This window comes from Pristiophorus japonicus (assembly GCF_044704955.1).
Source record: "Pristiophorus japonicus isolate sPriJap1 chromosome 24 unlocalized genomic scaffold, sPriJap1.hap1 SUPER_24_unloc_2, whole genome shotgun sequence".
Lineage (NCBI taxonomy): Eukaryota > Metazoa > Chordata > Chondrichthyes > Pristiophoridae > Pristiophorus > Pristiophorus japonicus.
In genome coordinates, this window is record NW_027250649.1 from 552870 (window position 1) to 697048 (window position 144179).

Consider the following 144179-nt stretch of genomic DNA (forward strand, 5'->3'; position numbering starts at 1 on the left):
GGTAAGACCAACTCGCTACACGTGCTACTCACGTCATTCTCAGCATCATGGATGCTCCAGAGTGAATCCACCCTCAGCTCCAACTCCGCAACGCGGACAGTCAGGAGCTGGGGGCGGATACACTTCCCGCACAGGTAGTCGTCAGGGACACCGGAAGTGTCCCTGAGTTCCCACATGGTACAGGAGGAGCATATCATGTGACCGAGCTCTCCTACCCTTAGATACACTTAAATTGGCAACAGCAATGTTAAAGTTTACTCACTGATACAGAAGAGAAAAAAGAAAAACTACTCACCAATCACCAGCCAATCACTTACCCTCTTGGCTGTGACGTCACCTTTCTATTTCTTTTTACTTCTTTTTTGCCTTCCTCCTGTAGCTGCACAAGCTCCGCCTCTCGCCGACACTGCCCGACTCCTTGTAGGTCTCCACACACCCCGGACTGTCGCCTCTCGCAGACACTGCCCGACTCCTTGTCTCATGGCCTTTTGTAGGTCTCCACACACCCCGGACTGTCACCTCTCGCCTCTCGCCGACACTGCCCGACTCCTTGTCTCATGGCCTTTTGTAGGTCTCCACACACCCCGGACTCTCGCCTCTCGCCGACACTGCCCGATTCCTTGTCTCGTGGCCTTTTGTAGGCCTCCACACACCCCGGACTGTCGCCTCTCACCGACACTGCCTGACTCCTTGTCTCATGGCCTTTTGTAGGCCTCCACGCACATATGTTGCAACTGGTATTATGCTAAAAAGGGGTAAACCAGATTATAAAAGGGAACAAATCATCTTCAATGAAACGGCTGGAAGTAATGTATGGATCTTGGTTAGTGGAACAAGCCCAAAGAAACCTGCAGCATATTGCAGAGGGAAAGCTCTCTTTCTGGGTAACTGATGGAGACCTAGGGCAATGTCCACTTATCAACTTACTAAGACTCTGTGCCAAGTCATAAGGTTGGTACAGGTGTACCCGGTGGCACATTCAATTCCTTCGTCCAAATTATTAATATATATTGTAAATAGCTGGGGTCCCAGCACTGAGCCCTGCGGCACTCCACTAGTCACTGCCTGCCATTCTTAAAAGGACCCGTTTAGTCCTACTCTTTGCTGTTTGTCTGCCAACCAGTTCTCTATCCACGTCAATACATTACCCCCAATACATTGTGCTTTGATTTTGCACAGTAATCTCATGTGGGACCTTGTCAAAAGCCTTTTGAAAATCCAAATACACATCCACTGGTTCGCCCTTGTCCATTCGACTAGTTACATCCTCAAAAAATTCGAGAAGATTTGTCAAGCATGATTTCCCTTTCATAAATCCATGCTGACTTGGACAGATCCTGCCACTGCTTTACAAATGCGCTGCTATTTCATCTTTAATAATTGATTCCAACATTTTCCCCACTACTGATGTCAGGCTAACCGGTCTATAATTCCCTGTTTTCTCTCTCCCTCCTTTTTTTTAAAAAAAGGTGGGGTTACATTAGCTACCCTCCAATCCATAAGAACTGATTCAGAGTCTATAGAATGTTGGAAAATAACCACCAATGCGTCCACTATTTCTAGGGCCACTTCCTTAAGTACTCTGTGATGCAGACCATCAGGCCCGGGGGATTTATCTGCCTTCAATCCCATCAATTTCCCCAACACAATTTCCTGACTATTAAGGATTTCCTTCAGTTCCTCCTTCTCGCTAAACCCTCGGTCCCCTAGTATTTCTGGAAGATTATTTGTGTCTTCCTTAGTGAAGACAGAACCAAAGTATTTGTTCAATTGGTTTGCCATTTCTTTGTTCCCCATTATAAATTCACCTGATTCTGACTGCAAGGGACCTACATTTATCTTCACTAATCTTTTTCTCTTCACATATCTGTAGAAGCTTTTGCAGTCAGTTTTTATGTTCCCTGCAAACTTACTCTCATACTCTATTTTCCCCCTCCTAATTAAACGCTTTTTCTTCCTCCGCTGAATTCTAAATTTCCCCCAGTCCTCAGGTTTGCTGCTTTTTCTGGCAAATTTATATGCCTTTTCCTTGGATTTAACACGATCCCTAATTTCTCTTGTTAGCCATGGTTGAGCCACCTTCCCCGTTTTATTTTTACTCCAGACAGGGATGTACAATTGTTGAAGTTCATCCATGCGATCTTTAAATGCCTGCCAGTGCCTATCCACCAGCAACCCATTAAGTATCTTTCGCCAATCTATCCTAGCCAATTCACGTCTCATACCATCGAAGTTACCTTTCTTTATGTTCAGGACCCTAGTCTCTGAATTAACTGTGTCACTCTCCATCTTAATGAAGAATTATACCATATTATGGTCATTCTTCCCCCAGGGGCCTCACACAACATGTTTGCTTATTAATCCTCTCATTACACAAGACCCAGTCTTGGATGGCCAGCCCTCTAATGGTTCCTCGACATATTTGTCTAGAAAACCATCCCTAATACACTCCAGGAAATCCTCCTCCACCGTATTGCTACCAGTTTGGATAGCCCAATCTATATGTAGATTAAAGTCATCCATGATAACTGCTGTACCTTTATTGCACACATCCCTAATTTCCTGTTTGATGCCATCTCCAACCTCATGACCACTGTTTGTTGGTCTGTACATAACTCCCACTGGTGTTTTCTGCCCTTTGGTGTTCTGCAGCTCCATCCAAACAGACTCCACATCATCCAAGCTAATGTGCTTCCTTACTATTGCGTTAATCTCCTCTTTAACCAGCAATGCTTCCTCACCTCCTTTTCCTTTCTGTCTATCCTTCCTGAATATTGATTACCCCTGGATGTTGAGTTCACAGCCTTGGTCACCCTGGAGCCATGTCTGCGTGTTGCCAATGACATCATATCCATTAACTGCTATCTGCACAGTTAAGTCATCCACCTTATTAGGAATGCTCCTCGTATTGAGGCACAGAGCCTTCAGGCTTGTTTTTTTAATGCACTTTGTCCTTTTAGAATTATGTTGTAATGTGGCCCATTTTGATTTTTGCCTTTGATTTCTCTGCCCTCCACTTTTCCTTATCTCCTTTCTACCTTTTGCTTCTGCCCCCATTTTACTTCCATCTGTCTCCCTGCATAGGTTCCCATCCCCCTGCCATATTAGTTTAACTCCTCCCCAACAGCACGAGCAAACACTCCCCCTGGAACATTGGTTCCGGTCCAGTTTGTCCTGGTCCCAATCCCTCCGTGTCGGCCGGCGCGGACACAGGCTGAACGGCCTCCTTCTGTGCCGTAAATTTCTGTCATTCTAAATCTCTCCGCCTCGGTGTCAAATTATTCTCCATAACAACCTGAGAAGCGCCTGGGGATATTTTACCAGGTTGAAGGCGCCATATAAATCCAGGTTGGTGTTGTGAGGTGATGACGCGCGGGTTGCCCAGGTTACTGTTGTGATGACGCGCCTGTTGCCAGGGTTACTCCATCTCGCGGGCACTAGGACCCTGAAGCCCCGCCCACTCATTGTTCCTGCCCAAGTTGCCCGCGCTTGCGCCAGTGACCCCGCTGACCCGGGCCTGTCACCGCGGGGCAAACCCGGGGCCTGTGGGCTCTGAGTCTGAGCCTGAGGCCTACACCGGATGTGTATGAATTCTCCCCCGGCCCACCCGCGGGTCCACATCCTCCCCCGCGCCCACAATCTCCGACCGCCTTCCCGAAGCGTCCGGTCGACTGACATCCGTTTTCTCCGCCCGCGCATGCTCAGTGAGGGAGACCCGGGCTCAGCCCCGCCCATTGCTGGCCGCAAGCCCCGCCCCCTCACACTCCGATTGCTTGGAGGACCAAACGCCCGCTTGGTCCTCCAGCCCCGCCCCCGCTCTTCCTATTGGTCCGGAGCTGCCGTCAATCTCCCAGGCAGCGTGAGCTGAGCATGCGCAGAGCGAGCACGGGAGACGCACGGACGCTGAGACGAGCTCAGGCTGGAGCCGGACTCTGCACCGGGTGAGAATCAGCGGGGCGCAGGGGAGTCATCGATCGGCAAGTGGGCGGGGAGGCTTCAGAAACAACTGGAGTAGGCCGCAAGCCCCGAGTAATAGCCCGAAACTCCCGCATTTGCAGCGACGGGTTTTTCTCCCGGTAACAGGCCCGGATTCACCGCCATCTTTGTACAGGAAGGCGGGAAGGTTCAGAGTGCAGCCCGCTCGCTTCATCGCGTAACAGCGCATGCGCAGCCATCATAGCACGGGAACAGAGTGGGCGGGACTTCAGTGTCTGTTCCCAACCGGGTCCCAGTGTCCGGGAGTGAAAGTCAATTCCTCATTTATTTTATTCATTCTCCACCGTTGGATTTCTCACCATCTCTCCTGAAGGTGATGCTAAGTGCCCAGCTTACGGTTTACATCCCACACAATTCTAACAGAAGAGCCCCAGAGCTGGCCCCTTTTTACCGTCCCAGAGTTAGATTCCCCATGTACAGTCCTAGGGTTGTAATCCCCATGTACTGTCCCAGGGTTAGATTCCCCATGTACAGTCCCGGGGTTAGATTCCCCATGTACAGTCCCAGGGTTAGATTCCCCATGTACAGTCCCGGGGTTAGATTCCCCATGTACAGTCCCGGGGTTAGATTCCCCATGTATCGTCGCAGGCTTAGATTCCCCATGTACAGTCCCGGGGTTAGATTCCCCATGTACAGTCCCAGGGTTAGATTCCCCATGTACAGTCCCGGGGTTAGATTCCCCATGTACAGTCCCGGGGTTAGATTCCCCATGTACAGTCCCGGGCTTAGATTCCCCATGTACAGTCCCGGGGTTAGATTCCCCATGTACAGTCCCAGGCTTAGATTCCCCATGTACAGTCCCAGGGTTAGATTCCCCATGTACAGTCCCAGGGTTAGATTCCCCATGTACAGTCCCAGGGTTAGATTCCCCATGTACAGTCCCGGGCTTAGATTCCCCATATACAGTCCCAGGGTTAGATTCCCCATGTACAGTCCCGGGGTTAGATTCCCCATGTACTGTCCCAGGGTTAAATTCCCCATGTACAGTCCCAGGGTTGTAATCCCCATGTACAGTCCCAGGGTTGGATTCCCCATGTACAGTCCCAGGGTTGGATTCCCCATGTACTGTCCCAGGGTTAGATTCCCCATGTACAGTCCCAGGGTTGTAATCCCCATGTACAGTCCCAGGGTTGTAATCCCCATGTACAGTCCCGGGGTTAGATTCCCCATGTACTGTCCCAGGGTTAGATTCCCCATGTACAGTCCCAGGGTTTGAATCCCAATGCACAGTCAAAGGTTTTTCACCCGGCGCACGGAAGCAGAAATTCAGCTTTGGGATTTCATTGGTTACAGGCTGGAGAGAGGAATAATTCACTGACAGGCCCTTTTAAATTTGTGTGGTTGTGTATTCAAATTCCCAATAAATGTAATCCTGGATTTAAAGGAGGGGCGAGCTGTGTTTAAATCAAATAGTCTGTTTGGAGATTCTCTGAGAGAAGGATCTGGTCAGCTTGAAACTCTGAGAGTGTAAGAATCGGTTAGAAATTTACAATTAATTTTTAACCAATATTTATTCCCACAGGGAGGGGGAATTCTGTAATAAGGAAGGAACCGGACAAGATTTGAAACATTTTAACACAGGAATCACAGTACTCTTGCATTTGGGATCTTTATTTTGTCCACTCGAGGATTTAGATAACAGACTTTCTTCTGTGAATATAGATCTGTATTATTGGGCCGTGATCTGTTTACATGTTTGTCTTCTGTTAAATAAACTTGTTGAGTGAATTTAAATTTAAAACCAGGTTTGCAGGTGTGATGCTCTATTAACATCAATGGTGAGAAAGATGGTGTGAGCACACGCTAAGTCCCGAACTGAAAATGATTAACAGACTGGGTTTTGGGTTAAATCATCCCCAGCATTTGAAGGAACATTGTATAGAAACTAGAATTGTCTGTTCTGAATTTCTATCATGTACTTAATGATGACTTTTGTAAACACCTTTTACAGGATATTAGAAGGGGAGGATTTACAGATGAGAAAGTCAAACCAAACATCACATCAAGATCTGACAGAGTAATTCGATTAATCGGGACCTGAATATCATCAGCCTTTGAATGTGGAAGGAGAAATGTTTGTCTGTTCTGTCTGTGGGAAAAGATTTCAAACATCAGTGTGACTGGAAAAGCACCGAGACACACACACCCGAGTGAGAGTGTTCCAGTGCACTGACTGTGGAAAGAGCTTTAACCAGTTACACAGCCTGAAAAAACATTGCACCATTCACAGCGGGGAGAAACCGTACATGTTCTCTGTGTGGACGAGGCTTCAACTGATCATCCAACCTGGAGAGACACCAGGACACACGCTCCATGGAGAAACCGTGGGGACTGTGGGAAGAGATTCAATTACCCGTCTGAGCTGGAAATTCATTGGCGCAGTCACACCAGGGAGAGGCCGTTCACCTGCTCGGTGTGTGGGAGGGTTTCACTCAGTAAGGTACCATGTTGACACATCAGCAAGTTCACACTGGGGAGAGGCCATTCAGGTGCTCTGTCTGTGGGAAGAGATTCACTCAGTCATCCAACCTGCTGGCACACAACAAGCAAGTTCACACGAAGGAGAGACCGTTCACCTGCTCTGAATGTGGGAAGGGATTCACTCGGTCATCCGACCTCCTGAGACACCAGCGAATTCACACTGAGGAGAGGCCGTTCACTTGCTCCATGTGTGGGAAGGGATTCGCTGTGTCATCCAACCTGCTGGCACACAACAAGCAAGTTCACACGAAGGAGAGGCCGTTCACCTGTTCCGTCTGTGGGAAGGGATTCACTGTGTCATCCGATCTCTTGAGACACCAGCAAATTCACACTGGGGAGAGGCCGTTCACCTGTTCTGTCTGTGGGAAGGGATATGCTCGGTTAGCCGTTTTCCAGAAACACTGGCGAATTCACAATGGAGAGAGGCCGTTCAGCTGCTCTTTCTGTGGGAAGAAATTCACTCAGTCATCCAGCCTGCTGGCACACAACAAGCGAGTTCACACGAAGGAGAGACCATTCACTTGCTCTGAGTGTGGGAAAGGATTCACTCGGTCATCTGACTTCCTGAGACACCAGCGAATTCACACTGGGGAGAGGCCGTTCACTTGCTCCATGTGTGGGAAGAGATTCGCTGTGTCATCCAACCTACTGGCACACAACAAGCAAGTTCACACGAAGGAGAGACCGTTCCCTTGCTCCGTGTGTGGGAAGGGATTCGCTGTGTCATCCGACCTCTTGAGACACCAGCAAATTCACACTAGGGAGAAGCCATTCACCTGCTCTGTGTGTGGGAAGGGATTCACTAAGTCATCCGACTACCTGAAACACCAGCGAGTTCACAATTGACTGCAGGAGTTGGCTTCCGGAACTGAACAATGTTCATTCTGGCAGTTGGAGTTTGTTTCTGCCGATGTTAAAACCCCTGTAACTGGGCTATAGTTTGATATCCTGTAAATGTCAAATAAATCAGCTTTCTTTTAAACACCGTGTGCCTAGTCCTTGATATCTCAATGATAAGTCGAGCTGATTCAGGACTTATTATGAACTGGATGGAATCTATTTTAGAACGGAGTTCCCTCAACTTTTTAAAAGATGGATGTACACGATATCCAAGTCTGACATTCGATTTCACCCGATGGGGAATATTCTGATAATCTGTTACTGTCACGCGGCAAAGCAGCATTGTTACTTTATCATCAATTTAATCAAACTCAATGGGCAATCCGATCTCCAAAGGGAAACGTCTCCTTAAAGCTGATTGTGCCGGTAGTTCTGCAGCTTGTTTGTTCTTTATTTGTTCATTCTCGGGATGTGGGCAAACCAGCCTGCATTTATTACCCATCCTTAATTGCCCCTTTAGAAGATGGTGGTGAGCCGCTGCCTCCTTGAACCGAGCTGCAGTCTATGTGGTGAAGGTGCTCCCACAGGGCTGAGGTCAGGATGCTGCGTGACTTGGAGGGGAACTTGGAGGTGCCGGTATTCCCATGCACCTGCTGTCCTTGTCCTTCTACATGGAGGAGGTTGTGGGTTTGGAAAGTGCTGTCGGAAAAGCCTTGGTGACCTGCTGCTGCAGATGGTGCACACTACAGACACAGTGGTCCTCATGTTTTTACCCAAGACAGGCCTCAGCCCAGTCATTTCTTCCCAATGTTGATGCAGTGGTTCAAGAGGTGCCGGGTGTCAGGAGCAGTATCGAGGGATGGGTGGGACAGTAAGCTGTGAGGAGAACACAAAGCATCTGCAAAGGAATATGGACAGGTTAAGAGAGTGGGCAATAAGGTGGCAGATGGAGCATAATGTGGGGAACTGTGAGGTTATTCACTTTGTTAGGAAGGACAGAAAAATAGATTTTTCAAATTGTGAGAAAATATTAAATGTTGGGTGTTCAGAGAGGCTTGGGTATCCTCGTACAGGAAACACACAAAGTTAGCATGCAGGTACAGCAAGCAATTAGGAAGGTGAATGGCATGTTGGCTTTTATTGCAAGGGGGTTGGAGTACAAGAGTGAGGAAGACTTTCTACAATTGCACAGGGCTTTGGTGAGACCACAGAGGCGGTCCAACGATGGTTCACTAGATTGATCCCTGGGATGAGAGGGTTGTTCTATGAGGAGAGATTGAGTAGATTATACTCTCTGCAGTTTAGAAAAATGAGAGGGGATCTCATTGAAAAATATAAGATTCTGAGGGGTATTGACAGGGTAGATGCTGAGAGGTTGCTTCCCCGGCTGGAGAGTCTAGAAATAGGGGGCATAGTCTCAGGATAAGGGGAAGGCCATTTCAGACTGAGTTGAGGAGGAATATCCTCACTCAGAGGGTTGTGAATCTTTGGAATTCTCTACCTGAAAGGACTGTGGATGCTGAGTCATTGAGTTTATTCAAGGCTAAGATCGATAGATTTATGGACTCAAGGGGGATTATGGGGAACAGACAGGAAAGTGGAGTTGAGGTCGATGATTGGCCATGATATCGAGTGACGGAGCAGGCCCGAAGTGCTGTATGGCCGACTCCTGCTTCCAATTCTTATTCTCTTATGTTTTTATATTGTTTCCAGAGGTTGAAGGGTCTGTAACCAGAGGACACAGATTTAACTAGCACAAGAATCAGAGGGGAAATGAGGAAATAAATACGCAATGAGCTGTTATGATCCGGAATACACGGCCTGAAAGGGTGCTGGGAGCAGATTCAGTAATAAGTTTCAGCAGGGAATTGGGTCAATACTTGAATTGGAAAATTGCAGAAATATTGGGAAAGAGCAGGGGGAGTGGGACTGATTGGGATATTGGGAAAGAGCAGGGAGAGTGGGACTGATTGGTTATATCTTTCAAATGAGTGCCGGCACAGACACCAGTGGGCTGAGTGTACAGGTTCTCTACTGCAACATTCTGTGATTGTATAACTGCATCATGTCTCTGTTTATATTACACGAGACCCTGTCTCTGTTTATATTACACTAGGCCCTGTCTCTGTTTATATTGCACTAGACCCTGTCTCTGTTTATATTACACTGGACGCTGTCCCTGTTTATATTACACTAGGCCCTGTCTCTGTTTATATTACACTAGACCCTGTCTCTGTTTATATTAAACTAGACCATGTCCCTTTTTATATTACACTAGACCCTGTCTTTGTTTATATTACACTAGACCCTGTCTCTGTTTATATTACACTAGGCCCTGTCTCTGTTTATATTACACTAGACCCTGTCTCTGTTTATATTACACTAGGCCCTGTCTCTGTTTATATTACACTAGACCCTGTCTCTGTTTAGATTACACTAGACCCTGTCTCTGTTTATATTAACTCGATCCTGTCTCTGTTTATATTACACTAGACCCTGTCCCTGTTTATATTACACTAGACCCTGTCCCTGTTTATATTACACTAGGCCCTGTCTCTGTTTATATTACACTAGACCCTGTCTCTTTTTATATTAACTAGACCCTGTCTCTGTTTATATTACACTAGACCCTGTCTCTGTTTATATTACACTAGGCCCTGTCTCTGTTTATATTACACTAGACCCTGTCTCTGTTTATATTACACTAGACCCTGTCTCTGTTTATATTAACTAGACCCTGTCTCTGTTTATATTACACTAGACCCTGTCTCTGTTTATATTACACTAGACCCTGTCTCTGTTTATATTACACTAGACTCTGTCTCTGTTTATATTACACTGGGTCCTGTCTCTGTTTATATTACACTGGGCCCTGTCTCTGTTTATATTACACGAGACCCTGACTCTGTTTACTTGACACAATTCCCTTTCTCACTTTATATTACAATAGAACCTGTCTCTGCTAATACTGCACGAGACCTTGCCTCTGTAAGATAAAGACAGATGATAGAGGAATAGATAAATATTGATATTCGTAAAGATATATATTTACGTGTGTGAGAGAATACAATCATTTTTTTAACTTAGAAGCAGGTTTATTCTTGTTAATAGCTATCAGCAGCAGCAGGCAATTGATCTGGTATTGTGTGGGTAATACTTGTGTTGGGAGGATGGGGTGAATCTTGTAACAATCTCCCAGAGACGGACTGGGATTGAGGGACAGGACTGAAAGGGAGCAATTCACTGCACTTTACACCACTTAGTGACATTGTGTGTGTTAAAGGTCACTAATTCACACTTGTGTTGTCCTGTGCTAACTGCTCACAGATTTTAATGCTAAGGATTGTTTTTCCTGCAGTATTTCCCATTGAGCTTTGCCTGGCCCACTGATTGTGTCAGACAGAGCCTGGAACCCTGACCTCACAGCACCACAGGCTGGGCAGCCGCAGGGTCCTAATGTCCGCCGTGTTCTCTCACTCTCATCTGGTTAAGAGGAACAACTGGGAAAAAAGCACACACTTCGCTCTATATATGTGTGATTTGTGGGTGTATAAAGTTCATCATTTTTAATATTTGCAAGTGCATTCTGCAAAAAGAAATGATTAACTTCATCAGTTATCTTTCACCATTTTATAACCTTTATTCAAAACGTAATTGCAGAGTGTTTAATAACACTACCATTTATTGATAACCCATTGTCTTGCCTGCTCTTGGTCAGAAAGTGACGTCACACTGACCATTCCGTTACCAAGGTGACCATGTCTGTCCGGAGTATTCAGTGGGAAAGGGGATTAAATCACACCGAGGGTAATGAGCAGCCCCCCACCAGTCTCTGAGCTTTATTGTCCAGTGATCACCTCCCCATCACACAGAATCCCCTGATATACACCTGGAGTGTGTGATTATTGGTGCAAGTGATGGTAAAAATAAAACTACCTGGACCCGGCATGAGGTTAATAAACCTGTAATTCTCTGACTGACTATTTCCCTCATTTGAAAAGAATGAAACACTTGTTACTCTCCAGAGAATTGTGCACTATTTCTGTTTCCACAGTCTTCTTTCTTTTGACTGTTCCTTTCACTGTTTCCTCCTCAACCTCTTCTAACATTTGTGGGAATGGTCGAGTGCAGTAATAACTGGGACCGGGACGAGGAAGAAATGAGTTTTTGTGATAATAGAAACATATTTGCCGCAATGATAACTGAAAGATGACATAGTCCTCTATGTGGTCGAACCAAGGTTCGATACAGGTTTAGCATGACTTCCCAACTTTGCAATTCTATTATTTTTTTCCTATGTATCAAAAGAAAATTGAAATTTAGATGCTTCATCAACCACCCCCCATCTTTTAATCAAAAGCAGCAGTCACCAAATGCTCCCATGACTGTGCCAGTAACTTGATGTTACTCCCAGGTGGTGTCTCAGTGCAGCCACCCTCTTGCTCAAGTAAAATTGTTTGGCCGCATTTCCTATACTACAACAGTGAATGCACTTCAAATGTACTTTAATCTTGTTGTATTTCATTGGCTGTAAAGCTCTTTGGGACATCCTGAGGTAATGTAAGGCGCAACATAAGGGCAGGTCTTTGTTAAATGAAGGAGAAAAGTTCCAGTCGGTAACAGGGTATCAATTAGTCTCCTCTTAAATTAGAGAAATCGAGGAATCGACACACTATGTTGGAACCAAAGCTGATTTATTTGTCAGATATCCAGAAAATGAAACTCCAGCCCAGTTACAGAGGAAACACAGCCCAATTGTCAGAATGAACACGACTCAGTCCCGATGTGATTCACAGCAGAATCCAAACCTGCAGTCACTTGTGAACTCGCTGGTGTTTCAGCAGGCTGGATGAACGAGCGAATCCTTTCCCACACTCGGAGCAGGTGAATGGCCTCTCCCCAGTGTGAACTCGCTGGTGTTTCCTCAGATCACTTCTGCTTTTAAAGTTCTTCGCACAGTCAGAAAATTTAAATGGTCTATTGATATGATCAACTTGGTGTGCAGTGAGGTTGGATGAACAAGTGAATCCCTTCCCACACTCAGAGCAGGTAAACAGCCTCTCCCCAGTGTGGATACACTGTTGAGCCAGAGGGTGGGGTGAATTTGTGAATCCCTTCCCACACACACAGCAGGTGAATGGCCTCTCGTCAGCGTGAAAATGCAGGTGTCTCAGATGGTGAGATGATTTCATGAATCGTTTCCCACACACACAGCATATGAATGGTCTCCAGAGTGAACTCACTTGTGATCAGTAAGGTGAGATGAACAAGTGAATCTCTTCGCACACATGGAGCAGGTGACTGGCCTCTCCCCAGTGTGAACTCACTGTTGATTCAGCAGGGTGGATGGCCAATCGAATACCTTCCCACACGTAGCACGTGTAGCGAGTTGGTCTTACCGCAGGTGAAGGGTCCACAGCCAGCTAGGGAATGGATGACCAGCAGGAAGAGTAGTGCAAGGAAGGTAGTGCAGGGGACCCCTGTGGTCATCCCCCTGCAAAACAGATACACCACTTTGAGTACTGTTGAAGGGGATGACTCATCAGGGGAGGGCAGCAGCAGCCAAGTTCATGGCACCGTGGCTGGCTCTGCTGCACAGGAGGGCAGGAAAAAGAGTGGGAGAGCGATAGTGATCGGAGATTCAATTGTAAGGGGAATAGATAGGCGTTTCTGCGGCCGCAACCGAGACTCCAGGATGGTATGTTGCCTCCCTGGTGCAAGGGTCAAGGATGTCTCGGAGCGGGTGCAGGACATTCTGAAAAGGGAGGGTGAACAGCTAGTTGTCGTGGTGCACATTGGTACCAACGATATAGGTACAAAAAGGGATGAGGTCCTACAAGACGAATTTAAGGAGCTAGGAGCTAAATTAAAACGTAGGACCTGAAAAGTAGTAATCTCGGGATTACTACCAGTGCCACGAGCTAGTCAGAGTAGGAATCGCAGGATAGCTCAGAAGAATACATGGCTTGAGCAGTGGTGCAGCAGGGAGGGATTCAAATTCCTGGGGCATTGGAACCGGTTCTGGGGGAGGTGGGACCAGTGCAAACCGGATGGTCTGCACCTGGGCAGGACCGGAACCAATGTCCTAGGGGGATTGTTTGCTTGTGCTGTTGGGGAGGAGATAAACTAATATGGCAGGGGGATGGGAACCAATGGAGGAAGACAGAGGGAAACAAAATGGAGACAAAAGCCAGAAAGGAGATGAGTAAAAGTGGAGGGCGGAGAAACCCAAGGTTAATAACAAAAAAGGCCACTGTACAGCAAAATTCTAAAGGGTCAAAGTGTAATAAAAAGGCAAGCACGAAAGCTCGGTGCCTCAATGCGAGGAGTATTCAGAACCCAGGAGAGGGCTCTGAGCCAGTTCGAGTGGGTGAGAGCTCAGATGAACCGGACCCCAAGAAAGAATGCAAAAGGCAGGAGGCAACAGTGCAGAGTAGCACTGGGGTAAGTGTAAACCACAAGGTGATAGGAAGGGACAATATGTATGAATATAAAGGGGCTGCAGGAGGGGTCAAAACTAAGAATCATGGTTTCAAAACTAGTATTAAAACACTCTACCTAAACGCATGCAGCATTCGAAATAAAGTAAATGAGTTGACGGCACAAATCATTACAAATGGGTATGATTTGGTGGCCATTACATAAACGTGGTTGCAGGGTGGCCAAGACTGGGAATTAAACATACAGGGGTATCTGACAATTCGGAAAGATAGACAAGAAGGGAAAGGAGGTGAGGTAGCTCTGTTCATAAAGGATGATATCAGGGCAGTTGTGAGAGACGATATTGGCTCTAATGAACAAAATGTTGAATCATTGTAGGTGGAGATTAGAGATAGTAAGGGGAAAAAGTCACTGGTGGGCGTAGTTTATAGGCCCCCAAATAATAACTTCATGGTGGGGCGGGCAATAATCAAGGGAATAATGGAGGCATGTGAAAATGAACGGCAGTAATCATGGGGGATTTTAACCGACATATCGATTGGTCAAGTCAAATCGCACGGGGTAGCCTTGAGGAGGAATTCATAGAATGCATACGGGATTGTGTCTTAGAACAGTATGTTACAGAACCTACAAGGAAGCAAGCTATCTTAGATCTGGTCCTGTGTAATGAGACAGGAACAATAAATGATCTCCTGGTAAAAGATCCTCTCAGAATGAGTGATCACAGTATGGTTGAATTTGTAATACAGATTGAGGATGAGGAAGTAGTGTCTCAAACGAGCGTACTATGCTTAAACAAAGGGGACTACAGTGGGATGAGGGCAGAGTTGGCTAAAGTAGACTGGAAATACAGACTAAACGGTGGCACAATTAAGGAACAGTGGAGGACTTTTAAGGAGCTCTTTCATAGTGCTCAACAAAAATATATTCCAGTGAAAAAGAAGGGCGGTAAGAGAAGGGATAACCAGCCGTGGATAATCAAGGAGATAAAGGAGAGTATCAAATTAAAAACCAATGCGTATAAGGTGGCCAAGGTTAGTGGGAAACTAGAGGATTGGGAAAATTTTAAACGACAGCAAAGAATGACTGAGAAAGCAATAAAGAAAGGAAAGATAGATTACGAAAGTAAACTTGCGCAAAACATAAAAACAGATAGTAAAAGCTTTTGCGGATATATAAAAGGAAAAAGAGTGACTAAAGTAAATGTTGGTCCCTTAGAAGATGAGAAGGGGGATTTAATAATGGGAAATGTGGAAATGGCTGAGACCTTAAACAATTACTTTGTTTCGGTCTTCACAGTGGAAGACACAAAAACCATGCCAAAAATTGCTGGTCACGGGAATGTGGGAAGGGAGGATCTTGAGATAATCACTATCACTAGCGGGGTAGTGCTGGACAGGCTAATGGGACTCAAGGTAGACAAGTCCCCTGGTCCTGATGAAATGCATCCCAGGGTATTAAAAGAGATGGCGGAAGTTATAGCAGATGCATTCGTTATAATCTACCAAAATTATCTGGACTCTGGGGAGGTACCAGCGGATTGGAAAGCAGCTAATGTAACGCCTCTGTTTAAAAAAGGGGGCAGACAAAAGGCAGGTAACTATTGGCCGGTTAGTTTAACATCTGTAGTGGGGAAAATGCTTGAAGCTATCATTAAGGAAGAAATAGCGGGACATCTAGATTGGAATAGTGCAATCAAGCAGACGCAGCATGGATTCATGAAGGGGAAATCATGTTTAAATAATTTACTGGAATTCTTTGAGGATATAACGAGCATGGTGGATAGAGGTGTACCGATGGATGTGGTGTAATTAGATTTCCAAAAGGCATTCGATAAGGTGCCACTCAAAAGGTTACTGCAGAAGATCAAGGTACGCGGGGTCAGAGGAAATGTATTAGCATGGATAGAGAATTGGCTGGCGAACAGAAAGCAGAGAGTCGGGATAAATGGGTCCTTTTCGGGTTGGAAATCGGTGGTTAGTGGTGTGCCGCAGTGATTGGTGCTGGGACCACAACTGTTTACAATATACATAGATGACCTGGAAGAGGGGACAGAGTGTAGTGTGACTAAATTTGCAGATGACACAAAGATTAGTGGGAAAGCGGGTTGTGTAGAGGACACAGAGAGGCTGCAAAGAGAGTTAGGTAGGTTAAGCGAATGGGCTAAGGTTTGGCAGATGGAATACAATGTCGGAAAATGTGAGGTCATCCACCTTGGGAAAAAAAAACAGTAAAAGGGAATATTATTTGAATGGGGAGAAATTACAACATGCTGCGGTGCAGAGGGACCTGGGGGTCCTTGTGCATGAACCCCAAAAAGTTAGTTTGCAGGTGCAGCAGGTAATCAGGAAGGCGAATGGAATGTTAGCCTTCATTGCGAGAGGGATGGAGTACAAAAGTAGGGAGGTCCTGCTGCAACTGTACAGGGTATTGGCGAGGCCGCACCTGGAGTACTGCGTGCAGTTCTGGTCACTTTACTTAAGGAAGGATATACTGGCTTTGGAGTGGGTACAGAGATGATTTACTGGGCTGATTCCGGAGATGAGGGGGTTACTTTATGATGATAGATTGAGTAGACTAGGGGGTCTTTACTCGTTGGAGTTCAGAAAAATGAGGGGTGATCTTATAGAAACATTTAAAATAATGAAAGGGATAGATAAGATAGAGGCAGAGAGGTTGTTTCCACTGGTCGGGGAGACTAGAACTAGGGGGCACAGCCTCAAAATATGGGGGATTCAATTTAAAACCGAGTTGAGAAGGAATTTCTTCTCCCAGAATCTGTGGAATTCTCTGCCCAAGGAAGCAGTTGAGACTAGCTCATTGAATATATTCAAATCACAGACAGATCGATTTTTAACCAATAAGGTAATTATGGATTACGGGGAGCGGGTGGGTAAGTGGAGCTGAGTCCACGGCCAGATCAGCCATGATCTTGTTGAATAGCGGAGCAGGCTCGAGGGGCTAGATGGCCTACTCCTGTTCCTAATTCTTATGTTCTTGTGTAGGTGAACGGCCTCTCCCCGGTGTGACTGCATCAATAAGTTTCCAGCAGGGGCAGGGAATTGAATCCCTTTCTATAGTCCCCACATTTCCACGGTTTCTCCATGGTGTGGGTGTCCTTGTGTCTCTCCAGGTTGGACGATCAGTTGAAGCCTCATCCACACAGAACATATGTACGGTTTCTCCCCGCTGTGAATGGTGCGATGTTTTTTCAGGCTGTGTAACTGGTTAAAGCTCTTTCCACAGGCAGTGCACTGGAACACTCTCACTCGGGTGTGTGTGCCTCGGTCCTTTTCCAGACACACTTGATGTTTGAAATCTTTTCCCACAGACAGAACAGACAAACATTTTTCTTTCCACACTCAAAAGCCGATGATATTCATGTTGCGGTGGATCGACTGACTGTCAGATCTTGGTGATGTTTGGTTCGAGTTTCCCATCTGAAAATCGTCCCCTTCCAATCCCCTGTAAACTGAGTTTACAAAAGTCATTACTGTAAGGACAGGATAGACATTCAGAACAGTCAATTCTAGTTTCAATGGCACGCACATTCCTCTCTGGTGTCCCCACAGCTGTAAATCTCCGTCACACACACTATCCCTACACCCCGTACTGAAATCCAAACCCATTACATCATCGCCAACATTCTTTCCTTCTTGCTGAAGGTGCTGACTCTGGCTGGGTTCAGTTCTACACTCACTGGTTCCCCTCCCCTGAAGGTGCTGACTCTGGCTGGGTTCATTTTTACACTCACTGGTTCCCCTCCCTCTCCACCCCTGAAGGTGCTGACTCTGGCTGGGTTCAGTTCTACACTCACTGGTTCCCCTCCCCTGAAGGTGCTGACTCTGGCTGGGTTCATTTTTACACTCACTGGTTCCCCTCCCTCTCTTCCCCTGAAGTGCTGACTCTGGTTGGGTTCTAGTTAGGCCACAGCTGGAGTATGTGTGCAGTTCTTGTCACCACATTACAGGAAAGATGTGATTGTTCCAGAGAGGGTACAAAGTCACAGAGAAGGATGAGGGGAGACCTCATTATGGTGTATAAAATTATGAGGGGCCTAGATAGAGTGAATAGAAAGGACCTATTTACCTTAGTGGAGGGATCAATACCTGGGGGGCATAGATTTAAAGTAATTGGTCAAAGGTGTAGATGGGATTTGAGAAGTTTTTTCACCCAGAGGATGGTGGGAGTCTGGAACTCACTGCCTGAAAGGGGGGTAGAGGCAGAACCCCTCATAGCATTTAAAAATACCTGGATATGCACTTGAGGGGCCGAGATAGAGTGGCTCGGAAGAACCTATTTGCCTTAGCAGAATGGCCAATAACTCGGAGGGCATAGAATTAAAGTAATTGGTAGAAGGATTAGAGGGGAGACCTAATTGAAGTGTGTAAAATTATGAGGGGCCTGGATAGAGTGGATAGCATGGACCAATTTCCGTTAGCAGATGGGTCACCTGTGGCTCAGTGGGTAGCACTCTCATCTCTGAGTCAGAAGGTTGTGGGTTCAAGTCCCACTCCAGGGACTTGAGCACAAAAAATCTAGGCTGACATGCCAGTGTAGTGCTGAGGGAGTGCTGCACTGTCGGAGGAGCCGACCTTTGGATGAGACGTAAAACCGAGGCTCTGTCTGCTCTCTGTCTGGTGTCTGGTAAAAGATCCCATGGCACTATTTCGAATAAGAGCAGCGGACGTATCCCTGGCATTCTGGACAATATTTATCCCTCAATCTAAATAAGAAAAACAGCTTATCTGGTCATTATCATGTTGCTGTCTGTGGGAGCTTGCTTTGCGCAAATTGGCTGCCACGTTTCCCCACATTACAACAGTGACTACACTCCAACAGAATTTCATTCTTTGTAAAGAGCTTTGAGACGTCTGGTGGTGGTGAGAGGCGCTATCTAAATGCAAGTCTTATATCAATGTAAGCCGAGAGCTGTACAGTGGGATTAGGCTGGAGAGCTCTGTGCCGGCCGGCAGAAACACGATGGGCCGAATGGACTTCTTCTGTGATGTCACTGTCTGGGATTCTATGATGTCACAGGTCTCACCAGCAGCCGCACTGCCTGATGGGTGAGAGGCCTATAAAGGCCCAGCAGGGATTCCGGGGCCCAGTGTCGAGGAGGTGTGTGGAGAGGCAGTCGGGACTTCGGTGAGAGGTCCATAAAGGCCCAGCAGGGAGTCCGGGGCCCAGTGTCAAGGTGGTGTATGGAGAGGCAGTCGGAACTTCAGTGAGAGGTCTATAAAGGCCCAGCAGGGAGTCCGGGGCCCAGTGTCGAGGAGGTGTGTGGAGAGACAGTCGGGACCTCGGTGAGAGGTCTATAAAGGCTCGGCAGGGAGTCCGGGGCCCAGTGTCGAGGAGGTGTGTGGAGAGGCAGTCGGGACTTCGGTGAGAGGTCTATAAAGGCCCAGCAGTGAGTCTGGGTCCCAGTGTCGAGGAGGTGTGTGGAGAGACAGTCGGGACCTCGGTGAGAGGTCTATAAAGGCCCAGCAGTGAGTCTGGGTCCCAGTGTCGAGGAGGTGTGTGGAGAGACAGTCGGGACCTTGGTGGGAGGTCTATAAAGGCCCGGCCGATGCAGCTGCAGCAGGGAGAGAAGGCAAAAAAGAAGTAGAAAGAAATCGAAAGATGATGTCACAGCCAACGGGGTAAATGATTGGCTGGTGATTGGTGAGTCGTTTTTCTTTTGTCTTTTCTCTATGTGTCAGTAACTTTTAGCACTGTTGTTGCCAATTTAAGTGTATCTAAGGGTTAAGTCGTGGCAGGAGAGCTCGGACACGTGTTATGCTCCTCCTGTACTATGTGGGAAGTCAGGGACGCTTCCGGTGTCCCTGTCGACTACGTGTGCGGGAAGTGCATCCACCTCCAGATCCTGACGGACCGCGTTGCGGAACTGGAGCTGTGAATGGATGAACTCTGGAGCATCCATGATGCTGAGAATGACGTGAAGAGCACGTTTAGTAAGTTGGTCTTACCGCAGGTAAAGAGTACACAGCCAGATAGGGAATGGAAGACCAACAGGAAGAGCAGTGCAAGGAAGGTAGTGCAGGGGTCCCCTGCGGTCATCCCCCTGCAAAACAGATACACCGCTTTAGGTACTGTTGGGGAGGATGACTCATCAGGTGGAGCAGCAGCAGCCAAGTTCATGGCACCGTGGCGGGCTCTTCTGCACAGGAGGGCAGGAAAAAGAGTGGGAGAGCGATAGTGATAGGGGAGGGGGAGGGGAGGGAATTATGGGTGAGGGGTGTTTGTGGGGGAGGGGTGTTTGTGGGGGAGGGGGAATTGTGGGAGAGGAGATATGATGATAGATTGAGTAGACTGGGTCTTTACTCGTTGGAGTTCAGAAGGATGAGGGGTGATCTTCTAGAAAAATTTAAAATCATAGACAAGATAGAGGCAGAGAGGTTGTTTCCACTGGTCGGGGAGACTAGAACTCGGGGGCACAGCCTCAAAATACGGGAGAGCCAATTTAAAACCGAGTTGAGAAGGAATTTCTTCTCCCAGAGGGTTGTGAATCTGTGGAATTCTCTGCCCAAGGAAGCAGTTGAGGCTGGCTCATTGAATGTATTCAAGTCACAGATAGATAGATTTTTAACCAATCAGGGAATTAAGGGTTACAGGGAGCGGGCGGGTAAGTGGAGCTGAGTCCACGGCCAGATCAGCCATGATCTTGTTGAATGGCGGAGCAGGCTCGAGGGGCTAGATGGCCTACTTCTGTTCCTAATTCTTATGTTCTTATGATGCAATTGTAAGGAGAATAGATAGGCGTTTCTGCAGCCGCAACTGAGACTCCAGGATGGTATGTTGCCTCCCTGGTGCAAGGGTCAAGGATGTCTCGGAGCGGGTGCAGGACATTCTGAAAAAGGAGGGTGAACAGCCAGTTGTTGTGGTGCATAAGGATACCAAAGATATGGGTAAAAAACGGGATGATGTCCTACGAGATGAATTTAGGGAGCTCGGAGTTAAATTAAAAAGTAGGACCTCAAAAGTAGTAATCTCAGGATTGCTATCAGTGCCACATGCTAGTCAGAGTAGGAATCACAGGATAGCTCAGATGAATACGTGGCTTGAGCAGTGGTGCAGCAGGGAGGGATTCAAATTCCTGGGGCATTGGCACCGGTTCTGGGGGAGGTGGGACCAGTACAAACTGGACGGTCTGCACCTGGGCAGGACCGGAACCAATGTCCCAGGGGGAGTGTTTGCTCGTGCTGTTGGAGAGGGGTTAAACTAATGTGGCAGGGGGATGGGAACCTATGCAGGGAGACAGAGAGAAATAAAATGGAGTCAAAAGCAAAAGATAGAAAGGAGAATAGTAAAAGTGGAGGGTAGAGAATCCTAAGGCAAAAAACAAAAAGGGCCACATTACAGAAAAATTCTAAAGGGGCAAAATGTGTTAAAAAGACAAGCCTGAAGGTCCTGTGCCTCAATGCGAGGAGTATTCAGAATAAGGTGGACGAATTAACTGCGCAGATAGCAGTTGATGGATACGATGTGATTGGAATCACGGAGACATGGCTCCAGGCTGACCAAGGCTGAGAACTCAACATCCAGGGGTATTCAGCATTTAGGAAGGATAGAAAGAAAGGAAACGGAGGTGGGGTGGCGTTGCTGGTTAAAGAGGAAATGAATGCAATAGTAAGGAGGGATGTCAGCCGAGATGATGTGGAATCGGTATGGGTGGAGCTGCGGAATTCCAAAGGGCAGAAAACCAAACTAGACTATACTGGCAAAGGATACTTAAAGAGTTGACGATGGATAAGCAATGCAAACATTTAAAGATCACATGGATGAACTTCAGCAATTGTACATCCCTGTCTGGAGTAAAAATAAAACGGGGAAGATGGCTCAACCGTGGCTAACAAGGGAAATTAAGGATGGTGTTAAAGCCAAGGAAGAGGCATATAATTTGGCAAGAAAACGCAACAGACCACCAAACAGTAGTAGTGAGGTTGGGGACAGCATCAAACATGAAATATGGGATGTGAGCAATAAAGGTACAGCAGTTATCATGGGCGACTTTAATCTACATATTGATTGGGCTAACCAAACTGGTAGCAATGCGGTGGAGGAGGATTTCCTGGAGTGCATTAGGGATGGTTTTCTCGACCAATATGGTGAGGAACCAACTGGAGAGCTGGCCATCCTAGACAGGGTGATGTGCAATGAGAAGGGACTAATTAGCAATCTTGTTGTGCGAGGCCCCTTGGGGAAGAGTGACCATAATATGGTAGAATTTTTTATTAAGATGGAGAGTGACACAGTTAATTTGGAAACTAGGGTTCTGAACTTAAGGAATGGTAACTTCGACGGTATGAGGCATGAATTGGCTAGACTAGACTGGCAAAGGATACTTAAAGAGTTGACGGTGGATAAGCAATGCAAACATTTAAAGATCACATGGATGAACTTCAGCAATTGTACATCCCTGTCTGGAGTAAAAATAAAACGGGTAAGGTGGCTCAACCGTGGCTAACAAAGGAAATTAAGGATAGTGTTAAAACCAAGGAAGAGGCATATAATTTGGCAAGAAAAAGCAGCAAACCTGAGGACTGGGAGAAATTTAGAATTCAACAGAGGAAGACTAAGGGTTTAATTAAGAGGGGGAAAATAGAGTACGAAAGGAAGCTTGCAGGGAACATAAAAACTGACTGCAAAAGCTTCTATAAATATGTGAAGAGAAAAAGATTAGTGAAGAGAAACGTAGGTCTCTTGCTGTTGGATTCAGGTGAATTTATAATGGGGAACAAAGAAATGGCAGACCAATTGAACAAATACTTTGGTTCTGTCTTCATGAAGGAAGACAAAAATAACCTTCCAAATGTACTCGGGGACAGTAAGTCTAGTGAGAAAGAGGAACTGAAGGATATCCTTATCAGGCGGGATTGTGTAAGGGAAATTGATGGGATTGAAGGCCGATAAAACCCCGGGGCCTGATAGTCTGCATCCCAGAGTACTTAAGGAAGTGGCCCTAGAAATAGTGGAGGCATTGGTGATCATTATCCAAAAGTCAATTGACTCTGGATCAGTTCCTATGAACTGGAGGCTGGCTAATGTAACACCACTTTTTAAAAGAGGAGGGAGAGAGAAAGCAGGTAATTATAGATCGATTAGCCTGACATCAGTAGTGGGGAAAATGTTGGAATCAATCATTAAGGATGAAATAGCAGCGCATTTGGAAAGCAGTGGCAGGATTGGACCAAATCAGCGTGGATTTATGAAAGGGGAATCATGCTTGACGAATCTTCTGGAATTTTTTGAGGATGTAACTAGCAGAGTGGACAAGGGAGAACCAGTGGATGTGGTGTATTTGGACTTTGAAAAGGCTTTTGACAAGGTCCTCCACAAGAGATTGGTGTGCAAAATTAAAGCACATTGTCTTGGGGGTAATGTACTGACGTGGATAGAGAACTGATTGGCAGATAGGAGGCACAGAGTCGGGATAAACGGGTCCTTTTCAGAATGGCAGGCAGTGACTCGTGGAGTGCCGCAGGGCTCAGTACTGGGACCTCAGCTCTTTACAATATACATTAACGATTTAGATGAAGGAATTGAGTGTAATATCTCCAAGTTTGCGAATGACACTAAACTAAGTGGCAGGAGGATGCTAAGAGGCTGCAGGGTGACTTGGACAGGTTAGGTGAGTGGGCAAATGCATGGCAGATGCAGTATAATGTGGATAAATGTGAGGTTATCCATTTTGGGGGCAAAAACACGAAGGCAGAATATTATCTGGATGGCGGCAGATTCGGAAAAGGAGGTACAATGAGACCTGGGTGTCATGGTTCATCAGTCATTGAAAGTTGGCACGCGGGTACAGGAGGCAGTGAAGAAGGCAAATGGTATGTTGGCCTTCATAGCTAGGAGATGTGAGTATAGGAGCAGGGAGGTCTTACTGCAGTTGTACAGGGCCTTGGTGAGGCCTCACCTGGAATATTGTGTTCAGTTTTGGTCTCCTAATCTGAGGAAGGACGTTCTTGATGTTGAGGGAGTGCAGCGAAGGTTCACCAGACTGATTCCCGGGATGGCTGGACTGTCATATGAGGAGAGACTGGATCAACTGGGCCTTTATTCACTGGAGTTTAGAAGGATGAGAGGGGATCTCATGGAAATCTATAAGATTCCGACGGGACGGGACAGGTTAGATGCAGGTAGAATGTTCCCGATGTTGGGGAAGTCCAGAACCAGGGGACACAGTCTAAGGATAAGGGGTAAGCCATTTAGGACCGAGATGAGGAGAAACTTCTTCACTCAGAGAGTGGTGAACCTGTGGAATTCCCTGCTGCAGAGAGTTGTTGAGGCCAGTTCATTGGATATATTCCAGAGGGAGTTAGATACGGCCCTGATGACGAAAGGGATCCAGGGTCTGGAGAGAAAGTAGGAAAGGGGCACTGAGGGAATGATCGGCCATGATCTGATTGAATGGTGGTGCAGGCTCGAAGGGCCCAATGGCCCACTCCTGCACCTATTTTCTATGTTTCTCTGACAGCACAAAGTCCGCGCCTGCGCACCGGGAACCACGTCCAGCGCAGCGCCCCCTCTCGGTCGCCATCGGTAATAACCACGCATGCCCAAAGGACATCGACCGCCCCCTCCCCCACACTTGGAGCTGCGCCTGCGCACTCGGATCTTGTGGCGCGGAATCGGTCGGCGCAGGGCCTTCTGGGGAAAGGTGTTTGTGTCTGTTAAAGAGCCGCGATCGGTGACGTAAAGTGAGTTTTCTCCGCTCCGATTGGGTAGAGAATGGCGCGGGGGGGAGGGGGAGAATAAAGGCAAATCCAAACCTGAGAGTCCGCACATCCGGGTCCCCGACACCGCGTCACACAGTCTGGCGGAGCGCGCTCGAGGGACACGTGACCCGGGCCCACGGCCTGATTGACCAATGGGGAGCGAGCGGGGCTGGACAGGGAGCTTCACTCTGTGTCTCACCCCCTGCACCTGATTGGACAGTGTTCATGGCAGACATCCGGTGCTCAGAATACCCCATTCCCCGGCGTTGACATTCATCACCTCGGTGAGGACAACATTTATCCCAAATATACGAGAAACTCATCAGTTCCTCCCGCAGTATACATAACATAAGAATTAGGAACAGGAGTAGGCCATCCAGCCCCTCGAGCCTGCTCCGCCATTCAACAAGATCATGGCTGATCTGGCCGTGGACTCAGCTCCACTTACCCGCCCGCTCCCCGTAACCCTTAATTCCCTTATTGGTTAAAAATCTATCTATCTGTGACTTGAATACATTCAATGAGCTAGCTTCAACTGCTTCCTTGGGCAGAGAATTCCACAGATTCACAACCCTCTGGGAGAAGAAATTCCTTCTCAACTCGGTTTTAAATTGGCTCCCCTGTATTTTGAGGCTGTGCCCCCTAGTTCTAGTCTCCCCGACCAGTGGAAACAACCTCTCTGCCTCTATCTTGTCTATCCCTTTCATTAATTTAAATGTTTCTAGAAGATCACCCCTCATCCTTCTGAACTCCAACGAGTAAAGACCCAGTCTACTCAATCTATCATCATAAGGTAACCCCCTCATCTCCGGAATCAGCCTAGTGAATCGTCTCTGTACCCCCTCCAAGGCCAGTATATCCTTCCTTAAGTAAGGTGACCAAAACTGCACGCAGTACTCCAGGTGCGGCCTCACCAATACCCTGTACAGTTGCAGCAGCACCTCCCTGCTTTTGTACTCCACCCCCTCGCAATGAAGGCCAACATTCCATTCGCCTTCCTGATTACCTGCTGCACCTGCAAACTAACTTTTTTTTGGGGATTCATTCAAATACACAAAAAAAAAGGGGGGGAAAAAAAAGGGCCTTGTAAATGTCTGGAGTGTCACCCAGGTCGGGTGGCACCGTTTAATGTTTTATGTTTTCGCAGGTAAACTCAAAAGAGTTTCATTCAAATAGGCTTTATTCATAATTTCCACTGTAATCCAGTAAACTCTTAAAGACCACAGTATGAACAGAAAGATCTCAGGTGTGTTACGAAATCAGGAATTTGGGATTTTTATGGGGGGGTGGAATTAGGTCCCCACAGGGGCTTACGTTCAGCGAAAAACTCCACGTTTAAGTTTAGCCTTGACTAACATTCCCTCTAATTTTTTGGGTGGGCTGTGCGGCCCAATCAAAATCCGCGCAGGCATGCTTTGTCCATTGAAAAGTGGGCTGCCTGGGACCTCCATCCCGCTCGGCCGTGCAGCTTAACGGGAACATTGGTCGTAGCTCCCTTGGCGCTTTGAGCTGTGCAATAAAACGACACACAATGCACCATAAATTAAAGCAATAGCAACCCTCCATGATCTTTCCTATTGTCTTTTCTGCACAAAAGGACCAGTTACATTAGAATTGGGGATAAGGGCCAGTCACCGACAGCACAAGGACCCCCAGGTCCCTCTGCACCGCAGCATGTTGTAATTTCTCCCCATTCAAATAATATTCCCTTTTACTGTTTTTTTCCCCCAAGGTGGATGACCTCACACTTTCCGACATTGTATTCCATCTGCCAAACCTTCACCCATTCGCTTAACCTATCCAAATCTCTTTGCAGCCTCTCTGTGTCCTCTACACAACCCGCTTTCCCACTAATCTTAGTGTCATTTGCAAATTTTGTTACACTGCACTCTGTCCCCTCTTCCAGGTCATCTATGTATATTGTAAACAGTTGTGGTCCCAGCACCGATCCCTGTGGCACACCACTAACCACCGATTTCCAACCCGAAAAGGACCCATTTATCCCGACTCTCTGTTTTCTGTTCGCCAGCCAATTCTCGATCCATGCTATTACATTTCCTCTGATTCTGCGTACCTTTATCTTCTGGAGTAACCTTTTGTGTGGCACCTTATCGAATGCCTTTTGGAAATCTAAATACACCACATCCATCGGTACATCTCTATTTACCATGCTCGTTATATCCTCAAAGAATTCCAGTAAATTAGCTAAACATGATTTCCCCTTCATGAATCCATGTTGCGTCTGCTTGATTGCACTATTCCTATCTAGATGTCCCGCTATTTCTTCCTTAATGATAGCTTCAAGCATTTTCCCCACTACAGATGTTAAACGAACCGGCCTATAGTTACCTGCCTTTTGTCTGCCCCCTTTTTTAAACAGAGGCATTACATTAGCTGCTTTCCAATCCGCTGGTACCTCCCCAGAGTCCAGAGAATTTTGGTAGATTATAACGAATGCATCTGCTCTTACTTCCGCCATCTCTTTTAATACCCTGGGATGCATTTCATCAGGACCAGGGGACTTGTCTACCTTGAGTCCCATTAGCCTGTCCAGCACTGCTCCCCAGTGATCGTGATTGTCTCAAGGTCCTCCCTTCCCACATTCCCGTGACCAGCAATTTTTGGCATGGTTTTTGTGTCTTCCACTGTGAAGACCGAAGCAAAATAATTGTTTAAGGTCTCAGCCATTTCCACATTTCCCATTATTAAATCCCCCTTCTCATCTTCTAAGGGACCAACATTTACTTTAGTCACTCTTTTCCCTTTTATATATCCGCAAAAGCTTTTACTATCTGTTTTTATGTTTTGCGCAAGTTTACTTTCGTAATCTATCTTTCCTTTCTTTATTGCTTTCTCAGTCATTCTTTGCTGTCGTTTAAAATTTTCCCAATCCTCTAGTTTCCCACTAACCTTGGCCACCTTATACGCATTGGTTTTTAATTTGATACTCTCCATTATCTCCTTGATTATCCATGGCTGGTTATCCCTTCTCTTACCGCCCTTCTTTTTCACTGGAATATATTTTTGTTGAGTACTATGAAAGAGCTCCTTAAAAGTCCTCCACTGTTCCTCAATTGTGCCACCGTTTTGTCTGTATTTCCAGTCTACTTTAGCCAACTCTGCCCTCATCCCACTGTAGTCCCCTTTGTTTAAGCATAGTACGCTCGTTTGAGACACTACTTCCTCATCCTCAATCTGTATTACAAATTCAACCATACTGTGATCACTCATTCTGAGAGGATCTTTTACCAGGAGATCATTTATTGTTCCTGTCTCATTACACAGGACCAGATCTAAGATAGCTTGCTTCCTTGTAGGTTCTGTAACATACTGTTCTAAGACACAATCCCGTATGCATTCTATGAATTCCTCCTCAAGGCTACCCCGTGCGATTTGATTTGACCAATCGATATGTCGGTTAAAATCCCCCATGATTACTGCCGTTCATTTTCACGTGCCTCCATTATTCCCTTGATTATTGCCCGCCCCACCATGAAGTTATTATTTGGGGGCCTATAAACTACGCCCACCAGTGACTTTTTCCTCTCACTATCTCTAATCTCCACCTACAATGATTCAACATTTTGTTCATTAGAGCCAATATCGTCTCTCACAACTGCCCTGATATCATCCTTTATGAACAGAGCTACCCCACCTCCTTTCCCTTCTTGTCTATCTTTCCGAATTGTCAGATACCCCTGTATGTTTAATTCCCAGTCTTGGCCACCCTGCAACCACGTTTCTGTAATGGCCACCAAATCATACCCATTTGTAATGATTTGTGCCGTCAACTCATTTACTTTATTTCGAATGCTGCATGCGTTTAGGTAGAGTGTTTTAATACTAGTTTTGAAACCATGATTCTTAGTTTTGACCCCTCCTGCAGCCCCTTTATATTCATACATATTATCCCTTCCTATCACCTTGTGGTTTACACTTACCCCAGTGCTACTCTGCTCTGTTGCCTCCTGCCTTTTGCATTCTTTCTTGGGGTCCGGTTCATCTGAGCTCTCACCCACTCGAACTGGCTCAGAGCCCTCTCCTGGGTTCTGAATACTCCTCGCATTGAGGCACCGAGCTTTCGTGCTTGCCTTTTTATTACACTTTGACCCTTTAGAATTTTGCTGTACAGTGGCCTTTTTTGTTATTTACCTTGGGTTTCTCCGCCCTCCACTTTTACTCATCTCCTTTCTGGCTTTTGTCTCCATTTTGTTTCCCTCTGTCTTCCTGCATTGGTTCCCATCCCCCTGCCATATTAGTTTAACTCCTCCCCAACAACACAAGCAAACAATCCCCCGAGGACATTGGTTCCGGTCCTGCCCAGGTGCAGACCGTCCGGTTTGTACTGGTCCCACCTCCCCCAGAACCGGTTCCAATGCCCCAGGAATTTGAATCCCTCCCTGCTGCACCACTGCTCAAGCCATGTATTCATCTGAGCTATCCTGCGATTCCTGCTCTGACTAGCTCGTGGCACTGGTAGCAATCCCGAGATTACTACTTTTCAGGTCCTACGTTTTAATTTAGCTCCTAGCTCCTTAAATTCTTCTTGTAGGACCTCATCCCTTTTTTTACCTATATCGCTGGTACCAATGTGCACCACGACAACTAGCTGTTCACCCTCCCTTTTCAGAATGTCCTGCACCCACTCCGAGACATCCTTGACCCTTGCACCAGGGAGGCAACATACCATCCTGGAGTCTCGGTTGCGGCCGCAGAAACGCCTATCTATTCCCCTTACAATTGAATCCCCTATCACTATCGCTCTCCCACTCTTTTTCCTGCCCTCCTGTGCAGCAGAGCCAGCCACAGTGCCATGAACTTGGCTGCTGCTGCCCTCCCCTGATGAGTCATCCCCTTCAACAGTACTCAAAGCGGTGTATCTGTTTTGCAGGGGGATGACCACAGGGGTCCCCTGCACTACCTTCCTTGCACTACTCTTCCTGCTGGTCATCCATTCCCGAGCTGGCTGTGGACCTCTGTATTGCAAATTCAACCATACTGTGATCACTCATTCCGAGAGGATCTTTTACTAGGAGATCGTTTATTTTTCCTGTCTCATTACACAGGACCAGATCTAAGATAGCTTGCTTCCTTGTAGGTTCTGTTACATACTGTTCTCAGAAACAATCCCGTATGCATTCTATGAATTCCTCCTCCAGGCTACCCCGTGCGATTTGAGTTGACCAATCGTTATGTAGGTTAAAATCCCCCATGACTACTGCTGTTCCTTTTTCACATGCCTCCTTTATTCCCTTGATTATTACAGATGCGGAGGGACAGTGAATGTCCCGAACATTGTTGTACAGTGTGCTGGATAGTTCACCCCTAGGTCTGAGCCTTTTGGTGATGATTTGAACTTAACCCAGAAAGAGTCTGCACCTTCAGGACAGGGAGAACAGTCAACTTAAAAGAAAAATGTTGCTATGTCTGCACAGGGTGAAGGGATTTACAGCTTTGGGGGAACAAGAGAGGAAAGAATGTTCTCTCTTGAATAGAAACTAGAATGATCTTTTCTGAATTTATATCCTGTACTTAGTGATGAGTTTTGTAAACTCCTTTTACAGGGTATTAGAAGAGGAGGATTTGCAGACGGGAAACTCAAACCCAACATCACGTCAAGATCTCACAGAATAATTCAATACATCTGAACCTGAATATCATCGGTGTTTGAATGTAGGAGGAGAAATCTTTTAACCAGTTACACAGCCTGAAATACATCGCACCATTCATAGTGGGGAGAAACTGTACACGTGTTCTGTGTGCAGGAGAAGCTTCAACTGATCATCTAACCTGGAGAGACACCAGGACACCCGCACCATGGAGATACCGTGAACATGTGGGGATGAGATAGGATTTAATTACCCATCTCTGCTGGAAACTCATTGAAACAGTCACACCGGGAAGAAACCGTTCACCTGCCCTGTGTGTGAGAAGGGATTCACTCAGTTATCTGGCCTACTGGCACACCAGCGAGTTCGCACTGGGGAGAGGCCGTTCACTTGCTCAGTGTGCGGGAAGGGATTTGCTCAGTTATCTGGCCTACTGGCACCCCAGTGAGTTCACACCAGGGAGAAGCCATTCACCTGCTCTGAGTGTGTGAAGGTATTCACTCAGTCATCCAACCTGCTGAAACACCAGCACGTTCACAAGTAACTGCAGGGGTTGGATTCTGCTGTTTTTGCTGCTGTTAATCACATCCTGACTGAATCATATTCATTCTAACAGTTGGGGTTTGTTTCTGATGTTAACAACCCTATAACTGGGCTGGACTTTAATATTCTGGATATATTGCTGATGGTGTTCTCGGGCTGCAGTGTCCATTTAAGATCTTCTCTCTGTGATCTTTCCCCTTAATTTAGGGACTCTCGTCAGAAATTAGTTTAAAATAAAATTATGAACTTTTAATTCAATCCTAAATTGATGTTTGGTACAAAATCTAGAATTCACAATCTGAAATTCTTCACTGATTAACATCTCCAATTAGAAAGTGCTGATTAATCCTTGCTGACAATTCTTACTGACTTGCACATTACACACATTGGCCCCTCCAGTATCCACCAGAAAGAATGGGAATTGGTGGGGAATCAAGAGCCCCAAATGTTGCTCCTCCATCTGGTACAGCAATTCCCTCGGCACGGGAATGGGGACAAGTCCAGACCAAGTAACTGCTGAGTTTAATCTTTCCGGGCCTGTGGGGTTGGTTTATATCAGACAGAAGGAGATTGGTGTCAGTGACTGTGGGGTGGGTTTATATCAGACAAGAGGGGATTGGTGTCAGTGACTGTGGGTGGGTTTATATCAGACAGGAGGAGATTGGTGTCAGTGACTGTGGGGTGGGTTTATATCAGACAGGAGGAGATTGGTGTCAGTGACTGTGGGGTGGGTTTATATCAGACATGAGGGGATTGGTGTCAGTGACTGTGGGGTGGGTTTATATCAGACAGGAGGAGATTGGTGTCAGTGACTGTGGGGTGGGTTTATATCAGACAGGAGGAGATTGGTGTCAGTGACTGTGGGGTGGGTTTATATCAGACATGAGGGGATTGGTGTCAGTGACTGTGGGGTGGGTTTATATCAGACAGGAGGAGATTGGTGTCAGTGACTGTGGGTGGGTTTATATCAGACAGGAGGAGATTGGTGTCAGTGACTGTGGGGTGGGTTTATATCAGACAGGAGGAGATTGGTGTCAGTGACTGTGGGTTGGTTTATATCAGACAGGAGGGGATTGGTGTCAGTGACTGTAGGGTGGGTTTATTTCAGACAGGAAGAGATTGGTGTCAGTGACTTTGGGGTGGGTTTATATCAGACAGGAGGGGATTGGTGTCAGTGACTGTGGGGTGGGTTTATTTCAGACAGGAGGAGATTGGTGTCAGTGACTGTGGGGTGGGTTTATATCAGACAGGAGGGGATTGGTGTCAGTGACTGTGGGGTGGGTTTATTTCAGACAGGAGGAGATTGGTGTCAGTGACTGTGGGGTGGGACTTGCTGAGGTGCTCTTGCAGAGAGCTGGCACAGGCTCAACAGGCCGCATAGCCCTCGTCCGTGCTGTAACCATTCTCTGATTCTATGGTAAGATCCTTGTAGACTACATCAAATGCTCTCATCGACATTCCTTGTTACCTCCTTAAAACATTCAATCAAGTTAGACACGACCTTCCCATAACAAATCCATGCTGACTGTTCTTGATTAATCGATGCCTTTCTAAATGACAATTAATACTGTCCCTCAGAAATTCTTCCATCAACTTTCCCACCACCGAGGTTAGGCTGACTGGCCTGTAATTACTCGGTCTCTCCGTTTCTCCCTTGTTAAATAACAGTACAACATGAGCAATCCTCAGTACCACACCTGTAGCCAGAGAGGATTGAAAATGATGGTTAGAACCTCTGCTATTTTCTCCCTTGCTTCTCTTAACTGCTTGGGATACACTTCATCCTGGGGATTTATCCACTTTCAAAAGATGCTACCCTCATTCTATCTCTCTCACTATATTTATCTCATCTGATATTTCACACTCCTCCTTAACTACAATGTCTGCATCGATCCTCTTTTTTGTGAAGACAGGCACAATATATTCATTAAGAACCATTCCCACGTCTTCCGTCTTCACATTCCACCTTCCTTTTTGGTCTCCTACTCTTTCTTTAGTTATTGTCTTGCTCTTAATGTATTCATAAAACATCTTTGGGTTTTCCTTGATTTTACTTGTCAATATTTTTTCATGCTCTCCTAATTTCCTTTTTAGTTTCACCCCTGCACTTTCTATACTCCTCGAGGGTTTCTGCAGTATTGAGCTCTCGGTATCTGACATAAGCTTCCCTTTTTTGCCTTCTCAAAACCTTTATGACCCTTGATATCCAGGGGACTCTAGATTTGGGAGTCCCACCCTTTATGTTTGTGGGAACATATTTGGTCTGAATCCTCAGGATCTCCTCCTTAAATGCCTCCCACTGCTCTGACACTTCAAGAAGTTGTTTCCAGTCCACTTTTGCTAAATCACATCTCAGCTTATTAAAATTGGCCTTTCCCCCGATCGAGAACTTTTATTCCTTGTCTACCTTTGTCCTTTTCCATAACTACCCGAAATGTAACTGAATTATGATCACTAGCACCACAATACTCTCTCCACCTGCCCAGCATCATTCCCTAAAACTAAATCCCTCACTTGTTGGGCTTGCTAGGTACTGGCTAAAAAAGTTCTCCTGAATGCATTTTAAGAATTCTGCTCCCGCTATACCTTTTACACTGATTCCATCCCAGTTAATGTTAGGGTAGTTGAAATGCCCTACTATTATTGCCCTATTGTTTTTAACCTTCTCAGAAATATGCCTACATATTTGCTTGTCTATCTCCCTCTGTCTCTTTGAGGGTCTCAGCAGTGTAACTACCCCTTTACATGTTTGGTTTGTACTTCCTGTCTACAAATGCTCCACTTCTAAAACCCTGTGGTAAGTTTAGAAAGGAGAACAGGGAAAATGTTGCCTCATGTCCCCCTTTCCAAGTCCAGGGTCAGTGAAGCTGATTTTCAGGCCCCAGCTGTTGCATAGGTTGGTTGAAAGTATCAACAGTAATGGCGGCTGCAATACCCACAAGCCCCCGTGCTCCAGCCGCCATGCTAAGTTGTCGCTGACAACACAAATGTGCCATTATCGATGGAACTTTCTCGGTGCCGCACATGCTCACCTTCACATGGTCCATCTCTGACTCTTCCCTTCCCTTCCTCGACTTCTGTCTCCATTTCTGGGACAGGCTATCGACAAACATCCACTATAAGCCCACTGACTCCCACAGCTACCTGGACGACACTTCCTCCCACCCTGCTTCCTGTAAGGACTCCATTCCATTCTCTTGTCTCCGTCGCATCTGTTCGGATGATGGCACCTTCCATATTAGTGTTTCCGATGTTTTCCTTTTTCCTCAACCGAGGATTCCCTCGACCGTGTCCATTTTATTTCCCACACCTCTGCTCTCACCCCCTTCCCCTCCCTCTCAGAACTACGACAGGATTCAACTTGTCCTCACCTTTCACCCCACCAGCCTCCACATTCAACAGATCATCCTCTGCCATTTGTCACCTCCAGCGTGATCCCACCACCAATCACATCTTCCCCTCCCCTCTCAGCATTCTGAAGGGACCGCTCCCTCCGCAACACTCTGGTCTGGTCCACTCCACAATCACCCCCAACACCCCCTCCCCTTCCCACGGCACCTTCCCGTGCAAGCACAGCAGATGCAACACCTGCCCTTTTACTTCCTCCCTTCTCCCTATCCAGGGCCCCAAACACTCCTTCCAGGTGAAACAGTGATTTTCTTGTACTTTTTGCAATTTAGTATTCTGTATTCATGATCACGATGCATTGGATTATATCGGATATACGGCACAGAAACAGGCCATTCAACCCCAGCAGACCATGCCACCGTTTATGCTCCACTCCCATCTTTCCTCATCTAAATCTATCAGCATAACCCTCTATTCCCTTCTCCCCCATATACTTGTCTAGCCTCCCCTTAAATGCACCTGTATTATTTGTTTCAACCACCCCCTGTGGCAGTGAGTTCCACATTCTCACCACTCTCTGGGTAAAGGATTTTCTTCCGAATTTCCTAATGGATTTCCTGGTGATGTCGACCTCCGAAAAGAATGACTCTGAAACTTTCAGCTCCGGCAGAAGTTTCTTTAATTTACTTGCTAGCAAGGGGCAGGTTACACTCAGTCAAGGGCTAAGTGAACACCTCCGCAATGGTACAGTTTCACGAGATATTTATACAGTAAAACCCAAGTTTTGGCCTCTCCCTGTGTATTGCTCTGTCTCACAGTCAGTGAATACAGATAAAGAGTTAATTACTATATCCTGGTCCTGACATGGTTTACAGATATTCCCTTTTGTCAGGGTTATCAGTTGGCCAGCCGGCCATTACTCCAAGAATCATATGTAATGGGCTATCACCTGTCTTGTATTGTGTCAGGATTGTTCAGTTTCCTAGTCAGTTTATCGTTTACATCAAAAGGATGAGGTCTCTACAAGAGATAGTGGCTGGTGGAATGGATACATAGGAAAGGTGGGGTGACATGGAACTGGTGTCGTGTAGACAATAGGAGAGCACCATGGGGGGGGGGGGGATACTTGTCTCAGCATGACTTGTCTCCTAGCTGTCTGATGGCCATCAGCCATCTCAAACCAGGTTTAGCTATTTATGCAAGCTGACTGCTAAAAAGCAGAAAGTTCTGGAAAGACCAGGACTCCATTTTGTTATATATATATTGCAAAGGGCACACAAATACCTTGTGGTATCAGCTTAGATAAAAATACATTTCCACATTCCCCCATTTTGTCCTTCACAAGGACAACTTAATCCATTCTGATCTTGTACAGTCTCTCCATTTCCATTTCCATTTCCACACAAGAACCTTCAGCAGTTGTTGCTACCATAACTCTAGCCGTGGTCTCGGTAGGTAACATAGTTTCTCCCACCCTGGCACAGCAACACTTAACGACGACAAATAATAGATACAGGGCGAAGACTATCAGCAGGGATATGATCAAACCCTGTACCACAGATCTCCCTCGGGATCCCAACCATCCCGATGCCCAACCCCACAAGGTGATACCGTCCTGGCTAACTGTCTGTTTATACTCTATTACCTTTTTCCTGATGTTTTCAGCTGGACTGCCGATATCTTCTGATTTATCTGGGATATACGTACAGCATTCTTCACCTATTAATGCGCATGTCCCTCCTTCCTTGGCTAGGAGATAATCTAAGGCAATACGATTTTGGAGAGCCACTGTTCGAATAGCTACCATTTCGTCATTTATCCCTTCAAAGGCTTGGGAAGTTGCGTTGGCTACTGATTCGACTAAGTTAGCCAGTTCCCGTAACTGCCATTCGGTCGATGCTATTCCATAGGGTGGCACCATTACATAGAAACATAGAAAATAGGTGCAGGAGTAGGCCATTTAGCCCTTCTAGCCTGCACCACCATTCAATGAGTTCATGGCTGAACATTCAACTTCAGTACCCCATTCCTGCTTTCTCGCCATACCCCTTGATCCCCCTAGTAGTAAGGACCTCATCTAACTCCTTTTTGAATATATTTAGTGAATTGGCCTCAACAACTTTCTGTGGTAGAGAATTCCACAGGTTCACCACTCTCTGGGTGAAGAAGTTCCTCCGCATCTCGGTCCTAAATGGCTTACCCCTTATCCTTAGACTGTGACCTCTGGTTCTGGACTTCCCCAACATTGGGAACATTCTTCCTGCATCTAACCTGTCTAACCCCGTCAGAATTTTAAATGTTTCTATGAGGTCCCCTCTCATTCTTCTGAACTCCAGTGAATACAAGCCCAGTCGATCCAGTCTTTCTTGATAGGTCAGTCCCGCCATCCCGGGAATCAGTCTGGTGAACCTTCGCTGCACTCCCTCAATAGCAAGAATGTCCTTCCTCAGGTTAGGAGACCAAAACTGTACACAATACTTCAGGTGTGGCCTCACCAATGCCCTGTACAACTGTAGCAACACCTCCCTGCCCCTGTACTCAAATCCCCTTGCTATGAAGGCCAACATGCCATTTGCTTTCTTAACCGCCTGCTGTACCTGCATGCCAACCTTCAATGACTGATGTACCATGACACCCAGGTCTCGTTGCACCTCCCCTTTTCCTAATCTGTCACCATTCAGATAATAGTCTGTCTCTCTGTTTTTACCACCAAAGTGGATAACCTCACATTTATCCACATTATACTTCATCTGCCATGCATTTGCCCACTCACCTAACCTATCCAAGTCACTCTGCAGCCTCATAGCATCCTCCTCGCAGCTCACACTGCCCCCCAACTTAGTGTCATCCGCAAATTTGGAGATACTACATTTAATCCCCTCATCTAAATCATTAATGTACAATGTAAACAGCTGGGACCCCAGCACAGAACCTTGCGGTACCCTACTAGTCACTGCCTGCTATTCTGAAAAGTACCCATTTACTCCTACTCTTTGCTTCCTGTCTGACAACCAGTTCTCAATCCACGTCAGCACACTACCCCCAATCCCATGTGCTTTAACTTTGCACATTAATCTCTTGTGTGGGACCTTGTCGAAAGCCTTCTGAAAGTCCAAATATACCACATCAACTGGTTCTCCCTTGTCCACTCTACTGGAAACATCGTCAAAAAATGGCCACAAGTAAAGTAGGTGCAATTATAGGACGTCAGCTCCTGGTCCTTTCGCACTGTCCCTACTCGAGTGGTCTCACCTTCCCAACCTTCACCTGGGGCTTTGTTATGGACCGTTGTCCAGCCAATGGTTGCTATCTTTCTCTCAGTGGGATTGGTTGTGGCTTGCCATTTAATCATTTGGGAACACTTGCTGCGTCCCATTTCTGGTCCTTTAGTCTCATTACTCACCAGGCATATTATACCTTCGGGATTTTCTATTCTGGGAGTAATGCTCAGGAAGGGAGGCTGATGGTTATCATAATTGGGCTGGTACCATCCCTGGAAGGCTGTAAGTTTATACCCTGCCGACCTCCATTCTGTTTGCTCCTTCGTTTCTGGCCCCTTAGTTAGTTTTGTCCTATTTTGCACTTTCAACCATTCTACCATTTCTGATTCATTAAAGGGGACAGATCTCAGGGGAATACCCCCCCTGGAGTGGACAGGCACATGGGAACATATCCAACAACTTGACAAGTTTCTTTCGTGAACATACCTATGACTCAGTGCCATAAATACGTTTACGTGCAATTCCCTTCGGTGGCGGGTCTGTACCCCTGGTGTAATCAATAATGCGAAGTAAAACCATGTCAAGCCCAGCACCATCAGTCCTCATAGTCCATACAGTTCCTTATTCAGTCTTCTTTTTTCTGTTCCTCTAATACCTTCTTCCCTTCCTCCTGGTCGGGTGCCCGTTTGCAATGGGATGCATGGATCCATGTTGGTCTTTCCTTTACCTTGATTGCAGTATTGGTCGCCAGCAAGACCTGGTATGGTCCTTCGAATCTTGGCTGTAGACTGCTTTTTCTTTTAAAAATCTTGATGTAAACGAATTCCCCTGGCTCCAGGTTATGACACTTCCCTTCCGTTGGCTTGACTTGGGCTTCCTTTACCTGTGAATGAAAGCTGGAAATACATTTGCTAAGTGCAATAGAATAATTCAACATATTTTCCTCCATTTTGTGGATGTCCATTTGTTTTGCAGTAAATGGTGCTGTAAAAGGTAGTCGTTGGGGATGTCCCATAACTATCTCATGCGGTGACAGGCCTGTTGTTCTGTTGGTTGCAGATCGCATTACCATCAAAGCTAAGGGCAGCAGTTCTATCCATTTCAGTCCAGTGTCATTGCATAGTTTTGCCAGCTTATTTTTAAGCATTCCATTATATCTTTCAACAAGTCCAGCTGATTGTGGATGATAACTGCAATGAAAAAGTTGATTAATCTGCAAAGCTTTACACATTTCTCTTATAACAGTTCCCGTGAAATGTGACCCGTTATCACTAGAAAGCTTAGCAGGGATTCCGAAGCGTGGTACAATTTCTTATAACAAACATTTAGCAACAGTAGTGGCATCGGCCTTTTTACATGGAAAGGCTTCAATCCATCTAGAGAACACATCGACAATAACTAATACATACTTGAATCCCATACACATAGGTAATTCAATAAATTCCATTTGTAAATGTACAAAAGGCCCCACTGGATTTCGGTGGGAGGCAGACTCTACTTTTTCCGTCTTACCCGGATTCATTGTCTGACAGGTAACACAATTTTCACAGATTTGTTTTGCAATTGCCGAAATATCTGGTGCATACCAAGTTGCCAAAATATAATCTGCCAATCCCCCTTTGCCCGCATGTGTGAATGTATGAACACATCGGGCAATCCATGGAAGTAAGGATCTAGGGGCCACCACGCGGCCGTCATGGTGAACCCATATTCATCCTGGATTTTTATACATAGGTCCTTCGTCCAGGTCACCACCTCCTCCGTACTGGCCTGTGCCTGAAAGGTCAGCACGTCATTAATAGTGGGTGGTGGGTCTGTCTCCTCCTCCTCCTCCGTACTGGCCTGTGTCTGAAAGACCAGCACATCATTAATAGTGGGTGGCGGGTCTGAGCAATTATTTTTCCTTAGTGGGAACAATGACACCTGCATCCCCCCTTATGACAGAGCTGCTGACTTAGCTACATTATCAATTCTGGCATTCCCAAATGCCACCTCATTCGACTGGCCTGTATGTGCTTGGCATTTGATAATGGCAAGTTTCAAGGGGCATTGAATGGCTCGCAGAAGATTTTCCACTTGTTCTGCATTTTTGATAGGGGTTCCTGAAGAAGTAGGTACCCGCGAATCTTCCAAATTTGTCCATAGTCATGTGATACCCCAAAAGCATACCTGGAGTCAGTGTAGATATTAACTGTGTGTCCTTCAGCCAGAATACAGGCTCGAGTTAACGCAAACAATTCGGCTTGTTGGGATGAAAAGGAGTCTGGAAGAGAGGCTGTTTCGACAACATTAAACTGAGTTACAATTGCATAAGCCGCTCTAGGTTGGCCCCTATCATTTCGTAGGGCTGATCCGTCAACATAGTACACTAGATCAGGTTACACATTGGTACATCTGTTAGATTGATACGTGGTTTAGTCACTAATTCAGTTACCATTTCACATGAATGGAGTTCGCCGTCTTCTTCCGTGGGGAGTAGAGTGGCTGGATTTAAGTTAGTGCATCTTTTGATAAGGTTCGGATTTGATAACAGTTCGACTTCATATTTAGTGGTTCTTGTGGCGGTTAGGTGTTGGGTGGCACACTTAGTAAGTAAAATCTCGACAGAGTGTGGGATATACAAAATGGTCTGATGATTTAGAGTTATTGCCTGAGCCTGTCGCATAGCGTAATAAGCTGCTGCCAACGAAGGAAGACATCCTGTTGTCCGCGTACCACTGGGTCTTGTTGGGTACTGAAATATGCTACCGGTCGCTGCCTGTCCCCATGTAACTGAGTCAAAACAGATTGTGCAAAACCCGACTTGTGATGCACAGATAAGTTGAATAGCTTAGTGTAATCTGGTAATCCCAAGGCTGGTGCTGAAGTGAGTGACTGTTTAAGACTCTGGAAAGCATTCCGGGATACTTCATTCCACATCCTTCTTTAAGCATTGTGAGAATATAGTAGATTCATTCACAGCTCGTAGGTCATGGACAAACCTCCATTTGTGTGGGCTTCTGAACTGGACAAATCTGTGTGTTACACGGACTTCTCATTTATGCTTATAGTGATTCACAGATCACAGAATGTAAAGTACTTGTTTTCTAATCTTATTAAAAGGCTTCCAAACCCAAGATTTTTCCAATACACCCAAAATGTTGATCAAGGAGATCACCTGAAATATCTCAAAATCCCAATTCAAATATTGTACTGCCACTCTTTATCCAAAAAAACAAATCCTCTTACTGAGCTAGAAGCTTTTGTACCAAGATTTTACACCAAGGACAATGAGAGTGTACTCCCCCAGCCTGCACCTCGAGAGACCCACAAAGGCTTTTAAAAAAAAAGTTAATTACAACTTTTAACCACCGGGACCATGTCTCAACAAACCTATCCTTTGTGCATTTCCTAGCTCCGTAACTTCTCATCCGAATAAATTCACACCTGCGCTTCTAACTTAAAATGTCTTAAACTTCCCACATACAGGACAACACTATGAAGGGTTAAAAAACTTCACTTTGTTTGAAAAAGTGGGTGGAGCTAAAACAAACAGGCAGCTCCACAACCTTTCCAAACAGGTTTCCAGACACAAGGAAAAAACACAGAAGCACTCTCATTCAAAGACAAGACATTCACAAAAGTCTCTCTCCATTCAATAAAGCTTTTTTTTTGGCTAGCTTTATTTTTTTATGAATCCATAAGTCACGATCAGGTTCTCTTTTTTTTACATTTGATTTACTTCCTCTGTTAATTTTACATGGGCTTGAAGAATCGGAACCCAGGCCTTTTCTATTACTTTCCTTTTTTTTTCTACCTGGATCTCTGTTGACAAGACACTCCTCGAGACATGTTGTTCTCTCTAAATTAAATGAACCATCGGGTGGAAATGGCCTGTTTTCACCCTTAGTCCACTTTACCGTTTTTGTTTCTTTGGTCAATTGAAGACTGACCACAATTCTGGAGCATGACATAGGCTGGTGTGCCTTTTGTGGTGTTTTAACTTGCTCCGGCACCTATTCTGGATGATTAAGGTTTTCCACAGTTTCTGATCTCACAATCCTTTCGGCCAACCGAGTTCTCTATGCCCACTTCTCCTGGCCATTACGTGGCCTGAAAAGGCTCTTAATTCGGGCTCAGTCTGGGTGTGTGAGATATGTTGGCACGAACCAACCGTAGTTGATCAATCAGTTACTGTTTCTTTTCTTAATCAATCCTTGTGTTTTTTTTCCCGAATCACAATTTTCCCTAGTGACTCTTCCCGTTTCTCTAATGGCAATCTCTCACAAAGGTATTGCACACAACAGTATAACAAGGACAACAAACAATTCTCAGTCTGCGTTGTACGCCACTACAGACAGAGTCCTTAACTTATCCTAATAAAAAAACTGATAAAACTTATGGTTCCATACCCAAACTCTTTGATCGATTGCGCTTTATTTTTTTTTCCTGTACTCTTATCATATCCGAATTAAAAATAATAAAAATCTTATCACATAAGAACCTTCGATCGATTAGCGCTTTCTTTTTTTTCTACTCTTATCACATAAGAACCCCTTCCGAATTAAAAACAATAAAAATCTTATCACATAAGAACCTGGAACCCTTTTCGATCGACTAGCGCTCCCTTACCTACTGAAACCTTCCCCGGGCTGTTTCGAGATTTTTCCAGAACCTGTTCTCTTCTGCTGGTGAGCTGAGAAAGAAATGGTTATAAAAAATACCTTTAGCTTTTAAATGCCGAGTCTTGTAGATTGCAGTACCTCCCCTGTGGACAACAGATTACATATGCGATTCAACAGTGACGAAACCTCTTGTGAGCAAAAGGCTCACCTTGTTTGGCCACTGAAGCCTTTCACTGGAGAGGCACTATGCCTGTATCCGTTTTACTCACAGGACAGAGAGTATGCATCTCGGTGGAACCTCCAAGAAGTAACTGTCGAAATCTCGACCTACGAAAAGAATGACTCCGACACTTACAGCTCCGGCAGAAGTTTCTTTAATTTACTTGCTAGCAAGGGGCAGGTTACACTCAGTCAAGGGCTAAGTGAACACCTCCGCAATGGTAGTAAAACCCAAGTTTTGGCCTCTCCCTGTGTATTGCTCTGTCTCACAGTCAGTGAATACAGATAAAGAGTTAATTACTATATCCTGGTCCTGACATGGTTTACAGATATTTCCTTTTGTCAGGGTTATCAGTTGGCCAGCCGGCCATTACTCCATGAATCATATGTGATGGGCTATCACCTGTCTTGTATTGTGTCAGGATTGTTCAATTTCCTGGTCAGTTTATCGTTTACATCAAAAGGATGAGGTCTCTACAAGAGATAATGGCTGGTGGTTTGAGTACATAGGAAAGGTGGGGTGACATGGAACTGGTGTCGTGTAGACAATAGGAGAGCACCATGGGGGGGGTACTTGTCTCAGCATGACTTGTCTCCTAGCTGTCTGATGGCCATCAGCCATCTCAAACCACGTTTAGCTGTTTATGCAAGCTGACTGCTAAAAAGCAGAAAGTTCTGGAAAGACCAGGACTCCATTTTGATATATATATATTGCAAAGGGCACACAAATACCGTATGGTATCAGCTTAGATAAAAATACATTTCCACAGTGACTATCTTATATTGATGGCCTCTAGTTATGCTGTTCCCAACAAGTGGAAACATTCTCTCTCTATCCACCTATGAAAAATATTCATAATTTTAAAGACCTTTATTAAGTCACCCCTCAGCCTACTTTTTTTCAAGAGAAAAGAGACCCAGCCTGTTGATCCTTTCCTGATGTGTATACCCTCGCATTTCTGGTATCATCCTTTTAAATCTTCTCTGCACCCTCTCCAGTGCCTCTCTATCCTTTCTATAATATGGCGGCCAGAACTGTACACAATATTGTGTGTGGTTTAACCAAGGTTCGATACAAGTTTAACATAATTTCCCTATTTTTCAATTCTATACCTCCAGTAATAAACCTGAGTGCTTTGTTTTCAGAATTCCGGATTCGGGACATTGTACCTGTACCTCACATTTATCCGTGCTAAACTTCATTTGCCAAATATATGCCCATTCTGCAAGTTTAGTAATGTCCTCCTGTAATTTGCTGCAGTCCTCCTATCTGCCCCAATTTGGTGTCATCCGCAGATTTGGAAATTGTGTTTTTGATTTCAAATATAAATTGTTATTGTAAATTGTGGACAGCAGTGGTCACAGCATTGATCCTTGTGGGACACCACTACCCCATTCTGCCACTGTGAATAGCTACCCTTTACCCCTACTCTCCGCTTTCTGTCTTGAAGCCAGATAGCTATCCATTCTGCTGCTTGTCCCCTGACTCTGCATTCTCTGACCTTGTTCATCAGTCTATTATGGTGTCCATTATAGTGTACAAATTCTAGATAAATTACATCAACTACATTACCATTGTCTACTCTCTTACCTCTTCAAAAAATTCTGTACATGGACTTCCAAAAGGTGTTTGTTAAAGTTCCACATTATAGGCTTGCCAGCAAAGTTGAAGCCCATGGAATAAAAGGCACAGTGGCAGCATAGATACGAAATTGGTTAAGAGACAGGAAATAGAGAGTAGTGGTGAACAGTTGTTTTTTGGACTGGAGGATAGTATACAGTGGTGTATCCCATGGGTCGGTACTAGGACCACTGCTTTTCCTGATATATATTAATGATTTGGACTTGGGTGCAGAGAGCAGTATTTCAAAATTTGCGGATGACTCAAAACTTGGAAGTATAGTGAACAGTGAGGAGGGTAGTGATAGACTTCAAGAGGTCATAGACAGGCTGATGGAATAGGTGGACACGTAGCAGATGAAATTTAACACAGAAAAGTGCAAAATAATACATTTTGGGAGGAAGAATGAGGAGAGGTGATATAAATGAAAAGGTGTATTTTGAGAGGGGGGGGCAGGGTGCGGAAACAGGGAGATCTGCTGGTATATGTGCACAAAATATTGAAGGTGACAGGGCAAGATGAGAAAGCAGTTTACAAAGCATAGGGGATACTGGGCTTTATAAATTGAGGCATCGAGTATAAAAGCAAGGAAGTTATGATGAATTTTTATAAAACACTGGTTCAGCCACAACTGGAATATTGTGTCCAATTCTGGGCACCGCACTTTAGGAGGATGTGAAAGCTTTGGAGAGGGTGCAGAAAAGATTTACAAGAATGGTTCCAGGGAAGAGTGACTTCAGTTACGTGGATAGACTGGTGAAGCAGGGGTTGTTCTCCTTGGAGCAGAGAAGATTGAGAGGAGATTTGATGGAGGTGTTCAAAACCATGAGGGGTCTGGACAGAGTGGAGAGAGAGAAACTGTTCCCATTGGCCGAAGAATCGAGAACCAGAGGACACAGATTTAAGATGATTGGGCAGAGGAACCAAAGGCGACATGAGGAAAAACCTTTTAATGCAGCAATTGGTTCGGATCTGGCCTGAAAGGGTGGTGGATGCAGATTCAATCGTGTCTTTCAAAAGGGAATTGGATAAGTACCTGAAAGAAATATATGTGCAGGGCTATGGGGAAAGGGCGAGGGAGTGGGACGGGCTGAAGTGCTCCTGCACAGGTACGGGCTCAATGGGCCAAATGGCCTCCTAGTTTGCTGTAAGGATTCTATGATTAAACTCCAGCCCAGTTACAGGAGTTATTAACATCAGTAGAAACAAAGCCCAACTATCAGAATGTACATGGTTCAGTCCTGAAAGTGATTCACAGCAGCAATAATAGCAGAATCCAACTCCTGCAGTCACTTGTCAACTCGCTGGTGTGTCAGCAGGTGGGATGACCACACTCTGAGCAGGTGAGCGGCCTCTCCCCAGTGTCAGTGCACTGGTGTACAGTGAGTCCAGATGATCGCCTGAACCCAGTCCCGAAGTGAGAGCACCTGAACGGACTCTCGTCAGTGTGAACACATTGATGACAGCTCAGTTCCCTGGAACTTTTATGACACTTCCCCCAGTCCGAGCATTTAAAAGGTCTCTCCCAGTGTGAACTCGCCGATGCTTTTCCAGCTCAGACCGGTAATTGAATCGCTTCCCACAGACCCCACATTTACACGGTCTCTCCCCGGTGTGACTGCATTTGTGTTTCGCCAGGCCAGAGGATCGACTGAAGCTACATCCACACAACAAACACGTGCACGGTTTCTCCCCGCTGTCAACGCTGCTTTTTGATTCCATATTTAAAGGCGAGTGATAGTTAGGTCATGATGACACGAGTGAGTCAGATCTCGATGCGATGTTTGGTTTGAGCTTCGTGGCTGCAAATCCTCCCCTTCTAATGCCCTGTGAAATGAACATAAAACAGGAAAAAGGGAGCATGAGAAAGAAAAAACTAAAGGCAGGTTGTGAAACTGAGCTTCGTGAATCTGGTCATTTATGGGGCCGCACTTTAAAAAAGTGACCACCATTGGCGGAAGGGTCGAGAACCGGAGGACATAGATTCAAGGTGATTGGCAAAAGAACCAAAGGTGACATAAGAAAAAACATTTTTACACAGTGAATGGTTAGGATCTGGAATGAACGGCCTGAAAGGGTGGTGGAGGCAGACTCAACAATGGCTTTTAAAAGGGAGTTGGATAAGTACCGAAAAGAAAACTATTTGCAGGGCTATGGGGACAGGACAGATGAGTGGGACTGGCTGAGGTGCTCTTGCAGGGAGTCAGCACGGGCTCGACGGGCCGAATGGTCTCCTCCGCGCTGTAACCATTCCATGATTCGAACATCTTCATGTTCCCCTCTAAGTCACACACCATCCTGAATCAGATATATATCGCCATTCCAGGTACTCCCGACCTAACTGGGAGCAAGTGCAGCAGTTCAACGGGAAATTAGGGATTGGCAATATATTGCATCCAAAGAATGAATTAAAACAAATCTGTGTATGTAAGAGGGACGTAAAGCCTCTGCAGAAATACTGAATCCTAAAACTCTTTTATATTGTGCACAGAGTCTGTTTAACAATCTAATCTCCCCCAGAGCCCACCTCCCCGGACAGCCCCACATGGGCAATTGTTGGTCCCACTGGGCCCAGAGCCCACCTCCCCGGACAGCCCCACATGGGCAATTGTAGGTCCCACTGGGCCCACCTCCCCGGACAGCCCCACATGGGCAATTGTAGGTCCCACTGGGCCCACCTCCCCGGACAGCCCCACATGGGCAATTGTTGGTCCCACTGGGCCCAGAGCCCACCCCCCCGGACAGCCCCACATGGGCAATTGTTGGTCCCACTGGGCCCAGGGCCCACCTCCCCGGACAGCCCCACATGGGCAATTGTTGGTCCCACTGGGCCCAGGGCCCACCTCCCCGGACAGCCCCACATGGGCAATTGTTGGTCCCACTGGGCCCAGAGCCCACCTCCCCGGACAGCCCCACATGGGCAATTGTTGGTCCCACTGGGCCCAGAAGTACTGGGGGGGACCCAGCAGCTTCTCCTCCATCCCCACTGCCGCTCAAACTGCTGCAACACACAGAGCCCCACAGGAGGCCCGGGAGCGCCTCCCCCCCGCACCCAGCGCCCACCCCGGGACAGAGCGGCCGTTGCCGGGGGCCTGTCACCGGGAGAAAGCCCCGCAGCTGCCCCCCGGGGGCCCCGCTCGGGGAAAGGCCGGAGCCGCAGGTTGTTGTTCGGGGCCTGAGGCCCACAGCGGGTGTGTGTGAAGCGGGTAATGCGGAGTGTGGTGTCTCGGGCGGGCGGGGCCTGGGCCCGCACTCGGTGTGTGTGAAGCCCGCGTCCCCCCGGGGTTTATTAACCCGCTCCCTCCGCCCATCTCTCAGCCGCTGCCTCAGACACAGCCGGACCACCGCGCATGCTCAGCTCAGACTGCCCGGGTGATTGACGGCGGCTCTGGGCCAATCGGAAGAGCGGGGGCGGGGCTGGAGGACCGAGCGGGCGGGCGGTCCTCCAACCAATCGGAGTGTGCGAGGGGCGGGGCTGAGCCCGGAGCGGCGGTGGCGACAGTCGGTGGGGCCCGGATGATGTGGGACACGAGACGGTGGGTTGTCGGCGCGGGGCAGGAATTGGAGCCGCGAGTGGGGCTGGTGAGCTTCATAAACCCCTGGTGTAGGGCCCAGGGCCCAGTAACAGGCCAGAGGCTGGGCCCGGCTTTGGCCCGCCCGCCCGCGGGGACAGGGCCTCAGGCTCCCAGGGACACCCACACTCAATGTATTCTGGAAGCAAGAAAAATGGGAGACTTTCTGAAGCAAATGGTCCAATTTAAAGGTGACCACAAACCTGTGAGGGGCGGGGTCAGCTGATCAATCTGTTCCAGGATTAATAGCAGTATAGAGTACAACAACAAGCTGATTATGGTCAACCTTTATCAGTCACTAGTTACACCTCACATATTGAGGCTTGGGCCCCATTCTGGGCTCCACACTTTGAAAAGTTCATCAATAATAACTTTCAAAACGATGAATGTTTCAAAGGGGAAATGTTCTGGTGTTTTGGGGTAGGTGCAGGGAGCGGCTCTTTCAGTGAGTCGGACAGGCTCGATGGGCCGATTGGTCTCCTGTGCTGTATGGTTCCCTGAAATGGTGACAGTCTGGGAGCATCTGTCTCAGAAGGTGAAATGGAGAGTGGTCAGGGAGAGCCCATCACCAAAACAGGAAGATATTACAGATAGAGAGGGAGGGTCAGAGTGTATAAAGAGGTGACGAGAGCACAGGCACCCAGACAGAGTCAGCACCTTCAGGGGAGGAGAGGGAGGGGAACCAGTGAGTGTGGAACTGAACCCAGCCAGAGTCAGCACCTTCAGGGGAGGAGAGGGAGGGGAACCAGTGAGTGTAGAACTGAACCCAGACAGAGTCAGCACCTTCAGGGAAGTGATAACAAATAGTTGGAGATGGTGCGATGGGTTTGGATTTCTGCACAGGGAGGAGGGGACAGTGTGTGGGATGGGCATTTACAGCTTTGGAGAACAAGACTCACCACTTATACTTTATAGTTATCCAGTAGGTCCCTGGATGATCAGTCCATCCCAACACTGTATCATCAAGGGTTTCTTCCCTGGTGTCTACTTCTGCTGAGTGTTACTCCTAGATCCTCACTTTGGACTGTCCGAACCTGTCTATCTTTATTCCCTCCTTTTCATGCAATATTGCTGTCCTAACTCGTCGAGTTGGTGCCAGTAAGTCTGAGTGATCAGGTTAGTAAGTCTAAGGTAATTAGCTTCTTTCCTGCTGAAATTGACAGTGCATACTTGGTCTTTGTGTTGGGGGAAATTGGCTCTGCTTTGGCTGCCAAGTCCGGTGACCTTATGGCCTGTACTTCCACACTACTTACAGTGATGACTTTTGTAAACAGCTTTTACAGGAGTTTAGAAGGGGAGGATACGCAGAGGGGATTAAACCTGGGCCCCTCCTGTTCCGATGACTCAGTCACACTGGGTGGTGCCTGTAGCTACTGAGCCATTGAGAGAAGGTTCCAGTGACCCTGCTGGAAAATGCACGCGTGAAGCCTCAGGTGAGAATAGCCTGTCGACGCTCACTGTTGAGGTTCACACATGGACATTGGGCACATGGGTCACGTATTGGAGAGAAACTGGTGAGTGTGGAACTGAACCCAGCCAGAGTCAGCACCTTCAGGGGAGAAGAGGGAGGGGAACCAGTGAGTGTCGAACTGAACCCAGCCAGAGTCAGCACCTTCAGGGGAGGAGAGGGAGGGGAACCAGTGAGTGTCGAACTGAACCCAGCCAGAGTCAGCACCTTCAGGGGAGGAGAGGGAGGGGAACCAGTGAGTGTCGAACTGAACCCAGCCAGAGTCAGACATTAGTGAACCAGTTGGGTTTTTACGACAATCCGGTTGCTGTCATGGTCACTTTGTTGTAATGCCAGTCCCACAATTCAGCAGATTCATTCAGTTCAAATTACTAACCTGCCTCTTATTAAAGAAGCAGTAGCAGGACATTTGGAAAAGCAGAATTCAGTCAGGCAGAGTCATGTTTCACAAATTTGTCTTGTCTATTACTAACCTGCCTCTTTGTGGGTTCTCTCTCACACTCCCTTTTTCCTGTTATAAATTAATTTTACAGGGTATTAGAAGGGGAGGATTTGCAGACGGGAAACTCAAATTGCATGCTGCATCAAGATCTGACGGCGTCACTCGATTCATTGGGACCGGTATATCATCGGCCTCTCAATATGGAAGCAAAAAGCACCGTTGACAGTGGGGAGAAAGTGTACACGTGTTCTGTGTGTGGACAAGGCTTCAGCCGAATCTCTGGCCTATCGAGACACAAGCGCAGTCACACTGGGGAGAGGCCGTTTACCTGCTCTGAGTGTGGGAAGGGATTCATTCAGTCATCCCACCTTCTGATACACCAGCGAGTTCACACTGGGGAGAGGCCGTTCACCTGCTCTGAGTGTGGGAAGGGATTCACTTCGTCATCCAACCTGCTGAATCACCAGCGAGTTCACACTGGGGAGAGGCCGTTTATCTGCTCCGAGTGTGGGAAGGGATTCACTCAGTCATCCAGCCTGCTGACACACCAGCGAGTTCACACTGATGAAAGACCTTTTAAATGCCCGGACTGCAGGAAGTGCTATAAAAGTCCCGGGCAACTGATGTGCCATCAACGTATTCACACTGGGGAGAGACCGTTCAGGTGCTCTCGCTGCGGGACTGGGTTCACGCGATCATCTGGACTTACTATACACCAGCGCATTCACACTGGGGAGAGGCCGTTCACCTGCTCTGAGTGTGGGAAGGGATTCACTCAGTCATGCAACCTGCTGACACACCAGCGAGTTCACAAGTGACTGCAGCGGTTAGATTCTGCTGGTATTGCTGCTGTTAATCACATGCAGGACTGAACCATGTTCATTCTGACAGTTGGGGTTTGTTTCTGCTGATGTTAACTCCTGTAACTGGGCTGGAGTTTAATATTCTGGATGAATGGGAAATAAATCAGCTTTGCTTTCAACACATTGCTGTGGATTTTTGTCTTTCCCACCGGAGCCTTTAGCATCACCCGGCTGGAGCTCAGAGAGGACAATCTCGGGGGAGGATCGTATGGCGGAAACAGAACTTCAGCCTGGACACAGTCCTTCAGGGCCACACTGAGCGGGCCAAACAGCACTTTGGTCTCTCTCGTCTCTCTGCACTGACAGCACAGTCACTGCGGGTTAATCTTGAGGTGTGTAAGAAATGTGTCCCACTCTTCCATGGTTCAGAGCTCCTGGGCATGGAACAGAAGGCTCCTTTAGAAATTATCCCCAGAGCTTTGTTTGCTTTTTTCAATGGCCCTATTAACGCACGTCGCTACTTTTAGTGATTTGTGTATCTGTTCCCCTCGATCCCTTGGCTCCTCTGCCCCATTTAGACTCTTATTTTCCAAATAGAATGTGGCCTCCTTATTCTTCCCCAAAACACACCACCTCTCACTGATCTATACTGAAATTCATTTCCCAGTTACACACGCATTCTGCAACTTATTAATGTCTTGCATTTTGTCACAGTCTTCCTCAGTATTAACTCTATCTCCCAATTTGTGTCATCTAAAAATGTGGAAATTGTACTTCTGATTCCCGAGTCCAAATCCTTTATGTAAATGATGAACAACAGTGGTCCCAGCACCGATCCCTGTGGAACACCACCTCCCACCTATTGCCAGAACAGTGGTCCCAGCACCGATCCCTGGGGAACACCATCTCCCACCTATTGCCAGAACAGTGGTCCCAGGACCGATCCCTGGGGAACACCATCTCCCACCTATTGCCAGAACAGTGGTCCCAGGACCGATCCCTGGGGAACACCATCTCCCACCTATTGCCAGAACAGTGGTCCCAGCACCGATCCCTGTGTAACATCACCTCCCACCTATTGCCAGAACAGTGGTCCCAGCACCGATCCCTGTGTAACATCACCTCCCACCTATTGCCAGAACAGTGGTCCCAGCACCGATCCCTGGGGAACACCATCTCCCACCTATTGCCAGAACAGTGGTCCCAGCACCGGTCCCTGGGGAACACCACCTCCCACCTATTGCCAGAACAGTGGTCCCAGCACCGGTCCCTGGGGAACACCACCTCCCACCTATTGCCAGAACAGTGGTCCCAGCACCGATCCCTGGGGAACACCACCTCCCACCTATTGCCAGAACAGTGGTCCCAGCACCGGTCCCTGGGGAACACCATCTCCCACCTATTGCCAGAACAGTGGTCCCAGCACCGATCCCTGGGGAACATCACCTCCCACCTATTGCCAGAACAGTGGTCCCAGCACCGATCCCTGGGGAACACCACCTCCCACCTATTGCCAGAACAGTGGTCCCAGCACCGATCCCTGTGTAACACCACCTCCCACCTATTGCCAGAACAGTGGTCCCAGCACCGATCCCTGTTATTTATATAACTTACTTCTATAGCACCTTTAATGTAGTAAAACATCCCAAGGTGCTTCACAGCAGTGTTAACAAGACAAAACAGATAAATTTGACACCGAGCCACAAAAGAAGAAATTAAGACAGATGATCGAAAGCCTGGTTGAAGAGGTAGGTTTTAAGGAGCATTTTAAAGGAGGAAAGAGAGGTGGAGAGATTTAAGGAGGGAGTTCCAGAGCATAGGGCCCAAACAGCTGAAGGCACGGCCACCGATGGTTGAGCAGATATAATGAGGGATGTTCAAGAGGGCAGAATTTGAGGAGCGCAGACATCTTGTGGGGTTGTGAGGCTGAAAAAGACAGGGAGGGGCAAGGCCATGGAGTGATTTGTAAACAAGGATCAGAATTTTGAAATAGAGGCGTTGTTTAACCGGGAGCCAATGTAGGTCAGCGAGCACAGGGGTGATGGGTGATCGTCACTTGGTGCGAGTTAGGATAGGGGCTGCTGAGTTTTGGAAGACCTCAAGTTTACGAAGTGTAGAATGTGGGAGGCCGGCCAGGAGTGAGTTGGCATAGTCAAGTCTAGAGGTAACAAAGGCATGGATGAGGGTTTCAGCAGCAGAAGAGCTGTTCTGAACTCCCGTCCAGACTCCAAGGCCGGTTTTGTTTTTTGCAGCCTCGAGTGAATCCCTTCCCACGCACACAGCAGGTGAATGGCCTCGCCCCGGTGTGACTGCGTCGATGAGTTTCCAACAGAGATGGGTAATTGAATCCCTTCCCACAGTCCCCACATTCCCAATATTTCTCCATGGTGCGGGTATCCTTGTGTCTCTCCACATTTTGGACGATCAGTTGAAGCCTTGTCCACACACACAACACGTGTTCGGTTTCTCCCCGCAGTGAATGGTGCGATGTTTTTTCAGGCTGTGTAACTGATTAAAGCTCCTTCCACAGACAGTGCACTGGAACACTCTCACTCGGGTGTGTGTGCCTCAGTGCTTTTCCAGTCACACTGATATTTGAAATCTATTCACACAAACAGAACAGACAAACATTTCTCATTCTATGTCCAAAGGCCGATGATATTCAGGCCCTAAGCGAGTGTCTCAGTCAGATCTTGACTATATGTTTGGTTTGTGTTTTTTGTCTGCAAATCCTCCCCTTCTAATACCCTGCAAAAGGAGTTTACAAAAGTCATCACTAAGTACAGGATAGAAATTCAGAAAAGACAATTCTAGTTTCTATGGAAAGTTCTTTCCTGTCTTGTTCCCACACACTCCCTCCTGCCTGTGCTGAACTCCAAACCATCTCCAATGTTTTCCCTTTTGTTCGACTTCTCTCCCTCCCCTGAAGGTGCTGACTCTGGCTGGGTTCAGTTCTACATTCACTGGTTCCCCTCCCTCTCCTCCCCTGAAGGTGCTGACTCTGGCTGGGTTCAGTTCTGCACTCACTGGTTAAGGTGCTGACTCTGGCTGGGTTCAGTTCTGCACTCACTGGTTAAGGTGCTGGCTCTGGCTGGGTTCAGTTCTACATTCACTGGTTCCCCTCCCTCTCCTCCCTGAAGGTACTGACTCTGACTGGGTTCAGTTCTACACTCACTGGTTAAGGTGCTGACTCTGACTGGGTTCAGTTCTACACTCACTGGTTAAGGTGCTGACTCTGGCTGGGTTCCGTTCTACACTCTCTGGTTCCCCTCCCTCTCCTCCCTTGAAGGTGCAGACTGTATCTGGGTTCAGTGCAACACACACTGGTTCCCTACTTTTTGTGAAGTGCTCCTGGCACTGTGTTAAACACACACAGCAGAAGCACATTAATGTGATGGGAGATCACTGACTCATGAGTAGCCAGTGGTGTAGAGCCTCCTGAGAATCCAGTCCTTTTACAACCATATTAACATTTTACTATGTTAAAGATGCTCTTTACATAAAAGTTATCACATTGTATTATTACAGGAGCTGGGTCACGGGAAGAGTCCCATTAAAATCAGTGATATATTTGTTCACTAAAAATAATAATTTTGCCTTAATTTACAGACGCTCCTTGACCCGCTGGGGATTTCTCAGCACTTCCTGGTTGTCCCGGAGTTTGTGTCTTTGTGTCCCGGGTAGTTGTGGGGAGGTGGATAATGTGAAGTGTTTTCCCTCAAACTCCAGGAGGAAACTGGACCTTTGTGTTGTGGCTTTAAACAGATGGAACCCTGTGGGTTGGAGCAAACATTGCAACATTTGGTAGTGAAATGGATTCATTCAGGACACGCAGCAGGGATTATTTCAGGAACTAACACCGTGCAGTGAGAAAGGAAATGCAGGGGATGTTGTGTCGATGGATTGTCAAAAGGTGTTTGATATGGTGCCGGACAGGAGGCTTGTTGATCAAATTAAGGCTCACGGTGTTAAAGGGAGAGGGGCAACGTGGAGAGGAAGTTGGGTAAGGGGCAGAAAACAGAGAGTAGCGGTTAATGGAGGTTCTTCAGACTGGAGGATGTAAACAGTGGTGTCCCCAGGGTCAGTGTTGGGATCATTGCTCTGCTCAATATCGAGAAATGACCTGGGCTTGGGTATATGGGGCACACGATCAAAATCTCCAGGGAACGCCAAAAAGGGCCTATGGCCAGCTGTGAAGAGGACTTTTTAAGTACCTTCATTGTCAATATACAGGTTAGTAATTGGGGCAGGTAGATGTGAAATGAAATTTAATGCAGAGAAATGTGCTGTGGTAGATTTTGGGAGGAAGATAAAGGGAGGAAATGTACATTAAATGGTAAAACTTTCAATGGAGTAGAGGAGCAGAGATTTAGGGTTGTAAGATTCTAGCTAATTCATTGTCTCATTAAGGAACACAAGAACATAAGAAATAGGAGCAGGAGTAGGCCATCTGGCTCCTCGAGCCTGCTCTGCCATTCAATAAGATAATGGCTGATCTGATCCTGGCCTCAACTCCACTTCCCTGCCCGCTCCCCATAACCCTTCACTCCCTTATCTTTCAAAACTGTCTATCTCCACCTTAAATATATTCAATTATTATTATTAGCAACTTTAATGTCTTAAGAAATATAATTTACTAGATTCTCTGTGCTCTACCACATCAGAGTAAAGATGCAAGTCCCACGTGTTCACAGTAACTGACACCAGGTCAGCCCGCTGGATGGAACCTCGGGGGCCCTGAGCTTGATCTCCGGTGTCTCCAGTCCCCACTGCCCCCTTACATCAGTCTCCCCTCACTTTTATACCCTTCACTGATCCACCTCTGGCACCGGACTCTTCTTTGTCTTCTCTGCTGGGTTTGGGAGGAAGTGAGGAAAAGACAGCTGGAACTTCTCTAATCTGTGATTTACAAGGTCACTTTCCCTGGTTCCCAGCAGTTACTTTTCTTCAGTAATTTTCTCAATATCCCTAAACTCCCCCGCATGCCGTTAATCGTTATTTCTTATAGTTTCACAATTACAGGTACAAACATCACACATTATAATCTAATCTATTGTGTTACTCACTCTGGTTTAAGCTTATATTGTGGTTACTAACAGACAAACCCTGTTCTTTCCCCTGATCTGATTACAGATTCCAACAGTGGGTTCAGTGAATGGAATGTCTGATCAGTGTTGCCATGGCAACCTGTCTGCAGTGAATCGATTGTTTGAGTTTCTAACTTAGACTAAACTTCTCTTTCCCATGCTGCACATTTAAGTCAAAGTTAATGTATTTTAGCCAGGTCTAAAACTTGCAAAAGGTTCAGTTACACAAATCTTTAAAAGGAGGAGGACAAATTGATAAAGTGGTTAAAAAGCCCACGGGATCCTAGGTTTTATAAATAGGGGTGTGGAGTACAAAAGGGCAGAGGTCATGTAAACCTTCACAAATCATTGGTTAGGCTGCAGTTCCAATATTGTCAGGTTTTGGGGATCTTACACCAGGAAGGATATCGAGACCATGGAGAGGGTGCAGAGAGATTCACTGAGACGATACCAGGGAAGAGCGGCTTTCGTTATCAGGGGAGATTGGAGAAACTGGGGCTCTTTTCATTAGAACAAAAGGTAATTGGAGATCTGAGAGAGCTGTTCAAAATTTGATCAGGTAAATGAGGATAAACTATTTCCACCAGTCGGTGAGTCAGTAACTCGAGGGCATCAAATTCAAATCATCACTAAAAGGCCCAGACCCAGGGATGAACCATCGAACACACTGTTCAACAATGTTCGGGACACTCACTGTCCCTCCGGATCTGTATCCAGGGACAGCTGATGGTTTTCTATCTTTGTGTTAAATGATGTTCTCACCGAGGTGATGGATGTCAGCGCCGGGGAATGGAGTATTCTGAGCACCTCGTGTCTGCCATAAACACTCTGCAGTCAGGTACAGCCCGGGTTAGATACAGAGTAAAGCTCCCTCTACACTGTCCCATCAAACACTCTGCAGTCAGGTACAGCCAGGGTTAGATACAGAGTAAAGTTCCCTCTACACTGTCCCATCAAACACTCCCAGGGCAGGTACAGCCCGGGTTAGATACAGAGTAAAGCTCCCTCTACACTGTCCCATCAAACACTCCCAGGGCAGGTACAGGGGGTTAGATACAGAGTAAAGTTCCCTCCACACTGTCCCATCAAACACTCCCAGGGCAGGTACAGCACGGGTTAGATAGAGAGTAAAGCTCCCTCTACACTGTCCCATCAAACACTCTGCAGTCAGGTACAGCCTGGGTTAGATACAGAGTAAAGCTCCCTCTACACTGTCCCATCAAACACTCTGCAGTCAGGTACAGCACGGGTTAGATACAGAGTAAAACTCCCATAACACTCCCATCAAACACTCCCGGGTTAGATACAGAGTAAAGTTCCCTCTACACTGTCCCATCAAACACTCCCAGGGCAGGTACAGCTCGGGGTTAGATACAGAGTAAAGCTCCCTCTACACTGTCCCATCAAACACTCCCAGGGCAGGGACAGCACGGGGTTAGATACAGAGTAAAGCTCCCTCTACACTGTCCCATCAAACACTCCCAAGGTAGGTACAGGGGGTTAGATACAGAGTAAAGCTCCCTCTACACTGTCCCATCAAACACTCCCAGGCAGGTACATGGACATGTTACCAATACCTTATCTGGATACCAAGGCTAGGAGAGGCACTCTGGAAGGTTTGGGGAGCTGTGGTTTGTCAATGAGAATAACCAAACTAAAATAATCGAGTAATGATCGGGTGTCAGTCGTGTCTCAGTGGTAGCAGGTTTGTCTCTGAGTCAGTAGGTTGTGGGTTCAAGTCCACCTGTAGAGACTTGAGCACAAAATCTAGGCTGACATTCCAATGCAGTACTGAGGGTTGCTGCCCTGTCAGTGTTGCTATCTTTCGGATGAATCCCTGAACCGAGGCCCCATCAACTCTCAACCAATATCATTAAAACAGATTATCTGGCCAGTATCACATTGCTGTTCGTGGCAGCTTGCTGTGTGCAAATCATCTGCTGCATTTCCTACATTGCAACAGTGAATGCACTTCAAATGTACTTTGATGTTGTTGTACTTCATTGGCTGTAAAGCACTTTGGGACATCCTGAGGTCATGTCAGGTGCTGCATAAGGACAGGTCTTTGTTAACTGAAGGAGAAAAGTTCCAAAGAAGGAAGTCGGTGACAGTACAACAATTAGTCTCCTCATATATTGGAGAAATCGAGGAATCGACACACTGTTTGAACCAAAACTGATTTATCCAGAAAATTAAACTCCAGCCCAGTTACAGGGGAAACACAGTCCAACTGTCAGAATGAACACGGTTCAGTCCTGATGTGATTCACAGCAGAATCCAAACCCTGCAGTCACTTGTGAACTCGCTGGTGTTTCAGCAGGGTGGATGGGTCAGTGAATCTCTTCCCACACTGAGAGCAGGTGAACGGCCTCTCCCCAGTGCGGATACGTTGGTGTTTCCTCAGATCATTTATGCTTTTAAAGCTCTTCTCACAATCAGAACATTTAAATGGTCTCCTATTGGTGTGAACAACTTGGTGTTTCAGCAGACTGGATGACTGAGTGAATCCCTTCCCACACACACAACAGGTAAACGGTCTCTTCCCAGTGTGGATACGCTGGTGAGCCAGAAGGTTGGATGAATTTGTGAATCCCTTCCCACACACGGAGCAGGTGAATGGCCTCTCCCCAGTGTGAACTCGCTGTGTTTAATGAGGTTGAAAAAAGTAGTGAATCCTTTCCCACACACGGAGCAGGTGAACGGCCTCTCCCCGGTGTGACTGCGTCGATGAGTTTCCAGCATGGACGGGGAACGGAATCCCTTCCCACAGTCCCCACATTCCCACGGTTTCTCCGTGGTGGGGGTGTCCTTGTGTCTCTCCAGGTTGGATGATCAATTGAAGTCTCGTCCACACACACAACACGTTTACAGTTTCTCCCCGCTGTGAATGGTGCGATATTTTTTCAGGCTGTGTAACTGGTTAAAGCTCTTTCCACAGGCAGTGCACTGGAACACTCACTCGGGTGTGTGTGTCTCGGTGCGTTTCCAGTCACACTAATATTTGAAATCTATTTCCACAGGCAGAGCAGACAAATATTTGTCTTTCCACCATCAAAGGCCAGTGATATTCATCTTGCGGTGGATCGAGTGACTGTCAGATCATGGTGATATTTGGTTTGCATTTCCCATCTGCAAATCCTCCCTTTCCAATCCCCTGTAAAAGGAGTTTACAAAAATAATCACGAAGGACAGGATAGAAATTCAGAACAGTCAATTCTAGTTTCTGTGGTACACACATTCCTCTCTGGTTTCCCCACAGCTGTAAATCCCTGTCACACACACTATCTCTACTTCCTGTGCTGAAATCCAAACCCATTACATCATCTCCAACATTTTTTCCTTGCTGAAGGTGCTGACTCTGGCTGGGTTCAATTCTACACTCACTGGTTCCCCTCCCTCTCCTCCCCTGAAGGTGCTGACTCTGGCTGGGTTCAGTTCCACACTCACTGGTTCCCCTCCCTCCCTCTCCTCCCCTGAAGGTGCTGACTCTGGCTGGGTTCAGTTCCACACTCACTGGTTCCCCCTCCCTCTCCTCCCCTGAAGGTGCTGACTCTGGCTGGGTTCAGTTCCACACTCACTGGTTCCCCTCCCTCTCCTTCCCTTAAGGTGCTGACTCTGGCTGGCTTCTCGTTAGGCCACAGCTAGAGTACTGCGTGCAGTTCTGGTCACCACATTACAGGAAAGATATGATTGCAGCAGAGAGGGTACAAAGACTTACGAGGACGTTGCCTGGACTGGAGAATTTTACCTATGAGGACAGATTGGATAGGCCGGGGTTGTTTTCTTTGGAACAGAGGAGGCAGAGGGGAGACCTCATTGAGGCGTATAAAGTTATGAGGGGCCTAGATAGTGTGGACAGGAGGGACCTATTTCCCTTAGTAGAGGGGTCAATAACTTGGGGGCATAGATTTCAATTAATTGGTCAAAGATGTAGATGGGATTTGAGGAGAAGTTTTTTCATCCAGAGGATGATGTGAGTCTGGAACTCACTGCCTGAAAGGGTGGTAGAGGCAGAAACCATCATAGTATTTGAAAGTACCTGGATATGCACTTGAGGGGCCTAGATAAAGTGGATAGGAAGGACCTACTTGCCTTAGCAGAATGGTTAATAACTCGTGGGGTATAGAATTAAAGTACTTGGTAGAAGGATTAGATGGGAGGCCTAATTGAGATGTATAAAATTATGAGGGCCTGGATAGAGTGGATAGCAAAGACCTATGTCCCTTAGCAGAGGGGTCAGCTATGTCTCAGTGGGTTGCACTCTCATCTCCGAGTCAGAAGGTTGTGAGTTTAAATCCTACTCCAGGAACTTGAGAATAAAAACTGTAGGCTGACACTGCAGTGCTGAGGAGTCATCTTTCGGATGAGGCATTAAACCGAGGCCCTGTCAACTCTCTATTTGGTGGACGTAATAGATCCTATTTCGAAGAAGACCAGGGGAGTTATCCCCGGCATCCTGGACAATATCCCTCAATCAAAATAACAAAACGTTTATCTGGTCATTATCACGTTGCTGTCTGTGGGATCTTGCTGTGCACAGATTGACTGCCGCGTTTCCCACATTACAACAGTGACTACGCTCCAACAGAACTTTATTCTCTGTGAAAAGCTTTGAGGCGTTTGCTGGTTGTGAAAGGCGCTATATAAATATAAGTCTTTCTATTTTGTGCCGTTACTTCCAGGGTTAAGGACCGAGAGCTGTACAGTGGGATCAGGCTGGAGAGCTCTGTGCCGGCCGGCAGGGACACGATGGGCCGAATGGCCTCCTTCTGTGATGTCACTGTCTGGGGTTCTATGACGTCATAGGTCTCACCAGCAGCCGCACTGCCTGATGGGTGATTGACAGCCCAGAGTCCGCGCCTGCGCACCGGGAACCGCGTCCCCTCTCGGTCACCATCGGTAACAGCAGCGCATGGCCAGCGGACAGGATCAGCCACCCCCACACTGGGAGCTGCGCCTGCGCACTCGGATCCTGTGGCGCGGAGTCGGGTCCTGTGGCGCGGGGCCTTCCGGGGAAAGGTGTTTGTGTCCGTTAAAGAGCCGCGATCGGTGACGTAAAGTGAGTTTTCTCCGCTCCGATTGGGTAGAGAATGGCGCGGGGGGGAGGGGGAGAATAAAGGCAAATCCAAACCTGAGAGTCCGCACATCCGGGTCCCCGACACACGTCACACAGTCTGGCGGAGCGCGCTCGAGGGACACGTGACCCGGGCCCACGGCCTGATTGACGGGAGCTTCCGACCAATGGGGAGCGAGCGGGGCGGGGCTGGAGGAGCGAGCCGGCGGCGGGTCCTCCAACCAATCGGGGAGCCCGAGAGGCGGGACCTGTGCCGCTGATTGGCTGAGCCGCAACAACAACAACTGGTATTTACACACGTCACAAAAGGCGGGAAGGCGCTTCCCAGCGCGCGGTGTGAGAGTGTTCCAGGACAAACACATTGGGCCCCGAGACACAACAATCAGTGAAGGCCGGGGAGCGACAGGCCGCTCACAGAGGCGGCTTTTAAACAGCGGCTTGTCGGGGGACACAGAGGGAGAGCTTCAGGGAGGGGCTTCCCGAGCCTGGGGCCCAGGCAGCTCAAGGCACGGCCACCGCTGGTGGAGCCATTCTAATCCGGGATGGTCAAGGCCAGAGTTAGAGGCTGTCTCAGGGGGAGGGAGGGTCAAGGCCAGAGTTAGAGGCTGTCTCAGGGGGAGGGAGGTCACAGAGATAGGGAGGGTCAAGGCCAGAGTTAGAGGCTGTCTCAGGGGGAGGGAGGGTCACAGAGATAGGGAGGGGCGAGGCCAGAGTTAGAGGCTGTCTCGGGGGAGGGGGGTCACAGAGATAGGGAGGGGCGAGGCCAGAGTTAGAGGCTGTCTCAGGGGGAGGGAGGGTCACAGAGATAGGGAGGGGCGAGGCCAGAGTTAGAGGCTGTCTCAGGGGGAGGGGGGTCACAGAGATAGGGAGGGGCGAGGCCGTGGAGGGATTTGTAAACCAGGAGGAGAATTCTGAAATCGAGGCGTTGCTTAACCGGGAGCCAATGTTTGTCAGTGAGCACAGGGGTGGTGGGTGATCCTTACCAACGGATCCATTACACACCCAATCCACGTCCTGACCGGGGTCAAACAGGGCTGCGTCATTGCCCCAACCCTCTTCTCGATTTTCCTCACTGCCCTGCTCCACCTCACACTCAACAAACTCCCCGCTGGAGTGGAACTAAACAACAGAACCAGTGGGAATTTGTTTAGAAACATAGAAAATAGGTGCAGGAATAGGCCATTTGGCCCTTCTAGCCTGCACCGCCATTCAATGAGTTCATGGCTGAACATGCAACTTCAGGACCCCCTTCCTGCTTTCTCACCATACACCTTGATCCCCCTAGTAGTAAAGACATCTAACTCCTTTTTGAATATATTTAGTGAATTGGACTCAATAACTTTCTGTGGTAGAGAATTCCACAGGTTCACCACTCTCTGGGTGAAGAAATTCCTCCTCATCTCGGTCCTAAATGACTTCCCCCTTATCCTTAGACTGTGTCCCCTGGTTCTGGACTTCCCCAACATTGGGAACATTCTTCCTGCATCTAACCTGTCGAACCCCGTCAGAATTTTAAACGTTTCTATGAGGTCCCCTCTCATTCTTCTGAACTCCAGTGAATACAAGCCCAGTTTATCCAGTCTTTCTTGATAGGTCAGTCCCGCCATTCCGGGAATCAGTCTGGTGAATCTTCGCTGCACTCCCTCAATAGCAAGAATGCCCTTCCTCAAGTTAGGAGACCAAAACTGTACACAATACTCCAGGTGTGGCCTCACCAAGGCCCTGTACAATTGTAGCAACACCTCCCTGCCCCTGTACTCAAATCCCCTTGCTATGAAGGCCAACATGCCATTTGCTTTCTTAACCGCCTGCTGTACCTGCATGCCAACCTTCAATGACTGATGTACCATGACACCCAGGTCTCTTTGCACCTCCCCTTTTCCTAATCTGTCACCATTCAGATAATAGTCTGTCTCTCTGTTTTTACCACCAAAGTGGATAACCTCACATTTATCCACATTCTACTTCATCTGCCATGCATTTGCCCACTCACCTAACCTATCCAAGTCGCTCTGCAGCCTCATAGCATCCTCCTCGCAGCTCACACTGCCACCCAACTTAGTGTCATCCGCAAATTTGGAGATACTACATTTAATCCCCTCGTCTAAATCATTAATATACAGTGTAAACAGCTGGGGCCCCAGAACAGAACCTTGCGGTACCCCACGAGTCACTGCCTGCCATTCTGAAAAGTACCCATTTACTCCTACTCTTTGCTTCCTGTCTGACAACCAGCTCTCAATCCATGTCAGCACACTACCCCCAATCCCATGTGCTTTAACTTTGCACATTAATCTCTTGTGTGGGACCTTGTCGAAAGCCTTCTGAAAGTCCAAATATACCACATCAACTGGTTCTCCCTTGTCCACTCTACTGGAAACATCCTCAAAAAATTCCAGAAGATTTGTCAAGCATGATTTCCCTTTCACAAATCCATGCTGACTTGGACCTATCATATTACCTCTTTCCAAATGCACTGCTATGACATCCTTAATAATTGATTCCATCATTTTACCCACTACCGATGTCAGGCTGACCGGTCTGTAATTCCCTGTTTTCTCTCTCCCTCCTTTTTTAAAAAGTGGGGTTACATTGGCTACCCTCCACTCGATAGGAACTGATCCAGAGTCAATGGAATGTTGGAAAATGACTGTCAACGCATCCACTATTTCCAAGGCCACCTCCTTAAGTACTCTGGGATGCAGTCCATCAGGCCCTGGGGATTTATCGGCCTTCAATCCCATCAATTTCCCCAACACAATTTCCCGACTAATAAGGATTTCCCTCAGTTCCTCCTCCTTACTAGACCCTCTGACCCCTTTTATATCCGGAAGGTTGTTTGTGTCCTCCTTAGTGAATACCGAACCAAAGTACTTGTTCAATTGGTCTGCCATTTCTTTGTTCCCCGTTATGACTTCCCCTGATTCTGACTGCAGGGGACCTACATTTGTCTTTACTAATCTTTTTCTCTTTACATATCTATAGAACCGTCGTCATCTCCAGGCCAGGTCCAAGACCACCCGACCTCGGTCGTCGAGCTACAAAACGTGGACGACGCCTGCGTTTGTGCACATCCAGAGGCTGATGCACCAACATTAGTGTCCTCGACCAGGCCAACATCCCCAGCATTGAAGCACTGACCACATTTGATCAGCTCCATTGGGCAGGCCACATTGTTCGCATGCCAGAGACGAGACTCCCAAAGCAAGCGGTCTACTCGGATCTCCTTCACGGCAAACAAGCCAAAGGTAGGCAGAGGAAACATTACAAGGACACCCTCAAAGCCTCCCTGATAAAGTGCAAGATCCCCACCGACACCTGGGAGTCCCTGGCCAAAGACCGCCCGAAGTGGAGGAAGTGCATCCGGGAGGGCGCTGAGCACCTCGAGTCTCATCGCCGAGAGCATGCAGAGACCAAGCGCAGGCAGCGGAAGGAGCATGTGGTAAACCTGTCCCACCCTCCCTTTCCCTCAATGACTATCTGTCCCACCTGTGACAGGGACTGTGGTTCCCCTGTTGGACTGTTCAGCCAACTAAAGACTCATTTATAGAGTGGAAGCAAGTCCTCCTCGATTGCGAGGGACTGCCTGTGATGCTCCTTCAGGATCTGTCCTTTCCCAACACTCTCCAGTTGTGACCAACCATTAACTGTGTTGCTGCCCACAGATGTTGCCTGAGCCGCGGACACTTGCAGCATCTTGTGTTTGTGTGGCCACAGACACTTTCCCTTCAGCACCGCGCGCCCTGGATTGTTCGCTGATTGATTGATTGGTGCCGCGGCCCCGCCCCCCCCCCCCGCCGCTGATTGGTGCGGAGCAGCGTGCGCTGGGTGGGCTGGTGCCCCGTGCCGCCCCGCCATTGGCTGCGGGCTGAGTGTTGCGCGGGTTGGAGGTTTGTTGGCGGCTCCGCTCGTGGCCTTTGAGCTCGGTGGCCCGGGTGAGGCGGGGCGGAGTTGTGTGCAGGCGCGGGGCCAGCCTATTGTGGGAGATTACCCGCGGAGGATGGAGGAGCGGCCCGAGCAGCGCGCCCAGCCTCCCTGCGGACTCGCGGACTCACGTACACGCGCGGGCGGCCAGATTCCGTCGCCGAGTCGGCAGCGGCCGTGGGACACCTTCGGGCGGGGACGGGACTTGGTTACTGTCGGGGGTTGCGGGCGTTCGGCCGCCATCTTTGGGCAGCACGGGTCCGCCCACCGCGGGGAGCAGGGAGCGACAGGGGCGGGGCTTCCCCCACGTCACAATGTGTTCCATTGTCCCGCTGCAGGATGGGGGCCAGTGACATGAACACATGAGAACATCAGAAATAGGAGATGAGTCGCCATTTGGCCCCTCGAGCCTGCCGCCATTCAATAAGATGATGGCTGCAGCATCTGGGGTGGTTCTCCTTGGAGCAGTGAAGGTGCAGAGCAGGTTTAACAGGTGCTCACAGTCAGGAAGGCTTTAGATTGAGTCAGGGAACAGAGTGGTTCTGCTCACACAATCAGAGAATGGTTACAGCACGGAAGGCCATTCGGCCCCTCGAGCCCTTACCGGCTCCCAGCGAGTTCCACTGCCCCGCCCTTTCCCCCAGCCCTGCAAATGTTTTCTTTCAGATACTTATCCAATTCCCTTTTGAAAGCTGTGATTGAGTCTGCCTCCAACTCCCTTTCAGGCCGTGCATTCCAGATCCTAACCACTCGCTGCGTAAAATAGATTTTTCTCATGTCGCTTTTGGTTCTTTTACCAATCACCTTAAATCCGTCTCCTCTGGTTCTCGACCCTTCCACCAATGGGAACAGTTTCTCTCTATCTGCTCTGCCTACATCCCTCATGATTTTGAACCTCTATCAATTCTCCTCTCAACCTTCTCTGCTCCAAGGAGAACAACCCCAGCTTCTCCAGTCAATCCACGTAACTGAAGTCCCTCATCTCGTGAATCATTCTTGTAAATATTTTCTGCACCCTCTCTGAGGCATCACATCCTAATGTGTGGTGCCCAGAATTGGACACAATGCTCCAGTTGAGGTTGAACCAGTGTTTTACAAAGGTTCATCATAACCTCCTTGCCTTTTGTACTCTGTGATGCCCAGGATCATGTAAGTTTTTTTAACTATTTTCCCAACCTGTCCTGCCACCTTCAGTGATTTGTGCCCCTATACCCGCAGGTCTCACTGTTCATGCACCCCCTTTACGATTGCATCCTTTAGTTTATATTGCCTCTCCTCATTCATTTAATTATGTTTCTCTAATTTTACTTCTTAACTCAGATTCACGGCCTCAATTTATTTCTTCCTCTCAACTTCATCTGGCAGTGTAATGTTGGTTAGTGGTGATTGATTGCCCTGGGAACCAACAGGAAGAGAGCTCAGAGGCTGGAGGGCCCAGGGAGCAGCGTGTTCTGCAACCAATCGCGGTGCTTGAGGGGTGGATCCTGAGTCGGCCAATCAGGTGAGTCAGGTGTGAACCCATTAAACAATTTATTTTTTTAAAGTTAAATCGAGATTTCTTTTGTCAACAAAACAGTTTAACATTTGTCAGTATTTTATTTCCATGGAGTTCGTATTATGAGTTTCAGACACTTCAGTGCCAAGTGGACCAGGTGTTTAAAGGTCATTCATTTCCCTCTTTCCATGTCGCTGTTAGTTAAAGGTACAGAGATTGATTTTCCTCTCATAGAAACATAGAAAATAGGAGCAGGAGTAGGCCATTCGACCCTTCGAGCCTGCACCGCCATTCGATAAGATCACGGCTGATCATTCCCTCAGGACCCTTTTCCTGCTTTCTCTCCATACCCTTGATCCCTTTAACCGCAAGGACCATACCTAACTCCCTTTTGAATATATCCAATGAACTGGCCTCAACAACTCTCTCCGGCAGGGAATTCCACAGGTCAACGACTCTCTGAGTGAAGAAGTTTCTCCTCATCTCAGTCCTAAATGGCCTGCCCCTTATCCTGAGACTGTGTCCCTTGGTTCTGGATTTCCCCAACATCGGGAACATTCTACCCGCATCTAACCTGTCCAGTCCCGTCAGAATCTTGTATGTTTCTATAAGGTCCCCTCTCATCCTTCTAAACTCCAATGTATAAAGGCCCAGTTGATCCAGTCTCTCCTCATATGTCAGTCCGGCCATCCCAGAAATCAGTCTGGTGAACCTTCGCTGCACTCCCTCAATAGCAAGAATGTCCTTCCTCAGGTTAGGAGACCAAAATTGAACACAATATTCCAGGTGAGGCCTCAGCAAGGCCCTGTACAACTGCAGTAAGACCTCCCTGCTCCTATACTCAAATCCCCTAGCGATGAAGGCCAACATACCATTTGCCTTCTTTACCGCCTGCTGTACCTGTATGCCAACTTTCAATGACTGATGAACCATGACACCCAGGTCTCGTTGCACCTCCCCTTTTCCTAATCTACCACCATTCAGATAATATTCTGTCTTTGCGTTTTTGCCACCAAAGTGGATAACCTCACATTTATCCACATTATACTGCATCTGCTATGCATTTGCCCACTCACCTAACCTGTCTAATTCACCCTGCAGCCTCCTAGCGTCCTCCTCACAGCTCACACGGCCACCCAGTTTAGTGTCATCTACAAACTTGGAGATATTACACTCAATTCCTTCATCCAAATCATTGATGTATATTGTAAAGAGCTGGGGTCCCAGCACTGAGCCCTGCGGAACTCCACTAGTCACTGCCTGCCATTCTGAAAAAGACCCGTTTATCCCGACTCTCTGCTTCCTGTCTGACAACCAATTCTCTATCCACGTCAGTATATTACCACCAATACCATGTGCTTTGATTTTGCACACCAATCTCTTGTGTGGGACCTTGTCAAAAGCCTTTTGTAAGTCCAAATATACCACATCCACTGGTTCTCCCTTGTCCACTCTACTAGTTACATCCTCAAAAAATTCCAGAAGATTTGTCAAGCATAATTTCCTCTTCATAAATCCATGCTGACTTGGACCGACCCTGTCATGCTTTCCAAATGCGCTGCTATTTCATCCTTAATAATTGATTCCAATATTTTCCCCACCACTGATGTCAGGCTAACCGGTCCATAATTACCCGCTTTCTCTCGCCCTCATTTTTTTAAAAGTGGTGTTACATTAGCTACCCTCCAATCCATAGGAACTGTTCCAGAGTCAATAGACTGTTGGAAAATGATCACCAATGCATCCACTATTTCTAGGACCACTTCCTTAAGTACTCTGGGATGCAGACTATCAGGCCCCGGGGATTTATCGGCCTTCAATCCCAACAATTTCCCTAACATAATAAGGATATCCTTCAGTTCCTCGTTCTCACTAGACCCTCGGTCCCCTCGTACTTTCGGAAGGTTATTTGTGTCTTCCTTCATGAAGGTAGAATCAAAGTATTTGTTCAACTGGTCTGCCATTTCTTTGTTCCCCATTCTAAATTCACCTGAATCCGACTGCAAGGGACCTCCGTTTGTCTTCACTAATCTTTTTCTCTTTACATGTCTATAGAAGCTTTTGCAGTCAGTTTTTATGTTCCCGGCAAGCTTCTTCTTGTACTCTATTTTCCCCCTCTTAATTAAATCCTTTGTCCTCCTCTGCTGAATTCTAAATTTCTCCCAGTTCTCAGGTTTGCTGCTTTTTCTGGCCAATTTATGTGCCTCTTCCTTGGATTTAACACTATCCTTAATTTCCCTTGTTAGCCACGGTTGAGCCACCTTCCCCGTTTTATTTTTACTCCAGACAGGGATGTACAATTGACCCATTATGCGTTTGTAGTCGTTAAAGTAACATCCTTCCTGTTGGTCGTGAGTCCCACGTTCTCTGCTGGTCGAGACGGCTGGTAGCATCAGCCTTTAAAATTCTCATCCGTTTGTTCAAATCCCTCAAGCCTCATCCCTCCCTATCTCTGTAATCTCCTCCAGCCCACCAACCCTCTAAATAGTTTGTTTTCTTTGGAACAGAGGAGGCTGAGGGAAGACCTTTATGAGGTGTATAAAATTATGAGGGGCCTAGATAGAGTGGATAGGAAGGATCCATTTCCCTTCGCAGAAGGGTCAGCACCCAGCAGAACTTTTTAGCCAGTACGTAGCAAGCCCAACAAGAGAGGGGGCAGTTCTGGACTTCGTATTAGGGACTGAAGCTGGGCAGGTGGAAGGGGTATCCGTGGGACAGCTTTTTTGGTGCTTTAATTCAGTTAGATTTCGGATAGTTGTGGAAAAGGACAAAGATAGACCAGGAATAAAAGTTCTCAGTTAGTGAAAAGCCAATTTTACTAAGCTGAGATGTGATTTAGCCAAAGTGGACTGGAAACAGCTACTTGAAATGGTGAGAGATTGGGAAATGTTGGTGTTCAGAGGGACCTTGGTGTCCTTGTACACTAATCACAAAGTTAATATTCAGGCACAGCAAGTAATTAAGAAAACAAATGGTATGTTGACCTTTATTACAAGAGGATTTGAGTATAAGAGTAAAGATGTCTTATTGCAATTATATAGGGCCCTGGTGAGACTGCAGCTGAGTATTGTGTACAGTTTTGGCTGCTTACCTAAGGAAGGATATACTTGTCATTGAGGATGGCAAGGAAGGTTCACCAGACTGAATTCCTGGGATGGGGGATTGTCCAATGAGGAGAGATTAAGCAGACTAGGCCTATATTCTTTAGAGTTTAGAAGAATGAGAGGTGATCTCATTGAAACATACAAAATTCTTACAGGGCTTGACAGGGTAGATGCAGGGGGAGGGTGTTTCCTCTGGCTGGGGAGTCTAGAACCAGGGGTCACAGTCTCAGAATAAGGATTTGGCCATTTAGGACTGAGGTGAGGAGAAACCTCTTCACTCAGAGGGTGGTGAATCTTCGGAATTCTCTACCCCAGAGGGCTGTGGAAGGTCAGTCGTTGAGTATATTCAAAACAGAGATCGATAGATTTTTGGATATTAAGGGAATCAAGGGATATGGGAATAGTGCAGGAAAGTGGAGTTGAGGTAGAAGATCAGCCATAATCTCATTGAATGGCAGAGCAGGCTCGAGGGGCCAAATGGCATACTCCTGCTCCTAATTCTTATATTGAAGGTAAATCAGTCTCAGAGCAGTGGGAGGCTTTCAAGGAGGAGATAATGAGGGTTCAGAGGAAGTATGTTACCTTAAAGAAAAAGGGTGGGACTAATAAATCTAGAGCCCCCTGGATGTCAACATAAGAATTAGGAGCAGGAGTAGGCCATAAGGTCCCTCGAGCCTGCTCCACCATTCAGTAAGATCATGACTGATCATCGACCTCAACTCCACTTTCCCGTCTGATCTCCATAATCCCTTGATTCACCGAGAGTCCAAAAATCTATCTGTCTCAGCCTTGAATAGACTGAGCATCCACAGCCCTCTGGGGCAGAGAAGTCCAAAGGTTCACAACCCTCTGAGTGAAGAAATTCCTCATCTCTGTCCTAAATGGCCGACCCCTTATCCTGAGACAGTGCCCCCTAGTTCTAGACATTCTAGCCGGGGGAATCAACCTCTCAGCATCTAACCTGTCAGTCCCCTTCAGAATCAGAATCGTGTCTGTTTCAATGAGATCACACCTCATTCTTTAAACTCCAGAGAGTACAGGCCCATTCTACACAACCTCTCATCATAAGACAGCCCACTCATCCCAGGAATCAATCTTGTGAACCTTTGTTCACCGTCTCCGAGGCAAGTATTTCCTTCCTTAGATAAGGAGATTAAAACTGTGCACAGTACTCCAGGTGTGGTCTCACCAAGGCCCTGTACAATTGTAGCAAGATTTCCTTACTCTTATACTCCAACCCCTTGCAATAAAGGACAACATACCATTGACCTTCCTTATTGCTTGTGTACCTGCTCGCTCACTTCCTGTGTTTCTTGCACGAGGACAGCCAAATCTCTCTGAACACCAACATTTCAAAGTTTCTCACCATTTAAACGATATTCTGTTTTTCTATTGTTCCTCCCATAATGAATAACCTCACATTTCCCCACATTATACTCCATCTGCCACCTTACTGCCCACTCACATCGTCTATCGATATATCTTGCAGACTCTTGTGTTCTCACAACTTACTGTCCCACCTAGTTTTGTATCATCAGCAAAATTGGATACATTACACTCGGTCCCTTCATCTCGGTCATTAATCATAAAATCATTGAAATTTACAGCGTGGAAGGAGGCCATTTCGGCCCACCGTGTCCGTGCCGGTCGACAAAGAGCTATCCAGCCTAATCCCACTCTCCAGCTCTTAGTCCGTAGCCCAGTAGGTGACGGCACTTTAAGTGCACATCCAACTATTTCTAAAATGTGGTGAGGGTGTCTGCCTCTACCACCCTTCAGGCAATGAGTTCCAGACCCCCGCCATCCTGTGGGTGAAGACATTTCCATTTGTATCTCCTCTAAACCAATTACTTTAAATCTATGTCCCCTGGTTGTTGGCCCCTTGGTCGTTGACCCCTCTGCCAAGGGAAACAGGTCCTTCCTATCCACTCTATCCAGGCCCCTCATAATTTTATACATTTCAATCAGGTCTTCCCTCAGCCTCCTCTGTTCCAAAGAAAACAGATCCAGCATCTCCAATCTTTCCTCATCGCCAAAATTCTCCAGTCCAGGCAACATTCTTGTAAATCTCCTCTGTACCCTTTCCAGTGCAATCACATCTTTCCTGTAATGTGGTGACCAGAACTGCACACAGTATTCCAGCTGCGGCCTAACCAGTTCAAACATAACCTCCCAGCTCTTGTATTCCATGCCTCGACTAATAAAGGCAAGTATTCCATCTGCCTTCTTAACCACCTGATCTACCTGGCCTGCCCCCTTCGGCACTGGGTTTTGGGTCAACCTTAAACTTGTACCTTTATTGAACTTGTGTTATTCCCCAGTACACAACCTCCCTGAGATTTAACCGGAATAACACAGAATCCACAATACAAAACCCCGACACGAGGTTACCTGAAACCTAACATGAAATATCACAGTTTAAAACCCTTCCGCGATCGACTGTGATTATAAAACTACTCGGACAAATTCCCCGACGGTTTGACTGAAACTTATAATCACCCACACAGCTGGTTGTTCCGGTGTCGATTGTAGGCCGGGACCAGGTGACCACCCTGCATCCTCCTTCACTGCACTGCCCTCGCTCCAAAGTGGTCCTCTTTTTATGGGGCTTCATAATCACAGCATCAAACATATTTCCTGCTGTTCCCCTGGTGACTCTTCCGATGGTTAATTACCTCTGGATCATCAGTGTATTCCACTCCCTGGCCCAGACAGGAACATGATCAGCTCTCCTGCTGTGTAGTACAATGCAAACCCTCCTTGGGAACAGACCTGGCTCCACAGATGAGGAATGTGTGAATGTCCCTCTTCCTTCTTGACAGGGACCAGGGACCATTGAAGGTGTGCATGGCCGGCGTCTGATGCTATTGCCTGTGTTGATTGGATCAATGGCAGCTTTCCTGTATCATTGTCTCTGATGATGTCCTTCCAGTCTCTCAATGAGCCATCGTTTCACTGCGATGTTAGAATGAAGCCCTTACTGTATAGCCCACCCTCTGGGTGTTTGTACTGGGGTTTGGTTTTTATTAACCAGTCCCACCATCCGTGGGTTTTATATTCCATTCTATAGTCCATTTTACACTGGGGGGGGGGGGGAACAGATCCTACATGCCTTTATCCACTGAGCCATTGGGAGGAGGGTCCAGTGATCCTGCTGGAAAATGCAGGTGTGAGGCCTCAGGTGAGGACAGTGGAATAGCCAGTCGACACTCACTGTCGAGGTTCACACATGGAGTTTGGGCACATGGGTCACATATTGGAGAGAAACTATTGAGTATTGTACTGAACCCAGCCAGAGTCAGCACCCTCAGGGGAGGAGAGGGAGGGGAACCAGTGAGTGTAGAACTGAACCCAGCCAGAGTCAGCACCTTCAGGGGAGGAGAGGGAGGGGAACCAGTGAATGTAGAACTGAATCCAACCATAGTCAGCACCTTCAGGGGAGGAGAGGGAGGGGAACCAGTGAGTGTAGAACTGAACCCAGCCAGAGTCAGCACCTTCAGGGAAGGAGAGGAAGGGGAACCAGTGAGTGTAGAACTGAGCCCAGCCAGAGTCAGCACCTTCAGGGGAGGAGAGGGGGGGAACCAGTGAGTGTAGAACTGAACCCAGCCAGAGTCAGCACCTTCAGGGGAGGAGAGGGAGGGGAACCAGTGAGTGTAGAACTGAACCCAGCCAGAGTCAGCACCTTCAGGGAGGAGAGGGAGGGGAACCAGTGAGTGTAGAACTGAACCCAGCCAGAGTCAGCACCTTCAGGGGAGGGGAACCAGTGAGTGTAGAACTGAGCCCAGCCAGAGTCAGCACCTTCAGGGGAGGAGAGGGGGGGAACCAGTGAGTGTAGAACTGAACCCAGCCAGAGTCAGCACCTTCAGGGGAGGAGAGGGAGGGGAACCAGTGAGTGTAGAACTGAACCCAGCCAGAGTCAGCACCTTCAGGGAGGAGAGGGAGGGGAACCAGTGAGTGTAGAACTGAACCCAGCCAGAGTCAGCACCTTCAGGGGAGGGGAACCAGTGAGTGTAGAACTGAACCCAGCCAGAGTCAGCACCTTCAGGGAGGAGAGGGAGGGGAACCAGTGAGTGTAGAACTGAACCCAGCCAGAGTCAGCACCTTCAGGGGAGGGGAACCAGTGAGTGTAGAACTGAACCCAGCCAGAGTCAGCAGCTTCAGGGGAGGAGAGGGAGGGGAACCAGTGAGTGTAGAACTGAACCCAGCACAGGATATTAAGGGAATCAAGGGATATGGGGATAATGCAGGAAGGTGGAGTTGAGGTAGAAAATCAGCCATGATCTTATTAAATGGCGGAGCAGGCTCGAGGGGCCGAATGACCTACTCCTGCTCCTCGTTCTTGTGTATGTTCTTGTGTTCATTCACGACTGGATGTAGCAGGACTGCAGAGCTTTGATCTATTCATTGATTGTGGGATTGCTTAGCCCTGTTTATACCATGCTGCTTCCACTGCTCAGTATGCATGTAGTCCTGTGTTGCAGCTTCCCCAGGCTGGTACCTCATTTCTCGCTACACCTGGTGCTGCTCCTGGCATGCTCTTCTGCACTCCTAATTGAACCAGGCTTGATGGTAATGTTAGAGTGAGGGATATGCCGGGCCATGAGGTTACAGATTGTGGTGGATACAAGGCTGCTGCTGCTGATGGCCCACAGCACCTTATGGATGCCCAGTTTTGAGCTGCTAGATCTGTTCTGAATCTATCCTGTTTAGCACGGTGATAGTGTCACACAACACATTTGAGAGTGTGTTCGGTGTGACTTTGTCTCCACAATGACTGTGTGTGGTGGTCACTGCTACCAATGCTGTCATAGACAGATGTATCTCCATGTGGGACAGGCTCGATACACCAGATGGTCTTTACCTGTCCCTCATTCTTCGTATCTGTGACAGGTAGATTGGTGAGGACCAGGTCAAGTAGGTTTTTTCCTCGTGTTGGTTCTCTCACCATCTGCTGCAGGCCCAGTCTGGCAGATATGTCCTTCAGGACTCGGCCAGTTCAGTCAGTAGTGGTACTACCGAGCCACTCTTGGTGATGGACATTGAAGTTCCCCACCCAGAGTACATTCTGTGCCCTTGCTACCCTCAGTGCTTCTTCCAAGCTTAAACCAGTGAGAGTAATAGAATAGATTAGATTATAATGTGAGATGTTTTACCTGTAATTGTGAAACTATAAGAATTAACAGCAGGCAGGTAGTTTAGGAATAATGAGAAAATTACTGAAGAAGAGTAACTGCTGGGAACCAGGGAAAGTGACCTTGTAAATCAGAGATTAGAGAAGTTCCAGCTGTCTTTTCCTCACTTCCTGCCCAAACCCAGCAGAGGAGACAAAGAAGAGTCCGGTGCCAGAGGTGGATCAGTGCAGGGTATAAAAGTGAGGGGAGACTGATGTAAGGGGGCAGTGGGGACTGGAGACACCGGAGATCAAGCTCAGGGCGCCCGAGGTTCCATCCAGCGGGCTGACCTGGTGTCAGTTACTGTGAACACACGGGACTTACATGTTGACTCTGATTGGTGGATCAGTATAAGGTACGGCAGTCGCCTGAGAAACTGCTCATCTTATATTTCTTATTAAGGTATTAAAGTTGGTGACACTGGACTCTCGAACCTGCTAATTAATAAGTCAAGGCATTAGCTAGAATCTTACACCCCAAAATATCTCTACCCCTCCGCTCCTTTTACAATGTTACCATTTAATGTACATTTCTCCCTTTTTCTTCCTCCCAAAATGTATCGCATCAGATTTCTCTGCAGTAAATTTCATCAGACATCTACCTGTCTCATTTACAAACCTGTGCATTCAGACTGAACTCACTCACAGTCCTCTTCACAGTTCCCCACGCTCCCCATTTTTGGCGTTCCCTGGAGATTTTGATCGTGTGCCCCATATACCCAAGCCCAGATCATTTCTCTATATTGAGCAGAACAATGGTCCCAACACTAACCCTGGGGACACCACTGTTTACATCCTCCAGTCTGAAGAACCTCCATTAACCGCTACTCTCTGTTTTCTGCCCTTTACCCAACTTCCTCTCCACGCTGCCCCTCTCCCTTTAACACCGTGAGCCTTAATTTGATCAACAAGCCTCCTGTCCGGCACCATATCAAAAACCTTTTGACAATCCATCGACACAACATCCCCTGCATTTCCTTTCTCACTGCACGGTGTTACTTCCTGAAATAATCCCTGCTGTGTGTCCTGAATGAATCCATTTCACTACCAAACGTTGCAATATTTGCTCCAGCCCACAGGGTTCGATCTGTTTAAAGCCACAACACAAAGCTCCAGTTTCCTCCTGGAGTTTGAGAGAAATCAGCTTCAACAATGGGGCAGAGTTTCAGCCAATGAGGGAGATCTAGGTGCAGCCCCGCCCACTGGCTGCCACAAGCCCTGCCCCCTCACACTTTGATTGGTTGGAGGACCAACCACCTGCTCGGTCCTCCAGCCCCGTCCCTGTTCATCCTATTGGTCCGGAGCTGTCGTCAATCACCCGGGCCGGATTAATGCTCAGTCTGAGGGTCCAGAGCTGCATTTGGAAAATAAACATTAATTGAACCCGTCAATTACAACATTCAATGAATTGAAATTATTAGAAATCACCGGATAAAATATCTTCTGCAGTTTACTAAATGGGGGCGAGTCTCCACTGAGGGTTTGTTCGGTTTTAGTCTCCAAATCCAATCCAAACGGCCTGATTTTGGTCAGCTTGTATATTGTACATACTGCAGGTCTGATCACTGATTTTTAAAATCATTTATTAATATTATTTATTGTCCCTCTGGCCCCAATCTCGATGGGATGACAAAATAAGATTAAGTTCCCCCAATTTGGACTTTCAATTATTGGGAAAAAATTCTGCGGGACAGGATAAATCTTCATTCAGGAAGACCGGGATTGATCAGGGACAGTCAGCACGGATTGGTCAATGGAAGGTCGTGTCTGACTAACCTGATTGAATGTTTTGAGGAGGTCACACGGAGGCTCGATGACGGTGTTGTGTTTGATGTCGTGTCTATGGATTTTAGCAAGGCTTTTGATAAGGTCCCACATGGCAGACTGGTCATGGAAGTAACAGCCCACGGGATCCAGGGCAAAGTGGCAACTTGGATCCAAAATTGGCTGAGGTAGGAAGCAAAGGTTAATGGTCAATGGGTGTTTGTGACTGGAAGGCTGTTTCCAGTGGGGTTCCACAGGGCTCAGCACTAGATCCCTTGCTTTTTCTGGTACACATCAGTGATTTAGACTTGAATGTGGGAGGTATGACTACGAAGTTTGCAGATGATGCGAAATTGGCCGTGTGGTTGATACTGTAAAAGGAAGCTGTAGACTGCAGGAAGGTATCAATGGACCAATCAGGTGACAGAACGGGGGCAAATGGAATTCAATCCACAGAAGTGTGAGGTAATGCATCTGGTGAGGGCCAACAAGGAAAGGGAATACACAATAGCTGGTAGGACACTGAGAAGTGTAGAGGAACAGCGGGACCTTGGAGTGTCCGTCCACAAATCCCTGAAGGTAGCAGGACAGGTGGATAAAGTGGTTAAGAACACATACGGGATACTAGACTTTATTAGTCAAGGCATAGAATACAAGAGCAGGGAGGTTATGCTTGACCTGTATAAAACACTAGTTAGGCCACAGCTCGAATACTGCGTGCAATTCTGGTCACAACATCACAGGAAAGAGAGGGTACAGAAGAGATTTATGAGGATGTTGTCTGGACTGGAGAATTTTAGCTATGAGGAAAGATTGGCTCGGCTGTGGTTGTTTTCTTTGGAACAAATTCCTCTCTGACCCGTCCAGGAGATCACCCTGGCTGTATTCGATTCCCTGCAGTACTTACCATTGTATCTGCGCCAGCCAACATTTACTAATCCCACTTACCAGCTCTAGGTCCGTAACCCTGCAGGTTACAGAACTTCGTGTGCCCATCCAGGCACCTTTTAAATGTGGTGAGGGTTTCTGCATCTACCACCCTTCCAGGTAGTGAGTTCCAGACCCCCACAACCCTCTACGTGAAGAAGACTCCCCTCAAATCCCCTCTGAGCCTTCCACCAACCATCTTAAAACTATGGCCCCTCGTAATTGACCCCTCCACCAAAGAAAATAGGCCCTTGCTATCCACTATATCCAGGCTCCTCAATTTTGTCACCTCAATGAGGTCTCCTCTCAGCCTCCTCTGTTCCAATTAGAACAAACTCAGCCTATCCAATCTGTCCTCATAGCTAAGATTCTCCATTCCAGGCAGCTTGCAGTAAGTCTCCTCTGCACCCTCTCTCTCGTGCAGTGACATCCTTCCTATAATACAGCAACCAGAACTCCAGCTGTGGCCTAACCAGAGTATTATACAATTTAAGTATTACCTCCCTGCTCTTGTATTCTGTGCTTCAGCCAGTAAAGGCAAACATTCCGTAAGCCTTCTTAACCAGCATATCCACCTGGCCTGCTACTTTCAGGGATCTGTGGACAAGCACTCCAAGGTCCCTTTGATCCTCTAGCGCTTTCCTTATTAGCCCTCCCAAAGTGCATTACCTCACACTTCTCCGAATGTAATTCCATTTGCCACTGCTCTGCCCACCTGACCAGTAGATTGATATCCTCCGACAGCCCATGACTTTCCTCTTCATTATCAACCATACAGCCAATTTTAATGTCATCTGCAAACGTCTTAATCATATTCCCTATATCATCTAGATCATTGATGTATGCCAGAAAAAGCAAGAGACCCAGTCCTAAGCCCTGCGGAACCCCACTAGAAACATCCTTCCAGTCACAAAAACATCCATCAACCATTACCCTTTGCTTCCTACCTCTAAGCCAATTTTGGATCTAACTTGCCACTTTGCTCTGGATCCCATGGTCTTTAACCTTCGTGACCAGTTTACCATGTGGGACCTTATCAAAAGCTTTGCTAAAGTCCATATACACTACATCGTACGCACTACCCTCATTGACCCTCCTGGTTACCTCCTCAAAAATTCAATCAGGTTCGTCAAACACAATCTTCCCTTAACACATCCGTGCTGACTGTCCCTAATTAATCCTTGCCTTTCTAAATGTACATTTATCCTGTCTTACAGGATTTTTTCCAATAATTTCCCACCACTGAGGTTAGGCTGACAGGCCTGTAATTACTCGGCCTAGCCCTTTCTCCCTTCTTAAACAAAGGTACCACATTAGCAGTCCTCCGGCACCAGGCCCAAATCCAAATAGGACTGGAAAATGATGGTCAAAGGATCTGCTATTTCCTCTTTTACTTCGCTCAACAGCCTGGGATGCATTTCATCCGGGCCTGGGGACTTATCTACCTTCAAAGCTGCTAAACCCCTTAATACCTCCTCTCTCACTGTTTATTTCATCCAGAATTTCACACTCCTCCTCGATAGCAGTATCTGCATTGCCCCTTTCCTTTGTGAAAACAGTGCAAAGTATTCATTAAGCATCATAGCAACATCTTCACCTCCACACAAAGATTAACCTCATGGTCTCTAATAGGTCCTACCCTTTCTTTAGTTATCCTCTCGCTGTGAAAATATTTATAGAACATATTTGGGTTTTTCTTAATTTTACTAGCCAAGAATTTTTCAAGCTCTCTTAATATTCGTAATATCTTTTTTAATTTTACCTCTTAACTTTCTATATTCCTCCAAAGATTCGACAGTATTTAGCTGTTGGTATATGACATCAGCTTCCCTTTGTTCCTTTACCCTCCCCTGTAAGTCCCGAGACATCCAGGGAACTCCAGAATTGTTATTCCCACCCTTTTTCTTTTAAGGGCACATGTTTGGCCTGAGCCTTCCGGATCTCCTCCTTGAATGCCTCCCACTGTTCCGACACTGATTTACCCACAAGTAGCTGTTTCCCATCCACTGTGGGAAATCACTCCAACTCAGCAAAGTTAGCTATTCCCCAATTTGGGACTTTTATTACAGGCCGATCTATCCTTGTCCTTATCCATAACCAACTTGAATCTGACTGAATTATGGTCACTGGCACCCAAGTTCTCTCCCACTAATACCCCTTCAACCTGCCCTGCTTCATTCTCCAAAACTAAATCCAAAACCGCCCCTCTCGTCTGGGGCTTGTTACATACTGACTAAAACAATTCTCTTGAATGCATTTTAAGAATTCCGCACCCTTTATACTCTTCACACTATATTTGTCCCAATCAATATTCGGATAGTTAAAATCCCCTATTACTGCCCTGTGGTTTTTGGACTTCACAGCAATTTGCCGACATATTTGCTCCTCTATCTCCCTCCCACTGTTTGGAGGTCTATAATACACGCCCAGCAGTGTGATCGCCTCTTTTTTATTTTTCAATTAGACCTATATGGCCTCATTTGATGATCCCTCTAAAATATCATCCCTCCTCACTGCTGTAATAGTTTCTTGAATCAATACACCCTATTTACCCCCCTCTCTGTCTTGTCTAAAAATCCTGTAACCAGGAATATTGATCTGCCAAACCTGCCCCTCTTTCAGCCATGTCTCTGTAATGGTGAGAATATCATACTCCCAAGTATCTACCTGTGCTCTTAGCTCCTTCCTCTTATTCACTATACTCCTTGTATTAAAGTATACACCATTTAGCGCAGGAAGACCTCCTTGATTACGACTTACTAACCCCTTGTTTCCTCTGTTTTACAGATTCGCTTTCTAAATTCTTGCTATCCAATTTCTGCTTTACTTCCTTTCCTATTGAATGTGTTCTCAGGTTCCCATCCCCCTGCCAAGCTAGTTTAAACTCTCCCCAACAGCACTAGCAAAGCTCCCCGTGAGGATATTTGTCCCAGTGCTGTTGATGTGCAACCCGTCCAGTTTGAACAGATCCCATCTCCCCCAGAAATGATCCCAATGCCTCAGGAATTTAAAGCCCTCCCACCTACACCAACTCTCCAGCCACGCGTTCATCCTCTCTATCCTTCTATTCTTGTACTCATTAGCACGTGGCATTGGGAGTAATCTGGAGATTACTATCTTTGAGGTCCTACCCTTTAATTTTCTTTCTAGCTCCCTAAATTCTGTCTGTAGGACCTCATCCCTCTTTCTACCGATGTCGTTGATCCCGATATGGACCACGACCTCTAGATACAGAAGGCCCTGTGTCCGCTCTGTCACATCCTTGACCCTGACACCAGGGAGGCACCATACCATTCTGGAGTCACGTCTGTGGCCACAGAAACACCTCTCAGTTCCCCTAACTATAGAATCCCCTATCACTAGAGCTCTTTTATTCTACGTCCCTCCCCGCTGTGCAGCTGAGCCGCCCGTGGTGCCTTGGAATTGGCTCTGGCTGCATTCCCCAGAGGCACCATCGCCCTCACCGATGCTCAGAAGTGAATATCGGTTTGAAAGCGAGATGGACTCACGGGGGGACTCGTGCACTACCTGCCTAGTGTTCTTACTCTGTCTGGTGGTCACCCACTTCCCCTCTGCCTGCACACTTTTAAGCTGCAGTATGACCACCTCCTGAAAGGTGCTATCCATGTAGCTCTCAGCCTCGCGGATACACCGTATTGACTCCAGCCGCCGCTCAAGCTCCGAAACGTGGAGCTCGAGTAGTTAAATCTGGAGACACCTCCTGCACAGTCACTGACACAATCCCCTCCTGTCTGATATAAACCCACCCCGCAGTCACTGACACCAATCCCCTCCTGTCTGATATAAACCCTCACCACAGTCACTGACACCAATCTCCTCCTGTCTGATATAAACCCACCCCACAGTCACTGACACCAATCCCCTCCTGTCTGATATAAACCCACCTCACAGTCACTGACACCAATCCCCTCCTGTCTGATATAAACCCACCCCACAGTCACTGACACCAATCTCCTCCTGTCTGATATAAACCCACCCCACAGTCACTGACACCAATCCCCTCCTGTCTGATATAAACCCACCCCACAGTCACTGACACCAATCCCCTCCTGTCTGATATAAACCCACCCCACAGTCACTGACACCAATCCCGTCCTGTCTGATACAAACCCACCTCACAGTCACTGACACCAATCCCCTCCTGTCTGATATAAACCCACCTCACAGTCACTGACACCAATCCCCTCCTGTCTGATATAAACCCACCCCACAGTCACTGACACCAATCCCCTCCTGTCTGATATAAACCCACCCCACAATCACTGACACCAATGCCCTCCTTTTTGATATAAACCAACCATCATCATAGGCAGTCCCTCGGAGTCGAGGATGACTTGCTTCCACATTAAAAATGAGGCCACAGTTGTCTGTTAAGTCCAATGCGGGAGCTACAGTCTCTGTCACAGGTTGGACAGACGCTGGTTGAAAGTACGTTGGTTGAAGTGCCGGTTTGTTGAAGTGCTTGGGTTGTCGTGCGCTCCTTCCGCCATATGCGCTTGGTGTCCGCTTGCTGCAGGTGAAGAGACTCGAAGTGTTCGACGCCCTCACGGATTATTCTCTCCACTTTGAGCGATCATGCGCCAGGGATTCCCAGGTGTCGGTGGGGATGTTGAACTTCTTCAAGGAGGCCTTGAGGGTGTCCTTGAAGCGTTTCCTCTGCCCCCCTGGGGCTTGTTTACCGCGTTGAGGCTGTCGAGTAGAGCGCTTGCTTTGGGAGTCTCGTATCGGGCATATGGACAATGTGGCCCGTCCATCGTAGCTGATCGAGCGTGGTCAATGTTTCAATACTGAGGATGGTGGCCTGCGCGAGAACATTGTGCGCCTATCCTGCCAATGGATATTCCGGATGCAGCTTTGATGGTACTTCTCCAGTGCTTTGATGTGCGTGCTGTCCATAGTCCATATCTGAGAAGCATGTCTGCGGGCAGGCAGATAGATCATGAGCTTTGTGCTCGTTTTAAGGTTCTGATCTTCAAACACACTATTCCTTCGGTGACCAAAGGCTGCGCTGGGAACTGAAGGCGTGTTGTATTACGTCATCGATATCTGCCCTTGTTTACAGTAGGCTCCCGAGGTATGAAAAATGGTCCACATTGTCCAAGGCCTCATCATGGATTTTGATAATCGGGGAGGGGGGGGGTACAGTGCTGTGTGGTGGGGGCACGTTGACAGAGCACCTTTGATTAACGGATGTTTAGTGTAATGCCTATGCTCTCAGATGCTACGGTGAACGTGTTGATGATGGTTTGGAGTTCGTCCTCCGAGTGAGCGCAGACGCAAGCATCATCTGCGCATTGTAATTCGAGGACAGAGGATGGCACCACCTTGGATCTGGTCTGAAGGTGATGGAGGTTGAACAGTTTCCTGTTTGTTCTATAGATTATCTCCACTCCAGTGGGAAGCTTACTGACGGTGAGATGGAGCATTGCAGCAAGGAAGATCGAGAAGAGCGTTGGTGCAATGACACAGCCTTGCTTCTCCCCGGTCCGTACATGAACTGGGTCTGTGGTGGATCCATTGGTCAGGATCACGGCTTGTCTGTTATCATGAAGCAAGAGGAGGATGGTGACACATTTGAGGACAGCCGAATTTGAAGAGTACACTCCATAATCCCTCACGGTTAACAGTGTCAAAGGCCTTGGTCAGGTCAAAGAAGGTTAAACCAACCCCACAGTCACTGACACCAATCTCCTCCCATGGGATATAAACCAACCCTTGTCACTGACACCAAGTGCACTGGGAAAATATTTAAAAGGGTAAGACTGTAGAAACGCAATGGCAAACGTTTAAGGAGATATTCCATAACTTCTCAGCAAAGATTTATTCAAGTGAGAAATAAAGATGTTAAGAGAAGGATGAACCATCCCTGGCTAACTAAGGAAGTAAAGGATGGTATCAAATTGAAAAAAAAGGCATACAATGTTGCAAAGGACAGTGGAAGGCCAGAGGATTGGGAAATTTTCAGAAACCAGCAAAGGACGACTAAAAAAAATGATAAAGACAGGGAAGATAGCAGATGAGAGCAAACTAGCAAGAAATATAAAAACAGACAGTAAGAGTTTCTACAGGTATATAAAAAGGAAACGAGTAGCTAAAGTAAACATTGGTCCCTTAGAAGATGAGACTGGAGAATTAATAATGGGAAACACGGAAATGGCAGAGATTTGAACAAATATTTTGTGTCGGTCTTCACGGTAGAGGACACTAAAAACATCCCAACAGTTGATAATCAAGGAGCTATTGCAGAGGGTTCACTTAAAATAGTCACTATCACTGGAGATAAAGTACTAATCAAACTAATGGGATTAAAGGTGGACAAGTCCCCTGGACCTGATGGCATGCATCCTAGGGTCTTAAAAGAAGTGGCTGCTGAGATAGTGGATGCATTGGTTGTAATCTACCAAAATTCCCTGAATTCTGCAGAGGCCCAGCGTACTGGAAAACCGCAAATGTAACACCCCTATTGAAGAAAGGAGCGAGACAGAGAGCAGGAAACTCGAGACCAGTTAGCCTACCATCTGTCATTGGGAAAATACTGGAGTCCATCATTAAGGAATTAGTAGCAGGACATTTACAAAATCATATTGCAGTCAGGCAGAGTCAGTATGGTTTTATGAAAGGGAAATCATGTTTGACAAATTTGCTGGAGGTTTTTGAGGATGTAACGAGCAGAGTGGATAAAGGAGAACCAGTTGATGTTGTATATTTGGATTTCCAGAAAGCATTCGATAAGTTGCCACACAAAAGATTACTGCATAAGCTAAGAGCTCACGGGGATGGGGGTAATATATTAACATGGATAGAGGATTGGCAAACTAACAGAAAACAGAGAGTCAGGTTGAATGGGTAATTTTCAGGTTGGCAAACTGTAACTAATGGAGTGCCACAGGGATCAGTGCTGGGCCCTCAACGATTTACAATTTATATTAATGACTTGGATGAAGGTACCGAGTGTAAAGCAGCCAAATTTGCTGATGATACAAAGATAGATGGGAAAGCAATCTGTGAGGAGGATGCGAAGAATCTGTAAAGAGATTTGGATAGGCTCAGTGAGTGGGCAGATATCTGCCAGATGGACTATAATGTGGCAAAATGTCAAGTTATCTCCTTTGGTAGGAAAAATAAAAAAGCAAATTATTATTTAAGTGGGAACGATTACAAAATACAGAGGGATGTGGGGGTTCTTGAACATGAAACACAAAAAGTTAGCGTGCAGGTACAGCAAGTAATCAGGAAGGCAAATGGAATGCTGATCTTTATAGCAAGGGGGATAGAGTATAAAAGTGAGGAAATCCTGCTACAACTGCGGTAAGACCACACCTGGAGTACTGCACACAGTTTGGGTCTGGACTTGTCTCCATTCCCGTGCTGAGGGGATTGCTACACCAGGCGGGAGGGGCAACATTTGGGGACACTGATTCCCCACCAATCCCATTCCCCTTTCTGGTGGATAATGGAGGGGCCACTGTGTGCAATGTGCAAGTTGGTAAGAATTGTCAGTAAGCTCTTTCTAATTGGAGATTTTATTCAGACACTATTGTAGATTTTGTACCAAAGATCAATTTAGGATTAAAGTAAAAGTTCTTAATTTTATTGCAAACTGAATTTCTGTTGAGAGTCGCTGAATTAAAGGAAAAGATAACACACAGTGTTTCTTAAATGGACACTGCAGTCCCGAGAACACCATCAGCAATATATCCAGAATATTAAAGTCCAGCCCAGTTATAGGGTTATTAACATCAACAGAAACAAACCTGAACTGTCAAAATGAACATGGTTCAGTCAGGATGTGATTAACAGCAGATTCCAATCCCTGCAGTTACTTGTCAACTCGCTGGTGTGTCAGCAGGTGGGATGACCCAGTGAATCGCATCCCACACTCCGAGCAGGTGAACGGCCTCTCCCCAGTGTGACTGCGTCGATGAATTTCCAGCTCAGACGGTGATCTGAATACCTTCCCACAGTCACCACATTCCCACGGTTTCTCCATGGTGCGGGTAACCTTGTGACTCTCCAGGGTTGGACAATCAGTTGAAGCCTCGTCCACGCACACAACACGTTTACAGTTTCTCCCCGCTATGAATAGTGGGATGTTTTTTCAGGCTGTGTAACTGGTTAAAGCTCTTTCCACAGGCAGTGCACAGGAACACTCACTGGTGTGTGTGTCTCGGTGCCTTTCCAAGCACCGTGTTATTTTAAATATTTTCCGACAGGCAGAACAGACAAACATTTCTCCTTCCACTTTCAAAGGCCAATGATATTCAGGTCCTGATGAATCGATTGACTCCGTCAGATCTTGATGTGATGTTAGGTTTGTGTTTCCTGTCTGAAAATCTCCCCTTCTAATACGCTGCAAAAGGCGATCACTGTCAGTATAAGACAGAAATTCAGAATAGACACATCTAGTTTCTGTGGAACATTCTTTCCTTTCTTGTACTTCCAAAGCTGTAAATCCCTGTCCCACACATTTTCCCTCCTGCTGTGCTGAAATCCAAACCCATCGCACACTTCTAGTCTGTTTCTCCTCCACTCCCAATTTCCACCACCAATTCTGACTGAGTTCAGAAATACACTTGCTGGTTCCCATCCCTTCCCTGCCCTGAAGGTGCTGACTCTGGCTGGGTTCAGTTCTACACTCACTGGTTCCCCTCCCCTGAAGGTGCTGACTCTGGCTGGGTTCAGTTCTACACTCACTGGTTCCCCTCCCTCTCCTCCCCTGAAAGTGCTGACTCTGGCTGTGTTCAGTTCAACACTCACTGGTTCCCCTCCCTCTCCTCCCCTGAAAGCGCTGACTCTGGCTGTGTTCAGTTCTATACTCACTGGTTCCCCTCCCTCTCCTCCCCTGAAAGCGCTGACTCTGGCTGTGTTCAGTTCTATACTCCCTCTCCTCCAGATGCTGACTCTGGCTGGGTTCAGTTCTACACTCACTGGTTCCCCTCCCCTGAAAGCGCTGACTCTGGCTGTGCTCAGTTGTATACTCCCTCTCCTCCAGATGCTGACTCTGGCTGGGTTCTATTCAACACTCACTGATTTCCCTCCCTCTCGTTCCCTGAATGTGCTGACTCTGGCTGGGTTCGGTTCGTCACAGACCCTGACATCGCTCACTTTGTCCCTGCACCAAGATGGCTGCGCATGTGCTGTGCTACTCACTGAATCAAGATAGCGGAGTGCTGAACCTGCCTTCCTGTACCAAAATGGCCACCATTAGCCTGGGCCTGGGACCGGGAGAAAGCCCGATAGCTGCAATCGCCGATATTCCGGTTATTATTCGGGGCTGACGGTGGGCACCAGTTGTTTATGAAGCTTCCCCGGCTCCCCACTGGTCCATTACTCCTCTCCGCCCCATTGAAAATTACACCTATGTGGAGCCTGTGTGAACCGTGTCTCCTCCGCCATTACATGCATCACACATGTTCCAAACACAGCCAGGGCCCGTGCCTGCGCACTGAGCTCCTGCAGTCTGGGTGCGGCACATTCTCCCCACGGGTCATGCTGGGTACATAAGACCATGAGAAATAAGAGCAGGAATGGGCCACCCGGCCCCCCCGAGCCTGCTCCCCATTCAGTAAGATCATAACTCACAGGCTCAGCTCCACTTCCCTGCCCGCTCCCCATAACCCCTTAATCCCTTATCAGTTAAAAAACTCTCTATATCTGTCTTAAATTTATTCAATAACCCAGCTTCCACAGCTCTCTGAGGCAGCGAATTCCACAGATTTACCTCCCTCAGAGAAGAAATTCCTTCTCATCTCAGTTTTAAATGGGCTGAGGAGAAAGGCTGCATTTGTGAATAGAACAGGATTTACTGGGATTGCACTGGGCACTGAACCATGTTCATTCTGGCAGCTCTTGTTTGTTTCTCATGATCTTAATAACCCGTATACCTGAGCTGGAGATTAATATTGTGTGTAAATGTAGAATAAATTATCTTTGTTTCTAACACAGTGTGTTGAATATTTGATCCCTCCATGATCAGAGGAGACCAATTGATGCTCTGTTACCGTCTGTTCCATTTTAGGGCTTTTTCTTCATCACTTCTCACCCAGTTTGCCTTCTATCATATCAAACCCCAAACTTGTTCCGTTTGAGTACATGAGTTGTGGTTGAAGTGGGCTGAACTGTAGTGTCTCACTTTAAACTCAGCTGAAATCCTTTGAACCACCTGTTTATTGAACTGTCTTGCAAAAATAACGGATTTCAAATCTTATGCATCAGTTAACCCGTTTTTGAAACCGATTTAATTAAAAAAATCTCATCCACACATTTTGCCTGTGAAATATTCTGATATTTGTAATTGTCTTTGCCACAAACTCCGCTCCCGAGTCACTGACTCCATCCTCTGCACAACCTCTGTCTGAGGCGGAACCAGACTGTTCACAACCTTGGTATCATACTTGACCCTGAAATAAGTTTTTGACCACATAGCCACAGCAGAACAAAGACTGCCTATTTCCACCTCTAACATCACCCATCTACGGTCTTGCCTCAGCTTATCCACTGCTGAATCCCTCATCCATGCCTTTGTTACTTCTGAACTTGTCTATTCCAATGCACGCCTCCCACATTCTACCGACATAAACTAGAGTTGATCCAAAAGTCGGCTGCTCGTGTCCTAACTCGCACCAAGTCCAGCTCACCCATCACCCCTGTGCTCGCTGACCGACATTGGCTTCTGGTTAAGCAATGCCTTGATTTCAAAATTCTAATACTTATTTTCAAATCCCTCCATGGCCTCGCCCCTCCCGAGCTCTGTAATCTCCTCCAGCCCCACAACACCCCCACCCCCCTGCCCCATGAGATATCTGTCTTCCTGAGCATCCCTGATTATAAGTGTTCAACCATTGGTGGCTGTGCCTTCTGTTGTCCAGGCCCCAAGTTCTGGAACACCCAGCCTAAATCTTTCTGTCTGACCTGTGTGAACCTGCCCTGGCAGTTTTTGATAGGATAGTGTAGGGCAAGCTTTTCTCTGTATCTAATCCATGCTGTATCTTCCCTCAGAGTGTTTGATGACCCAGTGTAGAGAGGAATTTACTCTGTATCTAACCCCGTGCTGTTCCTGCCCTGGGTGTGTTTGATAGAACAATGTAGAGGGAGATTTATTCTGTATCTAACCCGCGCTTTACCTACCCTGGGAGTGGTCGATGGGACAATGTAGAGGGATGTTTACTCTATATTTAATCAGTGCTGTACTTTCCCTGGAAGTGTTTTATGGGATAGTGTAGAGGGAGCGTTACTCTGTATGTAACTGGTGCTGCACCTGCCCTGGGAGTGCTGATGGACAGTGTACAGTGAGTTTTACTCTGTATCTAACCTGTGCTGTACCTGCGATGGGAATGTTTGATGGATCAGTTTATGGGGAGCTTTACTCTCTGACTAACCCATGCTGTGCCTGTTGTGGGACTGTTTAATGGGACAGCATAGAGGGAGCTTTACTCTGTATCTAACCCACGCTGTACTTGTTCTGGAGTGTTTGATGGGACAGCATAGAGGGACATTAACTCTGTATCTAACCAATGCTGTAAGTACCCTGGGAGTGTTTGAGACAGGCGAGAGGGAGATTTAATCTTTAAGTCACCCGTGCTGTTCCTGCCCTGGAGTGTTTGAGGGAGATGTACTCAGTGTCTAACATGTGTTGTACCGGCCCTGGCAGTGTTTGATGGGACAATGTTGAGGGATCCTTACTGTGTATTTAATCTGTGCTGTACCTGCCCTGGGATTCTTTAGGACAGTGTAGAGGGAGCTTTACTCTGTATATAACCCGTACTGTACCTGCCCTGGGATTGTTCAGAAGAGTGTAGAGGGAGCATTACTCTGTATCTATCCTGTGATATAGTTGCCCTGGGAGTGTTTGATGGAACAGTGTAAAGGGTGCTTTATTCTGTATCTAACCAATGCAATATCTACTCTGGAATGCTTGGGACAGGGCAGAGGGAGATGTACTCTGTATCTTACCTGTATTGTAACTGCCCTTGGAATGTCTGGTGGGACAGTGTTGAGGGAGCATTACTCTGTATCTAAGCAAGGCAAGTATATCCTTCCTTCGATAAGGAGGGCAAAACTGTGCACAGTAGTCCAGAGGTAACAGAGTAAAAGGTTATGGGGAGCGGGCAGGGAAGTGGAGCTGAGCCTCTGAGTCATGATCTTATTGAATGTGGAGCAGGCTCGGGGGCCGGGTGGCCCACGAATGCCCCTATTTCTCATGGTCTTATGTACCCAGCGTGCCCCGTGGGGGAGAATGTGCCGCATCCAGACTACAGGAGCTCAGTGCGCAGGCGCAGGCCCTGGCTGTGTTTAGTGCATGCGCGGTGCGTATAATGACGGAGTCAGCACGGGGTTCGCACAGGCTCCACAGAAATGTAATTTTCAGCGGGACGGAGGGGAGACTTTATAAACAACCGGTGCATGCCGCAAGCTTGGAATAATAACCGGAATATCGGAGGTTGCAACTTCGGGGCTTTGTTCTGGTCACAGGCTCAGGCTAACGGTAGCCATCTTGGTATAGGCAGTCAGTTTCAGCTTTCCGCCATCTTCATTCAGGGCACATGTGCGGCCATCTTGGTGCAGGAACAAAATGAGCGATGGCAGTGTCTGTTGAAGAGACACCAGCCAGAGTGAGTACCTTCAAGGGAAGGAAGGGGAACTAATGAGTGCAGAACTGAACCCAGCCAGAGTCAGCACCTTTTGGGGACGGGAGGGAGGGGAACCAGTGAGTGTGGAACTGAACCCAGTCAGTCTACACTTTCAGGGGAGGTGGGGAGAGGAACCAGTGAGTGTTGAGCTGAGCCCAGCCAGAGTAAGCATCATCAGGGGAGGAGAGGGAGAGAAAACCAGTGATTGTAGAACTGAACCAAGCCAGAGTCAACACCTTCATGGGAAGGGAGGGGGAACCAGTGAGTGTGGAACTGAACCCAGCCAGAGTCAGTACCTTCAGGGGAGGAGAGAAATGGGAGGCAGGGGAACCAGTGAGTGCAGAACTGAACCCAGCCAGAGTCAGCACCTTCCTGGGAGAGGGAAACCATTAAGTGTACAACTGAACCCAGCCAGCATCAGCATCTTTAGCGGAGGAGAGAGAGAGGAACCAGTGAGTGTAGACCTGAACCCAGCCAGAATTGGTGGTGAAAACTGGGAGTAGAGGAGAAACAGTCTAGAGATGTGCGATTGGTTTGGATTTCAACACAGCGGGAGGGACAATGTGTGGGACAGGGATTTACAGCTTTGGAAGAACGAGAAAGGAAAGAATGTTCCACGGAAACTAGATGTGTCTATTCTTAATTTCTGTCTTGTACTGACAGTGATGAGTTTTGTTATCTCCTTTTACAGCATACTAGAAGGGCAGATTTTCAGACAGGAAACACAAACCAATGATCACGTCAAGATCTGACAGAGTCAGTCGATTCATCAAGATCTGAATATCATTGGCCTTTGAAAGTGGAAGGAGAAATGTTTGTCTGTTCTGTCTGTGGGAAACGATTTCAAATATCAGTGTGACTGGAAAAGCACTGAGACAGACACACCTGAGTGAGTGTTCCAGTGCACTGACTGTGGAAAGAGTTTTAACCAGTTACACAGCCTGAAAAAACATCGCACCATTCAAAGCGCAGAGAAACTAAACGTGTTGTGTGCGTGGGCGAGGCTTCAACTGATTGTCCAACCATGGAGAGTCACAAGGTTACCCGCACCCTGGAGAAACCGTGGAAATGTGGTGACTGTGGGAAGGTATTCAGATCACCATCTGTGCTGGAAATTCATCGACGCAGTCACACTGGGGAGAGGCCGTTCACTTGCCCCATGTGTGGGAAGGGATTCACTGCGTCATCCCAACTTGGAACTCACCAGCGAGTTCACACTGGGGAGAAGCCATTCACCTGCTCAGAGTGTGGGAAGCGATTCACTTGTTCATCCGACCTGCTGAAACACCAGCGAGTTCACACTGGGGAGAGGCCATTCACTTGCTCGGAGTGTGGGAAGAGATTCACTCGGTCATTCAACCTGCTGAGACACCAGCGAGTTCACACTGGGGAGAAGCCATTCACCTGCTCACTGTGTGGGAAGAGATTCACTTGGTCATCTCACCTGCTGACACACCAGCGAGTTCACACTGAGGAGAGGCCATTCACCTGCTCAGAGTGTGGGAAGCGATTCACTTGTTCATCCGACCTGCTGAAACACCAGCGAGTTCACACTGGGGAGAGGCCATTCCCCTGCTCGGAGTGTGGGAAGCGATTCACTTGTTCAACTGACCTGCTGAAACACCAGCGAGTTCACACTGGGGAGAGACCGTTCATCTGCTCGGAATGTTGGAAAGGATTCACTGGGTCATCCGAACTGCTGACACACCAGCGAGTTCACACTGGGGAGAGACCGTTCACCTGCTTTGAGTGTGGGAAGGGATTCACTGGTTCATCCAACCTGCTGACACACCAGCGAGTTCACAAGTGACTGCAGAGGTTGGAACCTGCTGTTATTGCTGCTGTTAATCACATTCCGACTGAACCATGTTCATTCTGACAGTTGAGGGTTTGTTTCTGTTGATGTTAATAATCCTATAACTGGGCTGAACTTTAATATTCTGGATATATTGCTGTCGGGTGCAGTGTCCATTTAAGAAACACTGTGTGTTATCTTTCCCCTTAATTCAGTGACTCTCAACAGAAATTCAGTTTGCAATAAAATTAAGAACTTTGACTTTAATCCTAAATTGATCTTTGTTACAAAATCTACAATAGTGTCAAAGTTTCCACTGAATAAAATCTCCAATTAGAAAGCTTGCTGACAATTCTTACTAACTTGCACATTACACACAGTGGCCTCTCCATTATCCACCAGAAAGAAGGGGAATGGGTATTGGTGGGAACCAGTGTCCCCAAATGTTGCCCCTCCCGCCTGGTGTAACAATCCTCTCAGCATGGGAATGGAGACAAGTCCAGACCAAAACTGTGTGCAGTACTCCAGGTGTGGTCTCACCAATGCCCCGTACAGTTGTAGCAGAACTTCCCTACTTTTATACTCTATCCCCCTTGCAATAAAGGCCAGCATTCCATTTGCCTTCCTGATTACTTGCTGTACCTGCATGCTAACTTTTTGAGTTTCATGTACAAAAACCCCCAGATCTCTCTGTACAACAGCATTTTGTAATTGTCCCCATTTAAATAATTTACTTTTTTATTTTACCCACCAAAGGAGATAACCTGACATTTTACCACATTGTAGTCCATCTGCCAGATTTTTGCCCACTCACTGAGCCTCTCTATATCCCTTTGTAGATTCTTTGCGTCCTCCTCACAACTTACTTTCCCACCTATCTTTGTATCATCAGCAAATTTGGCTGCGTTACACTCGGTCCCTTCATCCAAGTCATTAATATAAATAGTTAATAGTTGGGGCCCCAGCACTGATCCCTGCGGCAACCCACTAGTTACTGATTGCCAACCTGAAAATGACCCATTTATCCCGACTCTCTGTTTCATGTCAGTGAGCCAATCCTCTATCCATGCTGATATATTACCCCCAATCCTGTGAGCTCTTAGCTTGTGCAGTAATCTTTTGTGTGGCATCTTATCGAATGCTTTCTGGAAATGTAAATATACAACATCAACTGGTTCTCCTTCATCCACTCTGCTCGTTACATCCTCAAACAACTGCAGCAAATTTGTTAATCATGATTTCCCTTTCATAAAACCATGCTGACTCTGCTTGACTGCAATATGATTTTCTAAATGTCCTGCTACTACTTTGTTAATGATTTACTCCAGTATTTTCCCAATGACAGATGGTAGGCTCACTGCTCTATAGTTTCCTGCTCTCTGTCTCCCTCCTTTCTTCAATAGGGGTGTCACATTTGCGGTTTTCCAGTCTGCTGGGACCTCTCCAGAATTCTGGGAATTTTGGTAGATTACAACCAATGCATCCACTATCTCAGCAGCCACTTCTTTTAAGACCCTAGGATGCGTGCCATCAGGTCCAGGGGACTTGTCCACCTTTAGTCCCATTAGTTTGATTAGTACTTTATCTCCAGTGATAGTGACTGTTTTAAGTGTCCCCCTCTGCAATAGCTCCTTGATTATCAACTATTGGAATGTTTTTAGTGTCCTCTACCGTGAACACAATACAAAATATTTGTTCAAATCTCTGCCATTTCCGTGTTTCCCAATATTAATTCTCCAGTCTCATCTTCGAAGGGACCAATGTTTACTTTAAGTACTGTTTCCTCCTTTTTATTTACCTGTAGAAACTCTTACTGTCTGTTTTTATATTTCTTGCTAGTTTGCTCATCTGCTCTCTTCCCTGTCTTTATCATTTTTTTCTGTCGTCCTTTGCTGGTTTCTGAAAATGTCCCAATCCTCTGGCCTTCCGCTGTCCTTTGCAACATTGTATGCCTTTTTTTTCAATTTGATACCATCCATTACGTCCTCAGTTAGCCAGGGATGGTTCATCCTTCTCTTAACATCTTTATTTCTCACTTGAATAAATTTTCCTGAGAAGTTATGAAATATCTCCTTAAATGTTTGCCACTGCGTTTCTACAGTCTTACCCTTTAACATATTTTCCCAGTGCACTTGGTGTCAGTGACAAGGGTTGGTTGATATTCCATGGGAGGAGATTGGTGTCAGTGACTGTGGGGTTGGTTCAACCTTCTTTGACCTGACAAGGCCTTTGACACTGTGAACCGGGAGGGATTATGGAATGTACTCGACAAATTCGGCTGTCCTCAAATGTGTCACCATCCTCCGCTTGCTTCATGATAACAGACAAGCCGTGATCCTGACCAATGGATCCACCACAGACCCAGTTCATGTACGGACCGGGGAGAAGCAAGGCTATGTCATTGCACCAACGCTCTTCTCGACCTTCCTTGCTGCAATGCTACATCTCACCCTCAGTAAGCTTCCCGCTGGAGTGGAGATAATCTATAGAACAAACAGGAAACTGTTCAACCTCCATCGCCTTCAGACCAGATCCAAGGTGGTGCCATCCTCTGTCCTCGAATTACAATATGTAGATGGTGCTTGCGTCTGCGCTCACTTGGAGGATGAACTCCAAACCATCATCAACACGTTCACCGTAGCATCTTAGAGCATAGGCATTACACTAAACATCCATAAAACAAAGGTGCTCTGTCAACCTGCCCCCACCACACAGCTCAGCATCCCCCCACTCCCCGATTATCAAAATCCATGTTGGCAGTCGGAGGAGGCGGGAGTCTGGGGAGATCGAGGAGCCTATAAAAGGCCCACAAGTCCAGGAGTTCAGGCGACAGTCGGAGGAGGTGGGAGTCCGGGGAGATCGAGGAGCCTATAAAAGGCCCACAAGTCCAGGAGTTCGGGTGGCAGTCGGAGGAGGTGGGAGTCCGGGGAGATCGAGGAAGCCTATAAAAGGACCACAAGTCCAGGAGTTCAGGCGGCAGTCGGAGGAGGTGGCAGTCCGGGGAGATCGAGGAAGCCTATAAAAGGCCCACAAGTCCAGGAGTTCAGGCAACAGTCAGAGGAAGCGGGAATCCGGGGAGACCGAGAAGGCCTATAAAAGGCCCACAAGTCCAGGAGTTCGGGCGGCAGTCGGAGGAAGCAGTAATCCGGGGAGATTGAGGAGGCCTATAAAAGGCCCACAAGTCCAGGAGTTCGGGTGGCAGTCAGAGGAAGCAGTAATCCGGGGAGATCGAGGAGGCCTATAAAAGGCCCACAAGTCCAGGAGTTCGGGTGGCAGTCGGAGGAAGCAGTAATCCGGGGAGATCGAGGAGGCCAGCTGGTGCAGCTGCTGGGGCAGAAGGTAAACAAAGAAGTAGAAAGAAATGGAAAGGTGACTTTGCAGCCAAGGGGGTAAGTGATTTGCTGCTGATTGGTGAGTAGTTTTTCTTTTTCTTTTCCTTTATCAGTCGGTAACCTTTATCATTGTTGTTACCAAATTAAGTTAATCTCGGGGTTAAGTCATGACAGGTGAGCTCGACATTGTGCCATGCCCCTCCTGTGCTATGTGGGAAGTCAGGGACGCTTCCAGTGTCCCTGACGACTACATGTGCAGGAAGTGTATCCTGCTGCAGCTCCTGACAGACCGCATTGCGGCACTGGAGCTGTGGGTGGATTCACTCTGGAGCATCTACATTGCTGAGGATGCCGTGAATAGCACTTTTAGTGAGTTGGTCATAACGCAGGTAAAGTTTACACAGACAGATAGGGAATGGATGACCAACAGGAAGAGCAGTGGAAGGAAGGAAGTGCAGAGGTCCCCTGTGGTCATCCCCTTCCAAAACAGATACAACGCTTTGGGTATTGTTGGGGGGGATGAGTCATCAGGGCAGGGCAGTAGCAGCCAAGTCCATGGCACTGTGGGTGGCTCTGCTGCACAGGAGGGCAGGAAACAGAGTGGGAGAGCTATAGTGTTAGGGAATTCGACTGTAAGGGGAATAGATAGACATTTCTGTGGCTGCAATTGAGACTCCAGATGTTATCTTGCCTCCCTCGTGCAAGGGTCAAGGATGTCTCGGAGCGGGAGCAGGACATTTTGGAGGGGGAGGGAGAACAGTCAGTTGTCATGGTGCATATAGGTACCAACAATATCGGTAAAAAAAAACGAGATGAGGTCCTACGAGATGAATTTAGGGAGCTCGGAGTTAAATTACAAAGTAGGACATCAAAGGTAGTAATCTCAGGATTTCTACCAGTGCCACTTGCTAGTCAGAGTAGGAATCACTGGTTAGCACAGATGAATACGTGACTACATTGGAACCGGTTCTGGGGGAGGTGGGACCAGTACAAACTGGACGGTCTGCACCTGGGCAGGACCGGAACCAATGTCCTACGGGGAGTGTTTGATAGTGCTGTTGGGGAGGGGTTAAACTAATATGGCAGGGGGATGGGAACCTATGCAGGGAGACAGGGACGTAGAATGAGGGCAGAAGCAAAAGGTAAAAAGCAGAAAAGTAAAAGTGGAGGGCAGAGAAACCCAAGGCAAAAATCAAAAAGGGCCACATTACAACAAAATTCTAAAAGGGAAAAATGTGTTAAAAAGTCAAGTCTGAAGGCTCTGTGCCTCAATGCAAGGAGTATTCATAATAAGGCGGACAAATTAACTGCACAGGCAGCAATGAATGAATACGATAAAATTGGCATCACGGAGATGGCTCCAGGGTGTTCAAGGCTGGGAACTCAACATCCAGGCGTGTTCAACATTCAGGAAGGATAGACAGAAAGGAAAAGGAGGTGGGGTAGCATTGCTGGTTAAAGTGGAAATTAATGCAATAGTAAGGAAGGACATTAGCTTGGATAATGTGGAATCTGTATGGGTGGAGCTGCGGAATACCAAAGGACAGAAAACGCAAGTGGGAGTTGTGTACAGACCACCAAACAGTAGTAGTGAGGTTGGGGACAGCATCAAACAATAAATTAGGGATGTGTGCAATAAAGGTACAGCAGTTATCATAGGCGGCTGTAATCTACAAATTGATTGGCCTCACCAAACTGTTAGCAATATGGTGGAGGAGGAGTTCCTGGAGTGTATTAGGGATGGTTTTTTGGACAAATATGTCGAGGAACCAACCAGAGGGCTGGCCATCCAAGACTGGGTGATGTGTAATGAGAAAGGACTAATTAGCAATCTTGTTGTGCGAGGCCCCTTGGGGAAGAGTGACCATAATATGGTAGAATTCTTTATAAGATGGAGAGTGATACAGTTAATTCAGAGACTAGGGTCCTGAACTTAAGGAAAGGTAACTTCGATGGTATGCGATGTGAATTGGCTAGAATAGACTGGCAAATGATACTTAACGGGTTGACAGTGGATAGGCAATGGTAAACATTTAAAGATCACCTGGATGAACTTCAACAATTGTACATCCCTGTCTGGAATAAAAATAAAACGGGGAAGGTGGCTAACAAGGGAAATTAAGGATAGTGTTAAATCCAAGGAAGAGGCATATAAATTGGCCAGAAAAAGCAGCAAACCTGAGGACTGGGAGAAATTTAGAATTCAGCAGAGCACAAAGGGTTTAATGAGGAGGGGGAAAATAACGTATGAGAAGAAGCTTGCCAGGAACATAAAAACTGACTGCAAAAGCTTCTATAGATATGTGAAGAGAAAAAGATTAGTGAAGACAAACATAGGTCCCTTGCAGTCAGATTCAGGTGAATTTATAATGCGGTACAAAGAAATGGCCGACCAGTTGAAGAAATACTTTCGTTCTGTCTTCATGAAGGAAGACACAAAGAACCTTCCGGAAGTAGTAGGGGACTGAGGGTCTAGTGAGAAGGAGGAACTGAAGGTTATCCTTATTAGGCGGGAAATTGTGTTTGGGAAATTGATGGGATTGAAGGCCGATAAATCCCCGGGGCCTGATAGTCTGCATGCCAGAGTACTTAAGGAAGTGGCCCTCGAAATAGTGGATGCATTGGTGATCATTTTCCAACAGTCTATTGATTCAGGATCAATTCCTATCGACTGGAGGGTAGCTAATGTACAGCACTTTTTAAAAAAGGAAGGAGAGTGAAAACAGGTAACTATACACCGGTTAGCCTGACATCAGTCATGTGAAAACTATTGGAATCAATTATTAAAGATGAAATAGCAGCACATTTGGAAAGCAGTGACAGGATCGGACCAAGTCAGCACTGATTTATAAAAGGGAAATCATGCTTGACAAATCTTCGAGAATTTTTTGAGGATGTAACTAGTAGAGTGGACAATGGAGAACCAGTGGATGTGATGTATTTGGACTTTCAAAAGGCTTTTGACAAGGTCCCAACAAGAGATTGGTGTGCAAAATGGTATTGGGGGTAATGTACTGACGTGGATAGAGAACTGGTTGGTAGACAGGAAGCAGAGAGTCGGGATAAACGGGTCCTTTTCAGAATGGTAGGCAGTGACTAGTGGAGTGCCGCAGGGCTCAGTGCTGGGTCTCCAGCTATTTACAATATACATTAATGATTTAGATGAAGGAATTGAGTATAATATCTCCAAGTTTGCAGATGACACTAAGCTGGGTGGCGGTGTGAGCTGTGAGGGTGACGCTCAGAGGCTGCAGGGTGACTTGGACAGGTTAGGTGAGTGGGTAAATACATGGCAGATGCAGTATAATGTGGATAAATTTGAGGTTATCCACTTTGGGGGCAAAAACACGGAGGCAGAAGATTATCTGAATGGTGGCAGATTAGAAAAAAAGGAGGTGCAACGAGACCTGGGTGTCATGGTACATCAGTCATTGAAAGTTGGCATGCAGGTACAGCAGGCGGTGAAGAAGGCAAATGGTATGTTGGCCTTCATAGCTAGGGGATTTGAGTATAGGAGCAGGGAGGTCTTACTGCAGTTGTACAGGGCCTTGGTGAGGCCTCACCTGGAATATTTTGTTCAGTTTTGGTCTCCTAATCTGAGGAAGGACATTCTTGCTATTGAGGGAGTGCAGCGAAGGTTCACCAGACTGATTCCCGGGAAGGCAGGACTGACATATGAGGAGAGACTGGATCGACTGGGCCTGTATTCACTGGAGTTAAGCACGATGAGAGGGGATCTCATAGAAACATATAAGATTCTGAAGGGACTGGACAGGTTAGATGCAGAAAGAATGTTCCCGATTTGGGGAAGTCTAGTACCAGCGGACACAGTCTAAGGATAAGGTGTAAGCCATTTAGGACCGAGATGATGAGAAACCTCTTCACTAAGAGAATTGTTAAGCTGTGGAATTCCCAACCACAGAGAGTTGTTGATGCCAGTTCATTGGATATATTCAAGAGGGAGTTAGATATGGCCCTTACGGCTAAAGGGATCAAGGGGTATGGAGAGAAAGCAGGAAAGGAGTACTGAGGTGAATGATCAGCCATGATCTTATTGAATGGTGATGCAGGCTCGAAGGGCTGAATGGCCTACTCCTGCACCTATTTTCTATGTTTCTCTGCTTCTAAGCACGACTTCCCTTTTGAAATCCATGCTGACTGCTCTTCATTATGTTTTCAATTCCTAGATGTTTTCTGTTACATCTTTGAGTGCAGATTCCATTATCTTTCCTGCCGCTGATGTTAAGCTAGCTGGTCTGTGGTTTACTGCTTTTGTTCTCTCTCCTTTTTCTAAATACCTGTGTACAAATAACATTAGATATAAAAATAATATAATTTCAAGTTTGACTTCTTCATCTTGTCTGATATAAACCAACCCCACAGTCACAAACACCAATCTTCTCCTGTCTGACATAAACCCACCCCACAGTCACTGACACCAGTCCCCTCCTGTCTGATATAAACCCACCCCACAGTCACTGACACCAATCTCCTCCTGTCTGATATAAACCCACCCCACAGTCACTGACACCAATCTCCTCCTGTCTAATATAATTCCACCCCACAGTCACTGACACCAATCTCCTCCTGTCTGATATAAACCCACCCCACAGTCTCTGACACCAATCTCCTCCTGTCGGATATAAACCCACCCCACAGTCACTGACACCAATCTCCTCCTGTCTGATATAAACCCACCCCACAGTCACTGACACCAATCTCCTCCTGTCTGATATAAACCCACCCCACAGTCACTGACACCAATCTCCTACTGTCGGATATAAACCCACCCCACAGTCACTGACCCCAATCTCCTCCTGTCTGATATAAACCCACCCCACAATCACTGACACCAATCTCCTCCTGTCATGTTTGTAACCTGCACATAACTGTAACCTTTATGTAACAACACTGCACAAAGTATACACCTGAGAAATGCACACCTTGACCACAGGGGGTGAACTTGTGGGAGACACTCCTCACCTGGTCATCCAGGTATATAAAGGGAGGTCCCACGCAGGGTCTGCACTTCTTGGTCCTGGGAATAAATGTTCAGGTCACGTAGCGATCTTGTCTGCAGTACATGCCTCGTGTGATTCTATTGTAAGGTGTAAGGACACTACATTTTGCAACGAGAAACGGGAATCAACGACCCATGAGGATGGCCACCGGTAGCAGATAGGAACGGTACTGTGTTGGTGAGGACTGGGATGATTTTGTTGTGAGGCTCCAGTAGAGCTTTGTCACGAAGGACTGGCTGGGAGAGGAAGTGGCTGACGAGCAGAGGGCTCATCTACTGACCAGCTGTGGATCCAAGACGTATGCGCTGATGAGAAGCCAGCGGACAAGTCCTTTGAAGAGCTCAGCACACTGATCGGTGAGCACCTCACACCGGCGAGCAGTATACACATGGCCCGGCACCTGTTCTATACACACCGGCGTCAGGAGGGACAAAGCATATTGGACTTCGTTGCGGACCTTCGGCGATTGGCCAGCCTCTGTAAGTTCATAGATGCCTGCAGGGGGGAGATGTTAAGGGATTTCTTCATTGAGGGCATTGGTCATGCCGGTATTTTCAGGAAGCTTATTGAGACCAAGGACTTGACTTTGGAAAGGGCAGCGTTGATAGCTCAGACCTTCATGGCAGGGGAAGAGGAGACCAAGATAATTTACGCGTGCAGCCCTGGTTCCAATGTGGTGATGGACCAGGGAGTTAACATTGTAAACGCGACTCAGAACCCCGCAGGCAGGCAAGGGCAATTCGACACTGCCCAGGCAGCAACAGACTGTATGGCGGGCCAGCAACAGAGACAATGGAAGGGGGATTGGCAATTCACGCCATCACAAGAGACAATGCGTCCCGGGATGGGACCATTGACACTCACAAACGGAGTGCTCAGGAGTAATCAAAGAGACAATCAGAGAGGAATGCCTGGTAACAGTTCCTTTGGTCACAACAATCTCAGCTCATGCTGGAGGTGCGGTGGCAGACATGCTGCGAAAACCTGTACGTTTCAACAATTTAACAGTAGAAACTGTAACTTCAGTGGACATTTAGCCAGAATGTGCAGAAAGCCCATAGAGTGGCTGGTTTACGAGGCAGAGGAACCAGACGAGCGGTCTGCAAGGCAGGGTGATGCTTGGGGCAAAGCTATGGACGCTGAAGTCCAGCGGGTTCATTTAGCAGACATCCACAGCTCGTATACCAAAACGCCACCTATGATGATGAAAGTCCTATTAAATGGCATCTCGGTATGTATGGAGCTGGACATAGGAGCCAGCCAGTCACTTATGAGTGCCCAACAATTTGAAAAACCATGGCCACTCAAAGCTAACAGGCCCAAACTGGAATGCATTGACATGCAGTTACGGACGTACACCAGAGAGATCATCCCAGTGCTAGACAGTGCAAACTTGGTGGTCACACACAATGCATCGGAGAACCTCTTGGGGAGGAGCTGGTTAGCCGAGATGAACTGGAAATGGGGGGATGTGCACGCCATTTCATCTGTGGAGTGAAGTTCATGCTCACAGGTCCTACAGAAATTCGAGTCACTTTTTCAACCAGGTGTCGGGACTTTTAAGGGCACCAAAGTAGTGATACGCATCACCCCGGACGCCAGACCATTGCACCACAAAGCCAGAGCTGTGCTGTATGTGATGCATGAGAGAATTGAGAGTGAGTTGGACAGGCTGCTAAGAGAGGGCATAATTTTGCCTGTTGAATTCAGTGACTGGGCAAGCCCCATCGTTCCTGTCCCTAAAGCGGATGGTTCGGTCAGGATTTGTGGCAACTACAAGGCCACCATCAACCGAGTGTCACTATAGGACCAATACCAGCTTCCGAGAGCGGAGGATCTTTTTGCCACGTTGGCAGGTGGCAAGCTGTTCACCAAGTGGACCTCACTTCAGCCTATGTGACTCAGGATGAAGAATCCAAGCCACTGGCCACCATCACTACACACAAGGGGTTATTTGTTTACAACAGGTGTCCATTTCGCATTCGTTCAGCGGCCGCTATCTTCCAGAGGAACATGGAAAACCTGCTCAAATCCATCCCTGGAACAATCGTATTCCAAGATGACATCCTAATCACGGGTCGAGACTCCGAGGAACACCTCCACAACCTGGAGGAGGTGCTACGCCGACTGGACCGGGTAGGCCTGTGACTAAAGAAGTCCAAGTGTGTGTTTTTGGCCCCAGAGGTCGAGATTTTGGGCAGGAGGGTTGCCACAGATGGGATACGGCCGACCAAATCCAAAACGGAGGCGATCCATCGTGCGCCCAGGCCCGGCAACACATCGGAGTTGCGGTCATTCCTGGGAAGTGGAAGTACTTCGGGAACTTTCTGCCGAACTTAAGCACATTGTTGGAGCCGCTACACGTGCTCTTGCGTAAAGGTTGCGAATGGTTTTGGGGGGACGGTCAAGAATATGCTTTCAATCGGGCACGGAACCTGCTTAGTTCGAAAAAGCTGTTGACCTTGTACAACCCCTGTAAGAAACTGATTTTAACGTGTGATGCATCATCCTATGGGGTTGGATGCGTGTTACAGAAGAGTAATGATGAGGGCCAACTCCAACCTGTGGCTTATGCCTCCAGGTCGCTTTCCCAGGCAGAACTGGAATATGGGATGGTTGAAAAGGAAGCACTCGCATGTGTCTACGGGGTGAAAAAGATGCACCAGTACCTTTACGGCAGAAGGTTCGAGTTAGAAACGGACCACAAGCCGTTAACATCCCTGTTGTCCGACAGCAAGGCTGTCAATGCCAATGCGTCAGCTCGCATACAGCGGTGGGCCCTCACGCTGGCTGCGTATGACTACACCATACGGCACCGGCCAGGCACCTAAAATTGCACTGACACACTCAGCAGGCTCCCACTGGTGACCACTGAGGGGGCGTCAGAGCAAAGTGCGGAGATGGTCATGGCCGTTGAGGCTTTAGACACCGCAGGCTCCCCCATCACAGCCCGCCAGATCAAAACCTGGACCAACAGAGATCCCCTCCTATCCCTGATAAAGAAATGTGTCCTGACTGGGGATTGGGCGCCCGCACACGGAGCGTGCCCCGAGGAGGTCAGGCCGTTTCACAGACGGATGGACGAGCTCTCCATCCAAGCTAACTGCCTGCTATGGGACAGCCGGTTAGTCATGCCGCAGAAAGGCAGGGAAACATTCATCAGGGAACTCCACAGCGAGCACCCAGGCATCGTGCTAATTAAGGCCATTGCCCGGTCACATGTATGATGGCCGCGAATTGACTCAAACCTGGAACACTGGGTTCGCAGTTGCACGATGTGTGCTCAGCTGGGAAATGCCCCAAGGGAGGCCCCACTCAGCCCATGGCCCTGGCCGACCAGGCCATGATCACGTGCTCACAAAGACTACGCGGGCCCATTCATGGGAAAAATGTTCCTGATTGTTGTCGATGCATACTCTAAATGGATCGAGTGCATCATATTAAACTCATACACGACATCCACCACCGTGGAGAATCTGCGTATGGTCTTTGCGACCCACGGCTTGCCGGACATCCTGGTTAGCGACAATGACCCGTGTCTCACTAGCTATGAATTCTTGAGTTTATGTCAGATAATGGTATCAAACATGCAGGACAGCACCGTTCAAGCCGGCTTCCAATGGCCAGGTGGAACGTGTGGTTCAAATCATAAAACAGGGCATGCTCCGGATTCAAGAACCCTGCCTTTAGTACCGCCTATCGCGCCTCCTGCTGACCTATAGATCCCGCCCGCACTCGCTCACGGGAGTCCCGCCCGTGGAACTACTCATGAAACACACGCTTAAAATGTGGCTGTCCCTCATTCATCCAGCCCTGTCAGTCATTGTTGAGGGCAAGCGCCAGTCCCAAGTCGAGTGCCATGACCGCAACTCAGTGGGGAGATGCATAGAAATCGATGACCCAGTATTCATTCTCAATCATGCTTGAGGGTACTATACTTGGCAAAGAGGGGAATAGGGTCATAGTGGTCAGATTTAACAATGGGCAGATATGCCGCAAACATCTGGTCCAAATAAAGAAAAGGTTCAGCATGGACACTGAGGAACCTGAGGAAGATAGAAACATAGAAACATAGAAAATAGGTGCAGGAGTAGGCCATTCGGCTCTTCGAGCCTGCACCACCATTCAATGAGTTCATGGCTGAACATGCAACTTCAGTACCCCATTCCTGCTTTCTCGCCATACTCCTTGATCCCCCTAGTAGTAAGGACTACATCTAACTCCTTTTTGAATATAGTTAGTGAAGTGGCCTCAACAACTTTCTGTGGTAGAGAATTCCACAGGTTCACCACTCTCTGGGTGAAGAAGTTTCTCCTCCTCTCGGTCCTAAATGGCTTACCCCTTATCCTTAGACTGTGACCCCTGGTTCTGGACTTCCCCAACATTGGGAACATTCTTCCTGAATCTAACCTGTCTAAACCCGTCAGAACTTTAAACGTTTCTATGAGAACCCTTCTCATTGTTCTGAACTCTGCAGTCTCACAGCATCGTCCTCACAGCTCACACTGCCACCCAACTTCGTGTCATCTGCAAATTTGGAGATACTACATTTAATCCCCGCGTCTAAATCATTAATGTACAGTGTAAACAGCTGGGGACCCAGCACAGAACCTTGCGGTATCCCACTCGTCACTGCCTGCCATTCTGAAAAGTACCCATTTACTCCTACTCTTTTATTCCTGTCTGCCAACCAGTTCTCGATCCACGTCAGCACACTACCCCCATGTGCTTTAACTTTTCACATTAATCTCTTGTGAGGGACCTTGCCGAAAGTCTTCTGAAATTCCAAATACACCACATCAACTGGTTCTCCCTTGTCAACTCTACTGGAAACATCCTCAAAAAATTCCAGAAGATTTGTCAAGCATGATTTCCATTTCACAAATCCATGCTGACTTGGACCTATCATGTCATCTATTTCCAAATGTGCTGCAATGTCATCCTTAATAATTGATTCCATCATTTTACCCACTATTGATGTCAGGCTGACCGGTCTATAATTCCCTGTTTTCTCTCTGCCTCCTTTTTTAAACAGTGAGGTGACATTGGCTACCCTCTACTCCATAGGAACTGATCCAGAGTCTATGGAATGTTGGAAAATGACTGTCAATGCATCCACTATTTCCAAGGCCACCTCCTTAAGTACTCTGGGATGCAGTCCATCAGGCCCTGGGGATTTAGTTAGGAAGGACATTAGCTTGGATGATGGGGAATCTAAATGGGTAGAGCTGCAGAACACCAAAGGGCAAAAAACATTAGTGGGAGTTATGTACAGACCTCCAAACAGTAGTAGTGATGTTGGGGAGGGCATCAAACAGGAAATTAGGGGTGCATGCAACAAAGGTGCAGCAGTTATAATGGGTGACTTTAATATGCATATAGTTTGGGCTAACCAAACTGGAAGCAATACGGTGGAGGAGGATTTCCTGGAGTGCATAAGGGATGGTTTTTTCGACCAATATGTCGAGGAACCAACTTGGGGGGTGGCCATCTTAGACTGGGTGTTGTTTAATGAGAGAAAATTAATTAGCAATCTCGTTGTGCGAGGCCCATTGAGGAAGAGTGACCATAATAAGGTGGAATTCTGCATTAGGATGGAGAATGAAACAGTTAATTCAGAGCCCATGGTCCAGAACTTAAAGAAGGGTAACTTTGAAGGTATGAGGCGTGAATTGGCGAGGATAGATTGGCGAATGATATTTAAGGGGTTGAATGTGGATGGGCAATGGCAGAGATTTAGAGACCGCATGGATGAACGACAACAATTGTACATTCCTGTCTTGCGTAAAAATAAAAAAGGGAAGGTGGCTCAACCGTGGCTATCAAGGAAAATCAGCGATAGTATTAAAGCCAAGGAAGTGGCACACAAATTAGCCAGAAGTAGCAGCGAACCCGGGGACTGGGAGCAATTTAGAACTCAGCAGAGGAGGACAAAGGGTTTGATTAGGGTAGGGGAAATGGAGTACGAGAAGGAACATTAAGACGGATTGCAAATGTTTCTATAGATATGTAAAGAGAAAAAGGTTAGTAAAGACAAACGTAGGTCCCCTGCAGTCAGAATCAGGGGAAGTCATAACGGGGAACAAAGAAATGGCAGACCAATTGAACAAGCACTTTGGTTCGGTATTCACTAAGGAGGACACAAACAACCTTCCGGATATAAAAGGGCTCAGAGAGTCTAGTAAGGAGGAGGAACTGAGGGAAATCCTTATTAGTCGGGAAATTGTGTTGGGGAACTTGATGGGATTGAAGGCCGATAAATCCCCAGGGCCTGATGGACTGCATCCCAGAGTACTTAAGGAGGTGGCCTTGGAAATAGCGGATGCATTGACAATCATTTTCCAACATTCCATTGACTCTGGATCAGTTCCTATCGAGTGGAGGGTAGCCAATGTAACCCCACTTATTAAAAAAGGAGGGAGAGAACAAACAGGGAACTATAGACCGGTCAGCCTGACCTCAGTAGTGGGTAAAATGATGGAATCAATTATTAAGGATGTCATAGCAATGCATTTGGAAAGAGGTGACCTGATAGGTCCAAGTCAGCATGGATTTGTGAAAGATAAATCATGCTTGACAAATCTTCTGGAATTTTTTGAAGATGTTTCCAGTAGAGTGGACAAGGGAGAACCAGTTGATGTGGTATATTTGGACTTTCAGAAGGCTTTCGACAAGGTCCCACTCAAGAGATTAATGTGCAAAGTTAAAGCACATGGGATTGCGGGTAGTGTGCTGACATGGATTGAGAACTGGTTGTCAGACAGGAAGCAAAGAGTAAGAATAAATGGGTACTTTTCAGAATGGCAGGCAGTTACTAGTGGGATACCGCAAGGTTCTGTGCTGGGGCCCCAGCTGTTTACACTGTGCATTAATGATTTAGACGAGGGCATTAAATGTAGTATCTCTAAATTTGCGGATGACACAAAGTTGGGTGGCAGTGTGAGCTGCGAGGAGGATGCTGTGAGGCTGCAGAGTGACTTGGATAGGTTAGGTGAGTGGGCAAATGCATGGATAAATGTGAGGTTATCCACTTTGGTGGTAAAAACAGAGAGACAGACTATTATCTGAATGGTGATAGATTCGGAAAACGGGAGGTGCAACGAGACCTGGGTGTCATGGTACATCAGTAATTGAAGGTTGGCATGCAGGTACAGCAGGCGGTTAAGAAAGCAAATGGCATGTTGGCCTTCATAGCGAGCGGATTTGAGTACAGGGGCAGGGAGGTGTTGCTACAGTTATATAGGCCCTTGGTGAGGCCACACCTGGAGTATTGTTTACAGTTTTGGTCTCCTAACTTGAGGAAGGACATTCTTGCTTTTGAGGGAGTGCAGCGAAGGTTCACTAGACTGATTCCCGGGATGGCGGGACTGACCTGTCAAGAAAGACTGGATCAACTGGGCTTGTATTCACTGGAGTTCAGAAGAATGAGAGGGGACCTCATAGAAACGTATAAATTTTGATGGGTTCAGACAGGTTGGATGCAGGAAGAATGTTCCCAATGTTGGGAAAGTACAGAACCAGGGGTCACAGTCTAAGGATAAGGGGTAAGCCATTTAGGACCGAGATGAGGAGAAACTTCTTCTCCCAGAGAGTGGTGAACCTGTGGAATTCTCCACCACAGAAAGTTGTTGAGGCCAATTCACTAAATATATTCAAAAAGGAGTTAGATGAAGTCCTTACTACTAGGGGGATCAAGGGGTGTGGCGAGAAAGCAGGAATGGGGTACTGAAGTTGCATGTTCAGCCATGAACTCATTGAATGGCGGTGCAGACTCGAAGGGCCGAATGGCCTACTCCTGCACCTATTTTCCATGTTTCTATGTTTCAGTCTCATCAATTTCCCCAACACAATTTCCCGACTAATAAGGATTTCCCTCAGTTCCTCCTTCTTACTAGACCCTCTGACCCCTTTTATAACCGAATGTTGTTTGTGTCCTCCTCAGTGAATACTGAACCAAAGTACTTGTTCAATTGGTCTGCCATTTCTTTGTTCCCAGTTATGACTTCCCCTGATTCTGACTGCAGGGGCCTACGTTTGTTTTTACTAACCTTTTTCTCTTTACATATCTATAGAAGCTTTTGCAATCCGTCTTAATGTTCCCTGCAAGCTTCTTCTCGTACTCTATTTTCCCTGACCTAATCAAACCTTTTGTCCTCCTCTGCTGAGTTCTAAATTTCTCCCAGTCCCCGGGTTCGCTGCTATTTCTGGCCAATTTGTATGCCACTTCCTTGGCTTTAATACTATCCCTGATTTCCCTTGATAGCCACGGTTGAGCCACCTTCCCTTTTTTATTTTTACGCCAGACAGGGATGTACAATTGTTGTAGTTCATCCATGCGGTCTCTAAATGTCTGCCATTGCCCATCCACTGTCAACCCCTTAAGTTTAATTCGCCAATCTATCCTAGCCAATTCACGCCTCATACCTTCAAAGTTACCCTTCTTTAAGTTCTGGACCATGGTCTCTGAATTAACTGTTTCATTCTCCATCCTAATGTAGAATACCACCCTATTATGGTCACTCTTCCCCAAGGGGCCTCGCACAACAAGATTGCTAATCAATCCTCTCTCATTACACAACACCCAGTCTAAGATGGCCTCCCCCTAGTTGATTCCTCGACATATTTGTCTAGAAAACCATCCCTTATGCACACCAGGAAATCCTCCTCCACCATATTGCTTCCAGTTTGGTTAGCCCAAACTATATGCATATTAAAGTCACCCATGATAACTGCTGCACCTTTATTGCATGCACCCCTAATTTCCTGTATGATGCCGTCCCCAATATCACTCAGACCTCCGAGTGTTTGGTGGTCTGTACACAACTCCCACTAGCGTTTTCTGCCCTTTGGTATTCCGTAGCTCCACCCATACCGATTCCACATCATCCAGGCTAATGTCCTTCCTTACAATTGCATTTCTTTCCTCTTTAACCAGCAACGCCTCCTTTTCCTCTCTGCCTATCCTTCTTAAATGTTGAATACCCCAGGATGTTGAGTTCCCAGCCTTAATCACCCTGGAGCCATGTCTCCGTGATGCCAACCACATTGTATCCGTTAACTGCTATCTGCACAGTTAATTCGCCCACCTTATTCCGAATACTCCTCGCACTGAGGCACAGAGTCTTCAGACTTGCCTTTTTAACACACTTTGACCCTTTAGAACTTTGCTGCAAAGTGGCCCTTTTTGTTTTCTGCCTTGGGTTTCTCTGCCCTCCACTTTTACTCATCTCCTTTCTGTCTCCATTTTGTTTCCATCTGTTTCCCTACATTGGTTCCCCTGCTATATTCGTTTAACTCCTCCCCAACAGCACTAGCAAACACTCCTCCGAAGACATTGGTTGCGGTCCTGCCTAGGTGCAGTCTGTCTGGTTTGTACTGGTCCCACCTCCCCCAGAACCGGTTTCAATACTCCAGGAATTTGAATCCCTCCCTGCTGCACCACTGCTCAAGCCACGTATTCATCTGAGCTATCCTGCGATTCCTACTCTGACTAGCTCGTGGCACTGGTAGCAATCCCAAGATTACTACTTTTGAGGTCCTACTTTTTAAATTTAGCTCCGAGCTCCTTAACTTCTCATAGGACCTCATCCCGTTTTTTTTTTACCGATATCGTTGGTACCAATGTGCACCACGACAACTGGCTTTTCACCCTCCCTTTTCAGAATTTCCTGCACCCGCTCTGAGACATCCTGATCCTTGCATCAGGGAGGCAACATACCATCCTGGAGTCTCGGTTGCGGCCATCATGAGATGTTAGCCACACCACTGCCAGTGAACGAGCAACAAGGACATTCATCAGCATGCACAGTCCCTGCGGCCAGCCCGGACAGGCCGGAATCACCTCAGGCGACAGAGACACATGCGAAGGCTCAACCACCAGATCCCCAACTGCGGCGCTCCACGAGAGAGCGTCGACTGCCTGAAAGATTCAATCTTTGACCCAAAGACGGTGGGAGGAGGTGATGCCATGTTTGTAACCTTCACATAACTGTAACCTTTATATAACAACACTGCACACTGTATACACCTGAGTAATGCACACCTTGAGCATAGGGGGTGAACTTCTGGGAGACACTCCTCACCTAGTCATCCAGGTATATAAAGGGAGGTCCCACACAGGGTCAGGACTTCTTGGTCCTGGGAATAAAGGTTCAGGTCACAGAGTGACCTTGTCTGCAGTACATGCTTCGTGTGATTCTAAAGCAAGGTGTAAGGACACTACACCTCCTCTCTGATATAAACCCACCCCACAGTCACAGACACCAATCTCCTCCTGTCTGATATAAACCCACCCCACAGTCACAGACACAAATCTCCTCCTGTCTGATATAAACCCACCACACAGTCACTGACCCCAATCCCCTCCTGTCTGATATAAACCCACCCCACAGTCACTGACCCCAATCTCCTCCTGTCTGATATAAACCCACACCACAGTCACTGACACCAACCTCCTCCTGTCTGATATAAACCCACCCCACAGTCACTGACACCAATCTCCTCCTGTCTGATATCAACCAACCCCACAGTCACTGACCCCAATCTCCTCCTGTCTGATATAAACCCACACGACAGACACTGACACCAACCTCCTCCTGTCTGATATCAACCCACCCCACAGTCACTGACACCAATCTCCTCCTGTCTGATATAAACCCACACCACAGTCACTGACACCAATCTCCTCCTGTCTGATATAAACCCACCCCACGTTCACTGACCCCAATCCCCTCCTGTCTGATATAAACCCACCCCACAGTCACTGACCGCAATCTCCTCCTGTCTGATATCAACCCACACCACAGTCACTGACACCAACCTCTTCCTGTCTGATATAAACCCACCCCACAGTCACTGACACCAATCTCCTCCTGTCTGATATAAACACACTCCACAGTCACTGACATCAATCTCCTCCTGTCTGATATAAACCCACCCCACAGTCACTGACACCAATCTCCTCCTGTCTGATATAAAGCCACCCCACAGTCACTGACACCAATCCTCTCCTGTCTGATATAAACCCACCCCACAGTCACTGACCCCAATCTCCTCCTGTCTGATATAAACCCACACCACAGTCACTGACACCAACCTCCTCCTGTCTGATATAAACCCACTCCACAGTGACTGACACCAATCTCCTCCTGTCTGATATAAACCCACCCCACAGTCACTGACATCAATCTCCTCCTGTCTGATATAAACCCACCCCACAGTCACTGACACCAATTCTCTCCTGTCTGATATAAACACACCTCACAGTCAGTGACACCATAGAAACATAGAAATATGTGCAGGAGTAGGCCATTCGGCCCTTCTAGCCTGCACCGCCATTCAATGAGTTCATGGCTGAACATGCAGCTTCAGTACCCCATTCCTGCTTTCTCACCATACCCCTTGATCCCCCCATTAGTAAGGACTATATCGAACTCATTTTTGAATATATTTCGTGAATTGGCCTCAACAACTTTCTGTGGTAGAGAATTCCACAGGTTCACCACTCTCTGGGTGAAGAAGTTTCTCCTCATCTCGGTCCTAAATGGCTTACCCCTTAATCTTAGACTGTGACCCCTGGTTCTGGACTTCCCCAACATTGGGAACATTCTTCCTGAATCTAACCTGTCTAAACCCGTCAGAATTTTAAACGTTTCTATGAGATCCCTTCTCATTCTTCTGAACTCCAGTGAATACAAGCCCAGTTGATCCAATCTTTATTGATATGTCAGTCCCGCCATCCCGGGAATCAGTCTGGTGAACCTTCGCTGCTATCCATCAATAGCAAGAATGTCCTTCTTCAAGTTAGGAGACCAAAACTGTACACAATACTCCAGGTGTGGCCTCACTAAGGCCCTGTACAACTGTAGTAACACGACCCTGCCCCTGTACTCAAATCCCCTCGCTATGAAGGCCAACATGCCATTTGCTTTTTTAACCGCCGGCTGTACATACAGGCCAACCTTCAATGACTGATGTACCATGACACCCAGGTCTCGTTGCACCTCCCCTTTTCCTAATCTGTCACCATTCAGATAATAGTCTGTCTCTCTGTTTTTACCACCAAATTGGATAACCTCACATTTATCCACATTATACTTCATCTGCCATGCATTTGCCCACTCACCTAACCTATCCAAGTCACTCTGCAGCCTCAAAGCATCCTCCTCGCAGCTCACACTGCCACCCAACTTAGTGTCATTCGCAAATTTGGAGATACTACATTTAATCCCCTCGTCTAAATCATTAATGTACAATGCAAACAGCTGAGGCCCCAGCACAGAACCTTGCAATATCCCACTAGTCACTGCCTGCCATTCTGAAAAGTACCCAGTTACTCGTTCTCTTTGCTTCCTGTCTGCTCACTAATCTCAATCCACGTCAGCACACTATCCCCAATCCCATGTGCTTTAACTTTGCACATTAATCTCTTGTGTGGGACCTTGTCGAAAGCCTTCTGAAAGTCGAAATACACCACATCAACTGGTTCTCCCTTGTCCACTCCACTGGAAACATCCTCAAAAAATTCCAGAAGATTTGTCAAGCATGATTTCCCTTTCACAAATCCATGCTGACTTGGACCTATCATGTCACCTCTTTCCAAATGCGTTGCGATGACATCCTTAATAACTGATTCCTCATTTTACCCACTACCGATGTCAGGCTGACCGGTCTATAATTCCCTGTTTGCTCTCTCCATCCTTTTTTAAAAAGTAGGGTTACATTGGCTACCCTCCACTCCATAGGAACTGATCTACACATCTGTCTACACGTCAGTCTACACATCAACTGCAAATCATTCATTCTACACACCTTTCGACACATCATTCATTCTAAACATCATTCCACACACGATTCCACACATCATTCCACACATCATTCTACACATCATTCTACATGTCATTCTACACATCATTCATTCTACACATCATTCTACACATCATTAAGCAAATCATTTCACACATCATTCTACACATCATTCGATATATCATTCCACACATCTATCTACACATCATCTTTCCACACATTATTCGACACATCATTCTGCACATCATTATACTCATCATTGTACACATTATTCATTCTGCACAGCATTCTACACATCATTCTACACATCATTCTACATATCAATCTACAAATCAATCTGCACATCATTCATTCTACACATCATTCTACACGTCATGCTACACATCGTTCTACACATCATTCATTCTACACATCATTCTAAACATCATTCTACAAATCATTCTACACATAATTCTACACATCATTCTACACATCATTTTACACACCATTCATTCTACACATCATTCTTCACATCATTCTTCACATCATTCTACACATCATTCATTCTCCTCATCATTCTGCACATCATTCTCCGCATCATTCTACCCATCAATCTACACGTCATTCCACACATCATTCATTCTACACATCGTTCTACACATCATTCTACACATCACTATACTCATCATTCTACACATCATTGATTCTTAACATCATTCTACACATCTTTCCACACATCAATCAACACATCATTCTACACATCATTCGACACATCATTCTAAACATCATTCTAAACATCATTTTACACATCTTTCATGCTGCACGCCATTCTACACATTCTGCACATCAATCATTCTACACATCATTCTACACATCATCATTCTCACCTCATTCTACACATCATTCTACGCATCATAATACACATCAATCTACACATCATTCTTCATATCATTCTTCACATCATTCTACACATCATTCTACTCATAATTGTACACTTCATTCTACACATCATTATACTCCTCATTCTACAGTTCATTCATTCTACACAACGTCATTCTATACATCAGTCATTTTACACATCATTCTACACATCATTCATTCTACACATCATTCTACACATCGTTATACACATCATTCTCCGCATCATTCTACACATCAAACTACACGTCATTCCACACATTATTCATTCTGCACATCGTTCTACACATCATTCTACACATCACTATGCACATCACTCTACACATCATTGATTCTTAACATCATACAACACATCATTCTACACTTCATTCTACACACCCTTCTCCACATCATTCTGCACATCATTCATTCTACTCATCATTCTGCACATCATTCTACTCATCATTCTCAAATTAATTCGATACATCATTCTACACATCATTCTACACATCATTCATTCTACACATCATTCTACACATCATCATACAATTCATTCTACACATTATTCATTCTGCACATAATTCTACATATCATTATACACATCATTATACACATCATTCTCCACATCATTCTACATGTCATTCATTCTTCGCTTCGTTCTACACATCATTCGACACATCATTCTACACATCATTCATTCTACTCATCATTCTGCACATCATTCTACTCATCATTCTAAACGTCATTCGATACATCTTTCTACACATCATTCTACACATCATTATACACATCATGCTACACATCATTCTACACAGCATTTGACACATCGTTCTACATATCATTCTACACATCATTGATTCTGCAAATAATTCTATACATCATTCTACACATCATTCTACGCATTTTTCAACACATCAATCTACACATCATTCTACACATCATTCGACACATCATTCATTCTACTCATCATTCTACACGTAAGTCTAAACAGCATTCTACACATCATTATACTCATCCTTCTACACATCATTCATTCTACACATTGTTCTACACATCATTCTGCACATCATTCTACACATCATTCCACACATCATTCTTCGCATCATTCTACACATCAATCTACACGTCATTCCACACATCATTCATTCTACACATCGTTCTACGCATCATTCTACACATCACTATACACATCATTCTACACATCTTTCTACACATCAATCTCCAAATCATTCTACACATCTTTCGACACATCATTCTAAACATCATTCTACACATCATCATTCTACACATCATTCTACACATCATTCTACTCATAATTGTACACATCATTCTACACATCATTGTACTCATCATTTTACACTTCATTCATTCTACACAACGTCATTCTACACGTCAGTCATTTTGCACATCATTCTACACATCATTCATTCTACACATCATTCTACACATCATTCATTCTACACATCATTCTACACATCATTAGACTCATCATTCTACACATTATTCATTCGACACGTCATTCTACTTAGTATTCGACACATCATTCTACACATCAGTCATTCTCCACATCATACTACACATTATTTATTCTACACATCATTCTACACATCATTATACACATCATTCTGCATGTCAGTCTAAAAATCATTTTATAAATCATTCATTCTGCACATCTTTCTACACATCAGTCTACACATCATGCTGCAAATCATTCATTCTACACATCTTTCTACACATCATTCATTCTGCACATAATTCTGCACAACGTTATACACATCATTCATTCTACACATCATTCTACACATCATTAAGCAAATCATTTCACACATCATTCTACGCATCATTCGATACATCATTCCACACATCATTCTACACATCATTCTACACATCATTATATTCATCATTCTACACATCATTCATTCTGCACAGCATTCTACACATCATTCTACACATCATTCTACATATCAATCTACAAATCAAACAACACATCATTCATTCTGCACATCATTCTAGACGTCATGCTACATATCGTTCTACACATCATTCCACACATCATTGATTCAGCAAATAATTTTACACATCTTCTAGATCTCATTCTGTACATCATTCTACACATCATTCTATGCATCATTCTACACATCATTCTACACATCTTTCATGCTGCACGTCATTCTACAAATCATTTTACACATCATTCTGCACATCATTCTAATCATCATTCTACACATCATTCATTCTACACATCATGCTTAACATCATTCTACACATCATTCTGCACATCATTCATTCTACACATCATGCTTAACATCATTCTACACATCATTCTGCACATCATTCATTCTACACATCATTCAATACATCATTCTACACATCACGCTGCTCATCCTTCTGCACGTCATTCGACACATCATTCTACATATCATTCATTCTACACATCATTCTACACATCATTCTGCACACCATTCATTCTACACCACATTCTTCACATCATTCTTCACATCATTCTACACATCATTCATTCTACACATCATTCTACACATAATTCTACACGTCATTATACTCATCATTCTACACATCTTTCATTCTACACATTATTCTACACATCATTCTGCACATCATTCTCCACATCATTCTCCGCATCATTCTACACATCAATCTACACGTCATTCCACACTTCATTCATTCTGCACATCATTCTACACATCATTCTACACATCACTATACACATCATTCAACACATCATTCTACACTTCATTCTACACATCATTCTACACATCATTCATCCGACACATGATTCCACACACCTTTCTCCACATCATTCTGCATATCATTCTGCACATCATTCATTCTACTCATCATTCTGCACATTATTCTACTCATCATTCTAAACATCATTCGATACATCATTCTACACATCATTCTACACATTATTCATTCTTCACATGATTCTACACATGATTCTACACATCATTCTACACATCATTCATTCTGCACATAATTTTGCACAACGTTATACACATCATTATACACATCATTCTACACATCATTCTACATGTCATTCATTCTTTGCTTCATTCTACACATCATTTGACACATCATTCTGCACATCATTCATTCTGCTCATCATTCTGCACATCATTCTACTCATCATTCTAAACATCATTCGACACATCTTTCTATACATCATTCTACACATCATTCTACACATCATTCCACAGATCATCATTCTACACATCATTATATACATCATTCGAAACATCGTTCTACATATCATTCTACACATCATTGCTTCTGAAAATTATTCCACACATCATTCTACGCATCTTTCTACAGATCAATCTACACATCATTCTACACATTATTCATTCTACTCATCATTCTACACATATGTCCAAACATCATTCTACACATCATTATACTCATCATTCTACACATCATTCAATCTACACATTGTTCTACACATCATTCTCCACATCATTCTCCACATCATTCTCTACATCATTCTACACATCATTCTACACAACATTCTACACATCTTTCTACAGATCAATCTACACGCCATTTCACACATCATTCATTCTACACATCATTCTACACATCACTATACACCTCAGTCTACATATCATTGAATCTGAACATCATTCTACACATCTTTCTACACATCAATCTACACATCATTCTACACATCATTCTACACACCATTCATTCTACACATCATTCTACACATAATTCTACAAACATTATACTCATCATTCTACACATATTTCGTTCTACACATTATTCTACACATCATTCTGCACATCATTCTCCGCATCAATCTACACATCAATCTACACGTCATTCCAAACATCATTCTTCACATCATTCTACACATCATTCATTCTACACATCATTCGACACATAATTCTACACATCATTATACTCATCATTCTACACATCTTTCATTCTACACATTATTCTACACATCATTCTGCACATCATTCTCCACATCATTCTACACATCATTCATTCTACACATCATTCTACACATAATTCTACACATCATTATACTCATCATTCTACACATCATTATACTCATCATTCTACACATCATTATACTCATCATTCTACACATTATTCTACACATCATTCTGCACCTCAATCTCCACATCATTCTCCACATCATTCTACACATCAATCTACACGTCATTCCAAACATCATTCTTCACATCATTCGACACATCTTTCATTCTACACATAATTCTACACATCATTCTACACATAATTCTACACATCATTATACTCATCATTCTACACATTATTCTACACATCACTATACACATCATTCTCCACATCATTCTCCGCATCATTCTACACATCAGTCTACACGTCATTCCACACTTCATTCATTCTGCACATCGTTCTACACATAATTCTACACATCACTATACACATCATTTTACACATCATTAATTCTTAACATCATTCAACACATCATTCTACACGTCATTCTACACATCATTCTACACATCATTCTATGCATCATTCTACACATCATTCTACACATTCTGCATGCTGCACGTCATTCAACACATCATTCTACACATCATTCGACACATCATTCATTCTACTCAGCATTCTACACATAAGTCTCAACATCATTCTACACATCACTATACACATCATTCTCCACATCATTCTCCGCATCATTCTACACATCAATCTACACGTCATTCCAAACATCATTCATTCTACACATCATTCTACACATCGATCTACACATCTTTCATGCTGCACGTCATTATACACATCATTCTACACATCATTCATTCTGCACATCATTCTGCACATCATTCTACACATCATTCCACACATCATTCTCCGCATCATTCTACACATAATTCTACACATCATACTACATATCATTATACTCATCATTCTACACATTATTCATTCTGCACATCATTCTATTTAGCATTCTACGCATCATTCTACACATCAGTCATTCTAAACATCATACTACACATCATTAATTCTGCACATCATTCTACACATCATTATACACATCATTCTGCATTTCAGTCTACAAATCATTTTACAAATCATTCATTCTACACATCTTTCTACACGTCAGTCTACACATCATTCAGCAAATCATTCATTCCACACATCATTCATTCTAAACATCATTCCACACATCATTCTACACATCATTCTACATGTCATTATACACATCATTCATTCTACACATCATTCTACACCTCATTCGATACATCATTCCACACATCATTCTACACATCATCCTTCTACACATTATTCGACACATCATTCTACACATCATTATACTCATCATTCTACACATATTCATGCTGCACAGCATTTTACACATCATTCTACACATCATTCTACATATCAATCTAGACATCAATCTAGACATCATTCATTCTACAAATCATTCTACACGTCATGTTACACATCGTTCTTCACATCATTCTGCACATCATTGATTCTGCAAATAATTTTACACATTATTCTAGATCTCATTCTATACATCATTCTATACATCATTCTACGCATCATTCTACACATCAATCTACACATCATTCTACACATCATTCTACATATCATCATTCTACACATCATTATACACATCATGCTACACATCATTCTACACAGCATTCGACACATCATTCTACATATCATTCTACACATCATTGATTCTGAAAATGATTCTACACATCATTCTACACATCATTCTACACATCATTCTACACATCATTCTACGCATCTTTCTACACATCAATCTACACATCATTCTGTACATCATTCTACACATCATTCTACACATCATTCATTCTACACGTCATTCGACACTTCATTCTACACATCATTCTACACATCACTCTACACATCATTCTACACACAATTCTACACATCATTTTACACATCATTCTGCATTTCCTTCTACACGTAATCCTACACATCATTCTACACGTCATTCTATGCATCATTCTACACATCATTGTACACATATTTCATGCTGCACCTCATTCTACACATCATTCTACACATCACTTTACACACCATTCATTCTACACATCATTCTACACATCACTATACACATCAGTCTACATGTCATTGAATCTTAACATCATTCTACACATCTTTCTACACATCAATCTACACATCATTCTACACATCATTCTACACACCATTCATTCTACACATCATTCGACACATAATTCTACAAACATTATACTCATCATTCTACACATCATTCTACTCATCATTAAGCAAATCATTCTACACATCATTCTACACCTCATTCGATATATCATTCCACACATCATTGTACACATCATCTTTCTACACATTATTCGACACATCATTCTACACATCATTATACTCATCATTCTACTCATATTCATGCTGCACATCATTCTACACATCATTCTACACATCATTCTACATATCAATCTAGACATCAATCTACACATCATTCATTCTACAAATCATTCTACACGTCATGTCACACATCGTTCTTCACATCATTCTGCACATCATTGATTCTGCAAATAATTTTACACATCATTCTAGATCTCATTCTATACATCATTCTATACATCATTCTATGCATTATTCTACACATCAATCTACACATCATTCTACACATCATTCTATATATCATCATTCTACACATCATTATACATATCATGCTACACATCATTCTACACAGCGTTCTACATATCATTCTACACATCATTCTACACATCATTCGACACCTCGTTCTATACATCATTCATTCTAAACATCATTCTGTACATCATTCTACACATCATTCTACACATCATTCATTCTACACGTCATTCGACACTTCATTCTTCACATCATTCTGCACATCATTCTGCACATCCTTCTGAACGTCATTCTACACATCATTCTACACAACATCCATTCTACACATCATTCTGCACATAACTCTACACATCATTCTACACATCATTATAATCATCATTCTGCACATCATTGATTCTGCACATCATTCTACTCATCATTCTACACATTATTCTACACATCATTCATCAATTCATTCTGCACATCATGTAATCATCTTTCATTCTGCACGTCATTCTACACATCATTCTACACATCATTCGACACATCATTCATTCTACACATCATTCTACACATCATTCTACACACAATTCTACACATCATTTTACACATCATTCTGCATTTCCTTCTACACGTCATTGTACACATCATTCTACACGTCATTCTATGCATCATTCTACACATCATTCTACACATCTTTCATGCTGCACGTCAATCTACACATCATTCTATACATCATTCTACACATCATTCTGCACATCATTCATTCTCCATATCATTCTATACATCATTCTACACATCATTCTACACGTAATTCTACACATCATTCCACACATCATTCTACACATCATGCTGCTCATCCTTCTGCACGTCATTCGACACATCATTCTACATATCATTCATTCTTCACATCATTCTTCACATCATTCTACACATCATTCATTCTACTCATCATTCTACCAATAATTTTAAACATCATTCTACACATCATTATACTCATCATTCTAAACATCATTCGATGCATCATTCTGCACATCATTCTACACATCATTCATTCTACACATCATTCTACACATCATTTAACACATTATTCATTCTACACATAATTCTAGACATCATTATACACATAATTCTACACATCATTCTACCCGTCATTCATTGTTCGCATCATCATACACATCATTCGAAACTTGATTCTACACTTCATTCATTCTACACATCAACCTACACATCTTTCTACACATCATTCTACACATCATTCTACACATCATTCTACACATCATTCTACATTTCATCATTCTACACATCATTATACACATCATGCTACACATCATTCTACACAGCTTTCGACACATCGTTCTACGTATCATTCTACACATCATTCTCCACATCATGCTACACATCATTTTACGCATCATTCCACACATCAATCTACACGTCATTCCACACGTCATTCATTCTACACATCGTTCTACACATCATTCTACACATCACTATACATATCATTCTACACATCATTGATTCTTAACATCATTCAACACATCATTCTACACATTCTGCTACGCATCATTCGACACATCATTCATCCTACACATCATTCTACACAACCTTCTCCACAACATTCTGCACATCATTCATTCTACTCATCATTCTGCACATTATTCTACACATCATTCCAACATGATTGGATACATCATTCTGCACATTATTCTACACATCATCATTCTACACATCATTCTACACAGCATTCGACACATCGTTCTACATAACGTTCTACACATCATTGATTATGCAAATCATTCTACACATCATTATACAAATCATTCTACACATCATTCTACACATCATTCTACACATAATTCTACACATCATTCTGCTCATCATTCGGCATTTCATTCTGCACATCATTCTGTAAATCATTCTATACATCTTTCTACACATCATCCTACATATCATTCTACACATCATTCTATACATCATTCCGCATATCATTCTATACATCATTTTACACATCATTCTACACATCATTGTACACATCATTCCACTCATCATTCTGCGCATCATTCGACACATCATTCTTCACATCATCATTCCACACATGATTCTACACATCATTCTACACATTATTCTACACATCAATCTACACATCATTCTACACATCATTCATGCTACACATCATTCTACACATCATTCGACACATCCTTCTAGGCCTCATTCTATACAAAATAATTCTACACATCATTCTACACATCATTCTGCATATCATTCAACACATCATTCTACACATCATTCTAGACGTCATTCTACACAACATCATTCTACACATCAATTTACTCACCATTCTAAATAACATTCTACACATCATTCTACACATCATTCTACAAATCATTCTAGACATCCTTCTACCCATCAGAGTAAACTTCATTCCACACAACATTCTAAACATCAATCATTCTACAAATAATTCTATACATCATTCTACACATCATTCTACACATAATTCTGCACATCATTTATTCTACAGATCATTCGACACATCATCATTCTACACATCGTTTTACACATCCTTCTACACATCATTGTACACATCCTTCGACACATAATTCACACATCTTTCTTCACATCATTAATTCTACTCATCATTCAACACATTATTCTACACATCATTCTAAACATCATTCTACCCAACATTCCATACATCAATCATTCTACACATAATTCTATACATCATTCTGCACATCATTCTACACGTCATTCTAAACATCATTCATTCTACAGATCATTCGACACATCATTAATTCTACACATCATTCTACAGATCATTCTACACATCATTCTACACATCATTCTACACATCATTCTACACATCATTCATTCTGCAGATCATTCTATATATCATTCATTCTACACATCATTCTACACATCATCCTACACATCTTTCATTCTACACATCATTCTACACATCATGCATTCTACTCATCATTCAACACATCCTTCTGCACTTCATTCTGCACATCACACATTCTGCACATCAATCGACACATCATTCAACACATCATTTTGCACCTCATTCTACACATCATTCTACACATCATTCTACACATCATGCATTCTACTCATCATACTATACATCATGCTACACTTCATTCTTCATATCATGTATTCTACACATCATTCTACACATCAATCTACTCATCATTCTACACATCATTGATTCTACACATCATTCTACACATCATTCGACAAATCATTCTACACATCATTCTACAAATTAATCTACACGTCATTCTACACATCATTCATTCACACATCATTGTACACAACATTCTACACATCATTCCACACAGCATTCTAAACATCATACATTCTGCTCATCATTTTACATATCCTTCTACAATTCATTATACACATCATTCATTCTACACATCAATCAAAACGTAATTCATTCTACACATCATTCTACACATCATGCTAAACATCATTCTACACATCATTCCACACATCTTTCATTCCACACATCATTCTACACATTATTCTATACATCATTCTACACATCATTCTCTGCATCATTCGACACATCAATCTACACGTCATTCTACACATCATTCATTATCACATCTTTCTCCACATCATTCCACACATCATTCTACACATCATTGATTCTTAACATAATTCTGCACATCATTATACAATTCATTCTACACATCATTCTACACTTCATTCTACACAACATACATTCCACACATCATTCTCCACATCATTCTACACCTCATTCTACACATCATTCTACACATCATTGAATCTACACATCATTCTACACATCATTCTGCACGCCATTCTACACATCATTCTACACGTTAATCTACACGTCATTCTATACATCATTCATTCTACACATCATTATGCACAACATACTAAACATCAATAATTCTGCACATAATTCTACACATCATTCTACACATCATTCTACACATCATTCTATACATCATTCTGCATATCATTCTAGTCATCATTCATTCTGCACATCTTTCTACACATCATTCTGAACATCATTCTACCTATAATCCCTTCTGCAAATCAATCTACACATCATTCATTGTACACATCATTACACAAATCATTCTGCACATCAATCTACACATCATTCTACACATCATTGAATCTACACATCATTCTACACATCATTCTGCACGTCATTCTACACATCATTCTACACGTTAATCCACACGTCATTCTATACATCATTCATTCTGCACATCATTCCACAATTCATTCTACACATCATTCATTCTACACATCATTCTACACTTCATTCCACACATAATTCTACACATCATTCTAAAAATCAATCTACACAAATTTCAACACATCCTTTATTCCACACTTCATTCTACGCCTCATTCTACACATCCTTCGACACGTATTTATGCACATCATTCTACACATCACTCATTCTACTCATCATTCTACACATCATTCTAAACATCATTCTACACAACATTCTAAATATCAATCATTCTGTACATAATTCTAAACATCATTCTACACATTTTCTACACATTTTTATACACTCATTCTACACGCCATTCATTCTACTCATCATTCTACACATCATTCTACACATCATTCTAAACATCATTCTACACAACATTAATCATTCCGCACATAATTCTATACATCATTCTACACATCAATCTACACATTATTCTACACATCCTTTATTCAACACATCATTCTACACATTAATCTACACATCATTCGACACATCATTCTAAACATCATTCTACACTTCATGCCCCGCATCATTCCACACATCATGCTACACATCATTCTACACATCATTCCACACATCATGCTACACATCATTCTACACATCATTCTACACATCATTCGACACATCATTCTACACATTATTCATTCAACAGATCATTCTACATATCATTCATTCTACACATCAATCCACAATTCATTCTACACATCATTTATTCCACACATCATTCCAAACTTCATTCTACACATAATTCTATACATAATTCTAAACATCAATCTACACATCATTCTACAAATCTTTTATTCAACACATCATTCTACACATTATTCTACACATCATTCTGCACAACATTCTGAACATCAATAATTCTGCACATCATTCGACACATCATTCCACACATCATTCGACACATCATTCCACACATCATTCGACACATCAATCTACACATCATTCTGCACGTCATTCATTCTACACATCATTCTACACATCATTCAAAACTTCATTCTACACATCATTCATTCTCCACATCTTTCAACGCATCATTCTACACATCCTTCTACACATCCTTCTACACATCATTCTACACATCATTCATTCTACACATCATTCTACACATCATTCTACACAACATTCTAAACACCAATAATTCTGCACGAAATTCTACACATTATTCTACACATCATTCTACACATTATTCTACACATCAATCTACACATCATTCTACACATCATTCTGCTCAACATTCTAAGCATCACTCATTCTAACCATAACTCTATACATCATTCTACACATAATTCTATACATCATTCTGCACCTCATTCTGCACATTCTGCACATCAAGCATTCTACTCATCATTCTACACATCATTCTACACTTCGTTCTACACATCATACATTCCACACATCATTCTCCACATTATTCTACACATCATTCTGCACATCATTCTACACATCATTCTACACATCATTGAATCTACACATCATTCTAAACATCATTCTGCATGCCATACTACACATCATTCTAAACGTTAATCTACACGTCATTCTATACATCATTCATTCTACACATCATTATGCACAACATACTAAACATCAATAATTCTGCACATAATTCTACACATCATTCTACACATCATTCTATACATCATTCTACATATCATTCTAGTCATCATTCATTCTGCACATCTTTCTACACATCATTCTGAACATCATTCTACATATCATTCCTTCTGCAAATCAATCTACACATCATTCATTGTACACATCATTACACAAATCATTCTGCACGTCATTCTACACATCATTCTACACATCATGCATTCTACATATCATTCTACACATCATTCATTCTGCACATCATTCCACAATTCATTCTACACGTCATTCATTCTACACATCATTCTACACTTCATTCCACACATAATTCTACACATCATTCTAAAAATCAATCTACACAAATTTCAACACATCCTTTATTCCACACTTCATTCTATGCCTCATTCTACACATTCATCGACACGTATTTATGCACATCATTCTACGCATCACTCATTCTACTCATCATTCTATACATCATTCTACACATCATTCTAAACATCATTCTACACAACATTCTAAATATCAATCATTCTGTACATAATTCTAAACATCATTCTACACATTTTCTACACATTTTTATACACTCATTCTACACGCCATTCATTCTACTCATCATTCTACACATCATTCTACACGTATCCTAAACATCATTCTACACAACATTCTGAACATCAATCATTCCGCACATAATTCTACACATCATTCTACACATCAATCTACACATTATTCTACACATCCTTTATTCAACACATCATTCTACTCATTATTCTACACATCATTCGACACATCATTCTAAACATCATTCTACACTTCATGCCCCGCATCATTCCACACATCATGCTACACATCATTCTACACATCATTCTACACATCATTCTACACATCATTCTACACATCATTCGACACATCATTCTACACATTATTCTGCACATTATTCATTCAACACATCATTCTACATATCATTCATTCTACACATCAATCCACAATTCATTCTACACATCATTCATTCTACACATTTTCTAGCATTTTCACATTTCAGATACAGATGCTTTCTGCGGCTCCAAGAGCCATTTTACTAACAAGGCGGGAGTTTGATCCTGAATCTGGCAGAAATGGTGCTTTGGATTCGATCAGTCATAGTACCTTTAATTCTACACTTCATTCTACACATAATCTACACATAATTCTACACATAATTCTAAACATCATTCTACACATCTTTTATTCAACACATCATTCTACACATTATTCTACACATCATTCTACACATCATTCTAAACACCATTCGTCACATCATTCGTTCTCTAAATCATTCTGCACATCTTTCATTCGACACATCATTTGCACATCATTATACACTTAATTCTACACATCATTCATTCTACACATCAATCTACACATCATTCTACACATCATTGTACACATAGTTCTGCACATCATTCTATACATCATTCTACACATCATTCTACAAATCATTCATTCTACACATCTTTCGACACATGCTTCTACACATCATTCTGCACATCATTCTACACGTTAATCTACACGACATTCTACACAACATTCATTCTACACATCATTCTGCACAACATTCTAAACATCAATAATTCTGCACATAATTCTGCACATCATTCTACGCATCATTCGACACAACATTCCACACATCATTCGACACATCAATCTAACACATCATTCTGCACATCATTCTACACATCATTCTACACATCATTCCTTCTGCAAATCAATCGACACATCATTCATTGTACACATTATTACACAAATCATTCTACACATCATTCTACACATCATACGACAGATCATTCGTTCTACACATCATTCTACACATCATGCTACACATCATTCTACACATCCTTCGACACATCATTCATTCTACAAATCATTCTACACATCATTCTACACATAATTCTACACATCATTCTGCACATCAATCTACACATCATTGTACACGTCATTTATCGTACACATCATTCTACACATTATTCTACCTATCATTCTCGATATCATTCTACACATCAATCTCCACATCATTCTACACATCGTTCTACACATCATTCTACACATCATTGATTCTTAACATCATTCTATAAATCATTATACAATTAGTTCTACATATCAGTCTACACATCATTCTAAACTTCATTCTACACATCATTCATTCTACACCTCAATCTACACATCATTCTGCACATCATTCTGCACATCATTCTACACATCATACATTCTACACATCATTCTATACATCATTCTGCACAACATTCTACAAATCATTCTACACATCTTTCTGCGCATCATTCTACACATCCTTCCACACATCTTTCTACACATCATTCTCCACATCATTCATTCTACACATCATTCGACACATCATTCTAAACATCATTCTACACATCATGCCCCGCATCATTCCACACATCATGCTACACATCATACTACACATCATTCTACACATCATACTACACATCATTCTACACATTATTCTGCACATTATTCATTCAACACATCATTCTACATATCATTCATTCTACACATCAATCCACAATTTATTCTACACATCATTCATTCCACACATCATTCTAAACTTCATTCTACACATAATTCTACACATAATTCTAAACATCAATCTGCACATCATTCTACACATCCTTTATTCAACATATCATTCTACACATCATTCTAAACATCATTCGTCACATCATTCGTTCTCCACATCATTCTGCACATCTTTCATTCGACACATCATTTGCACATCATTCTACACATCAATCTACACATCATTCTACACATCATTCTACACATAGTTCTGCACATCATTCTATACATCATTCTACACATCATTCATTCTACACATCTTTCGACACATGCTTCTACACATCCTTCTGCACATAATTCTACACATCATTCATTCTGCACATCATTCTACACATCATTCTGCACGTCATTCTGCACATCATTCTACACGTTAATCTACACGTCATTCTATACAACATTCATTCTACACATCATTCTGCACAACATTCTAAACATCAATAATTCTGCACATCATTCTACACATCATTCTACACATCATTCCACACATCATTCTACACATCAATCTACACGTCATTCTACACATCATTCTACATATCATTCCAGACATCACTCATTCTACACATCTTTCTGCACATCATTCTACACATCATTCCTTCTGAAAATCAATCTACACATCATTCATTGTACACATCATTACACAAATCATTCTACACATCATTCTCCGCATCATTCTACACATCAATCTACAAGTCATTCCACACATCATTCATTCCACACATCATTCTCCACGTCATTCATTCCACACATCATTCTACACATCATTCTACACATCTTTCATTGCACACATCATTCTACACTTCATTCTACACATAATTCTACACGTCATTCTACACATCAATCTACACATTAGTCTACACATCCTTTATTCAACACATCATTCTGCACATTATTCTACACATCATTCGACACTTCATTCTAAACATCATTCTACACATCAGTCCCCGCATCATTCTACACATCATGCTGCACATCATTCTACACATCATTCTACACATCATTCTACACATCATTCTACACATCTTTCATTGCACACATCATTCTACACTTCATTCTACACATAATTCTACACGTCATTCTACACATCAATCTACACATTAGTCTACACATCCTTTATTCAACACATCATTCTGCACATTATTCTACACATCATTCGACACTTCATTCTAAACATAATTCTACACATCATTCTACACATCATTCTGCACATTATTCTGCACATCATTCTTTCTACACTTCATTCTACACATCATTCATTCTACACATCATTCCACAATTCATTCTACACATCATTCTACACTTCATTCTACACATAATTCTACACATCATTCTAAACATCAATCTACACATGATTCTACACATCTTTTATTCAACACATCATTCTACACATTATTCTACGCATCAATCTACACATCATTCTACACATCCTTTATTCAACATATCATTCTACACATCATTCTGCACATCATTCTACATATTATTCTACACATCATTCTTCACATCATTCTACACATCTTGCTACACATTATTCTACACATCATTCTACACATCATTCTGCACATCATTCTACATATTATTCTACACATCATTCTTCACATCATTCTACACATCTTGCTACACATTATTCTACACATCATTCTTCACATCATTAATTCCACTCATCATTCTATACATCATTCTACACATCATTTTAAACATCATTCTACAGAACATTCTAAACATCAATCATTCTACACATCATTCTGCACATCATTCTACACATCTTTTATTCAACATATCATTCTACACATCATTCTAAACATCAATCTACACATGATTCTACACATCTTTCATTCTACACATCATTCTGCACATCATTCTACACATCATTCTTCACATCATACGACACATCATTCTACACATAATTCTACACATTCTTCTACACATCATTATACACATCATTCTACACATCATTCATTCCACTCCTCATTATACACATCATTCTAAACATGATTCTACACAACATTCTACACAACATTCTAAACATTAATCATACTACACATAACTCTATACATCATGCTACACATCATTCTGCACATCATTCATTCTACACATCATTCTACACATCATTCTTCACATCATACGACACATCATTCTACACATAATTCTACACATCCTTCTACACATCATTATACACATCATTCTACACATCATTCTATCCACTCCTCATTCTGCACATCATTCTACACATCATTCTACACATCATTCTCCGCATCATTCATTCCACACATCATTCTACACATCATTCTACACATCTTTCATTCTACACATCATTCTATACTTCATTCTACACATAATTCGTCACATCATTCTACACATCAATCTACACATTATTCTACACATCCTTTATTCAACACATCATTCTGCACATTATTCTACACATCATTCTACACATCATTCTGCACATTATTCTGCACATCATTCTTTCTACACTTCATTCTACACATCATTCATTCTACACATCATTCCACAATTCATTCTACACATCATTCTACACTTCATTCTACACATAATTCTACACATCATTCTAAACATCAATCTACACATGATTCTACACATCTTTTATTCAACACATCATTCTACACATTATTCTACGCATCAATCTACACATCATTCTACACATCCTTTATTCAACATATCATTCTACACATCATTCTGCACATCATTCTACATATTATTCTACACATCATTCTTCACATCATTCTACACATCTTGCTACACATTATTCTACACATCATTCTACACATCATTCTGCACATCATTCTACATATTATTCTACACATCATTCTTCACATCATTCTACACATCTTGCTACACGTTATTCTACACATCATTCTTCACATCATTAATTCCACTCATCATTCTATACATCATTCTACACATCATTTTAAACATCATTCTACAGAACATTCTAAACATCAATCATTCTACACATCATTCTGCACATCATTCTACACATCTTTTATTCAACATATCATTCTACACATCATTCTAAACATCAATCTACACATGATTCTACACATCTTTCATTCTACACATCATTCTGCACATCATTCTACACATCATTCTTCACATCATACGACACATCATTCTACACATAATTCTACATATCCTTCTACACATCATTATACACATCATTCTACACATCATTCATTCCACTCCTCATTATACACATCATTCTAAACATGATTCTACACAACATTCTACACAACATTCTAAACATTAATCATACTACACATAACTTTATACATCATGCTACACATCATTCTGCACATCATTCATTCTACACATCATTCTACACATCATTCTTCACATCATACGACACGTCATTCTACACATAATTCTACACATCCTTCTACACATCATTATACACATCATTCTACACATCATTCTATCCACTCCTCATTCTGCACATCATTCTACACATCATTCTACACATCATTCTCCGCATCATTCATTCCACACATCATTCTACACATCATTCTACACATTTTTCATTCTACACATCATTCTATACTTCATTCTACACATAATTCGTCACATCATTCTACACATCAATCTACACATTATTCTACACATCCTTTATTCAACACATCATTCTGCACGTTATTCTACACATCATTCGACACATCATGCTGCACATCATTCTACACATCATTCTACACATCATTCTACACATCATTCTGCACATCATTCTTTCTACACTTCATTCTACACATCATTCATTCTGCACATCATTCCACAATTCATTCTACACGTCATTCATTCTACACATCATTCTACACTTCATTCTACACATAATTCTACACATCATTCTAAACATCAATCTACACATGATTCATGATTCTACACATCTTTTATTCAACATATCATTCTACACATCATTCTAAACATCATTCGTCACATCATTCGTTCTCCACATCATTCTCCACATCTTTCATTCTACACATCATTCTGCACATCATTCTACATATTATTCTACACATTATTCTACACATCATTCTCCACATATTTCATTCTACACGTCATTCTGCACATCATTCTACATATTATTCTACACATTATTCTACACATCATTCTCCACATCTTTCATTCTGCACATCATTCTGCACATCATTCTACATATTATTCTACACATCATTCTTCACATCATTCTACACATCTTGCTACACATCATTCTACACATCATTCATTCTACACATCCTTCTACACATCACTCTACACATCATTCTACACATCCTTCTACACATCACTCTATACATCATTCTGCACATCATTCTACACATCATTCATTCTACTCATCCTTCTGCACATCATTCTACTCGTCATTCTACACATCATTCGACACATCATTCTACACAACATCATTCTACACATCATTCTAAACTTCATTCCACACATCATTCAATCTACATATCAATCTACACATTCTACATATCATTCTACACATCATTCATTCCACACATCATTCTAAACTTCATTCTACACAACATTCATCACATCATTCTACACATCCTTCTGCACATCTTTCTGCACATCATTCGACACATAATTCTACACATCATTCTACACATCTTTCTACACGTCATTCTACACATCATTCATTCTACACGTCATTCTACACATCATTCTACACATCATTCTAAACATCATTCTACACAACATTCTAAACAACAATCATTCTACACATAATTCTACACATCATTCAACACATCATTCTGCACATCATTCATTCTGCACATCATTCTACACATCATTCTTCACATCATACGACACATCATTCTACACATAATTCTACACATCCTTCTACACATCATTATACACATCATTCTACACATCATTCATTCCACTCCTCATTCTACACATCATTCTAAACATCATTCTACACAACATTCTACACAACATTCTAAACATTAATCATACTACACATAACTCTATACATCATGCTACACATCATTCAACTCATCCTTTTACACATCATTCTACACATCAATCTACACATTATTCATTCCACTCATCATTCTACACATCATTCTACACATCATTCGAGACAGCATTCTACACAGCATTCGACACATCTTTCGTTCTACATTTCATTCTAGACTTCATTATACACATCATTCTGCACATCAGTCTGCACATCATTCTACACATCATTCTGCACATCATTGTACACATCATTCTACGCATCATTCTACACATCATTCTGCACATCATTCTTCACATCATTCTACATATGATTCTATACATCATTCTACACATCATTCTACATATCATTCTGCAAATCTTTCTGCATACTATTCCACACATCATTTTACACATCATTCTACACGTCATTCTACACATCATTATACACATCATTCTACACGTCATTATACACATCATTCTACACATCCTTGCACACATCATTTTACACATCATCCTACTCATCATTATAAACATCAATCTACATCTCATTCTACACGTCATTCAACAAATCATTCTACACATCACTCAACACCTCCTTCTACATACCATTCTACACATCTTTCTATACATCATTCATTCTACTCATCATTCTCCACATAATTCTATGCATCATTCTTCACAGCATTCTACACGTAATTCTACACATCATTCGACACATCAACCTACACATCATTCGACACATCATTTATTCTACACATCATTGTACACATAATTCGACATATCATTCGAGACATTATTCTACACATCATTCATTCTGCACAGCAATCTACACATCATTCAACACATCATTCTACACATCATTCTACACATCATTCTCCGCATCATTCGACACATCAATCTACATGTCATTCTACACACAATTCATTCTGCTCATCATTCTACACAACATTGATTCTTAACATCATTCTACACATAATTCTACACATCTTTCTTCACATCATTCATTCTACACATCATTCTACACATCACTCTGCACATCATTCTACACATCAGTCTTCACATCATTATACACATCATTCTACACATCATTCTAAATATCATTCTACACATCATTCGACACATCAGTCTACAAGTCATTCTACACATCATTCATTCTACTCATTATTCTGCACATCATTGATACTTAACATCATTCTACACATCATTGTAAACATCATTCTACACATAATTCTACACATCTTTCTTCACATCATTCATTCTACACATCATTCTGCACATCATTCTGCACTTCATTCTGCACATCATTCATTCTACTCATCATTCTACACATCATTCTACACATGATTCTAAACTTCATTCTACACATCATACAATCTACATATCAATCTACACATTCTACATATCATTCTACACATCATTCATTCCACACATCATTCATTCCACACAACATTCTACACATCATTCGACACATCATTGTATGCATAATTCTACACATCCTTTCACACATTTTTCTGCACATCATTCTACATATTATTCATTCTACTCATCATTCTACACATCATTCTACACATCATTCTAAACATCATTCTACACAACATTCTGTTGTAGGAGGTAGGCAGCTTTAGAATATACCAGAACACTAGGCATTAGGCACCTGCTAGATATATCAAACCGCATATAAGTTTAAAGTGGCCACACATAAAATGGCTGCCCAGGCATGATGGGAAATCAGGTAGTCAAGCTGTGAACTGTTGAATGTTCAGTGACCGAGCAATAACCCTGTGAGGCCCACTATAGGAATGCCTTGGATGCAGGATAAGAATAATGAGGAGAGAACCCATCTCCCGTATTCAAGGCCATAAACCAATTAATTCCCCAGGAAGAAAGAGATAAGAGAACCCATCTCCTGTAAACAAGGTTATAAACCAATTATTTCTCCAAGAAGAAAGAACTAGTGAGATAACCTATCTCCTATAGTAAAGTCATCAATCAGCCCAAGCTGACAATAATCGAATATATGGTTCCCGAGACACGAGAGGAATTCTATTGGGTTAAAAGAACCTATATGTAATCTATAATCGTTGTGATTGGCTTGTGTCCAGCCGTGATGGGCTGTGTAGCTGTAGTAAACTGTTTATAACTGTTGTAAAACATATAAAGGTGCATGTAACCCTTTGTTCTGTGGAGAGAAACCTGGATACGGTCCTGAGTTTTCCTCCCCGCTGACCGTAATAAAGGCCGCCAGGCGTTGGAACCGACTCTGAGTGTTGAGCGATTCTTCTGAAAAAACACGATCGCTAACAATTCTAAACAACAATCATTGAAGACATAATTCTACACATCGTTCTAAACATCATTCGTTCTGCACATCATTCTACACATCATTCTACACGTCATTCTAAACATCATTCTTTACATCATTCTACACATCATTCTACAAATCATTCATTCTACACATCTCTCGACACATGCTTTTACACATCATTCTGCACATAATTATACACATCATTCATTCTGCACATCATTCTACACATCATTCTACACACCATTCTTCACGTCATTCTACACATCATTCATTCTACACTTCATTCTACGCATCATTATACACATCATTCTGAACATCATTCTACACATCATTCTCCGCATCCTTCTACACATCACTCTACACATCATTCTCCAAATCATTCTCCACATCAGTCTTCACATCATGATACACATCCTTCTATACATCATTCTACACATCATTCTACACATCATTCATTCTACTCATCATGCTGCACATCATTCTACACATCATTCGACACATCTATCTACACGTCATTCGACACATCATTCATTCTACTCATCATTCTACACATCATTGATTCTTAACATCATTCTCCACATCATTGTAAACATCATTCTACACATAATTCTACACATCATTCTACACATCAGTCTTCACATCATTATACACATCCATCTACACATCATTCTACACATCATTCTATCTACTCATCATTCTGCACATCATTCTACACATCATTCTAAACTTCATTCTTCACATCAATCAATCTACACATCAATCTACACATTCTACACATCATTCTACACATCATTCATTCCACACATCATTCTACACATCATTCTGCACATCATTCGACACGTCATTCTACACATCATTCATTCTACACTTCATTCTACCCATCATTCTACACATCATTCTACACATCATTCTAAACATCATTCTACACATCATTCTCCGCATCATTCTACACATCAATCTACAAGTCATTCCACACATCATTCATTCCACACAAATCATTATACACATCATTCTACACATCATCCTGCACATCATTGATTCTTGAATCAGTTTACACCTCATTCTACACATCATTCCACACATTATTCTGCACATCATTCTCCACATCATTCATTCTACACATCATTCTGCACATCATCCTACATATTATTCTACACATCAGTCTTCACATCATTCTTCACATCCTTCCACACATTTTCTACACATCATTCTACACATCATTCATTCCACTCATCATTCTATACATCATTCTACACATCATTTTAAACTTCATTCTGCACAACATTCTGAACATCAATCATTCTACAAATAATTCTGCACATCATTCTACACATCATTGTATACATCATTCTACACATCATTCTGCACATCTTTCTGCACATCATTCTACATATCATTCATTCTACTCATCATTCAATACATCATTCTACACATTATTCTACACATCATTCTCCGCATCATTCTACACATCAATCTACAAGTCATTCCACACATCATTCATTCCACACATCATTCTACACATCATTCTGCACATCATTCTGCACATCATTGATTCTTAACATCATTCTACACCTCATTCCACACATTATTCTACACAACATCACTCTACACATCATTTTACACATCATTCTACACATCACTCTACACATCATTCTACACATTATTCTACACATCATTCTACACATCAATCTACACGTCATTCTACACATCATTCATTCTACTCATCATTCTACACATAATTGTACACATCTTTCTTCACATCATTCATTCTACACATCATTCTACACATCATTCTACACATCATTCTACACATCAGTCTTCACATCATTATGCACATCCTTCTACACATCATTCTACACATCATTCATTCTACACATCACTCTAAACATCATTCTAAACATCATTCTCCACATCATTCGACACATCAATCTACACGTCATTCTACACATCATTCATTCTACTCATCATTCGACACATCAATCTACACATCATTCGAAACTTCATTCTACACATAATTCAATCTACACATCATTCTAAACATTCTACCTATCATTCTACAAATCATTCATTCCACACATCATTCTACACAACATTCTACACATCATTCTACACATCATTGTATGCATCATTCCACACATCCTTCTACACATCTTTCTGCACATCATTCTGCATATCATTCATTCTACTCATCATTCTACACATCATTCTACACATCATTCTACACATCATTCTACACATCATTCTGCACATCATTCGACACATCCTTCATTCTGCACATCATTCTGCACATTACTCTGCACATCATTCGAAACAGCATTCATTCTACACATCATTTTACACATTATTCTACACATCATTCTACACATCAATCTACACGTCATTCTACACATCATTCATTCTACTCATCATTCTACACATAATTGTACACATCTTTCTTCACATCATTCATTCTACACATCATTCTACACATCATTCTACACATCATTCTACACATAAGTCTTCACATCATTATGCACATCCTTCTACACATCATTCTACACATCATTCATTCTACACATCACTCTAAACATCATTCTAAACATCATTCTCCACATCATTCGACACATCAATCTACACGTCATTCTACACATCATTCATTCTACTCATCATTCGACACATCAATCTACACATCATTCGAAACTTCATTCTACACATAATTCAATCTACACATCATTCTAAACATTCTACCTATCATTCTACAAATCATTCATTCCACACGTCATTTTACACAACATTCTACACATCATTCTACACATTATTGTATGCATCATTCCACACATCCTTCTACTCATCTTTCTGCACATTATTCTGCATATCATTCATTCTACTCATCATTCTACACATCATTCTACACATCATTCTACACATCATTCTACACATCATTCTACACAACATTCTAAACAACAATCATTCAAGACATAATTCTTCACATCATTCTACACATCATTCTACACATCATTCTGCAAATCATTCATTCGACACATCTTTCGACACATGCTTCTGCACTTCATTCTGCACATAATTCCACAATTCATTCATTCCGCACATCATTCTACACATCATTCTACACATCATTCTGCACGTCATTGAATCTTAACATCATTCTGCACATTATTCTACGCATCATTCTCCACATCATTCATTCTACACATCATTCTGCACATCATTCTACATATTATTCGACACATCATTCTCCACATCATTCATTCTACACATCAATCTGCACATCATTCTACATATTATTCTACAATTCATTCTTCACATCATTCTAAACATCCTTCTACACTTTATTCTACACATCATTCGACACATCATTCTACACATCATTCCACTCATCATTCTATACATCATTCTACACATCATTTTGAACAACATTCTACACATCTTTCTACACATCATTCTACACATCATTCAATCTACGTATCATTCTACACATCATTCTACACATCATTCCACACATCATTCATTCTACACATCATTCCACACAACTTTCTGCACATCATTCGACACATCCTTCATTCTGCACATCATTCTGCACATTACTCTGCACATCATTCTACACATCATTCTAAACAGCATTCATTCTACACATCATTCTACACTTCATTATACACATCATTCTACACATCATTCTACACATCATTCCTTCTAAACATCATTCTACACATCATTCTACACATTATTCTACACATCATTCTACACATCAATCTACACGTCATTCTACACATCATTCATTCTACTCATCATTCTACACATAATTGTACACATCTTTCTTCACATCATTCATTCTATCCTTCCTGAATGTATTCAACATTCAGGAAGGATAGAATAAAAGGAAAAGGAGGTGGGGTAGCATTGCTGGTTAAAGAGGAGATTAATGCAATAGTTAGGAAAGACATTAGCTTGGATGATGTGGAATCTATATGGGTAGAGCTGCAGAACACCAAAGGGCAAAAAACGTTAGTAGGAGTTGTGTACAGACCTCCAAACAGTAATAGGGATGTTGGGGAGGGCATCAAACAGGAAATTAGGGGTGCATGCAATAAAGGTGTAGCAGTTATAATGGGTGACTTTAATATGCACATAGATTGGGCTAGCCAAACTGGAAGCAATACGGTGGAGGAGGATTTCCTGGAGTGCATAAGGGATGGTTTTCTAGACCAATATGTTGAGGAACCAACTAGGGGGGAGGCCATCTTAGACTGGGTGTTGTGTAATGAGAGAGGATTAATTAGCAATCTCATTGTGCGAGGCCCCTTGGGGAAGAGTGACCATAATATGGTGGAATTCTGCATTAGGATGGAGAATGAAACAGTAATTTCAGAGACCATGGTCCAGAACTTAAAGAAGGGTAACTTTGAAGGTATGAGGCGTGAATTGGCTAGGATAGATTGGCGAATGATACTTAGGGGGTTGACTGTGGATGGGCAATGGCAGACATTTAGAGACCGCATGGATGAAGTACAACAATTGTACATTCCTGTCTGGCGTAAAAATAAAAAGGGGAAGGTGGCTCAACCGTGGCTATCTAGGGAAATCAGGGATAGTATTAAAGCCAAGGAAGTGGCATACAAATTGGCCAGAAATAGCAGCGAACCTGGGGACTGGGAGAAATTTAGAACTCAGCAGAGGAGGACAAAGGGTTTGATTAGGACAGGGAAAATGGAGTATGAGAAGAAGCTTGCAGGGAACATTAAGGCGGATTGCAAAAGTTTCTATAGGTATGTAAAGAGAAAAAGGTTGGTGAAGACAAACGTAGGTCCCCTGCAGTCAGAATCAGGGGAAGTCATAACGGGGAGCAAAGAAATGGCGGATCAATTGAACAAGTACTTTGGTTCGGTATTCACTAAGGAGGATACAAACAACCTTCCGGATATAAAAGGGGTCAGAGGGTCTAGTAAGGAAGAGGAACTGAGGGAAATCTTTATTAGTCGGGAAATTGTGTTGGGGAAATTGATGGGATTGAAGGCAGATAAATCCCCAGGGCCTGATGGCCTGCATCCTAGAGTACTTAAGGAGGTGGCCTTGGAAATAGCGGATGCATTGACAGTCATTTTCCAACATTCCATTGACTCTGGATCAGTTCCTATGGAGTGGAGGGTAGCCAATGTAACCCCACTTTTTAAAAAAGGAGGGAGAGAGAAAACAGGGAATTATAGACCGGTCAGCCTGACCTCAGTAGTGGGTAAAATGATGGAATCAATTATTAAGGATGTCATAGCAGTGCATCTGGAAAATGGTGACATGATAGGTCCAAGTCAGCATGGATTTGTGAAAGGGAAATCATGCTTGACAAATCTTCTGGAATTTTTTGAGGATGTTTCCAGTAAAGTGGACAAAGGAGAACCAGTTGATGTGGTATATTTGGACTTTCAGAAGGCTTTCGACAAGGTCCCACACAAGAGATTAATGTGCAAAGTTAAAGCACATGGGATTGGGGGTAGTGTGCTGACGTGGATTGAGAACTGGTTGTCAGACAGGAAGCAAAGAGTAGGAGTAAACGGGTACTTTTCAGAATGGCAGGCAGTGACTAGTGGAGTGCCGCAAGGTTCTGTGCTGGGGCCCCAGCTGTTTACATTGTACATTAATGATTTAGACGAGGGGATTAAATGCAGTATCTCCAAATTTGCGGATGATACTAAGTTGGGTGGCAGTGTGAGCTGCGAGGAGGATGCTATTAGGCTGCAGAGTGACTTGGATAGGTTAGGTGAGTGGGCAAATGCATGGCAGATGAAGTATAATGTGGATAAATGTGAGGTTATCCACTTTGGTGGTAAAAACAGAGAGACAGACTATTATCTGAATGGTGACAGATTAGGAAAAGGGAAGGTGCAACGAGACCTGGGTGTCATGGTACATCAGTCATTGAAGGTTGGCATGCAGGTACAGCAGGCGGTTAAGAAAGCAAATGGCATGTTGGCCTTCATAGCGAGGGGATTTGAATACAGGGGCAGGGAGGTGTTGCTACAGTTGTACAGGGCCTTGGTGAGGCCACACCTGGAGTATTGTGTACAGTTTTGGTCTCCTAACTTGAGGAAGGACATTCTTGCTATTGAGGGAGTGCAGCGAAGGTTCACCAGACTGATTCCCGGGATGGCGGGACTGACCTATCAAGAAAGATTGGATCAATTGGGCTTGTATTCACTGGAGTTCAGAAGAATGAGAGGGGACCTCATAGAAACGTTTAAAATTCTGACGGGTTTAGACAGGTTAGATGCAGAAAGAATGTTCCCAATGTTGGGGAAGTCCATAACCAGGGGTCACAGTCTGAGGATAAGGGGTAAGCCATTTAGGACCGAGATGAGGAGAAACTTCTTCACCCAGAGAGTGGTGAACCTGTGGAATTCTCTACCACAGAAAGTAGTTGAGGCCAATTCACTAAATATATTCAAAAGGGAGTTAGATGAAGTCCTTACTACTCGGGGGATCAAGGGTTATGGCGAGAAAGCAGGAAGGGGGTACTGAAGTTTCATGTTCAGCCATGAACTCATTGAATGGCGGTGCAGGCTAGAAGGGCTGAATGGCCTGCTCCTGCACCTATTTTCTATGTTTCTATGTTTCTATGTTACACATCATTCTACACATCATTCTACACATCATTCTACACATCAGTCTTCACATCATTATGCACATCCTTCTACACATCATTCATTCTACACATCACTCTAAACATCATTCTAAACATCATTCTCCACATCATTCGACACATCAATCTACACGTCATTCTACACATCATTCATTCTACTCATCATTCGACACATCAATCTACACATCATTCGAAACTTCATTCTACACATAATTCAATCTACACATCATTCTAAACATTCTACCTATCATTCTACAAATCATTCATTCCACACGTCATTTTACACAACATTCTACACATCATTCTACACATCATTGTATGCATCATTCCACACATCCTTCTACTCATCTTTCTGCACATCATTCTGCATATCATTCATTCTACTCATCATTCTACACATCATTCTACACATCATTTTACACATCATTCTACACAACATTCTAAACAACAATCATTCAAGACATAATTCTTCACATCATTCTACACATCATTCTACACATCATCCTGCAAATCATTCCTTCGACACATCTTTCGACACATGCTTCTGCACTTCATTCTGCACATAATTCCACAATTCATTCATTCCGTACATCATTCTACACATCATTCTACACATCATTCTGCACGTCATTGAATCTTAACATCATTCTGCACATTATTCTACGCATCATTCTCCACATCATTCATTCTACACATCATTCTGCACATCATTCTACATATTATTCGACACATCATTCTCCACATCATTCATTCTACACATCATTCTGCACATCATTCCACACATTATTCTACACATCATTCTCCACATCATTCATTCTACACATCAATCTGCACATCATTCTACATATTATTCTACAATTCATTCTTCACATCATTCTAAACATCCTTCTACACTTTATTCTACACATCATTCGACACATCATTCTACACATCATTCCACTCATCATTCTATACATCATTCTACACATCATTTTGAACAACATTCTACACATCTTTCTACACATCATTCTACACATCATTCTACACATCATTCAATCTACGTATCATTCTACACATCATTCTACACATCATTCCACACATCATTCATTCTACACATCATTCCACACAACTTTCTGCACATCATTCGACACATCCTTCATTCTGCACATCATTCTGCACATTACTCTGCACATCATTCTACACATCATTCTAAACAGCATTCATTCTACACATCATTCTACACTTCATTATACACATCATGCTACACATCAGTCCTTCTAAACATCATTCTACACATCATTCTACAATTCATTATACACATCATTCTAAACATCATTCTATACAACATTCTAAACATCAATCATTCTGCACATAATTCTGCACATCATTCTACACAGCATTCATTCTGCACATCAGTCTGCACTTCATTATACACATCATTCTACACATCATTCTACATATCATTCTGCACAGCATTCATTCTACACATCATTCTACACATCATTCTACATATCATTCTGCACAGCATTCATTCTACACGTCATTCTACGCTTCATTGTACACATCATTGTACACATCATTCTACACATCATTCTACACATCATTCCTTCTAAACATCATTCTACACATCATTCTACACTTCATTCTACACATCGTTCATTCTACACATCATTCTACACATCATTCTACACATCATTCTACACATCATTCTACACATCGTTCATTCTACACATCATTCTACACATCATTCTACACATCATTCCACACATCATTCTACACATCATTCAACAAATCATTCTGTACATCATTCTATACATCATTCTACACATCATTCTCCACCTCATTCATTCTGCACATCATTCTATACATCATTCTGCACATCATTCTCCACATCATTGCACACATCATTGCACACATCATTCAACAAATCATTCTGTACATCATTCTATACATCATTATACACATCATTCTACACATCATTCATTCGATACATCATTCTACACATCATTCTACCATTCATGCCGCACATCATTCTACACATCATTCTGCACATCATTCATTCTGCACATCATTCTATACATCATTCTACACATCTTTCTCCACATCATTGAACAAACCATTCTGCTCATCATTCTATACATCATTCTACACATCATTCTCCACCTCATTCATTCTGCACATCATTCTATACATCATTCTGCACATCTTTCTCCACATCATTCAACAAAACATTCTGCACATCATTCTATGCGTCATTCTACACATCATTCATTCGACACATCATTCTACACATCGTTCTAC

The 144179-nt window shown here is 44.5% G+C and overlaps 3 protein-coding genes and 1 long non-coding RNA gene across 5 annotated transcripts; 3 read left to right on the forward strand and 1 right to left on the reverse strand.

Annotated features, from left to right (window-relative positions):
• The first annotated feature begins 3867 nt into the window (after window positions 1-3867).
• LOC139241215 (zinc finger protein 623-like) lies at window positions 3868-7459 on the forward strand. The gene is made up of 2 exons (XM_070869879.1): window positions 3868-3941; window positions 5948-7459. Exon 2 carries the CDS (start codon window positions 6442-6444, stop codon window positions 7321-7323), a length of 882 nt encoding a protein of 293 aa, XP_070725980.1. The 5' UTR covers window positions 3868-3941; window positions 5948-6441; the 3' UTR covers window positions 7324-7459.
• Window positions 7460-12131: 4672 nt separating this feature from the next.
• Window positions 12132-12509, reverse strand: LOC139241221 (zinc finger protein 70-like). The gene has a single exon (XM_070869882.1). It carries the CDS (start codon window positions 12507-12509, stop codon window positions 12132-12134), a length of 378 nt encoding a protein of 125 aa, XP_070725983.1.
• A 34609-nt stretch (window positions 12510-47118) lies between these two features.
• Window positions 47119-91131, forward strand: LOC139241216 (zinc finger protein 229-like). The gene is made up of 3 exons (XM_070869880.1): window positions 47119-47180; window positions 49218-49940; window positions 90253-91131. Exons 1-3 carry the CDS (start codon window positions 47161-47163, stop codon window positions 90932-90934), a joined length of 1425 nt encoding a protein of 474 aa, XP_070725981.1. The 5' UTR covers window positions 47119-47160; the 3' UTR covers window positions 90935-91131.
• On the forward strand, window positions 59990-84290 carry LOC139241217 (uncharacterized). Of its 2 annotated transcripts, none has more exons than XR_011588819.1 (4): window positions 59990-60075; window positions 63076-63338; window positions 65335-65515; window positions 81875-84290. It is a non-coding gene; the product is annotated as an uncharacterized lncRNA (long non-coding RNA). The 2 variants fall into 2 exon arrangements; XR_011588820.1 differs by lacking the exon at window positions 81875-84290 and adding an exon at window positions 71436-71508.
• Window positions 91132-144179: the final 53048 nt, after the last annotated feature.

Excerpts from the sequence above, each read along its gene's own strand:
- LOC139241215 (XM_070869879.1), top strand. The coding sequence starts at position 6,442 with ATGTTGACACATCAGCAAGTTCACACTGGGGAGAGGCCATTCAGGTGC.
- LOC139241221 (XM_070869882.1), bottom strand. The coding sequence starts at position 12,509 with ATGAAATCATCTCACCATCTGAGACACCTGCATTTTCACGCTGACGAG.
- LOC139241216 (XM_070869880.1), top strand. The coding sequence starts at position 47,161 with ATGATGTGGGACACGAGACG. Across the intron at positions 47,181-49,217 it reads ATGATGTGGGACACGAGACG|GGTATTAGAAGGGGAGGATT; the intron begins GTGGGTTGTCGG and ends TTAATTTTACAG. Across the intron at positions 49,941-90,252 it reads ACACACCAGCGAGTTCACAA|TCACACTGGGGAGAGGCCGT; the intron begins GTGACTGCAGCG and ends TCATCGACGCAG.